The sequence below is a fragment of the Juglans regia genome, chromosome 10, assembly GCF_001411555.2.
Source record: "Juglans regia cultivar Chandler chromosome 10, Walnut 2.0, whole genome shotgun sequence".
NCBI lineage: Eukaryota > Viridiplantae > Streptophyta > Magnoliopsida > Fagales > Juglandaceae > Juglans > Juglans regia.
This window is the reverse complement of record NC_049910.1, coordinates 34,885,578-34,995,866: the sequence shown is the minus strand read 5'-3', so window position 1 is coordinate 34,995,866 and position 110,289 is coordinate 34,885,578. Positions and strand designations below refer to the sequence as shown.

Below are 110,289 nucleotides of genomic sequence, written 5' to 3'. Positions count from 1 at the left end.
ACATGGTGGGGAAAGATATTTTCTGTCCATCATTGATGACTACTTGAGGAATGTATGGCTTTACATCTTGAAAAACAAGAATGATACATTTGCTAAATTCAAAGAATGGAAAACATAGGTAGAAAGCCAGGTTGGCAGAAAGGTTAAAACATTAAGAACAGACAATGGTCTGGAATAGTTATCAAATGAGTTCAACACTTTCTGTCAGAGGGAAGGCATGGCTAGGCACAAAATAGTGTGGGAAACCCCTTGATAAAATGGGTTAGCTAAGCGTATGAACAGAACCATTTTGGAAAGGGTAAGGTGTATCATGCTATCAACCTCAGGATTACCAAAAACATTTTGGGTTAAGGTTGCTGCCACAATAGTACATCTAATAAATATAAGTCCCTCCTCAGCTAAAGATTTTAAAACACCACAGAAAATGTGGTATGGAAAACAAGCTAGGTATGACCACTTAAGGACTTTTGGATGTATAGCATATGCATATACAAAAACTAATAAGCTAGAACCTCGAGCATGTAAGTGCATTTTTGTGGGGTATCCTGATGGAGTCAAAGGATACAAACTGTGGATTGATGAACCTTGAAAACATAAATGCATAATTAGCAGAGATGTGACATTCAATGTACAAATGGCTAGAACACAAAAAATTCAAAATCACAGTCAAACACAGGAGCTTACCACAGATAGTTTACAACTTGAGGTAGAGCAATCAGCAAGCTCACCTTGTCACCAAGACAATCAAGTGGGAAAAACTAAGGATACAAGCTCAAAGGACATAAATCAAGGTGGAGCAAGCTCATTTAATCTAGTAAGAGACAAACAAAAAAGGATTATAAAGCCACCTCAGAGATATGGTCAAGCAGAACTGATAGCATTTGCCTTGACTGTTGTTGAGGACATAATTGACATGGAGCCAAGGTCATACAAGAAAGCCATGGCTAGTAAGGAGGCTGAGAATTGGATGCTTGCTATGCAAGAGGAAATGAAGTCTCTAAACAAGAACAAGACATGGGAACTGGTTCCTAAGCCTGAGAAACAGAAACTGATTGGGTCCAAATGGATCTATAAATGAAAGGAAGGCATACTAGGAGTTGAGATTCCAAGGTATAAAGCAAGATTGGTAGCAAAAATGTTTATTACACAGAGAGAAGGGGTAGATTACAATGAAATATTCTCACCTATGGTTAAACATAGCTCAATTAGACTATTGCTATCATTTGCTGTCTACCATGACATGCAGTTGCAACAATTGGATATAAAGACAACCTTCTTGCATGGAGAACTTGATGAAGTTATATACATGCAATCACCCGAAGGGTTTATAAACGAAGCCAATAGAGACCAAGTATGTTTACTCAAGAAATCACTGTATGGACTTAAACAATCCCCAAGGCAATGGTATAAAATATTTGATTCTCACATGATTGGAAATGGCTTCAAAAGAAGCAGTTATGACAGTTGTGTATATTACAAGGAAATGGAAGAATTCATGATATATCTATTGTTGTATGTTGATGACATGCTCATTGCTTGTAAGGATTAAAAGCAGATTGATTAAGTCAAATGCATGCTCAAATCAAAATTTGAGATGAAGGAATTAGGCCCTGCTAAGAGAATACTAGGAATGGAGATAATAAGAGAAAGGAAGAAATGACTACTGTACCTATCTCAAAAATCATATATTTCAAAGGTTCTAACAAGGTTTGGTATGAATCAATTAAAACCAGGAAAACTACACTGGCATGGTATCAAGGGGTATTCCAATATCTTTTTGGTACAAGGTATTTAAGATTGAAGTTTGGTGGAAGAGTGCAGCTGGGAAGTGGGCTTGAAGGCTTTGTTGACTCAGACTATGCAAGAAATGTGGATACTAGAAAATCATTAATTGGCTTTATGTTCACAGCTTTTGGAGGAGCCATCAGTTGGAAGGCAAACCTGCAGCCAGTAGTTGCCTTATCAACAATTGAGACAAAATACATTGCAATGACTGAGGCAATAAAGGAGGCTATATGGTTGAAGGGTATATTTCATGAACTAGGCATGTATAAAGAAAACATCACAGTCTACTGTGATAATCAAAGTACAATTCATCTTGCCAAAAAGCAAGTATTTCATGAGAGATCAAAACATATAGATATAAGGCTACACTTTGTGAGAGACATCATAGCAACTGGGGGGATTGGAGTAGAAAAGATCCCAACTGAAGAAAATCCATCAATAATGATGACTAAATCCCTGCCAACAATCAATGTCTGAACTTGATTAATATGGGAATTTGTTAATCCCCTTTTGGGGATGAACTTGTGGGAACAGTCAAGAGGAATGAGGCAACTTGTAAGATCTAAATGATTGCCAAGGTGGAGAATGTTATGAAGATGTCAACCATTTTATAATATTGCACATGTTAAATGAGAGGAGAGGTTGGCAGCACATGTGGAAGTCTCGAGACAACTACTTTTGCTTATGTGGAATAAAGAAGGCACATGCACGCTGCAGCTATATTCTCATTAAAATTGCGTAGACTATAAAAGGGAGGACTATTGTATACATTCAAATTATAATTGATGAGAAAATACAGGAGAGAAAAAGAGAGTGCAAGAAAGTGTGAAAACTTCAAGAAAGTGAGAGATACTTTGAGTGAAGTGTACTTGTCATCCCAAAGCTGGTTTTTGGGTCAATAATAAAGAAGGCTTTTAATTGTTCCTGTCATGGATGTAGATCATTTTGATCGAACCACATAATTCTTGTTGTTTTTTTTATTTTAGTCTTATTTCATTGCATTATGCCTGAAAGTTTCTTGACAATTTTGGCTACAAATTCTGCACTAACTTGTTGAAGCAGTGTAGAAGAATGCTAACAATAAATTATTTGTAGAAGCTCCAAATAAGCAAATCTCATATAAACCCTTGTAAAAAAGTGAAACTCACCTAAGAAAAGTATAAAAAAGACTATTCTTTATTAGTGTGACTTGTTTTGTTACAAATAGTTTGTATGAGACTTGTTTATTTGAGATTTGTACCAAGTATTACTCATATAAACTATGCGTATTAGGAGGTACCTAGGTCCATATAGTTTGCAGGTATAAAGTTTCGAAGGTTAAATTTTTTTAACTAAGAAACACATGAAAAAGTTCGAACTTGTGAAATTCATAAAGTTTGCATTAGCAACCGGATGAGGTGAGAGTGCTTGTTTTACACCCACCAATAAACACATACATGACATGGGGGTTCTAGAAAAATGAAGAATAAAATTGAATGTAGGCAATTCCTGAGTAATTTTATCCTCTTCCCCAATCTCTTTTCTCCCCCATCGCTCTCTCCTCCCCCCCCCCTCTCTCCTTCTCCCCCTATGTCGATCTCTCTTTCTCCTCCATCTCTCTCTCTCTCATTTGAAGGTCCGAATCTCATCTCCCCTCTCCCCAAATGTTGTGGGTCTCTCAAATCAAATGTCTCTTAGGTTTAATCTATAATAAGATTTGATGATTTGATAAGATGAAAATCAAGTCTACTTTGTTTGGTGATTTGTTCTAATTTGTTGTTGTTTGGTGATCTATGTAGAGTGATGATGTTGATAATCTGCCTGGAGGTGTTTGATATGTGGATTTTGGAAGCAGGGCAATTTGGACGGACGGTGCATTGAAGTCCACCCGTCCGTTTAACGAGGGAGGGCGAATGAGGGTTAGAAAAATCTCCACCCTGCCCAGGTGGGGATGGGTTACGGGAGACAAAAATTGAAAACCACATGAAGTGTGATTTTTCCAAAAAAAAAAGAAAAAAGAAAAAAAAAATCCTGACTTAGATACCTCAATCCTCATCATACATTATTCTGTGACAATATTGGTGGTCAAAAAGTTGAAAATATCGAGAGATCTTCGATTGAAAGGGAGAGGAGAGCTGGGGAAGGAAGAGAGAAGAGAGAAAGGGGAAATGAGAGATCTTGAGGAGAAAGGAAAAACTAAGAGGAAAGGAAAGATGCCCCTCAACTCACACCCATAGTAAAACATATAAATCTCCTACGTATCCAAATTCTATTGGAGGATGTAAAATGCAAAATAACATACATCTGATTCTGATTTCTTTTTTCATCCAAGTATAAGCTACGTTTTATTACACCTCTCCCAGGCCCCAAACATAGGATCTATAGCATGTGGTTGCGAAATTGAGCCATTGATAAATCCTATTTTGTTCTTAGCCCATAAAGCCATCTGCATAGAACGAGACCAGGTAGGATAGTTGTCACCTGTGAGAGGTTGATTAACAAAAATTGAGCCCGGACCATCAGCATTGTGCAAGAAGAAAGGATTGGAGTAAAGCATCCCTAATACTAGTAGAATGAAAGTTAGGAGAAGATGCCTTGACCAAAGAAAAATGAAAGCTTTGAGAAAATTCTTTGATACAATGGAAAGAAAGAAAACTAAATGTAATGATTGTATTATTCACTAAACACAATACGTATCTATTATATACATGAACTGGAGAGTAAACATATTGTTTTCAATTTCGTACCGTACTGGCCGGTGCAGTTGATATTTGTCGTACCGGCCGCTGGGCCGGTACAGGTATCATATACGTTTCGTACTGGCCCAAATATCGGTCGTACCGGCCTAAATTTTGGCTTGTACCGGCCTATATTTCGGCCTTCAAACTTTTTTTTTATTATTATTTCAGACTACAAGCTTATTTTTTTACCCACAATTCAGACTAGATTATTTATAATTTATATATATGTATTTATATATAATTTATTATTATATAGACTATTATTTTAGAATATAATTTATATATTTATATATATAATTTATTCATATATTGACTATTCCGAAACGGTACTGGTATCGAAATATTTCGTTCCAATAACTTGACTGGTACAACTCCGGTACGTTTTTCAAAACAGTGAGTAAACAACCTAACTAACTTGTACACGTGGATAACAAACAAGATAACTCAGTTATAAACTTATACATGTGATTTTATCTTTAATAAAAATAATTAACTTGGGTGTATTTTCTTTTCCTTAAACTAAAATTAAGGAAGGAATAAATACATGAGTTCTCATGTGAAAGTACCACTTTTTTCAAGTTAAAAAAAGAAAGAAAGAAAAGATATAATTTATTAGAAAAATTTAATTGTAAGTAATTTTACATACTAATATGCGTATCTATTCAATATGATTGATTAAAAAGTAAATTTTATTAAAAATAATACTAATTTAAATTTAAAATATGAAGATAATAACATTAATACACGAATTTAAATTTGGTCGGTAAGAAAAAATAAAAGATATATTTTACAAGAAAAATTTAATTGTAAACGATTCTGAGTACTAATATGTGTATCTATTTAATATGATTGGTTAAAAAGTAAATTTTATTAAAAATAATATTAATTTAAATTTAAAATATAAAGACAGTAACATTAATATTTAAATTAATACGTAAACTGACCTGTAGATAACAAAACTATATTTCACATGACTAACGTCCTAATTAATTTGGCCCTTTTTATTGTGTCTTTTACCTGGCCATCATTATTGCAGTGGAGGCAGTGCGGAAGAAATGGTATGATATATAATAATTTTATTACCACATGTGGTATGTACGTGCCGTGCCACGTCCTTTCTGGGAATCACGAAGGGTGAAATCATTATTAAACATACATGTAGATGCATGGCTGGCTGGCTACCTTTCCTTTTTTTCCTTCTTGGGCTTAGAAGCTCCCAATTGACTTTAATCAAGCAATTATATTATTTTTAATAACAACTAGCAGCTACCTACCTACCTACCAAGCTAGCTAGGAGTAGTAGTACTAGTCTTGACCACAGAGATAATTAACAAGTTTCTTTCCCTCTGAAAATTAATTAAGATATATACAGCTAATTAATTAATTATTGGTAATAATTTAAGTGTGACGATAACATACCACCATCCTACAACGTTATAATTCCATCTACAATCGGACGACGTGTCCAATCATAAAATAATTAAAAAAAATGATTTTTTGAAACAACAGATCATTAATTTATTGAAAAATCTCTGCTTCACCTTCTCAATATTACTCAATAAAATTGAGCCGCTCGATCAATTAGCTAGCGACAATGGACCTAATAAACAGAAGAAAAATCTGAAGTTCAAAATCTTAAGCTAGCATGCATGGGTTTTCGCCAAGTTTGAAGTTGAATAGGAAGAGGAAATCATATATCCACGTACGCATGTATAATTAAAGAGAAAAAATATTTACAATTGTAAATTATGCAACCGCCGCGTAATCATTTTAAAAATAGTAAATAAAACATAGAAGAGAAAAATTAATTTTTTAATAATAGATCCTACTCTTTTTCATAGTGATTACGTAGCGTTTACGCACTTCACGATTATATATAAAATTACTCATAATCAAATTAAAGAGTTAATGTAGCATTTCTAAATAAATAAATAAATAAAAAACAAAACCAACCCACATCCGACTCCTTGAAGTAGGGAGAACTTGAAACTATTAACGTTGCAATTCAAATGTGTGCTACATTAACATTAATTTTATTGAACTAGTGTTGCGTTTCCGGAATAGATAGTATATATATAAATATATATATATATATATATATATATATATATAATCAGTTTCATTTGGTTCACCTTCCGGCCGTATATTGATATCCTCATGAGGAGCATATATACTGCCCCTACCCCATCTTTGATCATCTTACATCTTTCACTGGTTAATTTGATCTTTACTCTTTGGCTCTTTGTTAATTGAAGAGATACTAGTACTGCATCTTTTGGGGGTGCACCACATACTTGATTCTCTACTTTTCTTTTTCTTTTAAGTTATTATTGATAAGGATACTCAGAAGTTATTTCTGTTGTTCTTTCAACTTATTTTTCCATTATGATGTTTAAATACGCTATTATCCTTCTTTTTTTATCCTTATAAGATCACATCACACAACAAATGATTCTATCGAAAAGGAAAAAAACATCCAAACCGAATTGGGTACTGGCAAGGAAATGGGAAAATTAAAGAACCCAATCCGCTATAATGTTGTGATTTTAGGCCTAAATCAATTGAATAGGCCCAATGTTTAAGCCCAACCCTCCTAGAGTCCTACCTTTTTGTTCTCTCTTTGATGTTTAAGCTGATCATGACAGATTTTACATGTAACATTAGAATCAATTAACAGAACCGTGGTAATTCTTTGATAGAATCCTGCTGGCCGTGATTATGATGAAGTACGAACATCTTGCTGAGTTACAGTGCGCATATGTGTTATCATGTTTATGTCTCATTTGACTTTAAAGGATCGATGTCCCGTGAATAGCTCTATAAAGACGTGCTGAAAAACAGCATAGGAGGAATAAACAAGCATTGGCAAGCTATTGATTTGCCTTAAATCTCAAAAGTTCAAACTCCAAAGTCAACCTATTAAGATAATTATACCATATGGGTTGTCTCTTTGAAATGAAAACTTTGGTCGGTAAGAAAGATATCGCATTGTTATAGAGGTAGTTCCATTCCTGATGTGGGCTTGTCACTACTTTCTTGGTCCAACGGTCATTCCTCCCACTCATACTGTCTGTTGTCTCTTGCACTAGCTTGCTAAATAATACACACACAACGGTCTCTTTCTTCCACTTTTCAAAGGCAATTGCCGACAACTACTTTTTTGAACCCCCCCCCTCACCCAATCACTTATTACAATACGAATTGTTAAACTCCAATCACTAAAATAAATAAAGCAATGATTTAGAGATAAATAAATAAATCATATGATCTGAGTTGGAAAGCGCACCAAACGACTACAAAACTTGGTCGGAGAGTGACGGTAGTCGCCGGAAAAAATTGGTAGGAAGAGATGGCATGTCGTCACGGAACCTCGGGTGGCGCAGGTAATAGAACCCAGAACCCAACACGAAGACCTTAAACGGCACGGCGTAGAACAGCAGAGAGGCAAATAGGCAGAAAACTGCAAATATTCCAGTAGCCCGCGGATCTCTCCAGCTGAATAAGGCCTCCAGACGCTCCCCTTGTGCCGCCATGTCACCTAGTAGGGTCTGGGCCCTCCCCGCTAGGGCCCGTAATCGGTCGTACCTGATACGAAGAACTTGATCCGAAGATCGCGTGGTTGGGAACCCATCAAATTCTTCGTCCAGCTCATCGAGGCTCACGGATTCCACGTGGGATAGTCTCGGGTCCACGTTGGGTGGCACGCTCTGTCGAAACCTGAATCTCAGGACTATGATCAAGAAGGCGTACAAAAATACGGTGGGGAGCAGTAGATACGGGCACAGCACAATGGCCACGAGCAGCACGTGCATCAAAACAGTGGTGGGCACGTGCACCCAGGTGCGAATCCCATCGAGCCAACGTGCCAAAGTCGCGGCACGTGTTAGGCAACCCACGACACGAAACCAATTGGCCTTGCTTCGCCTCACGCTCCACACGTGGTTGTCGGAGTCCAACATGAATTGGACCACTTCTTCACCCAGTGCTGGTTCTGATCGAGCGAGCCGAGTCGTGACTATCCGCATAGCCGTATGGCGCAGAATGTTTTGCTGGGCTGGACCCAACGGACGCACGTAATGCATTCGTGGAAGCATTGGGCTGGCGTAGGCTTGGATGAGACTGAGCCACGAGAAACAAGAAAATCTAAGGGCGATCTCGATCTCTCCCATTTTCTTGGCTCCACTTGGCAACAATACAGTGAGGGAGTACGAGTTCATGTACACCCGGTTTGTATCGAGCGTCGATAGCCGTACACGTACCTTTCCGATGCGAAAATCTTTTCCTGGCTTCCCCGACTCGTTGCGCTTGTACCTTCCGTTATCAAAGACGCCGATGGTCAGTACCGTACAAGGATCGTACACGTCCCAGGTGTATTGCTCGTTCCACCGTGGATTAAACCGGTCGAGGATCGTACGGGTGCGGACCCATTTGGGGCCATACTTGGCTACCACGTATGCATCGGTGGTCCCCGGCACACCATCTTTGCTTTTCACTGGGAGTAAATTGGTGGCCCCACGGATCCCAACCTCGAGTAAGCCAATTGGAGCTTTGGCCAGCCGTTTAGAGGAGGCTCGAACATCGCTGGTCACGTGAGCTGCCTCATCTAGCACGTGATACCCACCTTCTAAACATACTCGCACGTGTATCCTCCCCATGTACGGACGATTCTCATCGCCGACCAAATTAAACCATCTCGATTTCGGCTCCGTCTGATCGTCGATCCTCCGCTCGATGCTCTGCATGGGTATCTTGACATGGCCCACTGACTGCCCACGAGTCGCGTCCTCGACGCTAACAACAAGAAAAGGCTCAAACGGCTCAGCCGCCACAAAAACGAGATCATCATTCCACGTTGGGTTAGGCGAATTGGATGGGGACAAGCCGACCGATGTCCTGCTCGTCTTAAAAACCTGAGCGCCGAGCTGAGCCTTCACGTAAAGCTCTGGACTCCGAACCTTAGGCTCGGACTGAGAGCCTAGCTGCAAATCCTGGGTTTGGATGACCGTTAGCCTCAGATACCACAGCTTTGGAGACAGGTACGCCTTTGCTCGGGTTTCCGGCATGAATCCGCCCGAATCCGACTGCCAAGCCTCCTGAAACGCCTCGTCGGCCTGAGTTCCGATCCAAACCGCCAGCATGATGTCATTCCCCGGTGACTTCTCTGATTCCAAAGAGTACCACTGCGGAGCTAAAGGACTATCGGGCGGTACTCGCTTTGGTACCTCCTGCAAATCGAACGATACCGTCCCCAAACAGAGGAAGCTCTCTGTATTCTGATCGTTCTCCTTTTTCTCCTCTTCCCACGCGGACACTTCCAGTGAAGTGGAATTCAAGCCCTCTTTATCAAACGCGAACACTTGATCCCAATCCTTGTCACTCTGATTCCTGGTTTTGACACTGTGAGTCCCGATCACGAGCTTGGCGTGAAGGGATGATCCCGATTCAGGCTTGGCTCGCTTGGCCTTAACGATGCGTACATAGAGGAACGGCATGCGGTCAACGAGGTCGCATGCGCTACGGCTCCGATCGCTGGCCAGAGACGAAAGCTCAAGCTCGTTTACACCGAGATCCGCCCGCTTTGCAGTCTCGGTTTTCTCTTTCAGTTGTTTCGTCTTCTCGTTATGTGTAATGGGAGGGTTCTCCACCACGTCAGGTGGCGTCGGAACTGGTGACGGAGCTGGAGCCTCCTCGGTTTTCGAGTTATCCATCGGCGGTGGAGGCTTCTGCTCCTCGTTCTCTTTTGCCTCTTCCTTCGGTTTCTCGTCTACTTTCTTCTCCTCACCTTTCTCGTCCTTGTTCTCTTCCTGCTTCTTTGCATCCTCCTCCACCGGCACTGGAGGCGCCGCGTCCGAGTTTTGCTCAACAGGAGGAACCACTGCTTCTGAAGCGGGCGGGTTTTCGTCAATGTAACAAATCCTAAGTCCAATCTCTCCTTTAATCTGTGAAAACACGCTCCGCTTCTCCAGAGGATAGTATACAAGCGCTTCTGAGCCGGACTGCACAAAAGTGCTTCCACCAATCTTTACTTTACCAAGAAAATTGCTTCTCTTGCCGTTCTTCTTGTCGTTGTAAAGACTGATCTCCAAGATTTCGGTGGCCATGGAGTCGATGTCGTGGACGGCGAACTCGAGCTTCTCGTCCCATTCAGGGTTGAGATCTCTAAACTTGGTCTTGGTTCGGCGCCTTTGGCCGTCGAAGTCGACAATGGCATAAGCGCTGGCAGTTCCTTGGCCGTCTTTGGGCATTAGATTCTTGGCGTTGCAGACTTGGACGACGAGCTTCCTACCGGAGCTCTCTGCCATGATTTGGATTCAAACTATGAAAAGATCTCCAGATAGAGAGATAGAGAGAATGAATGAATGAACGAAGGAAGGATGGATATGAACGGGAAGTAGGAGAGGAAAATGAAGGAGATGAAAGAGAGTAGATTATGTTTGCGAGTGAGGGAGGGAGTGGGTCTAAAAATGTAGGAGGAACTGGGGCCAGAGGAGCGCTTTTAAAAGGGAAAGTGGGTGGGAGCGTGGAGAAGTGTACACGTCAGGGATCGAGTAAAACAATAGTTGCCAACGCGGCGACATTTTGGGATGTGGAACTACATTTACTATTTTTTTTTTAGAGTATTAGAACATCTATAAAATAAGAACCGTGCTACAGCCTCCGCTCCCTCTCCCGCTCTCAGTCCCGCTCAGCGTAAAATGTAGTGTTTTTTTTATTTTATTTTTTTATACATATATTTTTTTAACACTATAAAATATTTTAAAAAAAAATAAAAAAATTATAATATCATTAAAAAACACTTACTTAATCATTAAGTAAAAAAAAATATATTAAAAAAATAAAAAAAAATGTAGCGGGATCGGGACCGGGACCGGGAGTGGTGAGAGTAGCATTATTCATAAAATAATTATACAAAATAATTTCACGTTTTATCTTATCTAATAGATTTATTTTATAATAAAAAAATTTTATAATTTAACAAATCACATTAAAGCTGCATTTAGATATTGAACTGAGTTGAATTGAGATAATAAAATATTGTAAGAATATTATTTTTAATATTATTATTATTTTGAGATTTGAAAAAATTGAATTGTTTAATATATTTTGTGTTGGAATTTAAAAAAATTGTAATGATGAGTTGAGATGAATTTATCATCCAAACATACCAAATCACAACAGTTTATGAAATTATTTTTGTGTAATCTTTTCATTAATAAAGTATTTCCTTTTTTGAGAAGGTAGGCATAAGGCTTTTAAGGCTCGTCTTCCATCTCATTTCATTTCATCTCAACTCATTCGATTTCATCTCAATATCCAAATATTACAAATACTTTATTTCAACTTTTCAACTTTTTTTTATCTAATTATTACAATTTTTTTAAACTTTTAAACAAAACATAAAATATAATTTAATTTTTTCAAATCTCAAAATAAAAATTATATTCTAATAATATTTAAACTTTTTCATATTTTTATTAAACTTTTTTTCCTCATTTTACAAAACTCTATAAAATATCTTAATTCAAACAAGTTCACTACTATTCACAAAATATTTTATTACTATTCATAAATTATTTCATCTCAACCAAACCAGTGCAGTGTTCAAGTATAGTGCAAGTTTTTTTTTTAAAAAACAAATTAGGTTCTATCAGAAAAAAGGTGATTCTATTATTCTTTTTTACGGTAAGGTTTTTTTACAAGAGAAATGAATGTGCTTTTTTCTAAAATTCAACTCCCAAAACCAAGTTAAAATTAAAATATATACTTATTTTTTAAATCCATCCAAAAAGGAATTTTGATATAAATACAAAATTTATTTATCAAGATTTATAGATAATTTTATAAGATATGATATAATGTAAATAGTCTAATTTTTTTATGTCAAGATTTACATATACATGGTTTATTAATTGAGTAATGTTATATGCAGTTTTAGAGCGTATAAATCTCAAGCGAATAATACTATACACTACACTCTTATCTTATTAGGTAATATGTGGCACATTTATCATCATTAGATGATAAATGATCTTCCAATAAAAGATCATTCAATGATGATAAATGTATCATATCTTACATAGTGTGATGAAAGTAGAAAGATAGTATTATATATAGAGTTTTCTTTTTCAAAAAGAGTGCACGGGCTTGCATAGCCTAAGATTGTAAATATCATTTCTCTCATTAATTTAACTTCTCTAATTTCATGTATATAGCTTATCTAACTAACTAACGTGAACGACATAATCTCAACATGATTAATTAGCTAATTAATAATCCTAACTAATATACAAAGGTATAAGATATTGAAAAATAAATTAATTAACAACTTAAGATTTCATTAAACCGACATCGTTTGAACTTGACTTGATCATAGCCAAACGTATACCTACAAACCTTTCACTACATTTTCTTTTTCTCTGTAACTTTTGATTATTTATATTTATTAATTAAAACTAATTACAGCAGATCTGAAAACGATTAATACTAAGATTATTAGTTCCTTCCTTGGAAAAAATTATAATAAAAGGAAAATAACAACAAGATGAAGAAAGGAAAAAAAAACATCTAAGACAGCCACTGCGAGGGATTCTCCTGACATGTGTATTTATTTTTTCTTTTTTTTAATCATCTTAAATATTTTTTAAAAAAATTATATTATTAAAAAAATATTTTCTTAATCACTAAATAAAAGAAATTGTCGAGATCAAGTATATATAAAAAAAAATTTATACACTATACTATCATTTTACTTTTATCTTATTAAGTATGATATGACATATTTATCATTATTAAATAATTATTTATTATATATTTTTTATTATTTAATAATGATAAATATATCACATTATTTTTTATTATTAAAATAAAATAAGAATATAATATATAATATTATTCTTAAAAAATAAAACAGTCGTGACCCATAAGCAGGATCTCTATCATTTTTCCTTTTTTCCTTTTTTCTAACTACCGGTCTTGTTGGAAATAGAATCTTACAACGTCTGCAGTGCCACGTCAGTAATAAAATGAAATGGGGGATCATGATCAGAACAAATCTAATCTGGGAATTAGCATAAGATAATTAAATAGTAGAGTGGGATCAAGAATCAAGATCATACTCATGATAGGAATCACTTCATTTGGCTTCTTCTGCTGCTTCTGTTTCTGCTTCCTGTGCATGTAATAAAGTAGTGGGCCACTTGCAGCTTAGCTTTCTGCAGAAATGAACGTTGCTTTGTTCTTGTGCTTCAAATTAAGAAACTGATTACCAAACATGAACGTGCACATCTGCATTAACCCCATAAATTAGATACAAAGAGAAATAACACTTGTAATTATAGGTGTGTAAATGTCGTATAATTATTTTAAAAAATATATATATATAATATTTATATAAAAAAAATTAATTTTTTAATAATAAATTTTATTTTTTTAAAATAACTTTATTATATTTATATATTTCATAATTATACGTAACATTATTCTTACAATAATATTATTATAATTATGAACGTACGTGACTGACACAAATGTTACCCATGAATCTAGTAATTAATATTGCCTTTATAGTGGATGGCGACTCTTCTGGATCTAGCACCATAGTTTTGGTCTGGGTTTAGTTGTTTATTTTTTATTTTTTATTTTTTTATTTTTGGGTACGTTGAAATGGTACCGTTGGATGATTGTGTACCTTTTATTCTGTTTTAGAATATAGAAAATATTGAACTCATTTTTTTACAGAGGAAATTTTAGAATTATTTACATGCATGCATGATAACTGACTCTAACACTGTTTTTCTTTCTTTTTGGGAACTATAAATACTTGCCTACCCATAGTATAAGGTGAATTTAATTTCACAAGTGATTTAAAAATGTTACATTTTATGCGTATGAGATCTGTCAGATTATTAAACTTTACTATACTTTGTGTAAAAAATATGGAAATGTTAAATTAGTCACGCATTTTGAGAAAGGGAAATACTCTAGACACAAAAAGATTACACAAAAACAATCTCACAAATTGAAATGACTTGATGTGATTCGTCAGATTATAAAATTATTTTTATTGTAAATTAAATTTAACGAATCAAATAAAATCACATCATCTTATGAGATTATAATTCTTTTGTGGATATAGCAGTTCTCAGTCGAACTAAGTTTAACTAAGTCCATCTTGAGCGACTTGTCGATTAGTATTGTTTAATTACAATTACAAGTCCGATCATGATGATCTATGGTCATATTTGAAATGTATTTGGAGTCGACATTGTAAGCAAGAGAGATTAATTAGAGTATTGATTTGTATTTCGAGCCAATATTGCAAGTCAGATTTCATCATATCAAAAGTCAGTTTCAATTCATTAATAAAATTTTAATATACATTTTGTAGATTAAAAAAAAAAAAAAAAAAATCCATTGTCTTGATCTGAAAAAAAAAAAAAATCATTAAGCCGTGAATTTTTTCATCAATATTAAATTTTAACATGAATACACTCAACAAATCCATTCGATTTTTTTTCCATTTCTTTGCATTAAAGGCTCCACCTAATACCATATCTACAAGACTACAAGCAGATACCATCATATTCATAAAGTTTCATCTTAAAACACATGCACACTAATCTTAAAATACATCACTTTCAACATGCTTTGCTTTCGTAAAATATCAACAAAAAACATTACAAAATCATCATTTATTTCTTAGAAAATGAATCAATAAGGCTTGATCTACTCTATTTCTAGCATAAAATCATAGCATCCATAACTCATCAAGAATCCCATCATAATGCAATTACATAACAAGAGGCAGAAGATGCCAAACATGAAAGAAAGTCTCCCTCTACTTTATGATTGGGTACATTCACAATGCTTGCAAAAGGTAAAAGATTGCATAAAGCAAGAAGTCTACTTTGGATAAAGATTTATTCCTCTCTTCTTCCAAGTAGAGTGAAAAGTAGACGGACAAAATTTTAATCCCTCGATGCCGAAGGTTGTAAGAGTTAAGAGGGCTCATGAAAATAGTAATGAACCAGAAACTTAAAAACTTTCCTGAATATATCTAAAGCTAATGCTGTACAACGTTCAATCACACAAACTACAAGTCTATACAAGTAGGAACGGAGTTACAATTGTTGCCATCAGCCCCTCTTACTCGGACTCGTAAAGCATCAGCAACATCCCTTTAAAACTCATAGCCAGCAATGGTTCCCCCCGATTTGGCAATTGACAATCGGGTTGCAATGAGAAAAATCAGCAGAAAGTTCCTCAATGCCTCAGATGCTCGGTTAAAATTCCGACTTGCATTAGCTCCTTAAGAACACTGGATGCTTTGGAGCACGCCTACCTGAATCGAAAAGGAGAATTTAAGTGCAGCTTATAAATAGACTAAAACTGTTCAAGTGCAAAACCAAGCTGCATTATAATTTCAACTAGGAGGGTGCATCGAGTTCCAGCCACCCTATGGAGACAAATATCACAGCAATTAAGCAACCCCACCAGTTATTGCAGCAATTAAAATATTATCACCACTATGATTACAACATTAAATTCTCTCTGTTGGTGTAGGACGGGATGTAACGTGAGGAAAATAGCAAATAATAAATATAACAACATAAATGACTTCAAACAGAAAATCATCATGACATCTCCCAAAATTAGCTTACATCGGGGCACCATTTGTCAATCAGAAAACTTAAAAGGAAAAATTTTCATCAAATGAAACGGGCTGCAGGTCTACTTTAATTACTATGTTCTAAAATCTTTTTTAGGCTTCTTACTGATGCATGGAAATTCTCTCTTTAGATTCCTTTCTGTTTTGATAAGTACAGGGTTGCTTTTAAAAATTTATGTATGATAAATTCTTTTATAACATTTGTTATGACATAGAACCTCACCAAAGCAAGACCCCTTTGGATCCATCTTTGATGAGTAAACCACGGATACACAATCCCATTCATCGGAACCGTGTATTAAGTAATCCAAGGGAACTCTTGGTGCACAACCAAACCCAAGATGTAAGTATGACACTCATCCCAAGCCCACCTTTAACCACTAGGTTGTTTCCTAACGATTTGTTTTAGCCAAATTTATACAACCAATTATTTTCAAGAAAACATATATATTTTTTATAAGTAAAACTTTATTAATAGAAATGCATAGAAAATATTTCTCATTGAATAGTGATTAAAAGAGTCTAATTTATTTGGTGAGGCAAAAATGGGAAAAGCCACCACTTCCAACTTTCATACACTACATACTACTTGATCATTGAAGAGCACAACAACATTATTGACCTATCATCAAAAGTATACTAACATTGACAAAAGACAGTAGTTCCAAGACTAAATTCAAAAATCCAAATCACTAACAACCCAATTTTACTTTCTCAATTTCTAAACAGGAAAAAGAAAGGATCATAAGTTAAGCCCAAATCAATTCCAAAAATATCGAAAAACAAATTCTAAATGTGTTGAAATTTATGATGTTTTGAAAATCATGTACCAAGAAATGATACTGACAAACAAGGAAATCTTTTACCTCGGACACTGATTTCTTGTTTCTTTCCGGGATGAACTCTTTCCAAGCCAGGGAGCAATTAAAGAATCCAATTTCACCAACCAAAGTGCAACTGCAGCTGTTGTTTGAGGTAGAGATGTAAAGGACACAATAATCTCTTGAACAACATTATAGGAAACTTGCTGAACGCTGCATTCATATAACCAGTCCACATTGATGGCACCAACAAAATCAGCAAGAACCTGAGATATTTACAAAATAGAATGAACAAAAATGTGAAGTTCAGAGAACAACAACCAGAAAGATTTACACCCAGAAACGGCAATAATAGCAAAATATAAATAATAGATGAAGGGGAACAAAACCTGCAAAATGTCTGCCAAAGAAGAGGTGCGTCTAAGCCGTTTGACCCAGAGCTTATGAGCAGACTTTGTCCAAGCACCAATCAAGGCTTCTTCAGGCATTACTGACTGCACAGGAGGTGGAAAGAATGATATGCATCACACACATACGTACAAAACGGACATTTATTTGGGGAAAACATATCATTTTAATAAGTATTATAATGATAAAAAAAATTCTTGATCATTATAAATAATGCTCATCATTTACAGACATTATAACAGGCACTAAATTGATTTAATTTGTAGAAAAGTTGTAAGACCAATACAATGTAGCCTTGTCCCAACTATTATATATATATATATATATATATATATAAGTAGAATAAGTATTTTAATAATCAAGAAAAATATGACAAATGGCCTGCTTGACGTACACCTCTGGGCAGGAGAGGTAATACAGTACATATACCTAAGTAGAGAGAGAGAAGAGAGAGAGAGAAGGGAGCGAGAAAATCATAGAAGCTAAAGCCAGAGGAACATAAGTTGGCTGTCTCCAATTGTATAGTGCCTAAAATAAGAAAGCCTCAAGGTCTTCGGTGGTCCTAGTCAGGTTTTTGAAGCTTTAGTCAATTTTTTCCCTCCACGTGCACCACATCAGACAAATCAGGATCATTTCCCACAAGGTCTCGTTGTGATGGCTACCAAACTGCCCATTCCATGTTAACAGTTCAACCACTCATCCAGGTATCATCCAAATTACGCCATAAAGGCTTAAGACTACTTGCCATAGAGTGCTGGCTACCTCGCAATGGAGTGGAAGATGATCCATAGATTTTTCAATCTTCTTGCAAATCAGCATCATTCTTTTACCATTGCGTGTCTCTTCCTAAGGTTGTTTAGGGTAAGAATCTTCCCAACTGCAAGCTCCTAGCTACCTTGCAATTGACTGGAAGATGATCCATAGATTTCTCATCCTTCTTGCACATCAGCATCATTCTGTTAACCATTGCGTGTCTCTTCCAAAGGTTGTTTAGGGTAAGAATCTTCCAAATTGCAAGCTCTTTAGAGAGAGTATGTTTTAACTTAAACCTTTTGATCTAGGAAGTTCATTACTCTAAAAAAAATATAGATACACTAGCACACTCGTAAAAGGATAATAAATATAGACAGGTATACAACCATAATACATATGAGTGCATTTTGTGCATGTGCATTTGTGTGTGTGCATATGAAAAGCTAATAGCAAAATGACAGCCCACCTCAACTGCATGAATCGCAGCTTTTAGTGACTGGATCTGTGATGATAGGACTTTATGCTTTGGGAACATAATATTAGCATCTTCTTCCTCCCTACATGTGGCTGCATGGACGGCGTATCTTTCTTCTAGATCAAAGTCAAGCTCAAACGTGATATGGCAAACCCTACAGTGCTTCTCATCTCTCCAATAGAGGTCATGACAACTTTCGCATTTAGCAAGTGAATCAAGATAGGATCTTTTACCATGTTTTACAGCATTAAGACATGAGTAAAAAGAATTCCATAGCCATGAGTCAAATGCTTGTAGACGGCTCCATCTTTCTTCTTGTTCTTCTCCATTCTTTCCAACATCAAGAAAAACAGCCCCAGATGAAGGCAAAGAATCTTTTCCAGTCCCAGTCAGGCTTAGGTTGTCTACGTCAGATACTGGAGAACAACTATTCTCTCTGACCATATCCAGTTCAGAATGAACAGATTGTGTCAAATACCTGGTTCCCGCACTATTTACCATTCTACTTGACATTCCCTGGCAAAGAGACACTTGCCGCTTCTCTAAAGATGCAATAAGTAGAGCCTCCCGCTTACCTCTGTCATCTAAAGCAGACAACAAGGTGCAGAAATCCTGCATTTGGATGAACCAAACACAAGCAAATAATGAAAGGGAAAAAAGGTGACAGAATACAAGAAACACATTACATCATATAAAAAAGGCTAAGAAATATGTTGCTTTGCTTCATATTTTAAATTTTTGATAAATGAAATTCCCAAGCAAGGGCTATACATTAATAGAAAGGCTCAGAAGAATACCTCTATGGTATCAATCACTTTCCAATGACCATCTTCTGAAGATTCAAAATAGACCCTCCTATGGCCTGGATCATATCCATTACAAGGGCCCAAGAAGAGCCAGTATCTATTATACCTACGATCAGACCCCAAAAACACAGATTGCATTGGATGCAAATCTAACTCAACTTCTTTTTCTTTTTCTCCTTTGCCAGAGGATCTCTCCTGATAGAACCTTGCCATTGACACTGACGAATCTGCCGGATGAAACTTCAATAATGAATATGCTTCTTTTAAACCATGCAATTGTCCAGCATGGGCCTGTGGTGACCAGGTTAAGCTATGTTGTCTAGCTGATGACCTCTTTAATTTTGCTCCAGAACCATAATGATGGATGTTAGGAACACATTCGACAATAGCATGCATTGGATCCTAGAAAAAGATTAGCTGAATAAGTTCAAATGGTTAATGATTGACTAAACCAAACTAAAATGATATATAGATTACCTCCACCCTGATACTGGATCCAGCAAGAAGAAGATCAGTTAGAGCCACTAATGCATTCAACTTTTCTTCAATGCTTAAATCTGAATATTCACCTTCCATTAATCCTAGCAACCACGCTTCTCCTGGATGGCTCTCATCAATTTCATTGTATACGGTTAGCATGTTACTTGGACTTTTACGACCACTCATGTACTTGATTTTTCTTATGTTGGAATTTTCTGATCCACACCCCAAATCGTCACTGCTGCTACATGGACCACTGTCATTAGGATAATCCTCAACACTTCCTGAATCCTCAGTATCTGATTGAAATTCGCCGATTTCCTTTGCAACATAATTATTACGTAGACGATACGCAAATGATGAGATCTTTTCAAATAAAGTAATATCACTCGAAAGAGTTGAACATATTAAAGACTCCAGATCTTCAGTTGTGCCAGACAGATTCAACTCAACAATCTTCAAAACAAAATAAAAATTCATCATTAATATAAGTTGCCACTGATATATATGCCATTATGCCCATGGCAATATTGACAACGGTGACAATGATGATAACAACATGACCAACATCTCTTCCCTCCAAACTAGTAAACTCCATATTCTGGTAACTCACCTGCAGTGACTTTGCCAAGTCAGAAACTTTCGAACCATTATTTCCTTGTTCTGACAAAACCTTGAACAATTCGCACTTCAAAGTACCAGGGCGTAGACCGTAATTCAGTATTAGGTTCATTTCCTAGATAACACAAACATGGAATATTAAATATGTGAAAACAAAATAAACTTATTTAGATTAAAAAACAGAACCACCAATATGTTAGAAGGAGGGGGGGGGGGGCGCCTTCTACTACCATTAAAAAAACAAATTCCTATACATAAGAAGATTATGAAAACCTACACTTTTTAGTTGGAGTTTCTAAATACATCCAAGGATAGACATCCTAAAAGTGTCCCTCACCACCACCACAGACGAAAAAATGTAAAAAAAATAAGCAAGCAAGTCCTATTCAGTATGAAATTCAGCATTAAGAGGATAAAAGTGACAAGGTACCCCACCAATCCATAGAGGCTCCATACTGGGTTAATTACAAATTCTAAATGGGATTTTTTTTTTTTTTTTTCAAATGCTCTAGGTGTTTAACCTCAACTCAGATTGAAAAAGTTTTCAAAGGAGGTTTCTTTATCGGTCTTCTCAAAGGAGATTAATTTTTTTTATTGGCAAAGGGTGTTCGAGACCAACGTCCCGACTAATCCCGAGGGTGCACAGGCCTTCAACAAAGAGTTTCCCGCAAGTGCACCTCGGGTAATTAAAGGGAAAAATCCCCTAGTCTGATGGGCCCTAGAGATTGTTTGCACCCAACAGGATTCAAACCTTAGACCTTGGAGGGAGCATATACCACCAAGACCAAGACCTTTACCACTTGAGCCAACCTCTACGGGTTTCAAAGGAGATTAATAGCTACTAAACATGAATTTCATAGTAATCAAGCAAATATAATGAATACTTTTTTTATGAGTAAAAGTTAGTTTATTAATAGAAAAAGACATAGCCCACGTACATAGGAAGTATACACAGAATACACCTAATTACCACTAAGCACTAACAATGGATACAAGCAAATTATGAAAGTTATCCCCATGAATTATGAATACTCTTTTACAAAGGCATGATAATGGAATTATGAAGGAGAAACGTCCATATAGCCAAATTTAATAGTTATGTTTGATGCAATATAATTTTCTCCATAATTATTTTTTCTTTTTCCAGGTGAGAAAGTTCATTGTTCATGGAACCTGGTCCCCTACCAAAAGTGGAAGCTCTTTTCAGACATCTGCAGGTAGAAAACTGAGGGTGATAGCATCTCAGTAGTTTGGGATTCTATTAATATAGAGATGTAGAGAATTAATATTGATTTTCAAAGCTACTTCTTTAGATATTATGCAACAACTTGACAACCTATGAATTTTGTCTGAGTTGCTAAATGCAAAGCAAGGTTGAGTAATCTTTCAATATGCCAAATAAATCTAGATCTCATGATTGATTCCAACTTGTATGATAGATACAAACAGGGGGGGAATCATCTGCAACATCTAAGCTGAAATACTGACTTATCACTTAGTATGACCAATATGAAGCTTATCTAAAAATCAGGTGCAACACTGAGAATATATAAGTTGAATACCCTGCTAAGGGCTTCCCTCCGCAATGCACCTTGCTTTGAACCAAAACCAGCAGCAACTAATACTTGACGCAGTATTTCTGCCCATGTTAGAGGGTTTAAAGATCTCTCCCAGAACTCCAGAGCAACTTTTTGATTTTCAACCTGCCAATTTATCAATAAAAGTATGCAATTCTTGAGAGCTTCCATTTGAATTCTTCTTACTAAAGGAAATATAAGCTAGTAACAGGAGAAACAAGTAAACCTCACCAAAGTACTACCAAAGAAACAAGTCCATTAAAAAATCTACTATATCAACATCTTAGAGAATTTTTAAAATACTATCATTTGTCCACCATTGTATAGTTAGTAATTAAATTTTAGATCATTAGTACACCATTGTACCACCACGAGCACTTGGATCTTTGAAAGGTGTTTGAAGGGGCTTCGGATACCAGGATAAGTATTTAGGAAGAATATTCTCTGAAGGATTAGACCCTATACAGGTGTAGCTTGCCTGTGGTTCACTTCGTTCCTTGTATTAGAGTCCTATTTTTTTTTTTTTTATAAGTAAGAAAAAATTAGAGTGCTATTTGTTAATATAAATAAGATGGGGATGTTCTGATGTGTTTGATTGCTATGACATAGAGTCTACCTTTTTTCTTGTATATGACCTATTGTACAGTCTTTTTTCAGGCATTAAAACTAACTGATTTCATCTAGATAGAAATCCTGGCTATTGTACCAAACCATTCTTCCTGAGAAGTGGTCTAATTTAACCCTCTTTTGGCACCAAGATCTTTAAAGGGAAGGGCATGCATACTAAATCTGGATAGCGAAGACTAAAGAACCTGCCCCCCGGGTTCTTATTCAAATAGTCTACGTCAAGCCACTGCTTACAGCCTTCAATAGGATGGGGATTGGGGACCCAGCCCCTGCCATCTAAAGCTTGCCACCCCTCTCAATTAGTAAAGCTTGAAACACTTCAATGGCCCCCTGTCCTTACCAGACCATGATGGAAGGCCAAGGACAGGAGGTTGTGGTTGGCTCTAAAGAGTGTGATGATAAATGACATTAAATCTTTTAAAAGGAACTGGCAAGGGTCCTTCATTATATATGCTCATTAGTTGTCTCCATTTTTATGGACTGTCATCAAGCTTGAGACCCAGCAAATTCAACCAAAGTTAACTATTTTGACTAGCTGTTGGTTAAGCCCATTAATGTACAGATTCTTAAAATTAAAGAAAAAATATTCTTAAAACTGAAAAAAAAATAATGGAGAAAGATACTGGTTTTGAAAATTATCTCAACCATAGTTCATTTTTTAAATAAACAAGAGGGTTACCAGAGAGGGAGCCTCTGATTTGGAATGTAGGAATCTATTTGAGGAGGGGGTGATGGGGATGCTGGCGGATTCGCAGTGGATTACTAGAGAGGGGGAGCCCATACCCCTGAACTGTATGTTACCAAACAAGGCTAGTGTGTTTGATTGGGTTCTACTTAAGGTGAAGGAAATTCAACATTGTGCGGGGATGGAGTGTGAGGGCTTTGATGAACAATTTATGGCTTTACTTACTGCCATAGAAGTGGATCACACTCAACTTAAGATATCTGGGTCTAAAACATATAGGGAGCTAAAGAGACTTACGTGGTCTTTGAATTATGAGGGCAGCTCAAGCCAAGATAGATCTAAAGGGAAGGGGATAGTATCTTCTATATGAAGCCCAAAATTGTGTCATGTAATGTCCACGGGCTTGACGAGGCCAATAAGCATCTTCGTATAAAAAATTTGCTTTGTGAGTGGAAAGTGGACATAGTATACTTACAGGAAACCAAGCTGAAATTTATTCCAAGAAGAATTGTGCAAAGTATATGGAGCTGTCCATATGTGGATTGGGTGTGTCTTGCTTCAAATGGGGCTTCGGGAGGTATATTAGTGATGTGGGATAAAAGGGTGGTAGAGAAATTGGAGGACTTCATAGGGGAGTACACAGTGGCGTGCTATTTTAAGAGTACGGGAGATACCTTCATGTGGACTTTTGCAGGTATTTACTAGCCGAACTTAGACAGTACTAGAAGATTATTATGGGAAGAATTAGTTGGAGTATATAGCTAGTGGGACTTTCCATGGTGCATAGGTGGTGACTTTAATTTAATAATTTAATAAGGTTCCCAAGCGAACGTTCTGGAGATGGTAGACTACAACAATGATAGAACTCTCGGAGTGCATTTTTGACTTGAATATGGTGAACCTTCCTCTTATGGGGGGGTTCTTTCACATGGTCCAACACTCAGGGTGGTTTTGGATACACAAACATATCTCATCTCATCTCATCTATCTCATCATTACAACTTTCTTAAATTCTCATACAAAAATATAATAAACAATTCAACTTTTTCAAATCTCAAAATAAAAATAATACTAAAAAATTATATTTAACAATATTTTATTCAACTTTCAACAAAACATCTCATCTGAACTCTCTATCCAAACCCACCCTCAAACTTGGTCTCGACTAGATAGATTCGGCTACATTTGGATACCAAGAATACTTCACTGCTATTCATTACTTTATTATTATTTTTCACCTAGTTTTTACTACTATTTATTACTTTTCACTACTATTCAATATTATACTATTACTTTTTCATTATTTTTTCACTACTATTCACAACTCTTCTCACTACCCAAACGTACCCAACTCATCGGAATGGAAAATTCATTATCCGGATGTTTGTCAAAAGAGGTTGCCTCATATTTGTTCAGATCATTTTCCGATCTTGCTGGATTGTGATGGTATTCAAGGAGGACGGCGGTACTTTAAATTCAAAAATATGTGGCTGAAAACCGAAGGTTTTGTGGACAGGGTAAGGCAATCGTGGTCCTCATACTAGATTCACAGCACCCCTAGCTTCATCCTTGCAGGTAAATTGAAAGTTTTAGAAAAAGACCTAAAGCTCTGGAATACTCAAACCTTTGGTGACATGGGGGGATGTAAGAAAACCATGAGGGAGGAGCTACAGGAATTAGAGAGGATAAAAGAGGACAAGGTTCTTTCTCTAGAAGAGATATCTAGGAAGACAAAGTTGGTCTCAGAATTAGAGAGGGTGATTTTATTAGAGGAGATTTCTTGGTGCCAAAAATCAAGAGCATTGTGGTTGAAAGAAGGGGACCATAGTATGAAGTTCTCTCATAGAGTGGCTAACTCTCATAGGAGAACCAGTACCGTTGAGACGCTAAATATTGATGGTGTGGATTGCATGGAGGCCCCCGTGATCCGTGAACATGTTGCTGATTTTTTTTAACATTTGCTTACAAAGCAAGACGGGTGGTGACCAAAGCTTGATGGACTAGGTTTTGACTCTATTGAGCAGCAGAGTGTCTCTTGGTTGGAAAGGCCTTTCGAGGAGGCAAAGGTACACGGTGTGATGAGAAGAATGGTCAAAGACAAAGCTCTAGGCCCGGACGATTTTTCTATGGGATTCTTCCAAACATGTAGGGATGTAGTGAATGAGGATCTAATGAAGGTGTTCCAAGAACTGTTCTCGGCTGGAAATTTTGAGAAAAGCCTAAATGCCACTTTTATTGCATTGATTCTTAAGGAGATAGGGGCATCAAAGGTAAACGATTATCGGCCCATTAACCATGTCAATGGGGTGTACAAGATCATATCAAGGTGCTTGCAAATCGCCTAGGAGAGGCATTGGGAAAACTCATTACTAAACCCCAAAATGCATTTGTAAGGTGCAGGCAAATTCTGGATTCAGTTCTTATCGCCAATGAATGTCTAGATAGTAGACTAAAGTCTGGCACTTCAGGGATTCTATATAAGTTGGATATGGAGAAGGCCTATGATCACGTTAAATGGGAATTTCTACTCTACTTACTTGGGAGGTGTGGATTTGGGGAGAGATGGTGTTCATGGATCGAATGGTGCATATCAACGGCGAGATTTTCAGTTTTAATAAATGGCAGTCCAGTTAGCTTCTTTAACAGCTCCCAAGGCCCAAGACAAGGGGATCCGTTATCCCCACTCCTCTGTCATTGTTATGGAGGCGCTTAGTAGAATGATCACAACTTTGGTTAATAATGGCTTCGTGGCTGGTTTCTCAGTCGGAGACCCCAATAGGGGCATTATTAACATTTCTCATTTATTATTTGCAGATGATACACTATATTTTGAGACATATCAAAATCAGCTTGAGGCACTACTACTTTGTTTTGAAGCAGCATCAGGTTTGAAAGTGAATTTTGACAAATCAAAGTTGGTGCCAGTTGGAAATATTAGCAACATTCGGCAATTGGCTAGCATGCTTGGATGTAAAGTTTCCTCTCTTCCCATGGATTACCTTTGTCTGCCGTTGGGGGCTACCACAAGGGCTATATCAATATGGGATAAAGTGATTGAGAAGATAGAATGTAGATTGGCAGGTTGGAAGAGAATGTACTTGTCGAAAGATGATAGGATTACATTAATTAAAAGTACTTTGTTTAACTTACTAACATATTTCTTGTCTCTATTCTCAATTCCAACAAGCGTGTTGATTCGGATTGAAAAACTTCAGCGTGATTTCCTTTGGAGTGGTGTGGTGGATGAATTCAAATTCCACCTAATCAGTTAGGACAAGGTATGCACCCCAATCTCTTCCGGTGGGTATTAGAAATATAAGAATTTTCAATCGGGCCTTACTTGGGAAATGGTTGTGGAGATATAGTGTGAAACCGGAAGCCCTATAGAAGTCGGTGGTTGATTGTAATTTGTAAATATGGAGGTTTGTGGGGGGATGGTGTACTAGAGAGGTGAGTAGGGCCTATAGAGTTGGAGTTTGGAAGCACATTATACGTGAGTGGGGGGATTTTGCTCGCCATACTAAACTTGTGTTGGGAGGGAGCTCTAGAATAAAATTTTGGAGTGACATATGGTGTGGTCATAATGTCCTAAAAGACTCATTCCCTTCAGTTTTCCGATTTGCATGTGAAAGAGAAGGTTCAGTGGCTGATTTCATGGTGCTATCGGGGGACCAAGTCGAATGGAACATCAATTTCAGTAGAGCGACCCAAGATTGGGAAGTTGGCAACTTCAAGGACTTCTTTAGCCTATTGTACTCCGCAAAACCGAGTGGGCAACGAGTTGACACATTGTGGTGGGTACCTGCAAGTAAAGGTACATTCTCGGTTTGATCTTTCTACAAATCCTTAACTCATCTCGCCGAATAATCAGTTTTCGTTGAGAAAGATTTGGCGAAATAAGGCACATCCCAAAGCAGCATTCTTTACTTGGACAGCCTCCCTGGGGAAGATATTGACAACAGATAACTTGAGGAAACGCAAGGTGATCATAGTAGACTTGTGTTGCATGTGTAAGAAGTTCAGTGAGACTGTGGATCCTCTTTTACTATATTGTGAGATTGCTAGAGGGTTATAGAATGAAGTATTCAGCAGAGTAGAGTTTGCTTGGGTAATGCCCACCACTGTGGTAGAATTCTTGGCCAGCTAGAAGACTATAGGAGGTATCTCGCAAATCAAAGCCATGGAAGATGATTCCTATTTGTATTATGTGGTGCTTGTGGCAGGAGCGCAACGACTGGATGTTTGAAAACAATGAGCGCTCAATAGAGGAACTTAGATCTTTCTTTTTTAGAACTTTATTTCTATGGGCCCTAGTTGTAGTCTGTAGATTTTAATGGGGTTGATTTTCATGATTTTCTTATTTCCATTGTGTCACCCTAAATAAGTTTTATCTCTTGTATATCATCTTGTGTACTCGAACTATGCCTATCATTATTAATACAATCGTTTACTTATCATAAAATAAACAAGAGAACTATCAACCAAGTAAGACTCCCAATCCTTACTAGATTTGGTAGCATACAAATTTTCTATAAAGTGGTTCTCTATGATGCAAAGGGAGGTAGTACAAGTCGAGGAAGGACATAAAGCCTTCCTCCGTCCTCGTAGGATCATTCGGGTGGAGTATTAGTCTTGTGGGAAACAAGGGATTAGGGTAGTTACAATGACTTGTTTTGCTTTGGGGAAGTGTGTTTTATCCCAATGGGGCTTGTTGTATATTGGATAGGTTTCTAATTTCTCCCTATTGGGCAATGTTCATTAGGGGCTCTCTATTATGGGCTAGGTGTTTTATCTTGTATGCATTTAGTGTACTTGGTTACACTTGATATTAATACATTTTTACTTGTAAATATATATATATATATAGAAAATCTTGATTCATGACAGCTATTTATTGTTATGAAGGACCTTTTCTAAATCAAATCATAGAGAAGCGATGCTTGCGCAACCTAGTTCACATCCTAGCAATGGCAAGGAAGGCCCATACCTTTTACATTCAAAATTTAAACGATTCGTGCACATTCTACTTTAGTTATTTGTTTGTTCTACCAAGATAATAAGAGTGTGGATAAAAGCTGCAAATATTAATAGAAAAAGGCTATTCTTTACTAAGTTACATGCTAACTGCTATAATCCACATGGTTTTATGCTTACCGAGTGAAGTAATGCAAGAAAATTGCAAGATTTGCTCAAATTGGGGGAAAATCCACTACTAAGCTCTGCCTGAACATCAGATATAAGAAGCTTGAGAAGGGCCACATGGATTTTTCCAAGTAACAAGGAATCCTGGAAGGCATGGACAGAGAAAAGATGAAACCAACAAAGCTAAACTGAATTTCACTCAAATAAAATGGTAAGGGATACATGCACAAACACAAAAGGGTTAATTATGTGAAGTTGGTTCAGAAATGAGATATAACCTTGTCATGAAAAGCTTGAGCAAACTCATCAAGAGTGAAGGGGCATAAATCAACAGCAACAGCATAAGTATAAAGAAAATGGAAAACCTGCCAAAGAAAAGTCAGCCCAATATTTTAGCATGATACTTCAAAGTGTAATTCCACAGGAAGAAAGTGCAGCAATACAGAACTTTATTGACTTTTTTAACAGATTAAATTTCCATGCAGAACAATACATGATTATGTCTTGTTTCTATAGCACAAGATGATGAGTCTAAAGAAGCATATGATAACCCTCTCTTCAAATGGATGTGCTAATCAAAACATCAAATAAAAGGTAGGAACCAATGAGCTTCTCTAGCATAAAGCAAGTGTTAGGCAAGAGTTCTGTTATTCCAAAAACTTCTAAAATCACTATTTATAGGTCTTAAACATATAAGAGGCAGCCTATGATATACTTTGTCTTTGTTAGGTAAAATATACATAAATAAGACGTTCAAATGCATGCTTTGGAAAAGGCAATGCAAGAGAAAGACAACAGCTATCTTTTATGGGTAAGGACAACAGCTATCTTTGCAATTGACATATTTGGCATTTGTTGAAGTAGTAATCAAAATCAGGTCATAATCACTTTTGCACACAACGCACCTTAAATAATTTCTTGACAATCCCTGGAGAGGATTCCCAAGGCTGCATACAGAATGGCTGCTTCATCTTAACAGAATTTGGAGGAAACTCAGCCAGCACATCTGAAAAATCACCAGAAGTTCTTGATACAAACCACTTCAAATATCATGAATATACAATAATAGCATTAAACAAGATGGACAGAAACCATCTGGATTCTTCCTCCAAAACCAACCTTTGCAAAGTGAACAACCGTGTAAACCATTGGCAGCAAGGTGATCTGAACACCTCAGTGGATTTGGTCCTCCTTGTAATTCTTGCAGCTCCAGCTCTTCATCATCCACAAGCATTGCAACCTGATCAAGGTACTCTTGAGATATTTCTCCTTCCAAAGCAAGTTCACATTTCACTTTATCTGGCTGTTTCTGATGCTCATCCCTGTTAGTTTGCACCTGCCATATAACAAGAATTTATATCTTACCACATCTGTTAATAGAAACCACTCATGTAATAACTTATTAGATACCTCTCTTCTTCTGATGGACTGTTTCCTCTTCTCTTGTGGTTTATTTCTTAAACTTCCCTGTTTCTAAATACATCACTAACAGTCAGCCAACTTTCTCACAGTAACCAAACCATTAATTTACAAAGACGATCAATCCACAGATACCAGCTCATATAGAAAAGTATATTCACAAAAAAACATGAACCGGAGTAAATGAATTACAGCAACAGGAACCTTCTGTCTAGGTCTTTTCTCCCGAAGTAGTGGCTTTTTCCGGGACATAGAAGTTGAGATTGGAGATATATTAGCAACTTCCCCATCAGAAACATTGATACCAGTTGGAAAATCTCCACCATCAGGATTAGTTGCTCGCCAAACTGTCATCAAACCTTTCCCAATGCCATGTTTCGTCACAGGTGCACTCTTTTCATTAGAACCCTGGTGACTTAATATGGCATGCTCGCAAACCTTTACAAAGAAAAAATTTCCACAAGTTTAAGTGAAAATTAGAAAGTGTGGTGCAATAAGAATAACCTAGTAGTTGACAACACAACAATTTGCTAAATATGACAAGAAAAAATCTTTCTCAACTACCTTTCTCCTTGTGTCTGCTCTTTGGTTGTCTAGGCAACATGGATGGGAATTTTTAGAATCTAAACCAGAAAAGACATTATGAGTTAAATGTTATCATAGAATACATTTTTTTACAGGTAAAAAAGTTTAATAAAAATATTATAACGTTAAATAGAATCATAGAATACATAGAACGAGGAAAATTAAGACTGAGAGAGAGAAGGATGGAGGGGAGAAGAAGTAATTCATCAGGACATTTCAAATGGGACACAACCTATGAAACTGAGTATATGGGAAAAAATCCCCCTGTATAACTTCCAAGCACAAGTTCTTGTGGAAAAGATGTAAAAAGAAGAAAAATAAATCAGAAAGTCTACTCCCAGAAAAAAAGGCTTAAACATTTTTGAGGAAAATAAAACTAAACCAGAAGTTCCTGTAATGCATTTCAGAAGGAATCAATCTACAAGAAAAAGGCCCCTATATAACTTCCAAGCACGTGCACTCATGGGAAGAAGTAAAATAAATAAATCAGAAAATCCACCCCCACAAGCGAGACATAGATGTTTCTTGAGGAAAATAAAACTAAATATGAAGTTTGAGGAAAATAAAATTAAATCAGAAGTTCCCTAGCACATTTCAGAAGGAACTGACCAAAACCAAAAATGAATATGCACTAAAGACAGAGATCCCAAGCAACCCAATGCTTTAAGAAAAGATGATCCATCAAATCCCTGTCCCTTTTACACATATACAACCAGTTGACCAAATCTCTTCAGCCTTCTCAAATCAAAGAAAGCCCCCTTTGCAGGGCAAAAGCATGCCAAATCTCTTCTCGTGAAAATTCATACGGTGCTGCCGCACATGGACCTTACAAAATGACATCAAGTCATAAGTTTTCATCAGTAGTATGCCATAAACCCAAATTTGGCTCCCGAATCACACACACATTGGACCTCTAGAGGGGCTCAAAGAAAAGTTATGGAGTCTATCTTCCAATTCCATGTGGTATAGAAGTTTAGGATATAAATGCATAACATGATACCAGAACTGCATAACTCAAAAACCCAATTCATGTTGCATTTGTGGGCCAGTTCCCAAAGCTTGCAATTCCAACTACGACAATGAGTTGTAAAGTTGCTACCATTAAATAAAGGAGGGATATTGGAAAGAAAGTTAAAAAAAAAAAGATTAGCAAGAAAGATGAATAAAAGGAGAGAGAGAAAAATAAAGAACAGAAGATTTTGACTTATAATTTCTTTGATAAGTAAAATAAAGTTTTATTGAATCGAGTACATAGGCGATTCCCAGTATACAGGGATTATATGTTGAATTATAATTGAGGCACCAATCCTAGGAATGATATTTGCATATTCAGCCAGTCCATCTGAGTGCTTGTGATCTGTTAAAATGGCAGGTTCACATAGAGTTGAAGTGTTCAGTGTATTAGAACCATCAAATTATACTCAAAAGATAGTTTGTCCAAAATCATCTTATACCCTAGCACAATTGTGGAAACCTGAGATCTTAAGATCCATATTGAAAATACATTGGAAGAGTTACTATTCGTTTTGACTAGCTGCATGGTATTGCATACTTAAGGGAACGCTTGGTTTCTGGGTAAGTAGGAACAGAGCCTAAAGACATGTATAACGATTTGGCTGCTTGTGCTCAGTTTACAATATCAACAATCTATAAGGACACCCTAATAACACTCCCTTTTTTTTTTATTGGCACCGGGTGTCCAGAATAGTGTCCCGACTAATTTCGAGGGAGCACATGCCCTCGACAAAGAGTTTTCCGCAAGTGCACCTTGGGTAATTTAAGGGAAAAATCTCTCATCCGATGGCCCCTAAAGATTGTTTGCACCCAAGAGGATTTGAACCTTAGACCTAGGGAGAGCATACCCCTAAACCCAAGGCCTTTACCACTTGAGCCAGCCACTAGGGTTCAATTATCAGGCAGAACAAGTAACCGATCATCCTAACGACCGTCAAAACTAGAAATACCTGTTACACAAATAATCATGCTTTTATTGAAGCAATACAAGAGAAAAGTGTCTGGATTATACCTGTAGGAGAGCAAAATGGCCCAGACGGAAGAGAGTCAAATTCCGAGCCAAGGGGAGGGCCATCCTTGCGGAACACCTTCTTCAGAATGTGGTCCGGAGTTAACAGGTTCTGAAGAAGAAAGACTTGTTTCTTTCTCTTCGCACTCTTGTTCTTCGCCGTAGATGGGCGCCTGTATATGGAAGATGAAGGACTCTCCGCCATACGCATCGAGAGATCTCCTTTAGAAACCTTTGTAGCAGAAATACTACCAGACCCATTCCTTCTAGTAAGAATCGGATGTTTCTTAATCAAAGCCGAATGAGATGGTACAATAAATCCATTTTCTCTTTTATCCCTCCTCCTCTTCTCAACAAACCATCCCTGGACCTGCTTGTATACCAATCCCAAAGCCGCGGCATAGTCTTCCATTACCTCTTTAGTAGGATACTTATCCTCTGCGTAAAAAAAAAAATTACGTTGGGCGTATTAGACATCTCAGATAGGAAAATCACAGAAGCATCAACAAAGGAGGAGAGAGAGCGAGAGAGGTTACGATAATGAAATGGCGGGTACGGTAAGGATACCTGAGTACAGCCGTTCAAGGGATTGAAGCTGTGACGGAGTTTTCCTTTTCATTTCCATTTGACTATTCCTTCTTCTGTTTCGTTTGGGATAATTTCAAGAAGCGGCAAACAAAACCCCCACGGACTTTCGCTCTCAACCAGCAGGAGCTACCATCAGTGTTTCCATAACAAGCGTGATACTGGAAAGTATGAAACCATGAAAAAGGAATCAAGAGAGCGTATGCGCAGACTGATAATCCAGGCTGCAAAATTAGCAGACAATATGCTCCCGCTCTTTCAATCCATCAGCGAATGAACACAGAGACAGGGCGAACGCAATAGGAGGAGAGATTCTGCAATTTGAGTCGAGGGAGGAAGAGAAGCAGATAATGAAACAAAGAGAGTGGTCTGAAGAGAGAGAGTGAGGGAGAGACAAGAGTAGGGTTTTGGGTTTTACCAAAAATATCTAAAAATCTTCTGGAAATGAAATATCCACCTCAGCTCCTCGCTATGGGACCATTTCCTTTTTATAATTGTTAGCCTCTTGTTGGGCCTAAGATAATGGTCCTCAGATAAAGGGCCTAAGGTATGATCCCAAACCCATATCCAGTGGATTGATATGTCAGTTATGAGAGAAAAGGGACAAACTTATTTTCTCCGATTTCTAAATTCTAATGCCTAAAAGGGTCCTAATTTTTCTGTTCGATGTTGTTTAACTTACGAGGAAAGATATTTGCAATCAGTAATTCTATAACTGTCGCGTAATTATTTTAAAATAAATAAATAAAATATGAGACTCATTAAAAAAATTATTTTTTTAATAATAGACCTCACTTTTTTTAAAATAATTGCGCGGTGTTTACGTACTTTACGGTTGTATGTAGAATTACTCTTAACTTATTTATCCCGACTATAATTGCAATTTGGATATTTTTTACTAGCTTCTCATTACATAAAAGATAAAGAAAACAAATTTATTGCAAGTTTTTTTTTATTGACACGCTAAATATAAGATGAAAAGTGTTACAGTCACAAAAAGATTTCACATAAGCAAACTTACAAACTAATATGGATTTATGTGATATGTTATATGTACTTTATAATAAAAATAACTTTACAATTATGAGGAAGGGGCCCATCCCAGAAAGGCCTAGGCCCAAGGAGGTCAAGCTACAGAACCCCAAGTCCAAAGACGAAACCCAACCGAGGGTTGAGAGCCTGAGCCAGAGGACCACGTGCCAAGCCAGTAACCGCAAACCAGCCCAAGAAGGCCTTTCGGCACCTAGCTTGAATACGCCAAGGAGAGCATCTCGAGACTCAACAACCTACCGAGTCCTACCGTATGGCACCAAGCAGAATGCCCTACTGCACGCGAACGGCTAGACGTGTCCAATCATGGTCTGATCAGACTCAAGGCATATCGCATTCAATGCATGTGTGAGAAGGCCCGACATGCAACAACGTGCCCTCAGAGTACGTAGAACGGCTCAGCCACGACCTAACACCCAACCTTGTCAGAAAGGTGGTAGCAAGTCTGACCTAGCAAGGCCTGACACGCCACGATCTCCCTCTGCCACCTAAGCCACGGACTGACACATTGTTGCAGCAGGGAATGAGTGATAGCAGGTCTAACTCAGGTACGACCTGACATGCCACAATCTCCCTCAACAGTGGAGCCCTGATCAGGTATAAATAACAATCATCCATTCTACGGGAAGGCTCTCTTGAATCCATTTACTATTCCATTTAATCTTTTAAGCTTTTCTCATCACTAGAAGATTATTCACTGACTTTAGCATTAGAGTGACCTCGAACGTCACCGGAGCCCTTTCTTCCTCATAGTTGTAGGTGGCGTGAGTTTGGTTATAGCGAAATTGCTCAAGCTACAAAACACGACATCAACAACAATATAACATATCATATCAACCTACATCAATTTGTGAGTTTACTTTTATGAAATCTATTGTGGCTAAAGTATTTATCACATACATTTGATATGGAATCTTGCCACACCAACTTACATTAACATAAATAGAGAATTACTTCATCTGCACAAGAATTCTAAGAAAGTGGTTTTACACATTAATGTGTCCGTAAGTTTTTTTTAGTTGTGTATTTTTAAGTAACATTTTTTTTTTTTATATATATAAACTAGATTCATTCATCAAACAATATAAGAAAGTACATACTCCATCCCAAATCTAAATAGTCAACTATAATTACATTAAATCAGAGTCTATAAGCACCCTACTAGAGATAAAATCCAGATAAGAGTGCCGACATTGATTTGTATCCTCAATTTATTTGGCATGTTGAGCTAGTAGGTGTGCTGCCTCATTTGCTTGTCTTCCCACATGAATGACATCAAACATCTAAAAATAATGAAGAATGTGCTAAATCTCCATGATCAAAGGCCCCTGAGATGTAAAATTTCTATCTTGGGAATTTATAGCTTCAACAACCGTCAAAGAATCCCCTTCCAATTGTAACCGTGAATACCCCATGTGTAGAATCATCTCTAAACCTCTTCATGATGCTAAGACTTCAATATCATCTACTAAAAAATTTCCAACTTCCTTCCTACTTGAAGCAAACAAGACAACCCATTTATCATCTTGAAGAATTATACCCACTCCAGCAGCTCCAATCTCCTTAAAGAGAGCCCCATCAAGATTCTAACATAACAAATTAGTGGAAGTTTCCATGACAGGATCCTTTCTTTTCTCAACACATCTCTAGACTACTTGATAAAATTAAAATTAGCCACATACTCAATACAATTATCAACACATACTTAAAGTGAGTCAGTTGTTGTCTCAAATAAGCTTTGGTTTCTGAATTTCCACACACCCTAAGCAATAGTAATAAATGATGAAACCAAGACATATTTTTTCCATAAGATTCCACACTAGCCCATCAAAGTAAGTAGCAATAGAGAAGAAATGAAACAATTGACTACATCGAGATGTCCAAATCTAAGTTACCTTTGAGCATAGACACAAAGCATGAAGTTGATCCTCAATTTGGGTGTTACAAATTCCACACAATCCTTTAAACACCCCGTTTCAATAAGTTTAACTTCATTTGTAGGCTATTTCGACTAGACCTCCATGCAAAAATTTTTACCTTTATAGGTAGAGCCAAATACCACAATTTTTCCAATAAGTTGGACACCTTCTAGACTCTGTACTTTCCATCTGATCAGGATTTTTGCTAAGTCCCAACCCAAAATGATGCCCAAATTTGACAGTATATTGTTCACTCTTTTGTTTCCCCTAAACAAACTTTATCCATGGCCCAAAAATGCAAAAAAGTATATAAAATTGAAACTACCACAAACGTGGAAAAAACTTTTTGTATCAAATCATAATTCCATTGCCTGGAGTATGCATCAAACAACAAATTTATAAGAGCATCTGGAGGTAACAGACTAGAACATTGAACCCCAATGGGATCTGCCTTTGCTGAAATCCATCTATCAGACCACACATTTATACTCTCACCACTCCCAATTCTCCAATAACACATTTTTTGTTTAAATATTCTTAGTTGTACATAAACTCCTCCATACATAAGAGGAATTATAATGAATATCAGATTGTACAAAAGAAGTATTTGAAAAATACCTTGCTTTCAGCACCTTCGCCACCAATGAATCTAGATTAGTCATTAGTCTCCATCCTTAGTTTGCAAGAAGTGCATGATTGAATAGTTCCAATTCTCAAAATCTCATACCACCAATTTACTCTAACTAATCCAATGCATTTTACGTTCAGATCCTCTTTGACCCCTATCAAAAGCGAGCAAACATATGTTCCAATTCTTTACACAACACTGTGGGCAATTTGGAACAACTTATAGTGAATGTTGGGATAGCTTGGGCCACAACTTTAATCAATATCTCCCTACCCACTTGCGAGAATTTTTCTTTTCACCCTTATAATTTATTCTAAATACAATACTTCAAATCTTGAAAGTTTTCTATTTTGGAGCGCCCCATAAAAGATTACAATCCCAAATAACCATCATGTGCTTGAATAGAGACCACATGTCATATATCCTTAATAGTTTTAACTTCTTCTAAATCCACATTTCTACTTGACAATAAATTTATTTTTTTCCAAATTTAAATGTTGTCTAGAAGCCCCTTCATAAACCTGTAACAACCTTTTAAGAGCTGTTTGTATACAAGAAGCCTTTCAACTCATCTCATCTCATCTAATTATTACAACTTTTTCAAACTCTCATACAAAATATAATAAATTATTTAACTTTTTCAAATCAAAATAACAATAATATTCTGACAATATTTTATTCAACTTTCAACTTTCATCTTCTCTTATCTCATCTCAACTCACCATCCAAAACTCTAATAATAGCTTCATTTTCAGTCACAACGGATTTTGCAAAACAATAAACTATCATCAACAAAGAACAAATGGCTAATGACTAGGGTAGCATTACAAATTTTACTCCCCATAATCACTCTCCTAGTCACATCATTTTGAATAAGATCAAATAATATTTCCGCATACAAGATAAATAAGTAGAGTGATAAAGAATATCATTGTCGTATCCCACATGAGGGTATAAATGATGAAGAAGGCACACCATTTATTAAAATCTTATAAGAAACTGAAGAGATACATGACAAAATTAGCGCTACCCATTTTGGATCAAACCCCAATTTTACCAACATCCTTTCAAGAAACTTCCACTCCACCTTATTATAAGCCTTACACATGTCCAATTTAATTGACATAACACTATATTTTCCCCCTCATTCTCCGTTTTATAGAATGTACAACCTCATATACAAGAATAATATTGTCAGTAATAATTCTTCCCAGTACAAAAGCTAATTGGCTAAAGGAGATAATACTTGGTAGAATTAATTTCAACCTATTAGCAATCATCTTAACAATTATCTTATAGACCACATTGTATAAACTAATAGGCCGAAAATCTTGAACTTTTCCAGGCTTATTTTTCTTTGGAATAAGGACAATAAAAGTGTCATTCAACTCTATAGGAATTACCTCTTAATGTAGAATAGATAAAATTGTGTTGCTAACATTTCCCCCCGCTATGTGCCTTCATAGGTTACGTTTGGAATAAAGATTTTTTAACTTCCTCAACAGAATAAGGTTGTAATAGTGACTGATTCATCTCATCAGTAACTTTTTCTGCAAAATATTTGTAACTGGATCCATCCTGCTAGGACAAACAGTGAAAAATAGATTTGAAAAATCGGGAACTATACCCCCATCCAATTCCTCTCCCTCTTTCCAAACACCCGTAACATCTTGAAGTTTGGAAATATGATTTTTGTTTTTTTGCTGAGAGCATTTATGATGAAAAAATTACGTATTTTTATCACCCGAATGTAACCACAACTCCTTAGATCTCTACTTACACATAATTTCTTCATGTTCCAATAACAAATTAATGTCATATTTAAGCATCCTTATATCTGAAACTATATCAGGATAAAAAACTAATATATTCAATTCAACCCTATTTTCTACCAATTACTTTTGAATGTTACCAAATTGGTTATGCTTCCATGATTGTAGTTGGAGTTTACAACAAGAAATAGACTCTTTCAAATTCTCAACAACTACCTCATTAGTACATTTACCTCAAGTAGAAGTAATAACTACTTCACATCTCATTGCCCCAATTCACATTGATTCAAATCTAAAAGGCTTCCGATCACGCCTTGGACCATAAACAAAACTAGTTGTTCAAGCAATAAACAGTTATGATCAAAATGTATTACCTCAAGTTATTGACTTTCATAGATGGATACAAAGAAAACCAATCGAGGTTAGCAATAAATCCGTCTAATCTCTCCTGAATATTAGCCATCCCATCCCTCATATTAGACCATATAAAATAATGTCCCCCTGTGTTTATACTTTGTAGATGACAAGAATTCAAAGCTTCTCTAAAATCTCTCATTTGCCATTCATATTGATTCCTACCCCCTTTTTTTCTCATTTGAAATCACCTCATTAAAATCACCAAAACAGAGTCATGGACCCACAATAAACATAGAAATATATTTCATCAAAGCCCAAATTTCATTTCTACAACTCACCTCTAGATGTCCATAAATAGCAGTAAGCCGCCATTTGATTTGTAAAGTTAAATCCACCAACCAAGCATCAAAATGATGTTTGGAGTAAGATACGGTATCCAAATAGGTATTTTTACGCCAATATAGAACACCACCACCACTCCGGCATTTACTACTAATGGCAAGACACCCATAGAAATCAAGAGAATATTTCAGAAAGTCCATTTTTAGAACATTTGATTTAGTTTCCATTATATACACAACATTAGGATCTTCTCTTCTGATTATATCACGAAGCACACGAACTCCATGTGGGTTCCCAGGTCCATGAGCGTGCTATTCTAATATTCTCATGGTGACCCTCAGCCTTCGCCGATAGCACTTGAATGTCCACAAGACTGTCTTCATCCATAATACGAAATCTCTTAGAATCAGCCCCATCAAAATGTGGAACAAGATCAACTGAGTTGTTGACTCATTTGGAAGGAATCAAAAGTTTTTGCTTACCTGAAGTTATGACTAATGGAGAATCTGCCTTCCATCATCGCAGACCATGCACCAAATCTCTGATCATCACTTTGGAACCACGTTGCCCTGGCTTCAACTTTGAAATTGTAGGACTTGAAAAAATCACCCCTGTTTTCGCGCCTGAACCCTTTAGAATGAAGCCCTCACTCTCAGTCTCCTTATAGTGTCTACATTCAACCCATTCAACACATGCATCTTCAGGGTAGGCCCAATTCAGCCCATTCCATTTCTGCATGGTGTTGATCCATCTTCTTCCCAATAGAGTCAAAACCCATCACCTCCATCATTTTCGAATAACTGCCATGCCCAACTGCCGACCACCGTTGTATTGCATGTTTCATCACCCCTGAACTACTTGGATCACCATTAGTAGCAATCTTTTTTGTGGCAGAATTCAAACTCGACTTCATACCACTCTCAAACATTATATTGATCCCGTTATGCCAAAACCTCCCTATACTCTTAACCAGGATCCATATGGAAAATCATCCATTTCAAACCTTGATCGATGAGATAATCATAAATCATAATCGGTATGCCCCAAAATCTCACAACAATACTGAAATTAGGCAACCTCTCATTCTTGAAACAAACCTATACCGATTCAGTCGGCTGAATATTTAGACGTTTAAAATGAGGCAACTGCTTACAGATATCCATTTTAACATGAACTCGAGAGAATTCTCCCTACACCAACAAATTCTCTGGCAGATCAATATCTTCTACTTTACCAATGGAACTTCCAATCATTCAAACTACAGTAGCATTCATACAGTTAAGAGGGAGGTCATACATTCGTACCCAAAAGGTTGCAAAATTCATGCAAATTTTTTAAACTTGGCAATCACCATCATAATTTTGCATCAATACAATACACTTCTCCAAAAACTATGGCCCATTAAAAAGGACTCACAATTTATTATTTACATCACTGAACTACGCAATAAAGAGACCCTCATTCAAGTAAAAAAAAGTTACCCATTTCCCAGATGCCACACTGATCGCATCATATTCTTGGAGGCTTCCAGATCGATAATCTTTTTAGAAAATATTTTGAAAAAAATACAAAACTTGGATTGCTGCACTGAAATTGCCGAAACATGATCAACAAGAAGAACTCCAGAATTCTCCACTTTAGATAAGTGAAACTTTTCCACACACAGTGATAGATAATCTGTCATAGAGACCCTAAGCAATTCGAAGTATGTAAACCAGACCGAATGCCATAGATGAATAAATACTAATGATAAACAACACAATGAAATCAAGCACACACTCCCAAGTGAGTAATCAAACGGGATCATTCACTAGGAGAAAGCAAAAAACCAACTCTAGCAGTTGCAAAGAACCTCCGAGGTCGCATGAGCAAAAATTGTCTAAGTAACTTTTTGTTCAACCAAGACTTGTCAAATAAGCGTGTAACTTATATTTTGTAAAAAAAAAAATGTATAGATGTAATAGTTCAAACAAGAATATTGATACTTTAACTTTTTTATATATATGATATTGGGTCATATAATAAATGACATTTTATACACCATACTTATAAATAGAAAATTATAAGCCTATGAATCTCTTTCTCTCTATAAAATGTCTATCTATATCATGCTTATCTCTTAAGGATTTTTTTTTTTTTATGAATAAGAAATTTTATTGAGACAAATAGTCAGGCAAAGCCAAGTACACCTGAAATATGCAAAAAATAACCTAGTTTCAAGCTAGGAACTAGAAAAAACACTCTTAAGGATTTATAGAACAAAATATTTATTATATATTTATCCTAACCACACAAGTTGACCATCAAATGGAAGTGTATATCTTCTATGATAATAATAATGATCAGGTCGGCTCAATAGCTTCAGGGCAAAAGCTAATTTTTTTTTAATAAGTAAACGGTAGTATTAATAAGATAGATAAAACTTAAGTACACAAGATGATATACAAGAGATAGAACATATTTAGTTCGTAATACTAGAAACAAGAAATCATACAAATTTAGACTATTAAAGTCTACAGCTATAACCCAAAGGAATAAAGTACGGAAAAATAAAGATCGAAGCTCCTCTAAAGACCACTCATTATCTTCAAATGTCATCTCATTACGTACTCAGCATATGCACCACACAATACAAATGGAGACCATCTTCCACATCGCTTTAATTTGTGAGGCACCACCCAGAATTGTCCAGCTAAAATTTTAATTTAGGCTTTTCATTTTAAAAAGTAAAATTAAATATTTTAATTTTAATTTTAATTTTTACATTTCATTTTATTTAAAAAAAATTCCAATCACTCTGCAAAGTAAAAATACTTTTAATATTTTATACTACATTTTCAACTAATAACCGCTTGAGTTTTATTACATACAATCATTTTTATGTACTCCTTGCGTACTCCATTGATGCGATTGACCAAAACAATTATTTTATATTAAAAAAAAGTGATACAACCAATTACATTAGTGGAGTACGCAAGGAGTACGCAAAAATGACTGTACATAGATTTTTTGATTTTCAAATATTTTCAAATTCAATTTTTTCTCTCTCATTTCTCAAAACCTAATAAAATATCTTAATTCAAACTATTTCACGACTATTTACAGATATTTATAGATATTCTTAGTATCTAAACGTGTTGTAGAAGTAATTATAATAATTATTGTCAATAAAGTTCTATAAATAACATATACATTTGGAAAAAAGTGGACCCTGCCTCTTCAAATGACCATACAAAAAATTTTTATGAACACTCAAAATTAGATTTTGCTATTTATAATTTTTATATTATATATTAAACTAATAATGATAAAAGAGAAGTGTATTCTTAAAAGAAGAGTACTTGAAATAATTATTATGTGGAATAATTTTAAGACTAATAATGACAAAATATCTATTTGATACTTTTGATGTTCTCTATTAAGTAAATTAATTTTTTAATTGGATATTTTTTCTTTTTAAAAAATTATACTTTGCAATTGCAATTTTTTAATTGGCAATTGCCCAAATCACCTGATGGAAGAGCTAGCCCCGATAATAATAATAATATATACAATTTTTTACAATTATTTTATAATTCATATTTTATATAATTATCGTTCACTTAAAATAAAATTATAAAATAATTATAAATTTATCTTTTTTCGCCTTTTATACTTTGGCAAATAACAACAGTATAACGATAGAGTTACAATCTTTTTACCATTACTTTACTACTCTTAGTGTATTTATTTTTATTTTCCTTTAAGTATTTTTTTAATATCTTTAATCATTAAGAAATTTTTTTAAAAATATACAATTTCACTAATAGTCATTTACTTAACCATTAAGTAAAAAAAAATTTTAAAAAAATTTAAAAAATTTAAAAAACTGATAGAAAGATAATAGAAGAGTAATAAGTCGCATCCAATCGACACATACATATCGTCCCCAGTGCCAATGAATCTCATGACTGTTCATTTTACCACCATTTTAATCCTTTTTTAATATTGTCACTTCTCATTGGTAACGGCCCACGGGTTGGCTCGTCGATTGCTTCTGTATTTACTTGTTTTTCTCAAAATATTTTCTTGTTTTGTTTTAGAAGGATCTTGAATCTCATATATTTGCCCCTCTTTGCCATCCTCCACCAACCATACATTCTATCAAAAGCTTCCTAAAATCCGGCTCCACCAACCAGATACATTTCTTTTACAGGTCGTGTTTTATCTAAAGTTTTATGTTATCCTTTTTTGTTAGAGTTTTATGTTCTTCCAGCCTATGCTGCGGGATTGGAGTTCAGCAGCAAATACATAATAGTCATTTGGTAATAGAAAATTCTATACACTACGTTACCGTTTTACTTTTATCTCACTATATAAGATGTAACACATTATATGATTCTTTATCATCCAATAATTATAAATGTATCACATCTTACATAGTAAACTGATAATGTAGTGTATAACATTACTCATAATTGTTCGAATAAGAGTCTTCCACTCGAGATTGTCTTCTCATTATGTTCAATCTTTTTTATTGGTCTCTACACCTTTGGACCTCTAATATGCATGGTCTGCTCTTAAATTTCATATTTTGTGTCAAAACTTTCAGAGTTACAAACCTCTACAGCCCCTTTTCTGGTGAATATTATTTGCGTGTAAAATGTCAACAATGTAATTTAACAGCATATTTCATTTACCTAAAAGAAAGCAAGTGAATATGGGAGCAGATATACCTTAAAAGAAATTCATGTGTCTCAAGACATGAAAAAAAAAAAAATAACAATAACAATAAAATCTCTGATGTAGTTAAAGTCGAAATACAAGCACAGTTGTTACAATTAACAAGAAATCATCTAGTGCTGTTAGTTTTCTGCTTCGCCTTCTCGATTAGGGGCTTCAACTGCTTCTTTTCAGCAAGAATCTTGAGGAAGTTGAACAGAAAAGGTATATAATTGTGCTTTCTACGGATATTTTCGGTTCTCCATTTCTTGTACTTTTCCTCCTCCACTAAGATCTTCTCGGTAGCGGCTTCTATTCCAGCATTCACTTCTGAGAGAGATTTGTTTAGCGCTTCAACATTACTATTGCCCACCAGTCTCTCTGGTTGTAAGGCGGCCAGTTGCTGCAAGATACGCTCCCTCCTCTTTTGGAGCTCCTTCAGTTCTGCAGTATACATCTCTTTCCTGTTCTTGATGACTGCCATTAGATTGAACCTTATCTCATTTTGGGAATACCTTTCAATGCGTTCCTGGATCACTGGTTGCACCATTGACAGCCAATCCATGTCACCTTGCCCACCAGAGCACTGACCAAGGCTGATGGGTCCTTCCTTCAGTCCATCCAGTTCATACAGAATCCCATCAACAGGTAAATAGCTTATAAAATGGTAGACATCATCATCTTTGCCTGCAGACTTCTGCTCCTCTGGAACAAAAGGCTCAGGCCTTGCAAAACTATTGTGGGCTGTGCGTATCGCTTCACTATTATTGATTGCCAAACCTTTGAGTTCAGGTGGAAAAGTCTTGGTGAATTCTTTCAACTTTGACAACTCGGGGCCAATGTCAATATCCAGACAGTTCATGAGGATAGACAATATTGCTTGGGTTGCACAAGCATTATTGATCACCTATGAGCAATCAAAAGAAACTTAAAGATAAGGTAAAGCGACAAATAAATTGTGGGCAAAACTGAATCCCAGGGTAACTGACCTGGCTGGCAAAGAACAAGTTAGGGTTTGGATCCTTGATTACAACACGGTCATCCTTTTCCCCTGGACGCCATTTGAAAAGAAAAATCAACCCATATACAGGCCTGTAATTCAAAGAAGAAAAAAACACAAAATAAAGAGCAAAATAAATATTACTGCAAACATGTGAGCCGGCAAAGTGATCAAAAGAAAAGCAGCAAAGGGATAGTTAAAAAACAGTACAACCAACCTAAGATTATTCAGAGAATCAAGGTCCAAAGAATACAGCTCCTCCACCTGAGAAGACACAACAAGGCAGTTGTATGTAAGTTGTTGGCATGGCCTAGAATCAGTTTGAATTTTTGGTTTGGACTGTTGGACACCTCATAGACAGAAAAATTAATAATAAAAGGAAAAAGAAACAATATGTACAAGCTATAGCCCGGCGAGGCCTTTTAAATTCCACCCATGATCTCACCCCCAATGCGAAAATTTTCAATCAATTAATACTCATTTCAATATCTACTGCCAGGTTTATACAAAGTTTTAAGCCACATATAGCCTGTATAATTTTTCATTCTTGGAAAGTGCATACAATGAAATATTACTCAAAAACAGGAGTCGATCAGAAAATCAATTTGTGCACTCAATACGATGAGCTTGCAGGACTTTAACCCATATTAGTACGATTGAGCTATAACCAAATATATCATAGATATCCGAAACACTTACCTGCACACCTTTTACTTGCATCTGCTGAATAAGTTCCGTAAAAACACCTGGAATGCAAGGAAATACTCTTTAAAAAAAAAAATCCGATTTCCAACATATATTAAGCCTACTTCAATTCATTACACTAATTTATTTCATTTGAAAAGAATCTCACAAAGTAAAATTTCATGAAAAATATATTAAAATAGAGAGAGAGAGAGAAGAGAATGCCTTATTCAAAATCATACCAGGATCAGACTCAATTGTGCACCAAGACATGGCTGGAAATCAATATGCTGCAAAAAAGAAAAAATAAAATGGATAACTTGACCATTAAATTAACCTTGAGTAGCTTACTAAAACTGAAAAAATAATGTAATACTACTGCACAAGAGGTATGCAAAATACGTTTAAAAGAAAATTGAAGGCTAACAAGATAGCACATCTAAGAACTAAAACTCCACAGACTCCAACTAAATCCAAAAAACTCCAGAATGACAGCAAAGCAAAACCAAATGACCCTCGTAAATAAATCCTATTGTGCCCCTTTGGTGAGCTTAAAACATAAATTTCAGGTGAGTTCTCCCTTAAGCCTCAAGAATCATGTGACTTTGACTTCCAACTAAAAGTTTATCTTTGCTAATTTTGCTGTTAATCTACATCAGATAATCTATATCAGTTTTTCAGCAGAAAATTGATTCCTTTTTACTGCATTAAGAGATTAAGCTCTTGCTTTCTCCTTATTATATCATATAAAAAAAATTCCAATGTCGGATTCACAATCACTACACATCGTGTGTTAGGTGTGAGAGCTTAAATTCCAAAGGCTACTTAAGGAGCATTGTTTGGGAAAATAATAAGCGATGAAAATCATCAATCCGTATCAACAGCAGCATAAGGCAGTTGTGGATGGAGACTAATGGTTGTAAAGCTAGCACATAGAAGATATAAGGCCAAGATGCCAGGGGCGCAGAGAAGTTAAGGAAGAAGAAGACGCTCGAGTTTGACTAACTGAAGCAGAGAGTGAGTAAAGATTTCTTTTTCCCATGTAATTCTACTGAAAAACCCATCCATTTGTAGAGCTATAACCACGAAATATTACAACATGATCAAAATATTAAAATTTCTTTACCAAACCAAACCACTTAGGCTTTTGAAATATAGAATAACAAGAAGAACAGGATCTGTGGTATCGTATAATATAAAAAATTAAAAGACAAAATTAACTTCTGAATGCACAAGCACGGAAAACCATATATAAATATTCTAGAGAGAGAGAGAGAGAGAGAGAGCCTGATAGTGACTGTACCGGAGGAGTATCGGAGGTAGGGATTTGCAGTGCAGCGTCGTCGTTGTCGAATCCTCCTCTGGTTTGATTTCTAGAATTTACCCTTCCTGTACCCGTTCGTTAAATGCGGAGTGGATTTGTTCCGACTCCAAATTCGGCCCAATTGGAAGTCTGGAATTGTAGGCCCAAACCATGTGGACAGTAGATTTAGATCCAGGATAGGACTCGGATGGTCCATGACTCCAATATACGGATGAGTCAGCTCTATGATTGGTAAGTAAAGTAGTCTCGAATTATTTTATTATTATTAATAAATTATTATATATTTTTTTTATTATTTATAAATCATCTGAAATAATATCAACATCCAAATATAGTCTATTATCAGATAACCTTAGACTTATATCAAAAGTCTCAAATCTCAATTATGGGTCTATTTATTTGAGAAGTAATGTTATATATAATTTTAGAATATGTAAATCATGCACAATCTTTTTAAAGAAAGCGGAATTCACCATAAAAATATTGATTTTTTCATGTATATCTTAGATTTTCATTACTTTTTTTAAAAAAAGTATACAAAACTTACACACTCTAAGACTGTATAAATCATTTCTCTTCTAACTTTAAATTAAAAACTTTTTAGGGGAGATCATGGTGACTAATCTTATTGAGTTGGGGAAAAAACAGAATCTCAAATACTCAGTGCCATATTAACAATTATTTATAAGTAGAGATGGTAAGATTTAAAATAAAGAAATAACAATACTCTTCAGCAATTTAAATGCAGCAATTTATAGTATTCCAAAGCCCAAGAGACAATAGTACTTAAGAATCTTGAGATGTTTGTCACCTTAATTCATCATTGTATATAAGATAATTAATAATCGACACGAAATTATCCATCAACTCTTCATTTTATTATTTTATAAAATAAAATTTGATATAATAACTAATGAACAAAATCACACAAACACAATACACGCGAGGAAAATATGATACCAATTAATATACGTAGTATATATATGTACTATAGAAAAACTCGTGTATTAAGTCGTAAATCCTGAATTATTTGCTGCAGATTGCACTATCTACATACTATTTTTGGATGGGAAAGAGATCGATCATAGGAAATCTTGTTCTTTCACGTAATGATGATAAAAAGATTACGTATTATTGATTAAAGTTGAGTTTAGATAGTGAGATAATTTTAAATATTTTGTAAATAATAATAAAAATATATATATTAAATAATAATAAAAAATAGATAAAAAGTAACTATAGGAGCCTAATACTTTTAACTTAGAATGAATTTATAAGTTTTATCGTCATCCGTTAAATGTGGAGAAACTGTAGGAAATCTCCTTCTAATTAGTCCAAAGACTTGACCACACCACTAGTACTGAACCTCCGCGTCCTCCCGCAGCATTTATTGTAATTAGTACTATAGCGTAATCTTAACGCATGATTCTCACACACACACGGAGACGCAGAGAGAGAGAGAGAGACATCTGGACAGGACAGCCACAGCCGTATCTATATAGAGAACTGGGTTGAATTATATATCGTGCTAGTTGGGTGGGTCCAGTAGTACTCTTTCTAATTAATGATTGATGCTTCTTCTTTCAAGTAATAATTAAGTACTACTTTGTACTGAAGTGCAATATCAGAGATAATAATAATTAAATTATGGCCTATATATTCACAAAAATAAATAAATGACCTCATGCTAATATTTAAAATATGAGAAAAGTTACTTTATCTCCTTCGTTTTATCATTCAAGTTGATTGCTAGTCTAAATTTTTTATTTATTTAATAATTAAGAAAATAATTTTAAATATATTAATATATATTTTTTATTTTTTAAAAATATTTAAATATATTAAAAACAATATTGAACAATCCGTCCAATAATAATAGTGGAGCGACATGATAACCTCAGAAAGTGCCTAAAATACTAATGACATGGGTCGATATCATGAATTTTCTAATCGTACTAGATATATATAAAACCCTCATCACCAGAGCTAAATGTATAATGCTCTGATTAATAAAAATCAATATTATTAAGTCGTGAGTTTAATTTGGTATTCATCATGTACGTACTGCAATATGCTAGTGCATGCAGCCTAAGATAAATTATTATTTAATTTGTACCTCAAACTACTACCGAAGCTTTTTTTGTTTTCTTAGCATGTTAAGTATTGCATAGAAAAACTAAAAAGTTACAAGATTACAAGATTCAATAGAATGAGAGTACTCAACAATCATCCCAAATATAATAAAAGTAGCACCGAAAAAAAAAGGGGTTATTAAGCCAAAAAATTGACTCAAACCCATTCCCAAAGGGAGAAGTTGCTTTAAAGCGGTTTTAACATAACCTGATAAACAAATTACAAACCTATGACTAAAAGCCAAAATCGAGAAGGGTGCGCTGTATTTGGTTAATCTAGTCTAACTGTAAGAGACTATGATTATGACCACATCGTCTTGATCGCTGGTTAGGGAAAACATGAATATAGGAGAATAACAACCTGAAGATGACCTGATATACCGGCAAAGGACCACCACCGACGGTGGTGGTATGTGTGGGACACGCGCCATACTGAGAAAAAAGAAGCACACAGATATGAAAGATCCAAAGTTGCTAGCCCCGATGGTGCCATGCGTGGTGGCAAGAAACTACCTATGGTGCGAAGGTGCATGAGGCCCACACGCACTTTAAGCAGTGCATGAGCCACACATGGCACTCATTTGGAGAGATTTCTTCCACCATCCGACATATTGGCAACTGGGGGAGTTCGTTGGAAGGGTCGCATGGCGGTCGAATATGGCCAGCAAGCAGTAGATCGAAACATCTTTGGTACTATCGCCGAAAAATTTAAAAGGAAACCGGGCAGTGGGTAGAGAGAAATTGAGAAACGAAGAAAAAACTAAAATTACTATTGAAGCTGATCGATCATATATGGACCAAATAAAAAAAAAAACTGACATTTTACTCGCCTAAATTGGATTATGAATATTGCAATCATCAAAGAAATATATATAGGCGATGCAATATATAGAATCTTGACCAATGAAGGGTGCAAAATGTGTGCTTGTAATTAATAGTTTTTAGCTAGGATACAATATATCGCGCGGTTTTGATAGTTTGAGTACAAAATACAAAGATCCTGGTGCAACGTACGCATATTTTTCTTTTTCTTAAATTTTTTGTTAAAATAACATAATATTATCTCGAAGTATTCTCAGCAGACTGCTCACGGCCTGCATATATGTATATTGCGTTCGGAAAGAAGACTGACATTTTCCAATGGCATAGAATCATAGACGAGGAAAAGAAATTCAGACAATCAAGATATATATCATGGCAATGATGGGCGGGAAGCGGGCCAACCCTGTCCGAGGGAGAGAGTGATACATGTACTGTGGTTGGCACCGACCGAATATGAGAAAAGTAAACGGCTCATCATGAATTCATACTATAAGATGCTTTAGGAGTGGTTAACTGAATTTATAGATAAGTTGAGATGGTTTATGAATAGTAGAATAAAAATTGAATTATTTATTATGTTTTATATGTGAATTTGAAAAAGTTGTTTTAAGATTTAAAAAAGTTGAATTATCTATTATATTTTGTGTAAGAATTTGAAAAAATTATAATGATGAGATGAGATGGGTTGAGGTGAATTTTGAACGCAAATAAGGCCAAATTAGGGCACGTTTGGATGTTGAGTTGAATTGACATGAGTTGGATTCTTTATGAATAATAGTAAGTTGATATGTTGAAGTGATTTTTGTAGGCTCATCTAAAATGAGTTTAGATGTATTTTGATGTTAAGATTAGTTTATATGTATTATTTATAGAAAGTTCAAAAAAGTTGTAGGTTCTGCGTGTAAAAAAGTGTTGGGTTAAAATAGGTTGTGAGTCTCACGTGTAAAGAAGTTTTGAGTTGAGATGAGTTTAGTGTAGTTTAAGAGTTGAGTGTTTGGATTTTAGATTCAGTTTAAAATTAAACTAAACTGAATTAATCTCAATTCTATCCAAATTCCAAACGGAACCGCCTGAATTTAGTTGGTGAAAAAAGGAGTCAACCAAAACCCACAACCCAGTACATATATATATATATATATGTATTATATATATATATAGGGAGAGAGAGAGTGAGTGAGAGAGCTTAGAGAGAGAGAGAGAGAGAGAGAGAGAGAGAGATTCTTATATATAAAAGATGGTGGCCAGTAGAAATTGATGATATTATTTTGTGGATAATATTAAACATAGAGAGATGAGTGGAAGAAATAGGTGTGGCATGTTATGTTGGGGATCGATGAGAGATTTGATCTTGAGTGCGCCACCACCGGCCAATGGCAGGAGAGCCAAGCATTCTAAATTCACAAACAAGGACAAAATTTACAAAGCAACACACTCGTACAGACATGACACGCTAGGTTTTGGTCCCATGCATGCCAGTGCCACACCATATATACACTCCACTTTAGTTACTGAACTCCAATATTAATATTCCCTTTTATACCTTTGAAAAATCTCTCAAATCTTGTGCACGATAGGGACACGTACGTACACCCTCTCGAGCCCTCGATTCCCTTTTCCAAAGGTGAGAATCGTAACAACGATATTTCCGGTCCAGTCCCTTTCTGATCTGCTGCCGTCCCTGATGACTGATCTAATTTATAGCCTGATATATAGTTGATCTTTCAGTGGTACTGTCTTGCTTAATAATGTACGTACCTGCTATGCCAAGCATCGATCGATGATCATCATCATGTACTTCATCTAGATTATATATAATATCCTTTGGTTTTGGGCCATCAAAGTTGACACCTTTTGACTTCGCTCATATATATATATAAATATATATATATATATACGTCCTTTCACTTCTAGAATTTGGAAGAAGTAGTACTACTACTGTATACATGCCTATATATGATTGCAATGCATGCTTGCCAAGGTGGGTCGGTTTGAAAGTCGTAAAACAACTGATATATCTTTATTCCCTGACTTTGAAAGATCAACTATCGGCCGGCCTCATGATCATCATCACTACCTGCAGCTCGCTCATCATGATCATCATGAAAAAGAATGGTACTTGGCCAGCTTTCATGAATACGCGGTGTATTATATGGACCGCTCGATCCCTATTTTGTTAAAAATATCATGATTATTATAAGTAGTGTACGTACCAGAAACCCTAATTCACCAGACCGAAAAGAATAAGTACTACTACGACAGTACTGAACTGAAAATCCGCACTCGGTGTGTATATATTAATAATATGTTTGGGATCTCTTACTAATGAATTTCTTTCCATTAAAAGTAGTAGTACTTAAGTATATACGTATATATAAGCTGATCAGAAATAAAAACAGGCCAGCATCATGTATTCGTCCTCTTTAATTAGCTAGCTAGCTAGGGACAATATTGCCTTGATTGTAGTTCATGAATATATAGTACTCTTGATGAGCAATATTAAGAGATAATTCTGATTGTTTGACGACAGAATTAATCTTAATATTGCAAAAGGGACGTTTTGGGGACGGGATCGAGCACATGGCAGCAGCTGGAATATATAATACGAAAGGAATATCTCTTGGCCAGTACTAAGATTAATATCTATTGCCAAATAGCTAGGATCCATGCATACAGCTAGTACAGTATATATGTATATGTATATATATATATATAGAAAATATATTTGCAACTGTGAATTATACAATCGTCGCGTAATCGTTTTGAAAAAAATGAATAAAATATTAGACTTATATGAAAAAATTAATTTTTTAATAATAGATTCAACTCTTTTTCAAAGCGATTACGTAATATTTACATACTTAACAGTTGTATGTAGAATTACTCATATATATATAATTGAGAGCGACCCTGCTAGCTAGCTGCACTACGCCATATATAATGTTGTAAATTAAACAAATTCTTCAACAGTATCTAATTAAGACACTATTAAATTATCAAATAGATGATCATGGCCATAGCATTAATTATATATGTTACAATAAGATGGAATGATTTTCAGAGCAAAAAGATGGATGAGAAAAGTCCTTAATTAATTATGCCATCGATCGAGGCCATGGTGGGTTTTGTAGACCGGCCGGGGGACTCATCTCTAATTAGTAATGTATTCATGATCATCTTCATCATCTTGAATTTTATGATCTTTTTCGATCATATTAAAATATATTATAATTTAAAATTGATATGAAAAATTATTTAAATTATAATATGTCGATGAAGCTACCTAGGTAGCTATCAATTAATGATCTCTCTTTAGAATATGATTTGCATGCGCGTCTTTTAGTAAAGGTAGTAGTACTGGCGCAGAACCGGCCCGATGATCTTTGTCAGTACGTATGATCTGTATCATCATCATCATATATATATATATATATATATATAGACTAAATAAAAAGGATTAATGCTAATTAATTAATTAATTAGCACCACCGAACATAGGTACGGATGATGACTAAGCTTACAATACCAATTGACTATTTGCTTATGGCAGTACGTACCACTTTTGTACAAAATGCCCTTTGGCACATCGCTTAAGATCATTCCGAGGACATCTCTTCTTTTTAGGTAATTTTTTTAAAGAGTACTGCAGAGGTACGTGTGCCCCACGACTACACTCCATTTGCACTTCCATCGTACGCTTGATAGAGCACTTTGCCTTTTAACCATGACTAGCATTTGTTTTGAAAGGCAATAACATGTCATGGTGCACTCATTTCTTTTTAAAAAACCATCAAGCTGATGGCTGCATTAAACTAGCAAGCTCGTATATCATATTATAAGAAAGATCGCTGTGACTATGCAGAGTACGTACTCGACCCATTAACATTCACAACAAAAGTTGCATCGTCCTAGAAAAAAAAAAAACTCGAATCGTGAAATATTAATAGAGTTAACGAGTTAAATATAATTGGTTCCGTCTCGGTGATTCTTTATTAATCAGACAATCAAGAAAATGATTCATGTCATTATAATAAAGATGATAACTACATGAAGAGTGACATTAGGTGATCAAATAACTTGGACGTACGCCGATCGAGTTTAGTTGGGAGTACTGCGTGCGTGCAATGTAGTGGTGACTGTGAGTAAACGGCGACTTATCTAACTTCTAACATCCTGCAGTACTATAGAAAGAAAAACATATAGAATAGAGGTATATTGAAATAGGAGGATGGGAAAGGAAGGAGGATGCATGCATGCATGCGAGAGGGAGAAATCCTCTTAAGGCAAACAAGAGGCCGGCCGGGGCACATATATAATAATATATAAGGAGGGTGCATGCGTTTCTTTTCTTTTTTCTCTCTTGATCAAGTGAGTTTGGATCGGCTAGCTCTCTTTGTTTTTATGAATTTGATCCATTAATTAGAGGCCGATCGATACATGATTAATTACCATGCAAAAAATTGATCACAGGTCAAATAATTACTACAAGAAAACTGTTTATTGATGATCAGCTATTTTCTGTCAAAATAAGTCTGTTTTTATCATAAATAATCGTTATTGTCGCAAATAATTCGTCATAAATATTTATTTTTCTTGTAGTGAATCGAGAAAGTTGAGATCATTTTTCTAGAGAAAGTGATCGGAGAAAAGAAAAAGAGAAAGTTGGAATTGAGAGATCGAGCATGCATGAGTACGATCATTTGCCCATACATGAATGAGATATGCCATGATTTTAAAGGATCAATATTTAGAGGTCCTTTTAGAATATCCCCACTTGAGCAGTAGTACTCATGTCCTGCAGAAAGTATATTTCTCTCATGCAACTTGTTGATCTCCAATATCAGATGCGGAAAGAGAAATACAATTTGGTAACGGACCAAAGAGAATATTCTTAGTACAGCATCATGATGCGCGTATTTTGTCACGATAATTCATTAGTCTCAACCAATATCGATATTCAGTACTTCATAATTTATATTAATCCCTCCAAAACTTAGTGTTTTGAACCAAAAACTAATACAAGAAATTAAGCAAATCCAAGTTTTTTGCACCATTAGTCCAAATTAATTACTAATTACCAAAACCTTCTAATAATCACTACAAGAAAAATAAATTTTTGTGACTAATTTATTGCAACTAAAAGACTATTCGTAACTAATTTTAATTATAAATAGTCATTTCGCTAGCTGTAATTAACTGATCGTAAATAAGCAATTATCTTATAATGAATTAATAACTTTAGATGGTGGCAGCACTCAAAATCTAGAATTTAGGAAACATAGTATAAGTAGTGTTAGTACTAATTATTTATATTATATTTTTAACAACCTTTAAGGTTGTGAGAATAGTATTGTGTCTCAAAACGCGTATCGAAATCAGTTGTTTTTGTATTTGATATTTATAACTAATTAATGTAATCTCGTTTGTAAATACAATTAAATTAAAGCCATCTCTTTATTTATTATTCTCTTATATAGTCATATATATCTTTTTACATCATGAATATATATAAATTTACAAAGAAATGCAAAAAGGGCAATATTAGGAAATCTTTGGATTTCTAGTTTCAATATACACAATAATTATCATGTAGAGGGAAAAATATATATTATAGAGGGAGGAAAGTTTGTGTCCCCACATATATCCCACACTGACAGGTACCTGGCCTCCAAAGTAAAAGGGGTAGGCACAGCTAGCAAGGAATCATGATCATGTACAATGGAAAAGGGTCCTCCAACAAAAAAGCTTTCAATATGATTCCATATTTAGGACTAACTGACACATAAACACTAGCTAGCTGGCTTTATATTTTGAATTAAATCAAACAAATAGAGTACAAATACCCACCTCTCCTTTGGAATCCTTGCTCCTATATATAACCCCCCTTGACTTCATTCCTATGCATCCCCCACAAGATTAGTACCTCACATCAGTAAACTGGCCTGATCATCTTCCAAAGCCCTAGATGATCATCAATCAGCTTCCTGTCAAAGACTCCAATTTATACCCTTAATTACACGAAGAAATTGCATTAAGAGATCATGTCGGATGACAAGAAGATGAAAGTGAAGAAAGGATGGCTTGCAGTTCGAGTGGGCTTAGAAGATGAAGATGGAGAGTTTCAACGTTTTGTGATTCCCATATCTTATCTCTACCATCCTTTATTCAAGAGGCTTCTGGAGAAAGCTCATGAAGTTTATGGGTACCATACCACTGGCCCTCTTAGGCTTCCATGCTCGGTGGACGATTTCCTCCATCTCCGGTGGCGGATCGAGAAAGAGCCGAATCATCACCACCATCACCACCAACATCATTCCCATCTCCCCGGTGCTTTGTCCTTCCACTCTTGTTGATGATCATCTTAGTTATAAGTAGATACGACAGCATGTTTATTTCTTCTCACAGAGAAGTTAGCTGGATTTCAGTACTACGTATATGATGATGATGATCAGGACTTAATTTGTTGATCATCATCAAATTACAATATGTTGCGTTTTCTGTACTTTTAATAATCTAGGAACTGTCAGCTTGTAATGACAAAAAGGGAAATGAAGAAGTTGAAGAATTTCACCCATATGTATAACATTGTCATACTGTTCTTTTTTGGCTGCAGATTGAATGAAATTGTGTTTATGAATATCTCCTCATATATATATATATATATTATGATTCCCCATATAATATTTATGATCTGCTTAATTATTCTTTTTGATCTATTCTTTCGAGTACGAGGAGATCAGGAATTAGTTTTTAATTTAATTTAATTTAATTAATTATTTTCAGCGGTGGATCGAGGGCAGTCTTGCAAGTAATTATATATGGCTTGTATTCATCACTACTTGACAGATATGTGATACTATAATGATAGAAAGTGTTGCACGAGTGTGAGCCAGCAAACGGCAAATTAATTAAAGAGAAAGTGTGGTCTGCTGTGGCCATTATAAGTTTTTTTTTCAAGATGGAAACTCCTACTTTTCCCAACATCCAGCACTAGTCCTATATATATTGTTTTGTTTTTCCTTTTGAATTCCTCAAGACATTTGCTACTTTTTTCTTCTCCTATATATAGAACTATCATCATATAGTAATTCTATACATACACGCAAACTCATCATCACGTTAATAATCATTCTTTCAGTACAATTTTATTCGAAAAAAGAACTAATAATTAATCATGTATTGTATTGCAAAGTCTAGTACTCTCATTTCACTATGTAGTCTATGCTGATGTGGCATTTGTTAAGATTTAAATAAGAGTAATGTTACATACAGTCGTGGAGTGTACAAGAGCGTTGGATATATAGTACAATATCACATGATCAAAACAATGAAATAAAATTGACAAGAGCGTTGGATATATAGTATTTTTTTTAAACTAATTATATGAGGATGCAGGAATGAATAGCATTTTCTAATATATAATTTATTATATAACTAAATATTTTATTTGCAATTTAATACTTCCATGATACTTCTCCTTTGAAATGTATACGAGTACTACTTGTTATCCAATATTAGAATATATATATATATATATACATATATATATATATATATATATATAGAGAGAGAGAGAGAGAGAGAGAGAGAGAGAGAGAGAGAGAGAGAGAGAGAGAGAGAGAGAGAGAGTGGTAATATTGACTGAAAATAACAATATTTCTACATATAATTTTTAAACAAATTGAGTGAAATTGCAAATCATAACGGCTTGAATTTCTACTCAGACAACTTCTAGTACTCATCAAGCAACTTTTCTTTGCTTAATTGGGAAACATTTTCCGACATGAAACATGACCAAAAATCCTAGGTTGTAACGAACTTTTTCCTTAGCTATATATATAGTTAATAAAGAATATATATATATATATATATATATATGGTCTTGGAAACTCCTAATTATCGTACGTGCATATATCAGAGAATTATTAAAGACCTATTACATGATATGTTTGCAAGAAATCACTATTGATCATGACCATAAATAATATTGATCATACTATTATACGTGTTTAAATTTAGGAATTGTTACAATTTGGTATACATCTCATGCATGTATTATTTCTCAACTTGAGAAATGCGCTAATTGTATTTAATAAAAAACTTACCTCTCCACATATTAGTTATTGATATGTTAAAAATTATAAAATTTTGAATATTAATTTAAAATTTTGAATTTAAAAAAAACTGATAAAATATTGAGTCTTCACATTTTTTGTAAATAAAAATGTAAATACATATAACACTACTACTCTTCTCTGCTTAAGATCCAAACGTCAATACTCACATGCATGACTCCTGCTCCAAAGCTAGACGTTGCTATATATAATTAATTAAGCTGGCTCGATGATCTGCCGTAGTACTGCACGTCCAATGGGGGGGACATATATGCGTTCATATTGGAGGAGTACTCACCTTCCATGACCAATTAGTATACTCATCCATCATCCCTTTAATTAGAAAGTCATGAAACCCCACCCCTTTTTTAGAGCTACAAAAGAAATTATCATCATCCCTTGAAGTTAAGATAATTTCTTTTGTGGACATTTCTGCTTGTTGTATATATGGATAGAAGAAATCAAGATAAATCTTGGATATTACAAGAAAATTATTTATTTATGACTAATTATTTCTTACAAAAATGATTATTTCATACTAAAATGAGTCTGTTTTCGTTGTAAATAGTCATTATTATCATAAATAATCCGTCACAAATGCTTATTTTTCTTATATTGGGAGAACTTTTCTTTGTTTATTCCTGATGATTAGCAAATGCATGCATCATGTTTTGTGTCTGATTGTACTTGTGTCTCGAGATCAATGAATATTTGCCTAAGGTGAAGCTTGATTTGGGACTTCAGAAGGATCTAGTATTGGTTGTAGATAGCAATATCAGAACAGACTCGGCTATAGAAAATAGCACATGATTTTTCTTTGCTTAATGAATGGCCGAGTCATGATCAGACTCTGATATGAGATGTGTTGAGTTTACCTACAAATCTTATACAAGAAAGTTTATATACTAATGTGATTTAATATAATATATTAAACTATTTTACAATAAATAAAGTTTTAAAATTTGATAAATCACATTAAATTACGCGTTAGCGTGTAAGTTTCTTTACGTAAGATTTGTGTGTAAACCAAACAATACTTATATACTTATTTATAAATATATCTTTCAATTGCCTATTTTGCCTCATTTTAGTATATAATTAACTTGCTGCCACCACCAAAAGACACTCAATTTAACGAAGAAGGAAATGGACAACTTCGAAGAACGATCAAACTTACATTTCCTCCACCAACATTTCCATAGTTAATAGATGGTGGGCCTAGAAAGGGCAAGCAGTGCAAGTCATCAGATAAGAAAGATGCTTCCCTAGATCTCTATAGGCCCTTTCCATCCACATGAGGTTCTTTCTCCCTTTGGTTCAAGGTCCATACATTTATAATATGAACAAATTATTAAAATTGTTATTTAATTTCCAAAGTTGATACTTAGTTTATAATTTACTTCTCATTAAAGTTTTTTTTTTTTTTAAACATCAATAAGTCCTTCTTATTCATTCATAATCAAAAGGTGCAAAATTACATCTGTTTACAATCTATCACCCAAATGCAATTGCTCTAAATTATTACATAGCATTTCTCTATTGATTATACCAGCAATCTCAATAGGTCCCTCTTTAATCCAGAAACATTCACCTTCCATTCTCAAAGCCCTCTTAGTAAGCTCATGAGCCACACTATTGCCTTCTCTATAAATGAACTTCACAGACCAATCTTGTCTATGAGACAGTCTGCTCCTCATTTCATCAAGAAACTACCCCATCGATGCACATATAACTCCCTTCCTTGTTACCCCTTTTATTACTCTTTCAGCATCTCCTTCGAACACCACATTTCCACCATTTAATTTCACAACTAGATCCATAGCTCTCCATAAGACAGTAGTTTCAGCCAGACTCGAAATTCCACTAAACATCTTTGATGCACAAAATGATAATAGTAACTCTCCCTTATAAGTCTTTGCTACTATGCCCATCCCAACTCTGTTATTTGTTTTATCGATGGCAGCATCGAAATTCACCTTTGTTACACCCTCATCTGGTGGCTTCCACTCTGTATCTTTTCTTCTTTGGCTATTTAATCCCTTGTTCTGGTTCTCCTCAACTCTAGCTTCTTGATAACTGTTAAGACTTGATATAGCAGCAGTTATTACTTTACTTGGACTAACAAACTTGTCCTCAAATACCATTCTATTCCTTCTAAACCACATTTCTTTAAAAATTATGGCAACCTCTTCGTCTCATTAAAGTTGAAAGATTAATATGGAAGAAAAATAAATGATATAATTTTATAACAGAAATAAATTGTAAAAGTAGTAATTGTGTGGGGATTATGCGACACATGCATTTAATTTTAATTGATAATGCAAGGAATTTTGGATAATGATAGACTTATTATCCTCTTACTATTATTTTACTATTCTATAGTATATTTGAAATTTTTATTATTTTTATTATTTTCTTTTAAGTATTTTTTTAATATCTTTAATCATTAAAAAAAATAAAAAATATACAAATTTATTAATAGTCATTTTCTTAACAATTAAGTAATAAATAAATAAATTAAAAATTAAAAATTAAAAAAAAATAATAGCAAATAGATGGTAGGAAGTAGTAAATCTATTATTATCCTTTCATTTTATTGATAACACATGAAATTTTGAGTCCATACATATGGACTAATATGGAGTCACGTTAGCCCTAAAAGTGGCTCCAAAAGATTACTATAATATATGCCAAAGTTTTTTTTTACTATATATATATATGTATATATACATATATATATATATATATATATATAAGTGTTATTTTGATCTATGCCAAAGTTGTTTTTTTTTTTTTTTTTTCTAACCTGCTTTGTGTCCCTTTTTATTTATGATAATCGTGTCAAAATAGATCCGTAGTTCCGAGTTAGGCCACGTTTCTCTCATAAAAAATATACGCAAGAAAAACTTCTTTAACGACGAGTGAGGTTGTTGCAAAAGTTTTGGCTAAGCACTTTTGGCGGCGGAAACTTTCAGTCAAGGGCTCGTCGTTACTAACATACTACCATTCAAAATATGATCCCTTACTTTGAGGCTTTGGTTTGGATTATTATTTTTTAATATTAATATTATTTTAAAAATTAAAAAAATTGAATTATTTATTATATTTTATATAAAAATTTAAAAAAATTATAACAATTTTTTTAAAATACTCAATTATTATTTATTATTTTATTCTTAATTTTTACATATTTATTATTATTATTATTATTATTTAATATTTTATTATTACTATTAACAATTATTCATGATACTGATCAACACTTCTCAGTTCTCCCTACCCAAATGAGATATGACGAGTGCAAAGTTCAAACTGCCTAAAAGTCCTCGTTCGCTAAGGATAAAAACGTCAATCGACTCTGTGAACGTTCCTCCGTACTTATCCGAATTCGAGCAGGAAGACGGGGAGACTGGATTACCTTGGAACTGTTGAAGAACCACCCCGCTCTCTCTATCTCCTGCGCGCGGCCTTTTTACCTGAGTGAAGACGCAGGCTTCGATTATTCGCCAGGTGGATTTGTATTTTGTTTTAGTCCTTGTCCCTTTTGTTCCTGGGATCCATATATATGCTTTAGGTTCTGATTTCAACCTCAATTCTGCATTTACTTTTTGTTTCTCTAACATTTTCAAGGGCTTTATCTCGGCAAGTATGATAATTTGCCCCTCCTATTAAATGTATTACAATATACTTGTATTTGAAATTTGACTTTTTTGTCGTTTCATATTTTGAAAATTTCAGGGACTATTTGGATTTTTATAGGCTCATAAGCCCATGGCACTAAGTGGGAAAGGTCAGTGATATGGTGCGCTTTTTCTAATGTCCTTATCTTTGATTTAAGGTTCAATTGCTTTACAACTCAGTTAGCCTTTGATGAGATCTGCAGCCCCAGGGGATAGTTTATTTTGTTAACTGATAAAGATGATAGAAGTTTTAACATAACAATAATGTTTGTTTTGTTTATCCTAAACGAGAAACAATATGTTCCTGGTGGGTTTTTCTCATTAGTGTCGTTGGAATGGTGGAATCCGTGTCTGAAGTGGTTCTATAAATTATGAAAATCTTAGGAGAGCATTTGACAAATACTTAGGAATTTATATCAATACTTCATGGAGACAATAGGGAAATACTTGTCTCTCAGCGGAAGCACCTAGGAAATTCAGGGACTTGCTTAGGGAATTATTTGGGAAATTTTTAGTGCGATGGGAAATCAAAATTGTTCTTGGTTTCTTCAGCAAGATTCTTGGAAATCGAATCTCTTGTAAGAAATACTCCCAAATCTTTTCCATTGAGAGATCATGTAATTTTTTTTTTATAAGTAAATTTTTATTAATAGAGATCTAGGCAATGCCCAAGGACACAGGATGTATACAAGCGAAAATACCTAGTTAAGAAGAAGGGGAAGAAATAGATACGAAAAAATTACGTTCATGTAAATTCCTCACTGAGTTTCTTAGTTCTTCTCTGCTGTCTGTGTAAAATTTATTAAATTATTGCATCCATATCTTGTAGATTAGAGATTTCCCCTTCAGTTTCATATTGGCAATGCTGTCAATGAGCGTAAAGTTTCCTACTAGTTTATCAAATTGTCATTCTGCAGTTCTCATGCCGTGATTGTCATACTGCAGTGGCTAGTTTACTTTGCATAGATGTTTTATAATGGTTTTGAAATATAGATGCCTATACGTATGACTGATCATGCTTGAGGATGAGTGAATTTAAAATGTTTATGTTAGCTTACCGAACTTCTCATATTCTTTTCTAATCTTTTCTTATACTTATCAAAAAATAAATCTTTAATAATGACTTGTAAAAAGAAGTAGATTTACATTATTTGAAACCTTTATGTTAGTTTGGTTATAAATATTTAAAAATGAATTAAAGTAATAAATCTTAACAATGAGGACATCTTGATTTGTTTTGGGGTAGGGGTTAGCTGGATGGCAACTAGCAAGAATGAATTATAATCATAGTTTTGCCTACAAACTGTCTTCCCCCCAGCTGCATGTTCCTGAATTTTTTTTTATCTCATTAGCGTCTCTTATACCTCTTCATGACAGTTGTTCAATGTCTCTTCTAATGCGTTTTCTTTTATCCAGTCTTGCAAAAGAAAGCAAAGAAGCTTGAGTTACGTGGATTGCAGAAGAATAAAATTAATCCTATGCATTTATCTGACCTTGATGAGCTACTTAATGATATTTTTGTTTCCTGTCTCCCAAAACCAATTGATTATGACCACCGGAGAGATTTGGTTCGTATCTTCAATGCAATAGCAAAGGAAATATATGGTATTCATTCTGAACTTCTGCAAACGCCAAAGTTACTCCAGTGCACTCATGGAAATAGTATATGAAGCTTTTTAAATGCGCCTGCCTACTAATGAATATCTTTTTTAGTCATTATATAACAGTTATGCTTTATGCGTGGCTTCGTCATATTTTCCAAAAAAGAATTAGGTCCTTGAACAGTTAGAGGCAGATAATCTTGTCATTTTGGGTTTTTTTTTTTTAAATTTATTTATTTATTTATTATTATTATTTTATTATCCTTTATTGCCCAGTAAACATCTATGGCTTAGTTGGACAATCAGTATAACAAAACGTGGTAATCGACCTGACTACGGTATCAGTAACTGGGTATCAAATTTGACCATAACGTGCCATGGGTTGGTTGGAATTGTACATGTGTATATACATGAGGTTCATGCCTTTTCTTTCAGAATAAGAAATTATTTTGGCTAGACATAACTAGTTAAAAGGCTTTTGAATTTTCTATTCGACTTTTTTTTAAGGTTTTACAACGTTGGAAAGTATTGCATCATTCTTGTATTATCCAATAAAAAAGTATTGCATAGTAGTGTTTCTTTGCATGGCTTCTTTCACGCATGAATTTCTCAATTTGATAACTGTTTTTTGTGACATTGAATGTAGAAACTTATGGAGGGAAAATACTTCACACTTTTTATTCATTGATGTACAACAACATATATACTATATACAATTGACGATTATACCCTCACAAGTTACACTTATTACAACCATGTCCTTTAACACTTTCCCTCAAGCTGGGGCATATATCATATAAACCTAGCTTGAAACAAATAAGTTTTAACTGACTCCAACACAAGGACTTAGTAAACATAACTTGTGAGGGTATGGAAGCCGGAGGCTGCAAGCGACACGAGTAAGCCTGTAAAAGAACTGGGGGAGACATTGAGGAGGGTTGGGTAAGGTTGGATGAGTGTGAAGGAGAAAATGTAAGAGTAGGTAATAGTAGATGATCACACTCAACACTCGAAGCTGTGTACGAGAAATAGGGTATGGACTCAAAGAAGGTAACATCAACACTTGGAAGTAGGGTCTAAGAACAAGACTATAACAACGATATCCTTTTTGAGTCCAAGAATAACCAACAAAAACACGGTAGAACGTGGATCAAGTTTATCAAAACCTGGGCCAAGGTTATGAACATAGCAAACGCACCCAAAGGTTTTTGGAGGAAGGGTAAATGGTGGAGATGAAGGAAACAAGATGGAGAAGGGAGAGAAACCATCGAGAACTGATGAAGGCATATGATTAATAAGTTGACAAGTAGTAAGAACACCATCACTCCAAAATTGTTTAGAAACATGCATGTGCAGTAAAAGTACATCTAACAAATGACGAGTTTTGCGTTCAGCCATCCCATTCTGTTGGGGTGTATAAGAACATGAAATTTGATCAAAAATTCCTTTTTTACTTAAGTAGCAAAGTCACTAGATTGATATTCTCTAACATTATCAGAACGCAAAACTTGAACCTTTTTGTTAAATTAAGTTTTAATTTCTTTCCCAAACACTTTGAATATGAAAAGAAATTCAGATATTGCCTTCATCAGAAACACCCAAGTCACACAAGAGTAGTCATCAATAAATGTGACAAAAATTGAAACTTGTTTGATTCAATGTTGATTGGTCTCCATATATCAAAGTGAACCAATTCAAAAGGACTTCATGCTCGTTTAACAACTCGAGGTACAAAAGATACAATGATGTTTACTAATTTAACATGCTTCACAAGGAAAGGGAGACACATTTCCTAGATTCTTAAACTAAAGCTTCAAAAGGGAAAGAGGGTGACCAAAGCGACAGTGCCATTTTTAAGCAGATGATGAGGAGGATGTAAGGGCTCAGGTGGGTGACTGTTTAACATCAAGATAATACAGACCACCAGCTTCAGGCCCCGTACCAATCTTGTTTCCCGTCTTGAGATCCTGAAAGACACATGAGGAGGGATAAAAGGTCAGTGAATATTGAAGACTTTGAGTAATCTTACTAATGAACATCAAACTAAAGGGAAAACTAGGAGCATATAGAACATATGACAATTATATAGAGTCAGTGAGTTTAGTGGATCCAATGCCTGTAACTTTAACAAGAGAACCATTAGTGAGAGTAACACTTTTTGGAGATGTCACAGTATCTAACTTAGATAAGACAAATGACAAATTAGTCAGATGTTCATTAGCTCCTGAATCAATGATCCATGGATTTTGAGTGGATGAGACAAGACATGTGGACACTGTAACTGAGTGGGCAAGAGTAGTTGTGAAAGATGAAACCTGTGTGCGACCCAAAAGCTAATCATACTCATCCTTTGATATACTAATCATATCTTGGCAAATGACTTGATTAGCTGATCCAGATGGTCTACCATGTAGATCCCAACAATAGTCTACCAAGTGGTTAGTGCTACCACAATGGGTGTACTTATGAGATTCTTGACCTTGAGTGCGATTACTTTTGGCATCACATCCCCCACGTGAGCCTCTACCACCCCAGCCTCCACGCCCACCAAGAGCAACATAGGTGGCAACTGCATCATGTAACTGTGACTTAAATTTAGTTGTCGTGGATGTAGGAAAAATATCACAACTGAACTTGGAGACAAAAACTCCATACAAGATATGAGAAAAACCACAATTCAACTTGAAAATCCGAGAAACACAATATTGATTGCAATTCAGAGCCGATATAATGTACTTCTGACCGATACAACCATACGGCCCTATATCGGTCAGAATTACATTGTATCGGATTTGAATTGCACTATTTCGACCTGTATCAGCTAGTATTGGCTCGGAATCGGCATGTATCGGGTTTGAATCAGCCGGTATCTACTTGGAACAGGCCGGTATCGATCTTTATTGGGTATCAGCCGAAATTGACTTCAACCTAAACTCAAAAATGGATTAGGTAAGTGGTCTAGGAATTACCTTATCCTTGTTACGAAACAGGCGTTATTCCAGATTAGGAACAATCTCTTTCTCCAAGTTGGGGTTATCTGCACTTGAAGATGGGATTGGTTATCCCTGCAACCAAACACTACGTCCCTTTGACGTTGCCGGCGACAAGCAGCACTTCAGGCGGCCGTTGACGACGGGGAACTCACCCTTGGTGTCCAAAACCAGAGACGACACTGGAAACTCGCATGAAACTCCTTCAAACACCTACGGGCCGCCGAAGACGAATAGAGAAGCCACTGGGATGCGCGGAGGACGACGACAAACTCGAATCCGGCAGCTGCAAACACTGGTGAGCTTAGATCTGGCGATAAAATTCAGATATGACACCGGAAATCACTCTAACGAGTTTGGACCACAGTGAGCTTGATTTTGGCATGAACCACTATACACCACTTACCACCATCCAACAACCGTGAGCTTTGATACCATGTAGAAACTTATGGAGGGAAAATACTTCACACTTTTTATTCATTGATGTACAACAACACATATATACTATATACAATTGACGATTATACCCTCACAAGTTACACTTATTACAACCATGTCCTCTAACATTGATATTACCTAACCGAGAAGCATCATAGTTCTGCTTTCTTCCCGAGCCTTCCACAAACTGTTGTCCTTTCCGAGCTTCCATTATACGCTGCTTCTTCATTGGACTTGTAAAAAAAATGTCCTCTAACATTGATATTGCAATATGCCAATAAATGCCTCAGTTTCTTGAAAGTTGTATTTTTACTTGCACTAGATCTTTTGAGTTTCATTCATTTAATTATTTTCCTTTTTGTTATTTCAGGCAATGCTGATGAGTCTCCTGTCGTGGAGGCATTTGGCTCTTTCGTAATGGATATATTCTGTGCTGGAAGTGATATAGATTTATCTGTGAATTTCAGCAACACGGCTGTTAAAATTTCTCGACAGAAGAGGATTGAAACCCTCAGAAAGTTTGCAAAAAAGTTTCACACTCTTCAAAGTAATTATTGGCATTTAGTTTTTCTTTCATTTCTTTTATATTGTTATCATATGTTTGAATGCTGTTTCTCTTGCTTGTTTTATACAAACTGGTTATTTAAATTAGTTTTTTTTCCCGATTTAATTGAGATTAAAAAGTTGAAGGCAAGGTAAAAAACTGATCCATACAATAGGCACGCTGGGGAAACCCTAAAGTATTGAATTGGGGTAGCGGTTTTGTTATAACTATCGTCATAGATGCATTTCTTTGTTGTAGGGGGAGGACATGTTGATCGCCTTCAGACAATCACAACGGCAAGGGTGCCAGTTGTCAAAGTCATTGATCGTGGAACTGGAATTGAATGTGATTTATCAGTTGAGAATAGGGATGGTATTGCAAAATCCCAGATTGTCCACATGGTTTCTATGATTGATGAAAGGTTTCGGAAGCTTAGTTTTTTGGTAATTAATGCTTCCGAATGTATGGCCCAATAAGACATTATTCCTTTATGTTGGCTAATGCTATCATACCGCCTTGGACAAATTTCTAGCATTTTAGTTATGATATGTTTAGTTGCCTGCCTGCCACCCCCCTAAAAAAATTTTTGATTAGTAAAAAGAATTTTATGAAAAAACAAGATAGGTGTATCCTTTTATCACAGACTGACTCAAAGCCCAAAGTAACCTTGTGGCCTTAGAAAAGGAAGTTTGATATGCATGACATCTTGTACATGTGATGCATACAGACAATACGAAAAAAAGAAGATTAATTTTAAGATCAAAAGTCACAAAGATCCAATAACGCCTAGAAGGAAAAAGATGAGAACCCCCAAATTGCTTAAATTTAATTAGAAATAGATTTTGGAAATAGTGTCTTTAATCTAAAAATTGGGAGGCTATAAAAATGGCTAACCTTTCATGATTTTCTTGTTTCTTTTTCTATTTCTAGATAGGTGACTCTTGGATGAGCCTTCTGTGTTTTGATGAAGCTTTATTCCTTGTAAAAATAATATGTATGTAGATATAAATTGGGAGGCCAATTCTATTGAGCATTCCCCCTCCACAGAAGACATAATAGAGGAATGGCATTCCAAATAATGCTTTTCCAATGTTCATTGAAACAATTTTTCAGACAAGCCAATAACTCTCTTACTGACTTAGGCACGCCCTAAGAAATACCAAACAAAGAGAATGCTAGTGACTGTGCTCCATGTGCCTATAACTCCTCAGCAACAAAATAATTGAGAATGGTACATGGTCTCCCCACTTGAAATCAAGAACTTCATCATATGGAGTTATTTGAAGTTTGGGAATTTAAAGAAGAAAGCTCTCAGGATTGTTATGGGGGATTAGGGAAAGTCGTGAAAGAGAGATTTAAGTAAACTCATCTAGGGGACTATAGGATTCATTTGTTAGATCATCATGTATACTTACTATGTACTTGGGCTATGCCTATTTCAATATCAATAAATATCTTCGTACTTATATAAAAAAAGGACTCATTTGTTAGATCATGAATCAAGAGTTAATGCCTTTTCCATTTGCATTGGATACAAATGAAGGTTTTTTTGTTTTTTTTTTGAGATCAAAATTGAAGGGTAGAGATGAGGCCATATTCTAGCAAGACATGTTAATCCCTTCAATATAAATAGTTTCCCCAACGTCAAATTTAGTGCTTGTGTACATTGGGATTGATATATTTGTTTTTTCTTCTTTGGTTGCAGGTGAAAGCTTGGGCAAAGGCACATGGCATTAATAGTTCCAAAGATCGAACTCTGAACTCTTTATCCCTAGTATCATTGGTTGCCTTCCATTTGCAGGTATGATCAGCATTTTTATTTTTTCTGTGAAAAGTTAGGTCAAGTTTTTCTTTTTGTTAGGTGTATAATCATTTGGACTAAAACTTAGAATTTTCTCCAACTATGAAGTTCTATTGCATTGATTTGATTGTTGAGAGTAGCTGCAAAAATGCTTGCTCCACGATAGATCCATGTACTAGTATCTCCATTGTGGTATGTGGAATAGGTGATAGGTGGTGGAATGCTGTATGCTGCTTCCTTGGAGTGTGGAAGATTGGGGGCAGAGTTGCATATAACTTATATTCATTGTTTGGTTAGAATTTAAGCCTAAAAAAAACAGATGCTTGTAACCAGTTTTTATAAAGTTATAAAGTATCACTAAAAATGCAAAAGGTGCATCCTAGAAGACAGGTTGTATACAAGGGGTCACCAATATAGATACGAGAAAATCATGAAGAGTTATCCCATGAAATTCTAGAGAGACAGTCCAAAGGAAGAGAATAGTAAAAAGTAAGGTTTTGAGCTCCTCCAGTGTCTGTTCACGATCCTCAAAATTCCTATTGTTACATTCCTTCTAAATACATCATATTAGGCAAATAGAAACCACCTTTCACTGCTGCAATTTGTGGGCTTCCATCTAACCCTCTCCAATAGTAGAAATGGCCCACTATTCTTCTGGCCATGACCCAAGCCAAACCAATTCACCTGAAGAAGTCATTCTATAAAGCACTAGCCATCTCGCAATGTAGTGAAAGATGGTCAACGGACTCCTCGCTTCTCTATTTTTTTTTTTTACACAGACTCCTCACTCCTCTTGCATGTGCAACACCAATCAATTACCACAATGTTTCTTTTCCATACATCCATGGTGAGTATCTTTCCTTGAGAAGCTGTCCATGCAACAATTGCACGCCTCAAAGGGGTCTTTATCTGCCAAACACTGTTCTAGGAGAATGGATTGTTACCACGAGGGATGAGGGTGTTTAGAGTGAACTGCGAACAAACAATTCTTGGAAGACGCCCAAATGAGCTTAGCCTCCTAAATTAATGGAATACAATTGATCAAAGAATGCCGTGAAGGAAAATCACTAGATGTCTTCAAATAATCCTCCATAGAAGTTCTAATGGAGTGTTGATTAATGTTTCTTTTTCCCAAGCTTTGACTTCCATAATTTTCTTGACTTTCTTACTTTTTCAGGTTAGGTGTATCTAATGTATATTCCCTTTGTACTTGGATATTTCCTTTCTTGACCCTTAATGAAATTTCTCTTACTAAACAAAAAATTTATTCTTTTCCTTTTTTATACTACTTGGGATTTTGTGTCCTTTGTAAGAAAAAGAGCAAGCCACTAATAATGCACAGTCGTTTTTGGGGAATGTGAAAGAAAGCTTGAGTTGTCAATGCATTAAATTGTCCATAAAGTTCATGTTCGTTTCTATGGAGACACTTATGGGATGGAGGGGATAATATCATAATGTTTGCACTGTGCAATGTTAGCATAATATTATTGTTGACTGTGTGCCTTTAAACGATGTTAAGTTTTTGGTAGATTATGCATGCTTCAGAAATTGGTGTTTTCTTGTCATCCACACAGTGTTTGGTACAAGTGATCAACCTATTGATACCACTTCTGACCATATATCCATTTTAAGTAATGTGTTTCTGATGGTTGGAAGTGTAAATTATATCTGCTCGTTTCTAAAGATACTGAAAGATTAGTCTGATTGTTGATTTTTTGTTTTAGTTACTAATTTTTTCCCCTTTCTCACAGACTCGAGATCCTCCAATTCTACCTCCCTTTTCCGCTTTATTTAAAGGTGAATGATTCTGTAAACCATATGGTAACAATTCTCTGGTTATTGAACTCCTAAAAAACTTGATTATATTTTCCAAATTTAGGCAGTAATTTTGTTATCTTCAAAGAATTTTTTTTTTTATGTCCAGAATGTAGAGAAGAACATGAATGGAACCAAGGATTGTATGTTTGGTATTAGATGCCATATTAGCCAAAGAAAGTGAATTTATCCCTTGGATATTTCCCTTGATGCATCGACATTGAGATGTGACATTGATACATTGAAATGGTGTATTCACTTGCATTGCTTATGTCGCAATGTTGCTGTTTATACACATGCATGCATCTAACACACAGACTCGAGCATTTTTTGTTTAATTGTTGGATATTCTAAGGTTGTAGTTTTAATGATTTAATCACATATTTGTGGTTTTACATCAAGAAGGTAAAAGGCTCACCACAAAGATTTTAAAAAGATATTATAAGCCCACCTCACTGTGAAGCAATTCATGAGCCTAGTCTTCTGGTTGCAGAGAAAATCGGTTCAAAAACTTAATTTGGGTATGACAATTGGTTGCCAGTAGTGAGCTTTCCTTTCATCTAAATTTTCATGAGTTGGCATTTCATGTCGCTACTGCACCCTGGCTTCCCCAGGGAGAAGATCATCCCATGTGCTTTTTGGGTTGGATGGCATTCCTACAATCTGCCCCTTGGCCCACAATTTAATTTTTAATTTTTTAATTTGCATGAGCCTTAACTTTGAAATGTGGAAAGGGGTCCTTTAAGTGGGTCGGTGTAGGTCTGCTTGTGGCATATTTTCTGCCACACTGATTTGAGGCCCTTTTTGCTGGTTTGGGATCTATTTTTAGTCTCCCTTCTTCTCAATACAATAGTGATGGGCGATTGATCTGGTATAGCACTTCGTAGGCCATGGGCCCAATGGCATGTGTCATGCGTAGTGAGCTAGGAGGAATATAATCTTAGCTGTGATCCTGTTGAGATGAAACATGGGACGCAGGCCCGTTAGGATGTATCTCGGGCCTGAGTCCATTAAGAGGAGATTTAGGCCATGAACCTTTTTGCTTAAGTTTCTGGCCTAGGGCCTTTGTAAGACAAAACATGGGCCATGGTCCACTTGGCTTATGTTGGGCTATGAGCCCATTAGGAGGGAACTCGTGCCATGAGCTGTTATGAGGGAATTTGTGCTATAAGCCCATTCAAGGTGCACTTGTTTATTTATTTCTTATTTTGGTTGCGGTTTGGGCTGGTCTTCCTTTTTGTCAAATGTGCTGTGGCAAGTGTTCCAATGTAGAAATCCAGCCCTCAACATTTACATATACCTTACTCTTTTCATTTATTAAGTACATACTCAACCTATAACTTAACTGAGCCTTAGTCAGAATTGAGTTGGGATCATCCAAGGATCCTCATTAGCCAATTAAGGTTAGCAATGTGCATTTTTTGCAACATTTCTATCTGAAATTGTACTTTCTGTCACTTTCCCTATAACATATATATTTTTTCACAGCCTCTATACATGCCATTTTCGGGGTGCTTCCCATTTTTACTCAAGTTATATCACTTTTCCTCAGATGCCAAATGGCCAAACTATTTGACACAACTTCCCTTTTTTATCTCAAGTGGATTTAACACTCAAAATGCATGCCATTAGCTTTTCTAGGGTGGCTTTTCCATATTTAGATACTTGCAAGGAACTGTTGAAATATGATATTAGGGTTACTTCTTTTCGGAGCTTGTTAGAGTTGCAGTCACTCTGCTGACAGGGAAAGATATTAGTTGCATTTTGTTTTAAGGATAAACTTTGTTATGATTCCAGTTGAGTTCAGATTCCATAGCATGTATCCAAAAATAATCTACATTACTTTCCGCAGTTTCTACTTAGCTCTTAATTTGCGAAAGCTAATTGTTCTTTTTTCGTTTTGCTACTTTCCTTGTTTGCTCATTATCGAACTTATTCTGGTTTTATGATTGCTGCTTGGTAACAATCATGGACCTTCTTGATTTGCTTCATTTTGACATTTGAGCCACCTTGGCATGGTCCAGATGGAACTGATCCTGGAAGTGTGGCAAGAAATGTTCATAATTATTTGGACTATGGAAAAAAGAATATAGAATCCTTGGCAGAGCTTTTCATTACTCTACTTATTAAGGTAATTCTTGTTCTCTACTTTTGTTAGCTTATTAGCGATAAAATAACAGCTCTAATCCTTTTAATCTGGATATTTACTATCCAAGAAAATTGAGGCAACCCATTGTTTGTATAGTACATCTAATTCAAGGTTCTTAATGTTGCAGCTAGAATCAGTTGAGACGCTTTGGAAGGAAGGTCTCTGTGCCAGCTTATATGAAGGATCTTGGACATCTAAATCATGGGATTCTGAGTTGAACTTTATAAGTGTACGCTGCCTATTTTATTTTCTTTTTGACAAAAATTGTGGGTTTTTTTATTTATTTTTTTGATGTTGGGTAACCTCTCCAAGGCAGGGTCCTTCGGACCCACCCTTGTAGAGTAAACTCTGATACTGTGTTTCGCACCCTCGGAAGTTTTCCTATACGGAATTGGTTAAATCATTGGCTTTTCACCAGGGGGTGTTGCACTAAAGGATTGTTTGCACCCATGAGGTGTTGAACCTTGGACCTTGAATGTAGTGATACTCCAAGACCAAGGCCTTCACCACTTGGGCCAACCCCTTGGAGTTACGAAAATTGTGGGTTCTGACTTTTGGTTTTCAGAAAATTCTGTATTAGTTCATATAAAAGCCCACATTAGGGAGTGAGCAATCCATAGCACATCACTAATGAAAACAAATAGCAAACATCTCCAAACCATACAAAGAAAAACTCATTTATAGCTTAAGTATGGTATGCCCTCTCTCTCCACCACCACAAAACATCTCACCTCTTTTGAAACCTCATGCCTGCCAACATACTCCCTAGAAACAACTAGAGCATCTGATTTGGCCAACCAATCTGCAGCATGATTAACTTCTCTATAAACATGCCCGTATGAAGGACAAGGGCCAAGCATCTTTCTAGAATCTGATTCCACACTTCTCTCACTAACCAGTGTGCCTCATCTTTTCCAAGCAACCAGCTTATCACTACTTCTGAATCAGATTCGAATTTTTCATCCAGCAGCTGTAACTTTAGACAAGGGTTCTGACTTCACCTGTAGTGTTTGATCATTGATGTGTTCACATGCTTCTTACAGGTTGAGGATTTCACAGAACAATCCCAAAATGTTGCGAGGGCAGTAGGAAGACAAGAAGTTAAAAAGATCTACGAATGTGTGCAATATTCCCTTGGTTACCTTTTGACCTTTCTAGGTGGCCGGATGCAGCGACCAACATTAAGGGATATTTTGTTTGGTGTCAATGCAGTATCTACATTACCGGATATAAGTACTAGAAATCCTGTGGATGGTGAAAATACAGCTAGTCCTGTTCCGAGTAATCCTCGTCCAATGAAGAAGCAGCGTATAATGGAAGGGCGGAAAGGACAACAGTTTGTGGAAGGCTCGGGAAGAAAGCAGAACTATGATGCTTCTCGGTTAGGTAATAATTTGTACCACAGTGCTGGGACACTTACTTCTGCTCCAACTCAATTTCCAATAGGTATTGAAGGGTCACATGGTCAACCACTAAATCAACCCATTATTTATCCACAAACTTCACCTTGGTTTGGTGCTCCACCACACAGTCAAGATCCAATTTTTCCGAACCAATACCCGGGACAATTTAATTCTTTATCTCTACAAGACTTGATAATTTCTGGCCTTCTACTTGGTTCTTTCTATCCTTAATGTTGGCATGCACTTGACATGGTTGAAATGAGATTGCTCCTTCGAGTATGGCCCGAGATTTGAAACTGGTTCATTTTGCACTGTATGATGTTGTTATCATGTTAGGGTCATTCTTATGTACTGAAAAGTCTCTTTTCTTTTGCAAGTTTCCTCATTATAGTTCCATCGATCAATAAAAAAAAAAAAAAGTTTCCTCATTATAGTTCTTTAGCTTTGAAGGATTTGATGTGTCGATTACTGCAATGTCAATAAGTTGCAATTCTGTGTTAAATTTTCATTATAAATTTTGGAATGTTCAAGCTTCCCCTACCCCATTACTTAATCAAAATGAAAAAATAAAGAGAGAAAAAAGCTAAGTTGATCATTAAGATATATAAATGTGGTTTATTTATTACATTGTTTTGATGCTCAAGACAGTCGAGGTTAAGCCTAATAAGTTAAAATTTATATTCAAATTTGGTTTGCTAAATTAGTGGACCAGCTGAACATGTTTGTCTGAAATTAGTTGTGTTTGAACTTTCATGTATGAATCTATGATTGAGAAATTTAAAGTAGATTGATGTTAAAACTTTTACCAAAGAAATCGGCATTTTTTCTTCTTTGTAGAATGCTTGTTGGACTAAAATATATTTGAGAGATTTATTAAAGGCCTATGTACCCTTTAATAACACCAATTCTCCATGAAACATTGATAAATTCTAACGATGGGTTCACATTTTTCAAAAAAACTTTGCATAAACAATAAACAATATTGATGTTGTGGCAATAATTATTCAAATTGGAATTTAGATAGCAAGTAAGGGAAATTTAAATAATATTTTTTTTCTTAAAAGCGTCGAGTTTTATAAGTATTATAGTCACAAATAAAATTTATAAAAGTAAACTTATAAATTGACATGAATTTATATGAACTTTAGATTTACTTTATAATAAAAGTAATTATACAATCTAATATAATCACGTCAATTTATAAATCTATTTTTGTCGAATTTCTTTCTTACTAAAGCATTCTCGTGAAAAAATTAAGTTCTAAAAGAGTGGTATTACTCTTAATTTTATATTTTATTATATGCAATTATAGTGGAGTAGTATATTTTAAATGTCCTTATAAGCTAATAAATTAAATAAAAATCATTTGAATTATAACAATGCCATTGAGATTAATAAAATTTTGAAACGAATGGACAACATTTTAATTAAAAAAAAAATTAAAAACTAGCATGCAACTTTCTAATTGGTGAACATACGGTCCTGAATAGATTTTTTGCATTTTTAAATATTTCCATCAAATTGTAATTATACTTTTTTATATTTATTTTTTAAACATATTTTAAATATATTAAGAAAATAAAAAAATAAAAAATTATTAGTAATCATTTGTTTAACTATTAAAAAATAAAAATATTATGTGCAGTTACTTTTATATATTTTTTATATATTCTATTAATATGATTGATTGTGTCATTTATTTTAATATAAAATTGATTGTGTCATTTATTTTAATATAAAATATTTATTTTAACCAAATACATCAGTAAAATGTGGAAAAAAATACTAAAAATGACTTATTTATTGGATTCTCATTGGATTAGGTAAAAGCTAAATCCAATGAAAATTTAGCTATTAGATTAGTAAATTGCTCACATTGAATTAGTTATATTCCAATAGTTACAGTAATATCCAAACTAATTTCTAAATTTGGAACACACTATTCATTCATCAAATCCTTTTTTATTTATTTCTCTCTTTTTAATATTAATTATTTATCTCTCCATTTTAAATAACAATTAAAAAAATATAATTAGAATACAATTACTAATTAATATATAATATTATGAATAGTAAAATATGATAAAATAAAATAAATTCATAATTAAAAAAATTTCAAAATTATTAATTACTCATTACTATATAATGAATAAATGGATAATCCAATTTAGAAATTTGATGTGAATAGTTAAAGTTAAATTCATCTTATATTATTTTATTGTCATATAATGAAAAAATGACTATTCCAATATAGAAACTTATGTGAATGTAATAGCTAAATACTAAATTCATTTTGTATTTATAAAAAATATATTTTAATTTTAACTAATCTAATGAGAGTGTTCTTAGGAGAGAGAAGAAGAAGAAGAAGAAGAAGAAGAAGAAGAAGAAGGGCATATTTGGTAGGCTAATTGGAAAGCATTTTCCTCCTGCGAATGACGTTGCAGCGCTTTGAGCCGTTAGTTGCTGCCCTTTGTTGCCTTGTTGCTCGTTTTTCAAACGAACACACCTCTCAATTCTCATTTCGTTCAGGTCGTGGCAAATTTCTGAGAAAGTTATGTGGAGTAGAAGTTGCGGATGCAGAATTATTCGGAGATTTGATACGATAACAGCGATCGGGATTGGGATATTTGGAAGATGGATATCAAGTGAAGCATCGGGAACAAGGTTCGCAGCGGTGTGGGGTAATGGAGACTACGGGAGGCTTGGGCTTGGGAGCTTGGACTCTCAGTGGAGGCCTGCTATCTGCTCTGCGTTCCGAGGCCAAAACCTTAGAGCAATCTCCTGTGGCGGTGCTCACACTCTATTCTTAACAGGTCCTCCTAACTTGATTCCTTTTTCTGCTATTCTCATTTACTCATAAAAAAAAATTTATTTGTTTAAACTCTGTTGCAATTGATAGGCTCTGGCAATGAACTGAGCGCCCTAACCTGTAACCCAGTAACCCGATCACATTTTTTGATCAATTGAAAATTAATGAAAGCTATGCTTCCTACACACACACACACACACACACCAAAGACTCTGGCACAAAAAGGGGGAAGCTCTCCATTCCTGGTTGTCTTGTGGCTGGATACTCTGGAATCACAGCAATCATTAGTTTGAATTGGAATCCAACTCAGCACCTTCTCAGATTTTGAGAAGAGTTGCACATTGGAGAGCACAGTATGATCAGAGTTGTAAGCTGTGTTTGGGGGAGTTATTATCAACCATTGGATGGTAGAATCAGTAGTTTTGGGGGGGGGGGGGGGGGGCTTGGCAAATTTACCCTGTCAGCAGTTCGAGTTTGCTTATTTTCAACTTTTGAACTTAGCTAATATAAAGCTATATGGTAGCACACATTTTTCTGGTTCGGCAGTATACATAGGTGTGTGCATATGCTGGTGCATGTGCGCACAAGCACTGTGCGTGTTGGTGTGCATGTTTTTGTACTTAATCTTTCATGCTGTTTATCTTTTGAAGAATTCTATTCCATCATAAAAGTGATGGATTGTGAAGATTATTGGTGGTGTAAGGATAGAAGCTTATAATTTATCCTCTGACAGAATCTGGCCGTGTTTTTGCCACCGGTCTTAATGATTTCGGACAGCTCGGCATCTCACAGAATAAAAGTTATGCTACTGTATGGTTTCTTGACCTCTTTGCCTAGTTGGTTAATTTTGTTTACCTAGCTCTTTATTCAGTTGGGAATAAAATTATTATTATAGATTTTTCTACACTTAATGTTATTATTTTTTATATAAGTAACACTTATGTTGCCCTTTTATATAAGTAATACCATTGTTCTAAGAAACAAAGATAAAGAAAGTTCTGGAAGTTTTTTATTTTTTATGTGAGAAAGTTCTGGAAGTTAGAGATAGAAAATAGTTATAAGCAGACATCCAAAGGTAAAGGGTGTTTAAAAGGGATCCCTTGATATCTGCCATTGACTTTTCACAATCTAAAAAGGTTACAGCAGTTCTCTCTCTCTCAATTAATCGAATTCTCCTTTTTTTCAAAAATATCATCCCAAACTGATAGGGCTTTGAAGAGAGATCCTAAAGGAAGATTGAGACATGTCGTAGGCAAATGAAAAGCTCTGCAACCAAGAATACTTACCAAATTATCCACATTCTTGATATTAACAACAAGTTGCGATTTGCATTTAGCCAAATTGATTTTCAGCCCAGAGAATGCTTCAAAATAGGAATAACCGAACAAACAATGCAAATAAAGAAGGTGATCCGGGTTTGCTAAAAAAAAAATCAAAGTATCATCCACAAACAGAAGATGAGAAAAAATGATCCTGTCACTGTGCCTTGACTCTACATAAATCCTGATAAACGACCCCTGCTCATTGTAGAAGAGATAATTTTAATGGCCTCCGTAACTATGACAAAAAGCATAGGAGACAAAGGGTCCCCCTATCTCAAGCCATGAGTGCTATTGAAGAACCTATGAGAGTGTCAATCACCAACACTGAGAACATCGTTGAGCAAATACAGGGCTATCTAGCTACAACATTTCTTCCCAATGCCACAACTCTTCAACATATACAACAAGAGATTTCCAATTTACATGATCATAAATTGTGCCGGCAAACTACAACTTTTGACTCATTGCACCCTCAAACTGCCACTAATCTGCTGAAATGTTTTCTTACAGTATATATGTTTGACAAAGTTTAATAATTTATACACTTGACATGATATTAGAGCCACACTTCTAGGGTTACCATCTTTTAATCTCATTGTTCCCTGAAATTTCCCTCCCATATTTCTCTTCTAATTTCTTTTCCAGCTCTCCTCTCTGTGTCTGCTTTTCTCTACTACTGAGTGTTCCTCATGGGTGTTGCTATGCACGAGAGATTGAGTGTTAGGGACAAGACATTCCCGATGTAGGGATGGCATAGTCATTGTCATGAAGTAGGTGATCTTATCACCATCAGTTGGGGGGGCTGTGCACATCTTGTCTGTCTATTAAATTTCATGTGAATACCTTCAAGTTTTAATTATGCTGTGTTGTTGTAAAAAATAAGATTCTCAGGGTTTTCTGTGGTTGAGTGCATAGATAATTACTAATGGCTTATAGAGTTTCTTGCGGTTGGTTATTTGCCTGCCTTTCTGTTGCAGGAGCCAGTTGAGGTTTCTGGGCTTCAGAAAGACATTGTGCAAATTTCTGCTGGTTATCATCACTCTTCTGCTGTTACAGGTATGGTGTTAGAAATGTTATACTTGTGGAAGAAGGTAGATGTTCATTTGTTTCTAAATGGTGCATTACATGTAAGATTTTTATTTTGAAATCTTGCTCTGTTAGCAGAGTATGTCACATAATTGATAGTAGATGAGTGATTGTCAAACTCTTCAAAACTTACACTAATTTTAAGATGGCATGATGAAAATAGGAGTTGTCCAGAAGTTATAGTTGCCTGTAATGGGCTGGCTAGTTATATGCGTTCTACAGTGCTCCTGCAAGGTTAAGACGGGATGGAAAAAATTGTTGCATTTTCATAACATTTGAAATGCTGGTGTGAGGATTCAATGAGGAATTATTTCTTTTACAGCTCCTTGATCACTTTCAGTTTCAGAGAAGGTTCCTTGTTAATGGTTTTATTCAACTGCATTTAATAATTTACTATCTGGATGTTTTTATATGCATAAATTTAAATTTGAATTGTTTTAATGTTATACTGCTTCCCCTTTTGGACGTAAATGGTTCTTAGTTCTTATACGAGATTTTGCATTTTGTAACTAAATATCAATCCACAGAAACTTGAATATACAAATTTGTACTTTTTTTTGCCCCCCAACACACACACACTCAAAAAAAAAAAAGTTTACTTGTAAAGGCGTAAGTCATTCTTTACTTTGACCTGGATATCTGAAAGGGTTGAACACTTCTGTGGACGCAAAAGTCACCCCTTTTGATCATAGAATGCACATTAGCAGCCTTTTTTTGAAGGATTTTGCATTCAATGACCATGACATTATCTGGATTAGGAAAATTCTAGTGTCCATTAGCTCTCTCTAAAGTTTACTTAAAAAAAAAGTTTACTTGTAAAGGCGTAAATCATTCTTTACTTTGACCTGGATATCTGAAAGGGTTGAACACTTCTGTGGACGCAAAAGTCACCCCTTTTGATCATAGAATGCACATTAGCAGCCTTTTTTTGAAGGATTTTGCATTCAATGACCATGACATCATCTGGATTAGGAAAATTCTAGTGTCCATTAGCTCTCTCTATTTTTTTTGGTTCTTTTCCTGTTTTTAATATTCCTTTGTAAGTGGATTTTGCATTTAACATTCCTGTTGTTCTTTTCTATTTCCTATAGTGGATGGAGAACTCTACATGTGGGGGAAAAACTCCAATGGGCAACTGGGCCTTGGAAAAAGTAACAATCGAACCATTACTTTTCTGGTCTAGGCGATATTATTTAGTTGCCAAACATTGGTCATTATATATCTCTTCTGCTTTTTCCTGCAGCAGTTGCTTTGTTACTCAAAGGTGACAGGTACTTGTTTGAATTAATGAATATGTTTTACTGATATGCAGGGGCAGCAGCAACAGTTCATCTACCAACTAAAGTAGAGTGTTTGGATGGAATCACCATTAAAATGGCAGCTCTGGGCTCAGAGCACTCAGTGGCTATTACTGGTATGGAACTGGAAATGTTTTAGAAAATTAGATTCTATTTTAAGCTCTGTTTCACTCATGGGAATGAAAATTCGGGGATGAGATTCCATTTTTGGAATATCCATTACCAAGTTGTGATTCCTGTCAATGTACAGGTAGGATAATCTCAAAGAAAGTGAAAATAAATGTTTCCTTTTTTCTTTCTTTTATTCTCTTGTTTGGTTAATCTCAGAAATGAAGACAGGAAATAAAACCAGTACTATAAGTGTTGCCACCACTTTCTCACTCTCACCTTCCCATCACCATCACTGTGGTCACCACTGCTGCCAGAAGAATGCAATAAGAATTCACTTGCATTGCATCTTTGCCTAAAACAAATCTACTGTCAAATCTAGTAGGCGTGTCATCAAGGGGCTCTTTAGCTGCACAGCCCTATGAGATTTAGACTTTATTTGGATTTCTTTTGAACAGCTCCTGGAAAATCGGAATATTCTAGCCAATGCCAACCTTCATGCTTGTAGCTCTGCAAACTATCCTCTGATTGCTTGAAAGAAAATAGAAAATAAAAGGATACACAGCTGAGGTCTTAAAGGTAACTGTGATGGCAAAGAGGTGGGTTGTGGGGTGATGGGTGCAGGTTGAGGAAACAGTGAACAAGCATAATTTATATGTAAAAAGCAAACAAAGTCACAACTACAAGCTTCTCTTTGTTCATTGGGAATGGAGATGGATTTCATGTATCCAACATGGGTGTGGACATAAGGGAAAGTGGGATCCCATTTCCCCATTCCCATTACACTGGTTTATTCCATTAACACAAAATGCAAAATGTGGAAAAAAACATTTCCACAAAACCCCCCCGGGGGGGGGGGTGGATGGAATTTGGTTCCCAAACACATGAGAACCAAAATTTTAATTGAGAAATTGGGGAAGAAAGAAGCATATATATTCACCCTTCTCCCATACCACTTCTACCCTTTGTCACTAAAATCCCCATTTTCAGTCATTGCCAGCCCATTACTACTGTCATTGGATTTTTGAAATCACTACCCATTATGCACTGCAAAACCCTCTACCACACCACCATCACCCCCATCCAATGCCACTACCTATAATGCAAGGCTGCCACTCACACCTTGCCAGATCTTTGGTGGCAAATACTCTATTTTCTTCCCTCTCTTTATTGTAAACCCCCGCATCATGCTTGTTGTTTAAATTCTCCATCAGATGGTGGTGAGGCTTTAAGTTGGGGGCTAGGAGGTTCTGGAAGACTTGGTCATGGCCATGAATCAAGCGTTTTTGGGTTCTTCAAAAGCAACAGGTTGTAATTTCTTTCGTTCTTTCTTTCATTCTTTCTTCCTGAACAATACTTTATTTACTTTTGATGAGTAGTGCAGATGCTGGACCCTTTTTGTTTCTGTGGTGTATTTGGAATTTTGGGGAGAGCAGGATGCACAGGCCTTTGAAGATAGGGAATCTTTGGTGGTAGAGCCAAGAAAGAATGTCCTTTACTCCCTCTATACATGGATTGCTCATATGATAGTTTGCTTTTACTGCATTTTCTAATTTCTTACATGTAAGAAAAAAAATCAATTTTATTAAAAGCACAAAGGGAGTGGAACCCAGGTACATAGGATGTCTGCAAGAGAGTGCACCAATTTTTTTTTTAAAAAAAAAAAAAAAAAATTAGTGCAAGAGAAAGCACCCAACTAGGGAGAAGAAAGAAAGCAATGCACCTAAAATCTAAATAACTGGAGAAGCCGGAACTATTCAGAGTCAACACATCCAGACATCAAGGGTTTTGAGAACTGTGGTTCTAAGGTCAACCACAGTCTTCTCACAATTTCTGGGCACTATGCAGTCAAACTTTTTGCAAATATACACAAACTGTGGTTCCTTTTTTTTTTTTTTTTATGTCAGGCAGCCTCTCCAACTACCCCTAATTTACGTCATCAATGCACAACAGAAGACGATACCCAGGGTTACCACTATAACTTTTTGTATTGGTTAACTCCTTGCCAAGGACCTGTGCACCCCCAGGATTAGTCGGGATGCTATTCTCAGACACACGGTGCCAATAAAAACAAAAAATCTTTTTGTATTGGCTGTTTCTCGTAGTACTAGATTCTCTCACCTCTCCTCATTGTAGAAAGGAGTGCTAGTAAGTACCAAATTCGGGATGAGATTTGCTCTTTATGGGACACAAGCATACAATATTGTTCTTGTCCCCTTGCTCAAGCCAACTCCCTCATATTTGTCTCCAAAAGTCTCCTCTAATAATGATAAGCTCTCCTATTTTATTGGACATAAATATATGGAATAACTTCATATTCTTGTCCCCTTGCTTAAGCTGACTGACCTTCATATTTGTCTCCAAAAGTCTCCTCTATTAACGATAAGCTCTCCAATTTAGATTTGAGGTTGTGAAGGTTCACCTTGAGATGTATGGTGAGCTCCCTCCTTCACAATCAAGTTTTTGAATCTGATAAACACATTAGGCTTTAACATCAATACAACTCCTTTGAGGAAGAGTCTATGCTGCTCAAATTCATTTGTTTTGATGTACAAATATATCATTTCTTTGTGCAGCGAATACACACCGAGGCTTATCAAGAATCTCGAGGGGATTAAGGTATTATTTGCTTGAAGTTTCAGTTCATGATTAATCTTTTGTATCTAAATCAATGTCACTTTTTCACTAATAATTGTGGTTTTTAGCGTAATTATTGATGGATGTAGGTTAAAAACGTAGCTGCTGGGTTGCTGCATTCGGCATGTATTGATGGTATTTTGTTGACCTTTATTATGACTCAATGGTTTTTTGTGGTGAAGCTTTGACCTCATTTAAAATGTCCTGTTGAATCATCTGCTTTTGTGCCCCCCCCCTCCCCTTTTCCCTTTAAAATTTTGCAGAAAATGGCTGTGTTTTTATATTTGGTGAAAAAGTGGCATATAAAGTGGTTAGTCCCGGATTTTGTTTTTATATTGATCTTTGTATTCATAGTTTCTTTAACTCTTTGGTCAATTCTCAATCATATCTTTACTATTTATTTCTCAATGGAAATTAATTCAGGGCGTTGGGGATGGGGATGATGCAACAGCACGGTTCAAGATTAGCAAACTGCCATATTCAGAAGAAGTTTCATGTGGTGGTTATCACACATGTGTTCTGACAAGTAAATTATCAACTTCTCATTTCATTTTGTAGTTTTAATTAAACTTTTTTTTTGAAATCCCATGTTTATATTAGTAACGAAAGTTATGAAGAAAAGATAGCTAAAACTACATGGAGTGGTTTACCTTTCTTGTCCTCCTGACCACGTACAATTTATTCCCATTAAACAGTGTTTTATCTAGCAGCTATTCTTAACCAGAGTTGCTTCTGTCCTGGTGGGGGATTGCCCTCTCAAACACCTATGAGAGATTTCTTCCATATAATGTTCCTCAGGGAACTGTATTGGCCCAAAAGACATGGGGCTTGACTGAGAGTTAACCGAATCTGCAGACCAATTCAAGAAAAATCAACTAACTAATAATACATACATAGAAGTCCAAAATGAAACATGAGGTTGTTTGTATACATTACGTTAATATTAATCAGGTTTTACTTAATGGGAACTCAATGTTTCGGTTTTTGCAATGATGGTGACCTTGGAGGTGACACTACAGCTGCCCTTGCCTTAGCACCCTATATAAAGTTTTAACCTCATATCATTCTTTGATGACGGGCTTGAATCCTTACCTCATAGGACCACAAATATTGGAAGCATACATCAAATCTAGAAACTAATGGCTCCAAATCTAAGCTTGACCTGCCCTACAAGATATTGGAATGCAGTAGAAATACCATCCTCATATAATCAACAACCATTGCTTCCCTATCTTCTTTCTCCTAAGAATCTAGAAAATATGCATTCTACCAAAACCTCCCCACACAAGACATCGCGAAAAATCTTACCTGAGTGATGTGGCTCCTTTCCAATCTCCTCAAGGAATCCCGGATCCTCTACAGTTATTCTTCCATAAACCCACTCCATAGGTGCCTACAACTTAAGTAGAGCACCATGATCCCATCCCCACACCATACTTTTAGTCCACCGCTTGCCTCCTAGGATAATATCGTTCCTTCTTACACTACCAAACCAGTTACCCAATAAAGCTGCTTGGAAGAACGAAGCCTTCTAATTCTCAAACCTCATTTTTGTTAAGGGAAAGTAATATAATCTTGTAAACAATGCCAAAGAAAATCTCTTTGTAATTTCTTAAGTCTATTTTTGGCATAGTGACATGCAAAGAAAAGATGGGAAATGTTGGCAAGCTTGACAAAGTGCTCTTGGCACTTCCACCTTACAGCAAAGTCTTTTTCAATCCATCAACTCTTGTTCCATCTTCACAATCACCATGTCCCACACAGCTTTTGCTTTTTAAGATGAATAGTGAGGCAGGCCCTGATATTTCTTGGAAAGAGTTTTCACCTTGCAACCAAGAATTTTTGGTAGATCAAGTTCTCACCTCCCTACCTTAATTACATAACTACATAATTAAGGTTTCCTTGGATGTAAGGTTTCCTCTCTTCCCATGAATTACCTTGGTCTTCCCTTGGGGGCAATTGCAATGTCTATATCAATTTGGGATACAGTGATTGAGAAGATTGAATGCAGATTGGCAGGTTGGAAAAGATTGTATCTTTCGAAAGGTGGTATGATCACTCTAATCAAAAGTACTCTTTCTAATATGCCAACATACTTTTTATCTATATTCCTAATCCTAGCAAGTGTGGCGAAACGCATTGAGAAACTTTATCGTGATTTTCTGTGGAGTGGGTTAGGAGATGAAATCAAGTTTTATCTAGTCAAGTGGGATTAGGTATGCTCTCCAGTCTCCTCCGGTGGGTTGGGTATTAGAAAGTTGAAGATTTTCAATCGAGTCTTACCTGGGAAGTGGATGTGGAGATACAACATGGAACTGGAAGCCTTATGGAAGTCAGTGATTGAACTTAAATATGGAGGTATGTTTGCGCCCGCGGGGGGGGGTTTGGTGGTGGTGCACTAGAGAAGTTCATGGGGCTTATGGAGTAGGAATTTGTAAACACATTAGAGGAGGGTGGAGGATTTTTGTACACCAACCAATTGGGTTGGTGTTGGATGATGGGTTTAGAATAAAATTTGGACTGACTAGTGGTGTGGAGATCACGCTCTATATGATTCTTTCTCGTCAATTTTTAGAATTGCACGTGAGAAAGATGCATCAATGGCTGATTGTATGGAGTTCTCTGGGGACCTAGTCCAATGGAACTAGGGGTGATCTCGGCTCGGTCCGGTCCGGTCTTGGGAGATTTTGTGGACTGGACCGGACCTATTCAGTCCAGGAATTCTCCACCCTGGACCGGACCGAGTAAGGTATAGGACATGTCCGGTCCGGTCCATTTCGGTCTGGTCCGGTCCAAAGTCGGTCTAGTCGGTCTGGACATGCCTAAAATGGGCCCTTTAGCCCATGTAAATCTGATTTTTTTGGGGCCCAATTTCAATTATTTTCGGCCCACTTCAAATTTTCTACATTTTTTAGCTAAAACTACTAAAAAAAACTTGATCTTGAAAAATATAGTGATAAAAAAAAACTAATCTATGTAAAAAACTAAAAAAAAAAAAAATAATAATAATACAAAAGTTATTACAAATTACAATCTAAAACTTGACAACTTAAGTACTTAACATATAATGGGTAAAACTAGTTAGTGATATTCTAGCCAGTTTTTAAAGAGGAGTGACGTTCATATCTGCTTAATTACTGGAGCTCAAGCCCCATGTATGAAATCCCTACAACCAAATTTATGCAATAAAGCAAAAGTTACCAAGGACCCAAAATGAAAAACACCAAAAACCAAAAATCTTATGGCTTGTCATATTGTCAATACCCAAAACTTACAAATCATATATCTTATGGCAAATAGACAAGATTTTTCATATTAAAGTTGCATTATGCAAAACGAATTTTTCATATTAAAGTTGCATTATGCAAAACCAAATCCTCAACACCACACTTGGGAGTGAAAAAGGAACAGACGACAAATATCCAGCTAATAATAAACACTTCACATGGAACACAATTCCCACATGCATCCCACTAAACAAATATAGACAGATTAATAAATCATAACCCACATAAAGAGATCATCAGAGCTTAGCTTACCAACAATCTTCTTACCTCTTTAGTCTTTAATCATCATTGGGTGTAGGGCCAGTAGGCATTGAATTTGACCCCTCCACAGAATCAACAAAGTTTGGGTCCCTAACAAGTTCTATCCATAAAAATTTAAAACAAAATAAGTTAAATAAAGTTACATAATATAGAAGATAAAATAAAATAAATCACAAAAGATATCAAAGGTAATTTTATTACATACCCATATCCAGCTGCTTCTCAAATTCCTCCACTTCATCCATTAAAGTCCTAAGGCTTATTGAAGTAGAAGAAGAACGAAGCTAGTTTTGTGCGCATATGAGATCCTCAACACTCATTGGATTTAAACTACTTCGGAAAGGGTCAAGTACACGACCTGTAGTGCTAAATGTAGATTCAAAGGCCACAATAGATACCCGTATTGCAAGAACATTGCATGCAACCTTTGAAAGTACGCGATATCTAACTGAATTCACCTTCCACCAAATTAGAAGGTCAAAACTATCATCTTCATCCTCACATCTTTCAGCTAGATATCTATCAACCTCTTACTTACTTTCCAAATTATCTTCTGACTGCAACTGTTGCTTAAATTCAGTCATCATTTTTGCCTTTCTACTAGCCACCTTGTCAGCTGAAGGAGCTACATTTTCATGTTGGGAACTTATGTGCTGAGGAGAATGCCCTTCTTCATTTTCCCTGTATGTCTAATATATGCGGATAAATGCATTTTTCACCTTCCAACTGAAATCAATTTTTTTTGCATGATCATGTGCATACATTTTTCCCAACCCAAAATCAAGATATCGCATCTGGTAACGAGGATCAAGAAGAACACCAACATAGAGCAACATATTCTGATTTTTCAAGTTCTCCCAATACTTGTAAAACTTTCTCTTCATATTTGTGGTCATTAATCCCACCACGGAGTTTCGTTTTTCACACTCCATGTTAATGGTATCTTTAATAATAACCAACTCCGGGAAAAAAACATTACAAGTTACATATTCACCACCCGAGAATTTTAAAATTGCATAATGAAATAATGCAAGAAACCTCACAAACAACTGTACCTTCGCCCATATAGTATAGTTATATGTTAGTAATATACTAATATTAGTTATAGTGATTTAGTATAAGTTATAACTATATTAGTATAAGTATAACTATTAACTATAGTCTTAGACTATATTAGACTATTAGTATTTTTTTTAATACCATATTAGAGTCTAGAAGTAGAGTCTAGACTATTAATATAATACTTGTATTAGTATAAATATTACTATTACTATAAAATTATAAATATTACTATTAGTATAAAATTATAAATATTACTATTAGTTAATAATTGCTTAATGGTGAGTTAGTGATAGGATTAGGTTAATTGGTCAAATGAAAATTATATAATTAATATATAAATTATCTATATATATTTTTTATTTTAATTCGGTCCGGTCCGAAAAACCACTGGACCATGGACTGGACCGAATTCATTTGGTCCTATGAAATTCGGAACGGACCGGACCGAATTGGCTGGTCTGGTCGATTTTTCTGGTCTGGACCGCTCAATTCTCACCCCTAAATGGAACGTGAATTTCACCAAGGTAGCCCAAGATTGGGAAGTTGGCAGCATAAAGGAGTTTTTTGGTCTTCTATACCACATGATACTGAGAACACAAGGGCATTGACATGATGTGGATACTCATCGGTAAAGGTATATTCCCAGTTCGCTCTTTTTATAAGACCCTCACACCAAAGTTTTGAATATCGTACCGGACGCCGTATCGGTCAAGGCACTGAAACGAAATATTTCAGTATTGGTACCGTTTCGTGTATCGTTTCGGAATAGTCTATATATGAATAAATTATATATAAATACATATATATAAATTATAAATAGCCTAACCTGAATTGAGGGTCAAAAAATAAGCTTGTAGTTTGAAAAAATGAAAAAAAAAATAAAGGCCAAAATATCCGCCGGTACGGGCCGAAAACAGGCCGGTATAGACTGAAATATCGGCCGGTACGAAATATATGTAATACCTATACCGGACCAGTGGCCGGTACGCTTCGGTATTTAAAACAATGTCTCACACAGCCACCGAACAATGAGTTCCCATGGAGAAGGATTTGGCAAAATAAGACGTCTCCCAAAGCGGCTTTTTTTGTATGGGTAGCAACATTGGGTAAGATCTTGACTTTGGACAACTTACGGAAATGAAGGGTTATCATAGTAGAGTGGTGTTGCATGTGTAGGAAAAATGGTGAAACTGTGGATCACTTGCTGTTGCATTGTGAGGTTGCTAGAATGTTATGGAATGAAGTGTTCAACATATTAGATCTTGCTTAGGTGATGCTTGCCACAATGATTGAGCTCATGGCTAGATGGACTAATCTACGAGATCTCTCACAAATCTCAACGGTGTGGAAAATGGTTCCGATATGTATTTTGTGGTGCCTATGGAAGGGGAGCGAAATGACCCGACATTTGAAGACAATGAGCATTCATTGGAAGAACTTAAATTATTTTTAGTCAGGACTAGGGGTGTAACCGGTCCGGTACGGTTTTTGATAAAATTTAGGACCGAATCGGTATGTACCGGTTTTGTATTTTTCAAAACCGATTACGCACCGATTACCCTCCTAAACCGGTACTTCCGGTTTTACCGGTTTCCGGTCCGTTTTTCCGATTTTTTAAAATGTAAATTTCACAATTTGTCATTAAAAATTTGTTTATAAAAAAAAAAAATTGATTTAAAAAAAATGTTTTATACTTTTATTAATATATTAGACTATATAATAGTATTAATATTAGACTATTGATATAGTTATAAGTTATATATTAGTATTAGTTATAAACTTTTAGTGATTTAGTATTAATATTTTATGTAATAATTTATAAATTATAATAAGAAATTATTTCATATATGAATATATATGTTATATATAAAATTTCACATAAAAATTTATAATTATATATTATATATAAAACTTATATATAAAAATATTATTTTTTATTTTTTTTAATCAACCGGTCCGGTCCGGTCCAAAAAATTCCGGAACCAGAACCGGCCGGTTTTTACGTTTTAAAAACCGGTTCCGGACCAGACCGGTTCAAAACCGGTCCGGTTCGGTCCGGTTTTCCGGTTTGAGTTTACACCCCTACTCAGGACTCTTTTTCTATGGGCCACAGTTGTGGATTTTCGTGGCCTCAATTTTCATGAATTTCTAGTTTCTATTTTCTCTTCCTAAATAGGTGTTACCTTTTGTATACCATCTTGTGTACTTGGGTTATGCCTATTCATATCAATATAATCGTTTATTTATAACAAAAAAAAAAAAAGGTTCACAAAATATTGAAGTGCTATGTTGCAAATAGGTGGGATATCTCCAAAATCATACTAGTAAAATCTCCCACCTGAAATCCCGAAAGAGAGCTTGAACTATTTATGATTGCTAACATTTTACAAAGCGTCTTCATCACCATGATGAAGGAAATAGAGAATGTAGGTTTTCTTGCCTCAGATCTCTTGAATTATTGAAGAAACCACTAGGACTAGTAATTCCATTATCTGACTTTTGAAATACAACGATATCTCTTGTGATCCCAGAACCATAAGTGACCATAAGCTTTCTCTAGTTCCAACTTATTCGATAGAGAACCAGGACATTCAATAACCATCTACTCTTCAATGCCCATTAGCTCATAAACTTGAATCCAGCATCTATCTTGCTCAATGAAAACATTCTGATTATTCGATAGAGAACCTTCTAGCACTTTCTTTGATCTTTTAGCCAGCACCTAACAATTTGTGCTTACCGAGCTAATAGATTAGATATCTGTTTCATTTGCAATAGGGGTTCTCTTGTATACTTCCTATGTATAAAGGCTGCACCCTTTTGCATTTTAATGAGATTAGACTAAGGCTATGTTTGGGTACTAAAGTATCCTCAACACTTTCTAAGTATTCTTGTACTTTTGAAAATACTTCACATGCCAAACAACTTAAAATACTCTCAATGAGACCCACAAACCCATTTCAATCTCTACTCATAATTATTCACAAATATTTTATAATACTTATCACTATTATATATAAATAAAAAATCAAATCACTATAATATTTATCACTATTAAATATAAAAAAAAAATTATTATAATATATAAATAAAAAAATACTATAATATATAAATAAAAAATATTTATCACTATTATATATAAATAAAAAATAAAATCGCTATAATATATAAATAAAAAATAAAATCACTATAATATATAAATAAAAAATAAAATCACTATAATATTTATCACTATTAAATATAAATAAAAAATAAAATCAGTATAATATAATGTTTATCTCTATTATATATAAATAAAAAATAAAATACTATAATATTTATCACTATTATATATAAATTAAAAATAAAATCACTATAATATATAAATAAAAAATAACATTACTATAATATTTATCACTATTATATATAAATTAAAAATAAAATCATTATAATATTTATTATTATTATATATAAAAGTAAAATAAAATCACTACAATACTTATTAATATTAAAAAATCACTATAATAAAATCATTATAATATTTATTACTAAAAATAAAATTACTATAATATTTATAGGCCCTACACATTTTTCAACTAACTACTTAAAAGTCAACAACTCAACATACTTCACACATCCAAACAACTCAAAATACTCTCAATGGGACCCACAAACTCACTCCAATCTCTACTCATAACTATTCACAAACATTCTCAACACTTCTCAACACTTCTCACTATCCAAACGTACCCTACATGTCAGAAAAAATATCTGGTGCACCTGCTTTCTTTTTAATTTTTGTGATGAAAGAAGAATTCAGGCTCTTCTCATAAACTTCCTGTGCTCATGGAGAGACAAAAATCCATATCAAAACCTCATTCATTACAGACCAGTTTGATTTGAAAAGGGAAAACCGAAAATCCCCATCGACCACAGACAAACATGACTGAAAAAAAAGGGGCAATGAGAGACCCATTTGGAACCGATGCTTTATTTCTATTCATGCTCAGTAGTGCTTTAGACTGTTCCTTCTTGGCTCACAACGACTCAAACGGGCTACTGCTCTCCATTGCTTGCAATGTCAGATGTTTGCCTTTAGTTAGAAGTAGAACTCTGATTCAAATAGTCTTCTCCCAAGAGATTAGGGTCACAATAAAATCAATATATTTAAACATTACGAGCTTTATATGTGAAGCAGTGCTCAAAATACATTTGTGCTGAGAGAACGCAGCTTACATCTGTCTCTTTTTATCTTTGTACATACATACATAATACAATGTATGTATAGTAATGTTGCAGGTTTAAAGTGTCGAAATTTCACTGGACAAGTTTTCTTTTGAATGATCCCAGAGCCCTATTTTCCTTCTTCCCTTTTTCCTTTTCTCACTTTTTGTAAGGACTTATCCCAATAATTCTAAGGTCGGAATATTGATAATTTTTATTGGGCCATATTGGATAAGCCCATGAGCGATAAATTATTGAGATTGATTAGGAGTTTTAATTAGGCTCAATACCTAGGTTAAATCTTATTTATTATTTATTGAACGAGTTAGACTTCTTTTAGAATTTAAAGATCAGCGATTATAAATTTATTTCAATTTAAAATCATCACTGATTGAAGTCCCTTACGCAGTCTCAGTCCTACCAATCTTACATTGAATGAACTATTAGATTATGTTTCTAAATTCAAACTCTCTTCTTGAATGATTACGACCGATTCCAACTCGAACTCGTCGGCACTCTCTCTCAAATCTCTTTATAAATATCTCCCTTCCGTGTGTTATTTGGAAAAAACTATAAACTTTCGTAAGTGCAGAGGCCGAACCGAAGATACCCAATCTAGCACCGTGCATGTCCCACGTTCACAATGCTAATAGCCAACTGCCTCATTCCTCTCACAACACCCTTCACATTTTCTCTCTCATTCTAGTTCACATGATTGGTTTCATGCCGGAAATATTAGATTAACGCTGCAAGGTAAGTAGCTTGATCATAAATTAGGATTAACATACATTAGTTAGTTATATATATTATTATTAAGGCCAATTCTTTAAAAGCCAGTGTTTACTTACCACTTATGTCATGATATTTGCAAGCACGCCATTTATCATGTTTCATTCTGCATATTATAGTTATGTATGTATTATGCATTTCATACATCTCATGTTGCACAAGACACGTAAACTTTCGTAAGATCAAGTGCAAGATAAGATCAGAATAGTTTAATTAGATGATCATTCAGATGCATGGTACCAATACAGTTTCAGGGTAGATGTGCAAGTCATGGACTCAAGCGTGGTCCACCATAGTATGCCAGAATACTATCAGCGGCTCCGCTTGCGGCCGCAATAGAACGTGGGGCCAGTGCACAACCTCGCACATAGGGTTAAGTGTGTTAGCCAAGCAAATCAGTCAGTTAATTAAGATAAATCAGTCATACATAGCATAAGTATCAGTATAATGAATCATGATTTTAAACTCTCAGTATGAAAAAAATATTTTATGAAAAACTTATGTTAATTATGTTTACATTATGATGAGTTTCTTACTGAGTCATCGACTCATTTTAGTTGTTTTTATATTTTTAAACCATCCTAGGTCAGAATATTTATGAAGGTAGAGTTGCAGGCGAGAATACTCTCAATGGGACCCACAAAGTCACTTCAATCTCTACTCATAACTATTCATAAACATTCTATAATATTTATCACTATTAAATATAAATAAAAAATAAAATCACTATAATATTTATCACTATTATATATAAATAAAATCATCATTAAAAAAAAATCAATCATTGATGGGACTCACACTTTTTTCAATTATCTATCCAAAAGTCAACATACTTCATACATCCAAACAACTCAAAATACTCTCAATGGGACCCACAAACCCACTTCAATCTCTACTCATAACTATTCACAAACATTCTTAACACTTCTCAGGTATTCTCACTACCCAAAGTCTAAGGAGGCGTGACAATGACCTAGATCATTTACAGAGATTTTAAGTTATGATTTTTATGGTACAGATTTTGAGAAATTTTAATAAATGCTTTCGCGCGCTCTCATTTATGTTTTTAGTATTTTAATACAAAACGACTCTATTTATTATAAGGAATCTTTGTACTTGCTGCTTCCTTTAAATAAAAATAAAAAATAAAAATAACAATAAAAAAATTTCAAGTCAGGTTTAGTAGTAGCACTCTGGCTCCCTAGATTTTTAAAAACATGACTTTATTATTAATCGACGGGAGTGGGGTGTTACACTTTTGTTGTGTTTGTTCTACATTCTTCAACTGCATGCTATGTATTGTATCCAATTAACTTTAGTCCTTGTAATTTCAATTGCTATTTTACTGTTTTTCATAGGTAGTGGGCAACTATATACGTGGGGCTCAAATGAGAATGGCTGTCTTGGTATCGGGTATTCTCCGCAAATGATTTTGTTTTTAACCTGCAACTCAAACATCTGTTCTTAATTATTTTATGATTACAATTTCACATGAAGGATGCTGATATCTCCATTGGTTGGTTTTTTCTGTCAGTTCTACAGATGTATTTCATGTACCTGAAAGAGTTCAAGGTCCTTTCTTGAAATCTCCTATTACCAAGGTCTGTTGTCTTTTTCCGTTAGTAATATTGAAAAACATTGTTTTATGAGGTAACAACTTAAGAGGAAAATCCTTGGGCCACAGCTGTAGATTTTCGTGGCCTCAATTTTCATAATTTTCTTGTTTCTATTTCTTCTCTCTAATTAGGTGTGACCTTTTTTGTATATCATCTTGTGTACTTGAGCTATGCTTATTCTTATCAATATAATTTTTACTTATAAAAAAAAACTTAAAGAGGAAAATTTTGTAAGGACGGGGTGCCTTCCTGCTGCTCTTACTGATTTTTTCTGATGAGTTGAGGATAAGATTTGAATAGAAGAAAACAGACCAAGGGCAGTGAATATAAGCACCTAACCAGTGATAGGGAAATATATTGTTCAATTCTTTCATCGGCTTCGTATTTAATGTCTGATACCTTTGACAAATGTGCATTTACAGGTTTCTTGTGGTTGGAAGCATACAGCAGCTATTTCTGGTAAGGATTTCTTTTTAATCTAAAACCAGATTGGAGTATGTGATTTCTTATATTGCATTTTTCTTAAGTAATCAACAAATGGATGTTGATGTACACTTTCTGATAAGTTTAAATTTTGAAATAAGTTCTAAATTTCTCTTAGTTTTGGAAATGTTTTAAATATTTTAGAAACAGCTTAGTTATAAAAGAAATAATAATAATTTAGAAACAACTTATGAACTTTTTCCCTCTGAAACATGAAACTTTTTCATTGTGGACATCATCCAGAGAATTTATACAATCTTCTGAGTTGTTATCTGTCACTTGACATGCATCTTCTTCCTATAGTATCCTTGGCAACTCCCTAATGAAACAGATACATATGAATAAAGTATGCTTAGTTGATGGTTTGCAGGTTTACTCCCCGTTCTAATCTGCTTAATTGACCACAAAATAGAAAAGGGGTGCCCATGCTTAAATATTTGGGAAAACTATGCAATTAGTTTAAACTTAACTCACTAGCGTAGCCTGATTCTGATTAGGCCTTTTAGGGTCCTCACTATTTTCGAAAACAGTGTTTTAGAAGCCACATTGTTCAATAGGGGTGTAAACTCAAACCGGAAAACCGGACCGGACCGGACCGGACCGAACCGGACCGGTTTTACCGGTTTTGAACCGGTCCGGTCCGGAACCGGTTTTTAAAACGTAAAAACCGGCCGGTTCTGGTTCCGGAATTTTTTGGACCGGACCGGACCGGTTGATTAAAAAAAATAAAAAATAATATTTTTATATATAAGTTTTATACAAAATATTTTATATATATTAAATATTAATATATATAAGTTTTATATATAATGTATAATTATAAATTTTTATGTGAAATTTTATATATAACATATATATTCATATATGAAATAATTTCTTATTATAATTTATAAATTATTACATAAAATATTAATACTAAATCACTAAAAGTTTATAACTAATACTAATATATAACTTATAACTATATCAATAGTCTAATATTAATACTATTATATAGTCTAATATATTAATAAAAGTATAAAACATTTTTTTAAATCAATTTTTTTTTTTTTATAAACAAATTTTTAATGACAAATTGTGAAATTTACATTTTAAAAAAACCGGAAAACCGGACCGGAAACCGGTAAAACCGGAAGTACTGGTTTAGGAGGGTAATCGGTGCGTAATCGGTTTTGAAAAATACAAAACCGGACCGGTTACACCCCTATTGTTCATCAATTCAGAAAGCTGGTCGATGGGACTGTTGGGTGCTCATAGCTGGATGGTGATGCTACATAACAAAATTTTGTTCATAAACTAATGATGGAAAAACGAGTGTCAGAAGATAAATGAGCGAGGTCTTGGAAGCTAATATTTTTATATAATTATCTTAGACCTTTGGATGATAATATTATCTTACTTTGGCCTATCATATTCCTATGACCAAGACACCGAATTAAATGTCCCTTTTATTCATAAAAGCAAGACTAGTGATATATGGATATACATTGATCATTTGTAAGAATTTCATATTGATGTTAAATGTTAAAAGAAAATGTCAATTAGAAGAATTTATTGAACATTGCAATTATTTTTTTAACCATTTTTTCATATGCTCAAATGTATTAGATTTTGCATGCTAAACGTTCCCTTTCGTAATGTACATTATATTATCTTAATGTGCAATGTATATATGCTGACAACTTAATTTATTACTTTCGTCCAGAAGGAAATATATTCACATGGGGCTGGGGTGGTTCTCATGGAACATTTTCTGAAGATGGGCATTCTTCTGGCGGACAATTGGTATGCTTCCAACTTTCTTTTCCTCTGTTTTGACCAAGTAGTAAACATTGGAACTTCATAAACTGTTATCTGTATTAATGATTATGATCATTAGTGAGGCACTGTTAGATGATGTGGATACTTAATAAAGCATTTATCCAAAAAACCAAAGATATTAAAATGTAGTTCATGAACATGCCACTACTATTTGATTTTGTACTAGTTCTATCCATACCTCCATACCTGTACCATATTCTTGGTACAGCTGTGATGTAGTAAATTAAAGTCTGCATTTTCTTGTTGAATTACCCTTAATATCATCGTTGTTGCATGCTCTTGAGGTGTTGTCAAACATGTTTGATTGTTGTAGCATCAATGTTTGCTGTATTCATTTTTTTTTTTCTTTTTTGCTTAATCTTCTTAGTCACATTCATTGTACGGAAACTATGTAGCTATGTAGTTAAGTGTCTCCAATACATGTTTTTTTATAGGGTCATGGAAGTGATGTCGACCGCATAGAACCGGCGATGGTTACAATCGGAAAGAATGTGAAAGCATTACAAATATCATGTGGGTTTAATCACACAGGTGCAATTCTTGAATACACCTAAGCTTTCTCTGCCCTAATATCAGCTCCAGGGTATTATACCTCATATTCATTGCACAAAAGCAGTTCAGATGTTTTTGATTGCCGATTGCGGATTACAGTCAATTTGTTCATTCATCTTATCATCGACAAGTGATTGTCACCAAATTAGCAACCACAGGTTTAAGCTCATCAGGACTCTAGAAAGACACATCATATGAAATTCCTTAAATAAGTTTCACCAAACCGATGTATACAAGTACTTGTGAGTAAAAGGTCCATCCATACAAAGGATCTAATGTATTCATGTCAGCCTTGCAGTATGTAAACAAACTAGCCAAAAAAAAATAATGTATATGCTCTGAAAGTAGTCTAGGTATATTTTTCCTTGAGATAAAAGGAAAAGAAAATTTCCAACTACTTGAGAGAAAATGCGTGTATACATGCTTTGAATAATGAGGTTCATCCCGCTAGTTTGAGCTGTAATATGATCAATGGATTTTGTATACAAACTATGGCTTGTAGTCTCTTTCTCATGTCACAATCATCAATTTGGTACTCTACTAATTAATCAATACTTGGCAAACAAAATTATCAAATTGGGAAGAGATTACTTAAGGGAGACAGGAAAAACCGAACCCAAACTGATCTGCCCGACCAGAAGGTCCGGAAGAGACTTTTATTTGCCCTTTTACCTGTAAAAATTAGTCTAACCCGTATCCGACTCGTCGGTATGTTTCGGTGTCCTAGTTAACCCGTTCGATCCTAGGAATTAATTAGTTCATGTTACTTGATAGGAGATTAACCCTTGAGAACTTTTTGCTCAATTCAAATACTGCTAAGACTGGAAGATGTGATTGAGCACCGGAACACAAATAGTCTGCCATTAGTAATATCAAAACTATATATCCAATCCTTAGAGGATCCCGAATGATGAGTTCCCATGGATCATCTCACAATAAGTTTCTTAACGAGCTAAAGCCAACCAAATCGTTTTTAGTATTGTAGACTCATTCGTGGATCTCATGATAACTTTATTAAAAAAAATGCTAGAAACTATATTATTATCATATCATTATTTCAATATTTTGATTCTATACGATTTAACAGCTTTTAAATCAATCATTCGCTAGATCAAGAATGTGACAATAATATAATACATCTATTACCAATCAAAAAATCTACTCAACCTCCTACTATTCACACAACTTCCACACTCCACATTATTTTTAATTTTTATTATTTTTTTATTTTATTAAATATTTATTATATGAATAATGAATAAAAAATTTGAAATAATTTAAAAAGAATAAACTCAAAAAAAAATTTAAAAAAAATATTAAAAATTTAAAAAATTTAAAAAAGTGTGGAGTGTGGAGTGTGGTGGAGGTTGTGTAGCAAAGCTCTAGCCTTGACATCAATTATCATTAAGTTCTCATTTATTTTCACAATCATTCTCATCTTATCTTATCTAATCATTACAGTTTTTTTAAATTTTCACGTAAAATAAAATAAAAAATTTAACTTTTTTAAATTTTAAAATAAAAATAATATTAGCAATATATTTTTTAATAATATTTTATTTAATTTTAAATTTTATCTCATCTCATCTTATCTATAAAAATAAACGAGACCGGATGATTTTACCAAAGACTAAACATTATCGTGTCGTATTAAAAGAAGGTTATAAAAATATAATGGTGGTGTAATTTATACTTCTCTAGATTTTTTTTCAACACATTTACAATTCATCCATTATCTATATGAATTCAAATTTTCTTGGAAAATTTTGAGTTTCCTCAACGGGTGTCCAACGTTTGAAATATGGTTGTTAGGTTGGAATGTTTGAAAACCCTGAAAGGCTTCTTCTTCCTATTAACGTTGAAAGAATAGGAGGGGGCCATACATAATTGCTCAATCCGTGGACTCTGCACCCTTCTAACCAATAAGAGACTTCCACGTACACCGCCTGTCAATCCAGGCTAGCATCCACGTGCTTCTGCTCCCCTCCTGATGCGTGGGACCCAGACGTACATATTGAGCATTAAAGAACCTCAAAACGAGTTCCATGGCGATTAATTTGTTGTTTTCTTCTCCTCGTTAGTCGGGCTCCTATTCCTCGGTTCCCGATCCTCCGCTCCCGCTGACACCGACATGCCCGGTCTTCGCGTCACCGATCTTCGCCGTTGGATGCTAGGGCTGAACGGCTGTGATATCTACTTCCTTAATCGCCGTCTTTCCCATGACGTGTTTTACGGACGACACTGTTTCGAGTGCCAGCTATACCCCATATATAACTTAACTTCACCGAATTCGTGATAAATAATAAATAAATAACGAGCAATGAAAACTAAAAACTAAATATATATCTATTTGCGGTAAAAAAAAAAAAAAAAAACTATGGTGTTTATTTTAAGGGAAAAGGTTTTCACGGAAATATGTTTAATGAAGCAAAAATAGCCTCAACTGATTTTGGAAAAAAAAAATAGAAATTGATCAATTTAGCTCTGAACAGAATCAATCCTCAGAAAAAAAAAAAAAAAGAAATTCCTTTATGAACTGATTTTGGTTAAATTCTAATGATTTATGGTGACAAATGTAAATATCATATTATATTTAAAAAAAAAGTAATGTTACAAAGCATCCTTTCATATATCCCACTGTATAAAATATAGCTATATCATTTACCTTGAGATGAAAATAGGATAAACGTGTAGTCTATAATCCTTAAAACAGTTATAATAGTACACTTTTGCACTAAATTTGGATACATTTTCCGCTGTGTATATGTTTACCTAGGCTACAAGCTATGATCAAATGGAAAAAGGCCCTTTGTGCTTTTAATACACTTTCAAAGCTTTAACTATTTTTGACATTTGGTATATATAACATATTTAATAAAGTATTTATATGGTATAATTTAATTTAAAAAAATTAAAAATTAAAAATTAAAAATTTAAATTTATAATTTAAATAATATAAATGATATATTATGCATACAAATTTAAGAATAGAATAATTTATAATGCAATAAAACAATCTCTGATGTAACATTGTAATCCTTAAAATAATTATAATAGTACATTTAAAAAAAAAAGTTATAATAGTACACTTTTTGCACCAAATTAGGATACATTTTCCACTGTGTACGTACTTATTTATTTACCTAGGCTACAAGCTGGTATGATCTCAAGGAGAAAAGGCCGTTTGCGCTTTTTATACATTTTCAAAGCCTTTGGTACTGCATCTCACCTTTCCAAGAGAAATAGGTTTTATGAGTGCATGAGGCAGTTTTGCTGGAGTAATTGCGTCATGGGTAAAAGTAAAATTTGAAAGTGCAAGGTCGTAACTAGCTAGCTTTTTAGGTGCATGTCAGAGTACTTGATCCTTTGATTAAAATATTGAATTTGGATTAGGTTGGCTAATGCATGGTTGGTTGCCATCCTGCATCGATCTGTACTAATTTCCTTCCTCATCACATAACTTGGGAAAAACAAACATACTTTTGCCTAATTTAGTCCTTTTTCTACTAATTTTTGTGCATGCAACAGCTAGCTGGTCCTGACCAGTTTAAAGTGTTGCAATGGCTTAACAGGTAGCATAAAACTAATTGGTCGTTTTTCATAAATGGATCGATCCTTAATAATTTACAAGTGCCTCCTAGAACATAAGTAGTCAAAGATCTTAATTGTTGACAACAATTCATAAAGTCGATCCTAGAATTAATTGGGATATTTAAGGTTTAGTCCGGTTGACTACTAGAGTACTTGAAAGAAACATTCTCCATTAATATAATTCTTCATGAATATTATCATTGCAATTTGCATTCATTCATCCAATACAAATTATATATTAAGTCTAGGGGTTTCGATCTCTCTTTTTCTTGTTTTTTGACTTGGATCATGTCCTTTAATTTTCAAAGTTATTTAATGTTATTATATGCAGTATCATGCCATGATCTGTGCAATTGATTTATTTTTAGTATTGAAATATATATATATTCTATCCCTTCAAACGAAGAACAGTCTTACTTTAAGCTCGATCTGCTAGCTAGCTTGAACAAAATTTTTAAGGTAGTCAAATCCTATACAATTTAGAAGTTAACATTGGTTTGTATGTTTTATCCATTAGGTTGCAATTAAATAGATCTGACGTCTCAGGAAAAACAAGTGCATGCGAATGAGAAATCAGTCCTAAATCCTAAGTGCTAGAGGAAGAATGGAACTTGAGATGGATCAGGATCTTTTGGCTCGAAACTGAGGGCCGGTGGCCCGGTACTGATCATCATGAGAAAAATGTCCGACTTAAAAGTCACTTAATTTATTATTATTAAGTTAATGACAGACCAGCTTATTCCTTAGCTAGGTAGGTTTCTCAGACCTATATATAAGATCAGAAGAGAATTAAGCAATCAGATCATCTTTATAACTACAGTTCTTCTTAAAAATATAATGAGTTCCGATTGTGATAATTACAATAAAAATCAGTACTTGTTAGTTTCCTTTATTGTTTGATTAGTTGGGTTTATTTATTTATTTACAGTCGCACGTAGAATTAACTGGGTGGTAGGGGACCGGAAAATCCAGCTTACTCGAGAGGGAATGTTTTTTGTTTTCACTATTATTTTTTTGAGCGTAGTATTTAAACCCATCATCGGCAGAGAATCTTCATTAAAGTATCTCTCTAACGTAATAAATGATGAGAGAAGCAATGCAGAAGGAAAACAGTAATTATTTGAATGGATAGAGAGAGAGAGAGAGAGGAACAAGATCAGGTAATGAAATTGAGGGAAATAATAAAGAATTTGAAACAAGTTCAGAATTCTAGTTCATTCTATACCAATTTTGATCTTTTTTATTTTCGTGTTTGTTTCTGCTTTGATTCTCTAGCTATTTATTTTTGTCCTGCATGCATGCATATATGTCATGTCTCCGGTTTCTCTTCGTTTATCCAACATCTTTTGACCTACCCTTCCCTAATTTCCCTCCCGGCCCCCTTATAACCTGCTTGCTTTGTCATGCACATAAATTCATAACATAATAAATGTGGTACACATCACCTGCATACTTTCTATATCGATTGAGACAAGGAGAGGGAGCCAGATTATGGTTTGAATATTGCAGAATTGATTGTGCACAGAATTCCTTAAACCTCATGATCAATATATTAATCTTTATATATGAAGTCATGTTTGTTGAAATAAAAACAAAAAAAACATAGAGAAGATAAAGAAAGACAGGTTGTTTCAACAAAGTCATTCTCAATAGAGATCATAATGATATATTATTAAAGAGTAATTATACATATAATTATAAAATATATAAATATTACATAATCATTTTTAAAAAAATTACTACAGTTACATGTTACTCATTATTAAAACTGAGTTGAGGAACAGTACTTAAAAGAAGATTAAAGAGTCACCCTGAGGAAATGACATGAAAGGGAAGCTAGCGCCATATGTTTTGAAAAAAAGAAAAGAAGAAGGAAAAAGGAAAAGGTAGTCACCCTGAGCGTGCGGGCATAGGGGGGTCGTACAGGGGTGAGTTTGAAAGTAGGGATGGGAAAAGCTAAAAATAATAAGGTAATGATGAAGAATCGCAATAAAGGCAGAGGTGTCTCGTGTCAAGCGCTATTTAAATAGCCAGTTTGTCTTGTTGTGTGTGTGTCTGTGTGTGTTTGACCGAGGGAGCAACTTGTGGTAGCAGGTAACAGGTCGGTTGTTTAACCGGCAGCAGCAGGTTATAAAATATTACACTTGGGAAATGACAGAGAACAGAGTTTGGGTGGGAGTGGGAGTGGGTACGGCTGCCTTGGGTTCATCTTACTTGTTAAATGCCCTTTTGCATAAGCTAATTTAGGAACTTCTCATCAGTATTATTGCAAAACCAACACAACCCAACACAACAGTATGAGTCAGTGTTATATTTTTTTATATATATATACATATATAATATATATGTTTTCAACACTCTTTCCGATCTCTTACTATAAAGCTGCGTGGGTTAGGGTTATCAGTTTGCAGAAACAAAGAGGGAGAGATATGGAGAGCTAGCGGAGGAGGGGCTAGGGTAATTTGGTGTATGTTGGGGGGAATGTTGGCTGGCTCGAGGCTTTCACATGGAGGTTCTTCATGTAAAAAGGAACTCTTGAGGCTTCGGACCAGGCTTCATTCCCCTCAAACTTGTACACACTCGATCGATTCATTCATGGAGATATATATTGTCTTCTTCAGGCCAGCCAGTTTAATGCACAATTATTCAAAGTTTTGGGCTTCGATGTGCATGGTTAATCTCGATCGTGAAGGTTAGGTTGAGAGGAATGTTGTCTGGCTCGAGGTCATGGAGGTTGATTCTCTATGATACTTTTCCGGGGTTAAGTTTCGGTACAAGTACTGGAAAAGTTCATAATTTGAACCCTAAATGATTCTCGGACCAGGCTTCATTCCCCCCAACCAGCATTTGCTGCAGCTAGTCAGCTGCATCTACTCATGATTCCTAGCTCCTTGTTCATCTCTTGCACCATTCTTCTACACAATTAAATGAGAGAAACCTTCCTGGTACTGAGGCTTTCCTTTGATTTCTCCAATATGTGTGCAGGTTAGAAATCGCGGGCAGTATATATCTTTCTCATACTTTCAGGTACTTCTCCGTCCATTTTACCCTATATCTTATGTCCATGTACTGTTCTTACTAAATGTCTCTAATTTGTTTTCTTAGTTACATTTCATTAAACTTCACAACTACATAGATTTTAAGAGGTGGATGTTTCCTTCCGTTTGGTTTTTCTTTCTTTCTGTTTTTTTCATGGGTTTCAGATTTGGTTTTCAGCTGAGCATCCTTATCGCAGCAGCTTCGTTCGAGGATGATCACCAAGATACATCCCCTGGCCTCTTCCAGTCTTCCTCTTGCAAAAGAATTAAATAAAATAGTTTGATCGATTCAAGCATTGAATCAGAAATCTCTCAGAAAATCACTATACATATCTTTCCAAAACCAAATATTGTGAAAAATAAAAACCTAGCTATTACGTACGTACTGAGTTCTCTTTTTCTCTTCAAGTCCCGCAGTTGTGCTCAGGGAAAAAAATAGTTCCACACTTGTAAGTACATCGATCATGGAACACACAGACTCTCTCTCTCTCTCTCTCTCACGCACGCGCACAAACGGAGAGAAACCCACCTATCTAATCTCGAATTAAGAGTACTTTAAAATGGGATTTAATTGTCCAAACTCTATACCGAAGGTCAGTTTCTATCACCCCGGAATGTTCATTTCACGTGGACAAGATGGTATGCACAGTAAGACCTATAAGATGTGAAATTGTTGCCAGCAACAGCTAGATCTGGGTGTAGGTTTTCTAGGGTTTCGAAACAGCAGATCCATAAATAGAGTATGATATATCTTTACTTTGTTGTTAAATATCCCTAAGACAACCCTACATCTAAAAGTAAAATGAAAAAGAAAGGCGCGCATTATCTGATACAATCTAGGATCAGCATTTTACCAATACAGGTAAAATGTTGAGAGGGTCATGTAATGATCAGAGGGTAAGTTTCATGTTTAACTTTATGTGTGTGTGTGTTTATATATATATATATATATTAAAAAATAACAGATAATTCCATCGATCCGTTCGCACCAGGATGAGAATTGGTAACTAAAATGATCAGAGATGATGATCATCATGTGATCTAGTCATTCTAACGTGACCTGAAACACAAGTGGAAGTGCTGTTCAATTTGATCTTATCCCTCGTTCTGGATTAATTGTTATATTTGATATAATATTAACGCTGCGTGTTCAAGATTATTTGTGAATAAGTAGTACTCGTGACGTATTGGGAATTATAACATTTGTTTTTGTATGCATGGTAACACGTGAATATTAGTACTTATTGAAGCTGCTGAAACATCTGGAAGAATAAAATATTGAAAGAAGTCAAAGGATGCATGCCATAGATACCAGATTTTGAGACAATTAACGAGAAAAGAAAAGGAGCGAGAATTTCTCGCTCAGAACTGCGTGCATTTGTAGAGATCGTCTCTCTACTAGGATTAATGCATATCATGATCATCATCGTCCAATCTTGCCACAATCATGATGACCCAGATACCTGCATATTCGAGGCGAACTAAACCTGGAAAAGAGAAGCCTGAAGGAGTGTTACCATTTGTGTGATTTTGTTTATGCATTTATGAGGCTTTTGAAGTTGTTGAAAAATCAGTTACTATCCTTGGAAAAGTTCGGATCAGCAAATAGCAATGGTGCCCTTGGCATCTCGATCTCTGATCTTTCGTGGAGAGTCAATAGTACAGATTTTTGTAAGCTGTTGAAAAGCCAACATCAACAAAAGTTTAGAGAAAAGAAAGAGAGTAAATGACGACTATCTGACGCTTCTTGGGAAATGAAACGTAGGAGACAGACTCGGGTATCGGTTCATGACAAACTTGGTGTCTTAAAGAAGGGAAACCATCACCTTTTTCTGTTGGCAGCTTCATTGTGTATTTATTATCGATTCAACAGCTAGCTAGCCTTCTTTCTCTTTTTCCTTTTTTTCTTGCCCTTTTTTGGGAGTTTCTTTATAAATAAACAACTGTTGTTTTCATCACAATGGTGAAAAATGAGACCATTCTGGTATTCACAAGTACTTATCCGATCCATGTATATATACATATATATATATATATGCGTCAAATTTATCGTAAGGTGGGGAGAGGATAAGTACGTCTATCGATAGAGGAATTCAGATCACGAGTACGTACTGCTGTATTAATATGTTGATATATATACATACATATATATATATATAGAGAGAGAGAGAGCAATATGTTTGTAAACGTTAGGTGTCAAATTGCACATGCAATGAAATACGTACGTTCTCTCTACAAATACTTGATTATTTATCTTTTATTTTATTCAAAATTCTAGCTAGCTAACTAGACATGGATATATATATATATATATATATATATATAATATTCCTAGTATGATTTATATCGCGTGTGGCATATCCTTTAATTTCACCAAGCAATCATTGATTTAAAGATTGAGATTTGAAAACATATATATATATATATATAATATACCATAGAATGAACTCATACATATAATTTATATCCTTCTCCAATTATTCATCTGATCACAGAAATTAATTAACTTCAAGTGAAAGCTAGCTAGCTAGCTCAGAATAAAAACCTTTAAAATGGAAGGTCAGATACAATTTCACAATTACTATATAGAAGTTTGCAGCATTAATTTATGAAAGTATACCAGAAGAGATCCAGATATGTATAATTCTGTTGCAGAATGCCTAATTTTTCTCTCGGTACTGGGAATTGGAGAAATGGACTTGGGCTTTCACGGTCATGATCATCAAGGGAAGCCCTTCTGCAATCTAGTTAGTCAATATCTGCTTATTTCCATGTATATGCTCGTCGCAAATAAGTTAACGACTTTAATTAATACACGGCACAAAAACTTAAAACTTGACTAGTAGTCTAGTTGTGAGAGAGAGAGAGAGGAGAGAGAGAGAGAGAGAGAGGAGAGAGAGAGAGGGGCGAGTGATATGATTACGTGAATAGCAAGTAGATGCGTTGTTTCTGTCTTATTAGTTCTTTCGTAGATTTGAGTTACGTTGAGAAGGGTGATGGGTCCCGTTTGTATACACACACGACACACACATACATACATCTTTCTTAAGAACTGTTAGTTCTGCTTTTTGTCTAACGTTCAAGACGTCGCTTCAAGACAAGCACTGCACTGATCTCTTTAATTTCCACCCTATATATTTTACTCCATGCCCACTTTAACTCCCTTTCATGCACTTTCCTTTTCATTTCAAGAAAATGATGAAAATAAAAATCACTGAACAATAATTTATCATGTGGGCTTTCAGGTCAACTGATTAGACATTGAAAGCGTCAACAGAGAGATAAGTTTCTTTCATTTTTTTTATCTCGCCAACGTTTAAGATCTAGAGACACTTCTATGTATAAACGAACTATACATATGAGTTTAAGATCTCGAATCTCACAATATGCACATAATGTGAGATTTGAACGATGGAAAATGCTCATGATCAAATACTCTCAAGAATTATACTATAATTATAAATAGATTAGTTATTATATCAATATTATATTTTCCTAAACTTTCTAAGGAATTATCCACACTATAAGCAATACCATCATTGAATATATAATTAGGGTTTTTATCAAAGTTATACTATTTTTAAGTCGGTAGGTAGAACATACAATTCACATCAATTAAATGGTAAGATTTGATTCGTTAGATTTAACTTTTAAAACTTATATTTTAAATCAAATTATGTCATATAAATAATTTACTATGTGTGTTCTTATACACACCGACTTGAGAATAGATTATGGTACATATTGCATGATCTAGCTACTTATGTATTGCAAGTCGGCATTAATGCTGTTAGCTCATTGTTCTCCCCAATATTAATACACATTTAGGAGATGTTTGGATTCGAAGATGACTTGAGATGAGTTGAGATGGATTGTGAATAGTAATGAGATGAGTTGTGAATAATAGTGAGATTTGTTAGTTAAAGTTACTAAATAGTAATGAATAGTAGTGAGATGAGTTGAGATGAGTTAAGATGAACTAAGATGTCCTGCAAATCCAAACGTCTCTTAAGTGACTGTACAAAAAATTATCAATCTTAGAGGGTAAAGGGCTGGTAGATGTATTTTGCATCCTCAGACTATATATATAGAACAACGACTGTTTCCTTGAAGAGATGGTAGGTGATTTGATCATTTTCAAAAAATCATAAGAGAGTGAGAAGTTCATATTAAAAGCACACCAACTAAAATTCATAATTTAAACCCACTTAGAATTTCAAAACATCATAAGAGAGTGAGAAGTCCATAGAGATATGCTAGTGATAAATATTATACCAATAGACATAGAAATGTTTTTGTTCAATACATGACTTGGCTTGTTCTAAACCTATAATTTCCTCAAAATTTAATGCCACTCTCGCTTTCTCTGATCTTCTCTCTACTGGTTCCCCCTAAACTTTTACTTTCAAATCATCTTCTCATTGCTGATCCAGTGAGGAGGAGGAGGAGCCTCTCCTCTTTCATAGGGCTCTCACCAATAGTTCTTGACTTCTTTTTATCTCGTGTATGCATTTACAAAGCCTTTTAATGCTTTATTTTTTCCAAACCACATTTTTTTTTGTGCCCTATCCCAATTAGTGAATGAGGTTTGCATCGCTATCGCTCCACTTGACGATGCTCTCTTTATATATATGTCTTCTTGTCTTCCTTTTCTCTTTTATTCGACTCCTAGTGACAACCACGCCATTCAAAATAATAAGTTGACTTGCACATATTGCAGTATCAACACCATACCGTTGTGTTCTTACTCTTCATAGCAATGTTGCCTCATGTTTTTATTACTAACAATCACGGGAGAAAGTCTTCTATTAGGCCTTCAACTCATTTACATAAACCTAGATTAGGGCAATTCAAGCAACTTATTGGTATTCTTCTTCGTTGTATGATATTATATATATATATATATATATATATGAATAATGCTAAATGCATTTAAGAAAAATTTACAAATTATTTATTTCTCCACATATCAATTATTGATAAGCTAGAAATTATGAAATTTAAAACTTAAATTTAAAAAAAAAAACTAACAGAATGAATCTTGTAAATAAAAGTGTAAGTACATTTAGCACTACCCTAAGAGGAAAGCTAGAAAGAATGGAAAAAACTTTCATTAAATTGGCATTGACTTATAGCAGATTGCACAAGATTTCTAAAAAGACATGAAACATGCATTGGAAGTGCCTAAAGTGAAAGAAATGAAAGCTTGAAGGTAGATGTGTTGCTAACCGGAGGCAATGACAACAATGCAACACTACGCAGCTAGCCTTTCTCTCAAGAACAGTTAATTTGGATAACAATTAAAAAAAAGGTATTAATTTTTTATTCAAAACAATAGTACAAGCTCATTGAGTTTCGTATAAAATTCAAGTGGTATATCACATAAAGGGCCACTATAAATCTACTTTGATATAAGCAATGCACAACAATAACTATATATTATACTATTTTACATTGTTTTAACTTTTATACATGTTAATGCACTTGTGGATTGTCAAATGATTAATTGTTAAGTTGTCGCTGGTGTTGATGTGACATTTTTAACGGTTTGCTATAAGAGAAATGATGATTTGTGAGATTATCAAATTAGTTATTTCCATAGACTTTTATAGCAAGAGTAATATTACATACAGTTGTGGAATGAGTAAACGTTGCACAATCATTTTGAAATCATCATAGTAAAAAGCTCAATTAAAAACCATGTGAGTCAATTTGATTTTAAAACAAACTCGGTTAACTAATTTTGATTTAATTAGTGCTCAAAGTATAACCTTTGAGCACTAATTTGAGAATTTTCAAATTGGATTCAAACTAATTAAAAAGAAAGTATTTTAGGAAGCAAATTGAAAAGGGCCGCTATAAATCTACTTTGATAATAGC

At 35.0% G+C, this 110,289-nt stretch overlaps 7 protein-coding genes across 13 annotated transcripts; 3 read left to right on the top strand and 4 right to left on the bottom strand.

The window, feature by feature from the left end:
• Positions 1-7,467: 7,467 nt before the first annotated feature.
• On the bottom strand, positions 7,468-10,969 carry LOC109004076 (FT-interacting protein 7). Its single transcript, XM_018982487.2, has one exon. It carries the CDS (start codon positions 10,805-10,807, stop codon positions 7,799-7,801), a length of 3,009 nt encoding a protein of 1,002 aa, XP_018838032.1. The 5' UTR covers positions 10,808-10,969; the 3' UTR covers positions 7,468-7,798.
• Positions 10,970-15,276: 4,307 nt separating this feature from the next.
• On the bottom strand, positions 15,277-33,582 carry LOC109004075 (homeobox-DDT domain protein RLT3). Of its 3 annotated transcripts, none has more exons than XM_018982485.2 (17): positions 33,163-33,582; positions 32,599-33,033; positions 30,552-30,610; positions 30,180-30,425; positions 29,979-30,041; positions 29,688-29,904; positions 29,474-29,574; positions 28,847-28,933; positions 28,581-28,712; positions 22,100-22,240; positions 20,530-20,652; positions 19,914-20,372; positions 19,428-19,838; positions 18,622-19,242; positions 17,384-17,488; positions 17,040-17,260; positions 15,277-15,846 (listed from the first exon to the last, which is right to left on the bottom strand). In XM_018982485.2, the coding sequence occupies exons 1-17, from the start codon at positions 33,218-33,220 to the stop codon at positions 15,843-15,845; spliced, it is 3,483 nt and encodes a 1,160-aa protein (XP_018838030.1). In that variant the 5' UTR covers positions 33,221-33,582; the 3' UTR covers positions 15,277-15,842. The 3 variants fall into 3 exon arrangements, with proteins under 3 accessions (XP_018838030.1, XP_035550464.1, XP_035550465.1); XM_035694571.1 differs by having other exon boundaries at positions 15,277-15,842; XM_035694572.1 differs by having other exon boundaries at positions 15,277-15,842; positions 30,192-30,425.
• Positions 33,583-43,934: 10,352 nt separating this feature from the next.
• On the bottom strand, positions 43,935-47,026 carry LOC109004074 (ubiquitin carboxyl-terminal hydrolase 2). The gene is made up of 6 exons (XM_018982484.2): positions 46,937-47,026; positions 45,876-45,923; positions 45,649-45,695; positions 45,167-45,213; positions 44,939-45,041; positions 43,935-44,856 (listed from the first exon to the last, which is right to left on the bottom strand). Exons 2-6 carry the CDS (start codon positions 45,904-45,906, stop codon positions 44,080-44,082), a joined length of 1,005 nt encoding a protein of 334 aa, XP_018838029.1. The 5' UTR covers positions 45,907-45,923; positions 46,937-47,026; the 3' UTR covers positions 43,935-44,079.
• An 8,923-nt stretch (positions 47,027-55,949) lies between these two features.
• Positions 55,950-56,261, top strand: LOC108981711 (auxin-induced protein 6B-like). The gene has a single exon (XM_018952962.1). The coding sequence runs from the start codon at positions 55,950-55,952 to the stop codon at positions 56,259-56,261; it is 312 nt and encodes a 103-aa protein (XP_018808507.1).
• Positions 56,262-59,731: 3,470 nt separating this feature from the next.
• Positions 59,732-60,166, bottom strand: LOC108981721. The gene has a single exon (XM_018952971.2). It carries the CDS (start codon positions 60,164-60,166, stop codon positions 59,732-59,734), a length of 435 nt encoding a protein of 144 aa, XP_018808516.2.
• Positions 60,167-61,290: 1,124 nt separating this feature from the next.
• On the top strand, positions 61,291-74,876 carry LOC108981914 (protein HESO1-like). Of its 4 annotated transcripts, none has more exons than XM_018953174.2 (10): positions 61,291-61,532; positions 61,761-61,824; positions 63,119-63,307; positions 67,102-67,278; positions 67,534-67,718; positions 68,981-69,076; positions 70,828-70,873; positions 72,916-73,022; positions 73,168-73,269; positions 74,084-74,876. In XM_018953174.2, exons 3-10 carry the CDS (start codon positions 63,181-63,183, stop codon positions 74,672-74,674), a joined length of 1,431 nt encoding a protein of 476 aa, XP_018808719.2. In that variant the 5' UTR covers positions 61,291-61,532; positions 61,761-61,824; positions 63,119-63,180; the 3' UTR covers positions 74,675-74,876. The 4 variants fall into 4 exon arrangements, with proteins under 4 accessions (XP_018808719.2, XP_018808712.2, XP_018808727.2 ...); XM_018953167.2 differs by having other exon boundaries at positions 61,323-61,532; positions 61,761-61,812; XM_018953182.2 differs by lacking the exon at positions 63,119-63,307 and having other exon boundaries at positions 61,323-61,532; positions 61,761-61,812.
• A 1,931-nt stretch (positions 74,877-76,807) lies between these two features.
• Positions 76,808-98,286, top strand: LOC108981941 (ultraviolet-B receptor UVR8). Of its 2 annotated transcripts, none has more exons than XM_035694967.1 (16): positions 76,808-76,901; positions 76,976-77,259; positions 77,989-78,065; positions 79,555-79,633; positions 80,755-80,814; positions 80,976-81,077; positions 82,284-82,377; positions 83,646-83,688; positions 83,796-83,841; positions 83,970-84,016; positions 84,130-84,232; positions 94,667-94,721; positions 94,843-94,909; positions 95,347-95,383; positions 97,116-97,192; positions 97,663-98,286. In XM_035694967.1, the coding sequence occupies exons 1-16, from the start codon at positions 76,879-76,881 to the stop codon at positions 97,780-97,782; spliced, it is 1,314 nt and encodes a 437-aa protein (XP_035550860.1). In that variant the 5' UTR covers positions 76,808-76,878; the 3' UTR covers positions 97,783-98,286. The 2 variants fall into 2 exon arrangements, with proteins under 2 accessions (XP_035550860.1, XP_018808744.1); XM_018953199.2 differs by having other exon boundaries at positions 76,809-76,901; positions 97,113-97,192.
• Positions 98,287-110,289: the final 12,003 nt, after the last annotated feature.

Bases quoted from the DNA above. Each gene is read 5' to 3' on its own strand.
- LOC109004076 (XM_018982487.2), bottom strand. From the start codon at position 10,807: ATGGCAGAGAGCTCCGGTAGGAAGCTCGTCGTCCAAGTCTGCAACGCC.
- LOC109004075 (XM_035694571.1), bottom strand. From the start codon at position 33,220: ATGGAAATGAAAAGGAAAACTCCGTCACAGCTTCAATCCCTTGAACGG. The intron at 30,611-32,598 runs GTATAATCCAGA...TTTCTGGTTTAG, and splicing joins GCCATTTTGCTCTCCTACAG to ATTCTAAAAATTCCCATCCA. The intron at 17,489-18,621 runs GTGGGCTGTCAT...CCTCCTGTGCAG, and splicing joins CTGCGATTCATGCAGTTGAG to TCAGTAATGCCTGAAGAAGC.
- LOC109004074 (XM_018982484.2), bottom strand. From the start codon at position 45,906: ATGTCTTGGTGCACAATTGAGTCTGATCCTG. The intron at 45,696-45,875 runs GTATGATTTTGA...CTTGCATTCCAG, and splicing joins CACAATTGAGTCTGATCCTG to GTGTTTTTACGGAACTTATT. The intron at 45,042-45,166 runs GTTGGTTGTACT...TTTGAATTACAG, and splicing joins GATTCTCTGAATAATCTTAG to GCCTGTATATGGGTTGATTT.
- LOC108981711 (XM_018952962.1), top strand. From the start codon at position 55,950: ATGTCGGATGACAAGAAGATGAAAGTGAAGAAAGGATGGCTTGCAGTT.
- LOC108981721 (XM_018952971.2), bottom strand. From the start codon at position 60,166: ATGGTATTTGAGGACAAGTTTGTTAGTCCAAGTAAAGTAATAACTGCT.
- LOC108981914 (XM_018953167.2), top strand. The intron at 67,279-67,533 runs GTAATTATTGGC...TCTTTGTTGTAG, and splicing joins AAAGTTTCACACTCTTCAAA to GGGGAGGACATGTTGATCGC. The intron at 70,874-72,915 runs GTGAATGATTCT...GGCATGGTCCAG, and splicing joins CTTTTCCGCTTTATTTAAAG to ATGGAACTGATCCTGGAAGT.
- LOC108981941 (XM_018953199.2), top strand. From the start codon at position 76,879: ATGACGTTGCAGCGCTTTGAGCC. The intron at 78,066-79,554 runs GTATGGTTTCTT...TTTCTGTTGCAG, and splicing joins AGAATAAAAGTTATGCTACT to GAGCCAGTTGAGGTTTCTGG. The intron at 83,689-83,795 runs GTATTATTTGCT...TGATGGATGTAG, and splicing joins AGAATCTCGAGGGGATTAAG to GTTAAAAACGTAGCTGCTGG.